The sequence below is a fragment of the Brassica napus genome, chromosome A3, assembly GCF_020379485.1.
Source record: "Brassica napus cultivar Da-Ae chromosome A3, Da-Ae, whole genome shotgun sequence".
NCBI lineage: Eukaryota > Viridiplantae > Streptophyta > Magnoliopsida > Brassicales > Brassicaceae > Brassica > Brassica napus.
In genome coordinates this window covers 34,365,943-34,510,121 of record NC_063436.1, presented here as the reverse complement: position 1 = coordinate 34,510,121, position 144,179 = coordinate 34,365,943, and the positions used below count along the sequence as shown (strand labels likewise).

Here is a 144,179-nt window from a genome sequence, read left to right as displayed (position 1 = left end):
ATCCTTGTGATGAATTTTTGGTAATCCTAGGACAAAATCCATGGAGATGTCTACCCAAGGAGCTGTAGGAATCGGCAGTGGCATGTAAAGGCCATGAGGCTGGACTCTAGACTTAGCCTTCTTGCAAGTCACACATCTGGCGCAATGAGATTCTACTGATTTCTTAAGATGCGGCCAATAGAAATGTTCCCTGACCACAGCAAGTGTCTTATCTACTCCAAAGTGACCCATGAGCCCTCCTCCGTGAGCCTCTCTAGTGATTAGATCTCTCAAGGAGCATTGAGGAATGCATAATCTCCTGCCCTTGAAAAGAAATCCATCATGCAAGTAGAACTTTCCTTGTGGTCCTTTGGTGCAACTTGAGTAGATAGCAGTAAGATCCGGATCTTCTCCGTACAAACTTTTGATGAACTCAAATCCCAACACCTTTGCTTCCATGGTGGCAATCAAAGCATATCTCCTGGAGAGGGCATCTGCTACAATGTTCTCCTTGCCCTTCTTATACTTGATAATGTAGGGAAATGTCTCAATAAACTCTAACCAGCGAGCATGTCTCCTTTTGAGATTGGTTTGCCCTCTTAGATGTTTAAGGGTTTCATGGTCAGTGTGTACCACGAATTCTTTAGACAGCAGGTAGTGCTGCCATGTCTCCAAAGCTCTCACTAAGGCATACAACTCTTTATCATAGGTCGGATAATTAAGAGCTGCTCCACCAAGCTTCTCACTGAAGTAAGCCACGGGTTTTCCTTCTTGAATAAGAACTGCCCCTATCCCAATCCCTGATGCATCACATTCTACTTCAAAGGTCTTATTGAAGTCGGGTAAGACCAGTACTGGTGCATGGGTCAGGCGATACTTCAAGGTTTGAAAAGCTTCCTGTTGAGCTTTTTCCCAAATGAACCCAATACTCTTCTTCACCACAGCAGTAAGGGGTGCAGCTATACTACTGAAATCCTTGACAAACCGCCTGTAGAAGCTAGCTAGGCCATGGAAACTTCTAACTTGGCTGATGTTTGTTGGAGTCGGCCACTCTTGAATGGCCTTAACCTTCTCTTCATCAACCTGTAAGCCCTGTGAACTCACAACAAAACCTAGGAAGACAAGTTTATCAGTGCAGAATGTGCACTTCTTGAGGTTTGCATAAAGCCCTTCTTGTCGAAGTGTCTCTAGTACTTGCTCAAGATGTGTCACATGATCAAGTAAACTAGTACTGTAAATTAAAATGTCATCAAAATAAACCACAACAAACTTACTGATGTATGGCCTAAGGATGTGGTTCATGAGACGCATGAAAGTACTAGGAGCATTGCTAAGTCCAAATGGCATCACCAACCATTCATATAGACCTTGCTTTGTTTTAAAAGCTGTCTTCCACTCATCTCCCTCTTTCATTCTTACCTGATGGTATCCACTCTTAAGATCAATCTTGGAGAAGATGGTGGCTCCGCTTAGCTCATCTAACATGTCATCAAGCCGTGGGATGGGGTGTCTATACTTGATGGTGATGTTGTTGATGGCTCGGCAGTCTACACACATTCTCCATGTCCCGTCCTTCTTTGGTACAAGTAAGACAGGCACAGCGCAAGGACTGAGACTCTCCCTCACGTATCCTTTGTCTAATAGGTCCTGTACTTGTCTCTCCAACTCCTTAGTCTCTTCCGGGTTCACCCTATAAGCCGGTTTGTTTGGCAGGGCAGCTCCTGGCACAAAATCTATCTGGTGCTCAATGCCTCGGAGTGGGGGTAAACCGTGCGGAATCTCCTCTGGAAACACATCTTTGAACATGTCAAGAAGCTTAGTAATCTCTGGATGAAGAGTTAACTCATCAGAACCTGCACTCAAAAGCTCCTTAAAGATCATTAGTAGCATTGTGTGTTTGGTAGTAGCAGCCTTTCTTATACAGCTAGAACGGATAAGAAAGTTTGATTTAACAGACTTTTCCTTTTCCTTAACCATTTGCAAATGAATTTCATGAACTTGTGTTGGAGTGAGAGGCGCTAAGCTTATCTTACGCTTATCATGCATGAATGTATACATATTAGTTCTACCATCATGCTTAGTTTCTCTATCCCACTGCCATGGTCTTCCTAGCAATACATGTCCAGCTTGCATAGGGACTACGTCACAAACTACTTCATCTTGATACTTACCAATGCTAAATGGAATGCTCACTTGTTCCTTAATTTTAAGCTCAACCTTATCATCTAACCACCTTAGCCTATATGGATGCGGATGCTTTGTCTTTTCTAAACCAAGTTTTTCTACCATGTAAGCGCTAGCAGCATTGGTACAAGACCCACCATCTATAATAAGGTTACATACCTTGCTTTTTATGGTGCAACGGCTGTGGAATATGTTTTCTCTTTGGATCGTCTCGGCGGGTTGAACTAAGACGCTAAGCACACGTCGGATCATCAAGTTCTCTCCCACATCAGCATATTCAACTTCTCCATACTCTTCTTGAATCTCAGGTACGTCTCCTTCATCACGAGATTCATAGCCATCATCGGTGAGCAGCATAACCCTCTGGTTTGGGCACTCTCTTGCCATGTGCCCTCGGCCTCTACACTTGAAACAGGTGATGTCTCTGGCACGTTGGGGGTTGGTAGTTTTGGCTGGCTCGGTTTTGTTGTCCTTCGTGGGTTCGGTGGTGCGAGGCTTAGGCCGGCTGTCTCCTTCAACCCCTTTTCCTTTGTCCACCGACTTGTTGTAGTTGCTATTGCTTGAATTCCAAGAAACTTGAGACTTGCCCTTGGAGCTCTTCTTCTTGATGTGTTGTTCAGCTTGGATAGCTAGATGGAACAGGTCCTTCATGTCAGCATATACATGTCTCTCCACCTTGCAGCTTAACCTCTCCTGTAAACCATCAAGGAACTGAGCCATGGTAGCTTCCTCATCTTCATTAAGGTCCAAACGATTTCTTAGTTTCTCAAACTCTTCATAGTACTCTTCCACTGACTTGCTGCCTTGCTTGAGTGCCCGCAACTTCCTTTGCAAGTCTCTGTGAAAGTGTTGAGGCACAAACCGTTGCTTCATCGCATCTTTCATGTCTAGCCAAGAGTCTAGTTGCCTCAGGCCGTTCCTTCTCCTATCAGAGCACAATCTATCCCACCAGGAAAGTGCATTGTCCGTGAGCTGAGCTACTGCCAAAGCAACTCTTTTAGGACCAGGGTGGTTATAGTAGGCAAAAATGTGATCCATCCTTTTCTCCCAGTCTAGGTAAGCTTCTGGATCAACCTTTCCCGCATAGCCGGGAGCATTCATCTTGATGTGCTCAGGCCCTTGGTTATAGTTTTGTTGGCGTGGGGCTCTGTGTTGAGGTAGGAGTTCCTCTTCTTCAAATCCTTGGTGCCGGTTTTGCCTGCGTGGAGCTCTGGGTTGAGGTGCAAACCCTTCCTCCTCTTCTTCTTCACCATAGTCATCTGGTTGCAACCCTGCTCTCTGGTTTGGTATTGGACCGTGCTGCTGCCCCGTGTCTTCATCAGTCTGCTGGTTCCGGGTGCTAGTCTCCGGGTTGTCATGGACGGGCACTCCATATCTTCTGTTGTTTGGGTTCAAGAACCTATCAACGTTCCGTACTGGTTGCAAAGGAGGAGGCCTTTGCTCAACTCTAGTCATCCTTTCCCCAAGGTCTTGCCGCATAACCCTCATCTCTTCTCTCAAAGCGTTGAGGACTTGCATCATGGTAGCTTGCTCACTCGCTTCTCCCATGTATGCGGTTGAGTTGTACCTTGCAAGATAAACAAGAGATGCCTTAGCTTTTCAATAGGTAAATAAGAAAGAAAACAAGAAAGAAAAGATACAAATTTCCTTTTTTTTTTTTTTTTATAAATTCGAATAGGCAAAAACACTAATAAAAGCTGTAGTAGAATTAGAATTGGAAAGACTTGGAGAAAGTGATCGACCGGGAAGGAAATAATTTGAAAACTCTTTGCAAATATGGAAACCGAATAAACCTGTCGATCAAACAATTGGAAACCAAAATATGCAATCCTAGCAACACGTTTTTATTTTTTTTTTGACTTTATGAAGATTAAAACTAAGCAGGACAGGATGTAACAATCGGATGCAAGCAAGATGTGAAGAAAACAACTAAGTGCAACAATGAAACGCGATCTCTTTATTTGGTTTATGATTTCATGAAAGCAGAAACAATGGATCACAAATCGGATGCAAATAAAAGAGACAAGGATAGATATAACCTGATGCTGAAGGAACTTCAGCTCTGATACCAGAAATGATACAAGCCTAAGCTATCAAAGGCTGTACGTTCCCAAGCAAGAGAGAGAAGGAGCCGATCTAACACAAGGGTGATCCGGATGGACTGATCTAATCAACCAAGGGATCTGAACTGGAACTGTATGATGGGATGAAGTGCACCACACGAGAGATGGGAGGCTCGTGATACAACACAAGGTTCCTCTAGGCCGTGGAGGTGCTGGTCTCACAAGGCAAAGAGAAGGAGGCGAGTTCTAGCTTGAGAGCTCTAGGGTTTTCTTTAGAAGAAAAGTTTATGATTATTCAAAGTCTGCCCCAAAAGTGGGCTTGCGAAAACATATAAATAGGACTAAGGGAACAGGCTCCACTTAAGTCACGAAAGTACAAATAAGGAAACAAACTATAATGTAAAACATGAAATAAGGTCATGAGGCTTCTTAGCCTTGGATCGAACTTGGCACTTAGGATAAGTGTGAAGCAAGTTGTGGCCTCGTTAAAAACCTTCCCTGGAAAACCCATTTGGGACAAAACCAAGAGTAAGGGAAAAAGAGCACACACAAAGAGCTTGGCCTAGCTGCTAGATTCGTCCAAGAGACTTGCTAGGCAAGTTGATCTTCCATGGTAATGATCATCAGGTTGGTGTGGCATTGCTCCGGGATGAGTGGCCACATATCCTCACTTGATGCTTGCTTCTCCTTAACCGGTTCTGCACCCTTTAGTTCATCTTGCTTCAAGCTTGGTTCATCAGCCAGTTTAACCTGTCCAAGATCAGAAGCAAGTATCATGCTCTCATTAAATTTATGTTGAAGAACCTTAGCTCTTTGTCTAGTGATAGCTCCCTTGAATACGGTTGGTACTGGCACTTCTTGGACTGGCTCTGATTTGGTTATGTTGCTGATCATGTCCTGGATATCAGGTTCAGTTAAGTCTGGTTCCGGCTCTGGTTGAATGTCCTCATCAACAAGCAGGGATGACTGAGTTGAGAAAGCAATTGGAGGAACTCTTTGATAAAGGATTTATCAGATCTAGGATTTCACTATGGGGAGCATCATTGTTGTTGTAAAGAAGAAAGGTGGGAGTTTCAGATTTTGTATCGACTACATAGACTTGAACATGGTAGCCATCATATTGATGAGTTGTTAGAAGAGCTTAATGGAGGTTCATCGTTCTCGAAGTTTGTCTTCGCATCAGGATACCATCAGTTTGCTATAGCTGAGGAGTATGTACGGAATGCATATTTCCGTTATGGATATTATGAGTTCGTAGTGGTACCATTTGGGTGGACAAAGGCACCGTTGCATTCATGAAGATATGAATGACGTTTTCATGAACATTTGGATAGGTCTACGATTGTATTCATCAACGACATCCTGATTTATTTTGTAGTAGAAAAGAGAGTTGTGAGCATTTCATGGATTGTGTGGATGAGCGTGGAGAGCATCAGTTGTTCGCTAAGTGGAGGAAGTGTAGCTTCTGACATTTTTTTGGGTAACATGGTTTTGGAAGCAGAATTTTGATAGATCTAAAGAAGATCAATACTGTTTCGGGGAGGTCGAAACCTAAGAACGCTACAGATATCTGCCATTCTTTTGGGTTAATAGTGTACTACTGGAAGTTCATCAAAGGTTTCATCGTTATAGTAATGTTGAAGACGCGGTCTACATGTAAAGACGTTAAGTGTGGTTGGATAGATTTTGTTTGAAGAATTCACTGAATAGAAGCACAACTAATGAAGACACCAGTTTTAGTTCTATTGAGGCTGAGGCTTACTTTTATGTGTCAGATACTGGCTTGGATTTAAATTTAGATAATAGGATTAAATCATTCATATGCATCACGCCAGAGAGGTTGTAGTGGTATTTGCATTATAATTTTGGAGATCGTAATTGTATGAGAAGGAAGTCCAGATTCTATGGAATCATTAGAGTCTAACATTTATCTATACTCATTAAAAATTGTAATTGGGCACTGCAGTCGGATTGAGTTGGTAGCAGGCTACAGTTTGGATATCGCATACCATATGGTAAGGACAACCATGTGACAGATGCCTTGGGTAGGAACCTGAGCGACATATCGACAACCAAAAAGATTTAAGAGCTTATTGGGAGACTTGCTAGTCTCAGATTGTGTGCCGTTACTGTCAAAGCAAAAACATATGGCCTTGAGGATTGGAGCATGCAGTTTTGCTATGGAGGATACGTCATGCGCATGTTAGCGTTATGGTTTTGGTTGAATAGATCAAGATTGGGAGTATTGGATATCATACAGCTTTGAGCAGGATGCACCTATATCAAAACCGAGTTTGTGTGTTGGAAGATAAGCTGTTAAGAAAAGGGATCTTACAGCAAACACATCACTCGTGTTACTCTACCCATCAAAAATATCAAGGAGTTCAAAGATATAAAGCGTTACTATCATTGACCTATTATGAAAAAGATTGTAGCTACATTGTGTCTATGTCAGATGGTTATGACAGAGGATCAGTTATCGATCATGTTATTTTGAGCTTGCTTTTGCTGAAGTGGAAAAGGAAATGAGACATGGTGATTATGGATATCGTTACTGGATTTTTAAATCACCGTATGTGGAAAGGATGCCACATGGGTAGTCATGGATAGACTTACCAAGTCAGTCCATTTCCTAAATAATTTAGGAGGCAGAGAGAGAGCTGATCAGTTGGCGTAGATTTATATCAGCATGATTTTGAGGTTGCATGGAGCTCTTGTCAGCATTGTATCGGATTGGGATTCAAAGTTCACCTCTACATTTTGGAGTCATTCAGAAGGCGTTTGGGACAAGGGTCTACATGAATACAACTTATTATCAGCATACAAATGATCAGTCAGAGATGACTACTCAGAACTTAAAGGATATGTTTAGGGATTGCGTCTTCCAATGGGATGAAAGTTCGGAAAGCATCGACCTCTAATAGACTTTGCCTATATCGACAATTATCATTCAAGCATTGAGATGGACCGTACGAGGCTGTTTATGGTAGGCTTTATCGTATACCACTTTGTTGGACCAAAGTGGGGGAGTGACATGACTTAAAATTATAAATGGTTCAAGAAACGGTAGAGCAAATGGATATGCTCAAAGATTGGTTTTAGAAAACCCATAGCCGCCAGAGGAGTTATGCAGCTAACCGCTGTAAGGATTTGAAGTTACATATGAGCGATGTAGTATACCTGAAAATGAGAAAATTTCAGAGAGGATCTAAGACTTAGAAGCTAAAGCAGCTTAAACCATGGTACATGGGATTGTATCCTTCGAAGGAGCAGATTGGAGCAATTGCTTGCAACTGTTTTATCAGCAGTGTATCAGATTTTCACAATGTGGTTCATGTGTCAGCGTTGGGAAAAGTTGAAGGAAAACCAGAGTTATTTTGCAGGAGACGTCAAATCACCGCATGAAGATTGTACTCGCCTTGTCAGCTAGCGTAGAATTTGGATCATCAAGCGAAAGCAGTTTAGAGAATGTCGACTGTGTTTTATCAGAGTTTTTGAGAGTAAGATGAAACCTGAGAGACCGAGCATATTGATTATTCAGAAGTTCATTTCAATAATGTTGGGGAATTAACGGACGACTCGAATTCGGGGACGAATTCCTTGTAGTAGGGGATAATTGTAACGACCCAGTTTCGGTTACATATTTTGTTAGCATGCTAAGATCGTTGCACATATCTAAAGTCCAAAAGTTTCTCTATAAATACCAGCTCATTAGTTATTTTTGTTCCAAAAATCAGAAGTTAAGAGAGATAGAGAGAGAGAGAAGAAAAAGAAGAAAGAGTGTTAACCATTGGAGTGGAACCACCTGAGATCGTCGCCGGAGCTACCACACGCAGAGTCCACGTTGAGCTCGTCACCACCGTTCGCTGCACCTTAGAATCGCCGGAAACTGCCATACAGTTAAGCTTATTTTCGTCCGTTTAGTAATTCATCGATAACTCTCTAACCGTTGTGAATCTCGTTCATGCAAACCTATCATCGTGTTCCTCTCGTCGAGACGAAACCGTAGACACCGACCACGCCGCAATCGGAGCTCAGACGAAGCCGTACGTGCCTCCAGAAATTATGCCGACTGCGCGCGTTTCGTCCACGCGCCGCCGCTCGAAATCGCCTCCGCCGTCGTCCTCTGCCGCAACTCTGCCGCCGCCGAAAATCGCCTCCGCCGTTGCCACCGGCAAACTTCCCGGTAAGATGCCGCCGCCGCCCTTCACCGTCGCCGCCAGTGACCGACACCGGTGACTCGTCGGTGGCTCGGTCAACTCGGCCGAGTCAACTCAGCGAGTCAACTCGGTTGACTCGGTAAACCGGTTGGTTGACTGGTTTGACCGGTTTAAATTGATATCGGTTTGGTTAGGGTAAGCCGGTCAGTCTAGTCAAATCGATTTCTGGTCAAAGCTTGACCGGGTTGACTTTGACCAGCGGGTTGACTTTTCCGCAAACCTTGACCAGTTCCGTTTTTGACCGTTCGAAAGGCGTTCTAACTCAGAATTTCGATCTGATTTCAGATATGGAGTCTATTTGAGCAGCTGGAGTTCATAGACATCACTTCTCCTAGTTGCTAAGGTGAGGGTCTATTCCCGAACTTCTCGTACATGGCTTAGGACCTCGAATAAGTATAACTTATTTCTAATATGTTCCGTTTGCTTGAAATCGAGTCTTTCATTGTTTGTTTTAGTTCTAGATTCATTGCTTAAACCAGAACTAGAGAGTTAGAGGATTCAACATTGACTGCTTCGCTTAATGTAAATTCTTAGTTAGAATTGTTTTTGCCGGATACAGAGACGGACTTTTGTATACCGTAGTCTGGTGTGGTCGATAAAGCGTCTGAGGGCAGTGACACCGAGCACTCTCTTGGAAGTGTTGATTGGCCTGTTAGTGGGCAGCGAGTGTGCACCTCGCTAGGACCATTGTTTGTTGCTTTAGGTACCGTGTTTGACATGTATTGGAATTAAATTATATTTATTCGGAGTGTTATGTCCGGGTCCATGGACTACGGGGTAGCATCCCTTACCTCACTGAGCGATTCTCCTGTCGCTCACCCCTCACTCTTTCCCTTTTCAGGTGAGACAAATAAGTATGTGATATTTGGACGGACTTGGTGCTACTGGACTTTTCCTACGGATTTTTATTTGGGTTTTGGGTGAGTGTAATTGGGTCTATGGACTTTTATATTACGGGATATTGTTGGTGACCCGTCGTCCTTAGTGAGAAGGAGACGAGTGTCACTTTGTTGTATGATGACGCGTCAGGGGTGACACGCTGTCCTCTAGATAGAAGGTGACGGATGTCACAATATGGTTCAGAGAGGTGTGATTGAAGGGTTGTGTTGATTGATTGGGAATGAAACCATTCAGCAAAGATGCCATATACGAAGGGTTGTGTTGTTTTTGAAGAGGAGACGATTGGGGAAGATGAATGACACAACAATTTTTTGATGACGTAAGCGACTCAAAGGAAGAGAACTTTTCATCCCTTAGATCAAAAATAACAACAAACCTGACCGCTAGATTAAATTTTTATTTTCCTGTAAAAAAAATGATGATGTCATTGATCACAAAAAAATGGTTTGCTATTATAAATAGATTATTGATTAGAAAAAGTAAACGCAAAAAAATTATTCAATGTTAATTATTAATGAAACAACTTTAAAGGTTTAATCAGTAATATGAGTTTATATTCACAACCAATTTGCTCACATTTCATTCTATGCACTACAACCACACGTCATATGGTTTTACATGAATTTTTTTTATTTTTTATTATAAACCACGACAACTATACTAAACAAAACACTTGACTCCATCTCTTATAACATTTTTAAAATACAGTAACTGATGTGCCCTGGATTGTAGACCCGGACCAGGATGGTGCACAACTCGACCCAACCGAGGTTTCCCCATCGGATGATGCAACCATGGTCGAGCCAGAAGCTAACTTGGAAAAGAAAGAACTTAGGGAATTCATGCAACCCCGTGGATGCATATCTGTGGATGCCACACCTATGAAAGGAACTAAATGGGAGCAACGATCAATTAACCTTTGAAGATATCATTGAGCTAGACACACATGAACACTTTGGACGAGCTGGACAAAGTGACACTTACTTGGGCGAGCTGGTCGAGCTGAATTTAAGTGACAATTACATATCTGAGCTGGATGAGCTGAGTGACACTAGCTTGGAGCTGAATGAGCTAAGTGACATCGAAGATGGAGCTGGTTTAGTGTCTGGGCGAAATGGGCCTTTTTCAGCCCAAAGAAAAATTCATAACAAATTCAATTTGGGTCGGTTTTACACCAAATTTGACCAGACCTTTCCTCAGTCCATTTCAAGCCCATTCTCATCAAGAATACCAAGAGGGAGTCAGCAAGGAAGTCTTAGTCGTGAATGGGAAAAAGAATTCAACAAAAATCATTAATTTCGGTCTTTTGTCAACGTCTTCATTTCTAGTTTCTATTTCTTGTTTTTAGAACATTCTTCTTTGGATTTCTAACACTTGTAATCGTATAAATATGACCTATAAGCCACGAAATAAAGCAACATTTTCCCCCTTTTATTGAATTTATCTCCTTTGTTCTTTGTAGAAAATTCTTGTTTCTTGGTGTGGTTAGCTCCAAGTAAACTTTTCTATTTCGTTGGACTTGTGCGTCATATCAAGCAACTTATAGAAACCCTTCTTTTGTTCGACTTGTGCATCATATCAAGCAACAACTGAAGTTTGGTAGTATCAAAAGACTTTCCACCCCTCTTGTGTCACCGTTCAATCCATCTGTTCTTCCTTTTGGCGAGTTCATATCCCTTAATCCTTCCCTATTTTAGGGCGTATCAAAGTGGTATAAGAGCCACTCATTCGGTACTATCTATCCATCTTCTCATCTTTCATTTTCTAAACACTTCATCTTCTCCTTTCTATCTCAAATCCGGGCCATTACCTTACCTATCGCCATTCTTCTATAAAAAAAAAGATCTATCAAAAAAAAGAGAAAAAAACAAAAGTTTGATTAATTTGACCTGGTGGTGGATGAGAAATCCTGCTGGCTGAGGAGAAATCCAGCCTTGGAGTGGTTAATACGAATTTCAAAACCAATTCTCTTATCTGCCTACCTTGTGTTCATCTCTTGTTTTCTTGAAGAAACCATTGGGCTACTTGATTTGTTCTCTTAGAACTTTGAGAGAAGGCTTTTGTGTGACCACTAAAATTCCAAGAGAAACACTTGCGTGGGAGAGATTAAACACTTGAGAGTGTGAGGATTATTTTTATATGTTAACATTTTGTGCTGAGAATTTTCAGGTTAAGATGTTTGAAGCTGATCAAAGAAGGCTTTTCAGTCAGTTTGAAGTCCGTGAGTTTTGTGACAACCTTGTGGAGGTGTGGTAAAAGCCCTCAAGGACGTCAGTAAGATACAAAAAAAGAGCACAACCACACGTGCCCCTGTAGCTAAACCATCCTTATTTATTAATGAAAAACTTTAGGGTAAATCTGAAAACAACCTTGAAGATCTAAAAGATTTGTCAGATTCTTTACCAATCTTTGATGAGTATGATGAAGAGCTGATTGAAAGTTTGATGATTTGTTAGGATAATTGTGATCTTCCTTTCCCAAAACCTGATTTTTTGTTTGATAAAGAACAGACTATTGCAGAACTAACCTTTTTGCAACCGGAGCGTCCGAGTAGTCTTGTTCTATTTTCATAGGATTTTGAGGAAAAGCCATTCGACTACCCACATCAAGAACCGCTTCTTGGCACCAAGAGACCCATGGACGTTGATCTATATCCCATATTTGATGAGAAAATGATCACTTGGACGAACTTGGTCCAATTGTTGATGAGGAAACACCATACATAACGTCCATCAACATGGAGAATCATCTTTGCTTTGATCCCGGCACAACTCCTACTACGCCTTTGTCCACAGACATTCAAAAGCACTGTGAGAAACTTGATTTGATAAATTCTCTACCTGAAATGTTTGTTAAGATTAGTTCTCAAGATGTGAAAAGTTTTGGTTTTGACAAAGTAAAAAAATTTTGTGTTTCAAGCTTAGTTTTTGAAAACCTGATTAACTCTTTTAAATTGTTTGAACCTGATAAACTCTCTGATCAAAAATGTTTCCAATATGGCAATGACATCCCTTCTTTTTTTTGAGTTTTCATCAGTTTGTGAAACATAACAAAGGTTTTGATCATCTTGAAAAATCGTTTGAGCTTGTTTTACAACAACCAAATTTGTGTTTCCGAAAACCTTGTGATTCCTTTGTTTGGCTTAAGGATAATGGTTTTTATCTGAGTTTTTCTAGTCATGAACTGATCACTGGTAATTTGGTTGCCTCCACTTGTGTCTTGGACAAATTTATGGTTAAGACTTTGCTGGAACATAAATCACCTAGAGTCAAATCTGATTTTTGTGATTCTGTTTTGAAGCTTGATAGCTTGTGTGTTGAAACTGATAAACTTTGGCATAATCTAAGATCAATTCTTAAAAATTGTGTTGTTTTGAGCTTTGATGTTATCTTAGTTTACAACACTTTCTTTGAAAAATATTTTGAGCTTTTGATAAGTGATTCTCAATCTGAACTTAATCTTTTGTGTTCTGATTTTGAAAAGGCTAAACACGATTTGAAGTTGCTCAATATTATCTCATGCTTTGATACCATTCTGGTATGTAATGCTTACTTTCATGTGCATTTTGAAAGGCTGAAATGTGAGCTACTTGTTCTTCGGAAAGAGACTTTGTTTTCTGATTTGAACAAGTACATATTTTTTTTCATCGAGATTCAGTTGAAATGGGGATGGTTTTTTCTTGTTCCTGAATGGGCTTCTTCCTTTTTTTATTCCGTTTTTTTAGGTTTATGCTCATATGATCCTGGTATTTTAATGTCTGCTTTGAGTATCTAGGATAGACAGGTTTATTCTCGGACTCAGTCTCAGAGAAGTAAAAGCATAGACCGGGATTATAAGCCTCAGGTTTGGATATTCATGTACACAAGGAAAATGGCATCAATACTCCAAGAAAGTTTCTTTCCAAAATTTTCCTTCATTGAATTTTACATGAATTTTTAAAAATTTTGTCCGATTCATTTTTTTTTATTCAGGTAAAATGGATTTGAGAACAAATAATTTTCAGGAGAGAGAGAATGATGCGCCCTGGATCGTAGACCCGGGCCAGGATGGTGCACAACTCGACCCAACCGAGGTTTCCCCATCGGATGATGCAACCATGGTCGAGCCAGAAGCTAACTTGGAAAAGAAAGGACTTAGGGAGTGGATGCAACCCTATGGATGCATATCTGTGGATGCCACACCTATGGAAGGAACTAAGTGGAAGCAACAATCAATTGACCTTGAAGATATCATGGAACTAGACACACATGAACACTTTGGACGAGTTAGGCGAAGTGACACTTACTTGGGCGAGCTGGTCGAGCTGAATCAAAGTGACACTTATATATCTGAGCTGGATGAGCTGAGTGAGCTAAGTGACTCTAGCTTGGAGCTGAATGAGCTAAGTGACACCAAAGATGGAGCTGGTTTAGTGTCTGGGCGAAATGGGTCTTTTCAGCCCAAAGAAAAATTCATAACAAATTCAATTTAGGTCGGTTTTACACCAAATTCGACCGGACCTTTCCTCAGTCCATTTTAAGCCTATTCTCCTCAAAAATTCCAAGAAGGAGTCGGCAAGGAAGTCTTGGTCGTGCATGGGAAAAAGAATTCAACAAAAAACATTAATTTCGGTCTTTAGTCAAAGTCTTCATTTCTAGTCTCTATTTCTTGTTTTTAGCACATTCTTCTTTGTATTTCTAATACTTGTAATCCTATAAATAAGGCCTATGAGCCACGAAATAAAGCAACATTTTTTCTCTTTTTATTGAGTTTATCTCCATTCTTCTTTGTAAAACACTTCTTGTTTCTTGGTGTGGTTAGCTCCAAGTAAACTTCTCTATTTCGTTGGACTTGTGCGTCATATCAAGCAACGTATAGAAACCCTTCTTTTCTTGGACTTGTGTGTCATATCAAGCAACAACTGAAGTTTGATAGTATGAAGAAACTTTCTGTCCCTCTTGTGTCACCGGTCAATCCATATGTTCTCCCTTTGGGGAGTTCATATCCCTTAAGTCCGATTGAGTGATCCTTCCCTATTTTAGGACGTGTCAGTAACACATGCAGTTGTTAATATCCCCGCGCTTACGCGGGGCTTTGCCCCCTAGTGGTCTATAAGATCAAAGATAAGTATTAGTTTTATTGGGCTATAAATGTCAACAACAAATTTGTTGGGGGACCATTCGATATATATATTTATCAAACAACCTTCAATTATATAGGATTTGAATTAATTATTTCAATATTTTAATTTTGAGGTTAACAACACAATTAAACATTTTTCTGATATGAGATTAAAATATCACACTACAAAAAAACGTTTTCCGTAACGACGAAAAGTTACGAGGAAAAATTTTCCTCATAAACTTAAAAGTAGTTTATGAGGATGTTACGACAAAATGGAAATTCGTCGTAACGTAGACGTAAAATTATAAGGAAAACGTTTTGTCGTAAATGCCTTGTAAATTTACGATGAAAGTACGTAGCGAACAATATTCGTCGTAAATTTACGACGATACTACGATGAAACATGTTACCGTTATTTATTGGTGAAAACGTGTATTCAATGCGCTTTGAATTGCCTAACTTCGTTGTAAATTCCTTGTAAAACTGATGTAAAAGAGATGTAAAACCCTAGTATTTATTTCTAGTAAAATCATGTTTATACTTCACCTACCAAACTCGAAATTTTTTCTATATATATGTCATTTCTCCTAATTCACACTCTCACAGCACACAAAGGAAAACAAGAAAAAAAAATTCCGAGAAATAAAAAACTCCAAAAAATTATAAAAAAGAAATTCCCAAAACATTTCCAAAAACAAATTCCCTAAAAAAATTCTAAAAAAAATGGCAGATGGCAGTAATATTTACGAGTTATGGAGTTGAATGTATTTCCCATAAATATTCGAAAAGGAGTGTGATGAATGCATTTCTGAGAAGGCTAGACATTCATGTACCAGGCGGCCTCTACACCGATCACACAGGAAAGCGATAAGATGTTCTGCCTTTGTCGGAAATGCAAGAATTCAAAATTTGCACGTAGTGAAACTGTATGGAAGCATTTAGTAAACAAAGGATTTACACCACATTATTATATTTGGTATCAACACAGAGAGGGTTACGGTGGAAATGAAGCTAGTAGTAGTAATAATAATTTTGAGGATGCTGGTAATAATGAAGAACCGAATCATTTGCATAATGAATCTAATTACCATCAAAAAGAGCAGATGGTAGATCATGATTGGGTTTCAGACATGATTACTGATGCATTTTTAGAAACAACTACAACAATAGCTGATGGAACTGAAAATGTAGAAGAACCTAATTTGGATGCAAAAATGTTTTATGAAATGCTAGATGCTGCAAATCAACCAATCTACACTGGTTGTAGAGATGGTCTCTCTAAATTGTCTCTAGTAGCTTGGATGATGAATATTAAAACATATCATAATTTACCTGAGAATTGCATGGATGCATGGGCGAAGTTGTTTAAAGAGTATTTACCAGAAGACAACGTGTCTGCTGATTCTTATTATGAGATTCTGATATTGGTATTTAGTCTTGGGTTGCCTTCGGAGATGATAGATGTTTGCATCGACAACTGCATGATCTACTGAAAAGATGATGAGAAGCTAGAAGAGTGTTGATTCTGCAATAAACCACGATTCAAACCGCAAGGACGTGAGATGAATAGAGTACCATACCAAAGGATGTGGTACCTACCAATTACAGACATGTTGAAAATGTTATATCAATCTGAGAGGACTGCTGCATCGATGAGGTGGCATGCCGAACATGTCCAGAGGGATGGCGAGGTCGCTCATCCATCAAATGCAAGAGCGTTGGAAACATTTCAACAAGGAACACCCAAATTTCAGTAGAAATATTTGGAATATCTATCTTGGGTTATGCACCGATGGATTTAGTCCATTCGGAATGTTTGGGAGATAATATTCTTTGTGTCCAGTCATTCTTACGCCGTACAATCCGCAATCGAAAATGTGCATGGAACAAGAATTTATGTTCTTAACCATATTAATCCCTGGACAGCAGCATCCAAAATGGTCGCTAGATGTTTTTCTTCAACCATTGATACAAGAGCTAAAGGAGTTGTGGTCAGAAGGGGTGAGGGCGTATGATTGTTCGTTGAAAAACAATTTTACGATGCGAGTAGTTTTGATGTGGACGATAAGTGATTTTTCTACTTTTGGGATGTTGTTTGGTTGGACAACACATGGAAGATTATCTTGTCCATATTGTCTTGGACTGATGGATGTCTTTCAACTGAAGAATGATAGGAAGAGTTGTTGGTTTGATATCGCTTTTTTCCCATTTCTCATACGTACAGAAGAAGTAAGACATTGTTTATGTACAAAAGAGTTGTTAGAGATAGTCCTCGTCCATATCTCACCGGCCAACAGATCGAAGCGGGCATTGATTTTTACAGAGATCAGGAAACAGTTAAGTGTGGAGGAAACTGGCATGTTCCTGGAAATATGCCTGATGGGTATGGTGTGGCGCACAATTGGTATAAGAAGAATATATTTTGGGAGTTGCCTTACTGGAAGGATCTTCTTTTACGTCACAACCTGGATGTGATGCATATAGAGAAATTTTTTTTGACAACATCATGAATACAATACTGAACATCCCTGTGAAGACAAAAGATAACAAGAAGTCAAGGATATACTTATCGAATATTTTCTCAAGAAGTGAGTTACATATCAAGAGCAATGGAACGTTCCTGCTCCTATCTTTCGGTTGTCATGAGAAGCCAAAATAACTTTGTTTGGCTGGATTGTATCTGAAGTTAAGTTCCCTGATGGTTATGTTTCTAATATGTCAAGATGTGTTGAACGAGGTCAAAAGTTCTCAGGAATGAAGAGTCATGATTGTCATGTGTTTATGCAACGACTACTTCCATTTGCTTTTGTCGAGCTCCTTCCAAAAAATGTACATGAAACAATTGCAGGTAAATATTAATTTATAATATATATACATATGTTATGAAATGTTATTAATTGGGTTACTTTTGTAATATACAGTCATCGAAGCCTTCTTCAAAGATCTTAGCACACGTACGTTCAAGGAAGAAGCCATCGGACAACTTCATCAGAACATTCCGATCATATTGTGCAATCTGGAGAAGATATTTTCACCTTCATTTTTTGACGTCATGGAGCATCTAGGTATCCACCTCCCGTATGAAATATTTCTTCGTGGACCTGTTCACAACGGATGGATGTACCCGTTTGAGCGTTCCATGAAACGTTTGAAGGGAAAAGCAATAAATCTTGCAAAGGTCTAAGGTTCAATAGTTGCTAGGAGTTTGACAGCAGAAACATCTAATTTCACAACATACTACTTTGCTCCAACTGTTCGTATGAGAAAAAGAGTTCCTAGAAGATATGATGATGGAGGAGTACCGACATCATATGCAGTTGATGGTGTTTCTGATATTTTCTGTCAAATTGGACGGTTTGGTGGTAAACTGAAAGAAGTATGGTGGTCATATGAAGAAGATAAGCATAATGCCCACAATTATATTTTGCTCAACTGCAAGGGTGCATTAATTCGTTCTTTTGAGAGGTAAATATTCTTGTGAATGTTAATTATATGAAAATGTTAATTATATATGCTCTAAAGCATTCATTTTATTTGCAGCATGTTTGTATCTCAAGTTGAAGAAGCAATACCAGGAAAATCCTCAACTGAGGTAGACGCACGGAAAGATAAGCACTTTGTCAAGTTGTTAAAATCACAGGTATATATATATATATATATATATCTCATTTTAACAGTGATGCTATAAGATAATTTTAACGGTGATGCTTTTTGTAGGTTTAGTATGACGATCCAAATTACCCCGTATGGTTTCACGATTTAGTCCAAGGTCTAGTAGCAAAGGTGACCACATCACCTATGTATTTTACACGAGAGTTTACCTTTCACACATACGAGTATGGGAGACATCGGGCAACAAGTAACTACGGAATATGTGTGAAAGGCGAAATAGACTTTTACTGGATCTTGCAGGAATTTATTGAAGTCGAATTTTCGGAGTTATTGAAGCTAAAATGCGTCATCTTCAAATGTGAATGGTTCGACCCTGTTGTGAACCGAGGTGTTCGAATTAATAAATTTGGGGTTGTGGATGTCAATTCTGGGAGAATATACAACAAGTTCGAGCCTTTCATCCTATCTTCTCAAGCCGAGCAAGTTAGCTTCCTTCCATACCATCGTCTTCGAAGTTCAGGGATAAACTGGTTAGCTGTTATAAAAATTACACCTCGTGGACGAATTGTTTCTGGAGAAGAACCACCTTTGCAAGAAGAAGACGCTATCAATGAAGTTGATGTACCTAGTCAACAACTTAATGAAATCCTTCTGATCGATCCGGAAAACCAACAATATGAAGATCTTCCTGAAGATGTGACAGATGAAGCACGTGAAGACGAGTTCAATGGAAGCGACGATGATCATTGTACTGATCTTGATGAAAATGAAAACGATTCAGAATGATGTAATCTATGTAACAAATGTTGTTTTTCTTTTTCATTTTCTCATTTTAATGTATGTGTAACATATGTTGTTTTATATAATATGTTTTCTTTTGGTTTTAAAAAATTAATTTGGAGTTTAAGGTTTAAGTTGGATAAAGAGATAAAGAGAAAAAAGATGGTGCTATAAGATAAGTGACTTTGGGGTTTAGGTTTTCAGGTTTCAGGGTTTAGGGTTAAGCCTCGTAAAGTCATCGTTAACAAAAACATGGGCCTGGTAAATTCGTCGTAAATGAAAAAAGCATAAGCGTTCCACGTAAATTCGTCATACATTTTCCACGTAAATTCGTTGTAAACTGAAAAACACGGGCCTGGTAAATTCGTCGTAAATGAAAAAAACGGGCCTGGTAACTTCATCATAACTTTACGAGGAATGCCTTTTCTTACATATAGGTGACGCCTCAGAACGAGCAAAGCTCGTTCATTCCTCCCAAATCCCTCTCCACTCCTCTTAGGTAACCTCTCCCTCTCTCTAACTTTTTTTAAAAAAAAATTGTTTAGTTTTAGGTGGTTAGTATAGGTAATTAGTTTAAGTGGTTAGTATAGGTAATTAGTTTAATTGGTTAGTATAGGTAATTAGTTTAGGTGATTAGTTAGGTATCGGAACAATATTTTTAAATTATGTTTTTAATGATAAAACTAACTGTAATTTTTTTTTAAAATTAAATAGATCCTAAAAATTAATGATAAAACTAACTGTACTTACTCTCAGATGTTTCATGATGGTGTCGAGACATTTTCTTCCGGTCCATCATCTTCCGAGGCAGTTCCGGGACTCTCAGACATCTCAGACAGTTTCTTGGAGTCCTCCTCCTCCTGCACCTCATATGCCTCCACCACCTCCTCCTCCAGCGCCGTTGCACCTCAGCTTGTCCCAGCAGGTGCAGTTCATCCAGATTTGTGTGTGCCTCCATCTGCCCCATACGCGAGATAAACAGTGGAGGATTTGCTCGCCCAGCCTGCACGAGGGGCTTGGATATTCTGGATCCCGATAGACCGCCGGGAACTTATCGGTAACTTAATATTCTTTAGTACATTAAAATTAAAAAAAAAAAATTTCAACAATTAGGTTATCTTTTCAGGTTTGGGGCCAACAACCGTATTGGCCGGAGCGTGTCGGAGACGATCAAGGGCTACTACGACGGAGCCTACCCAAATTGGAGCAAGACTCCCGACCACGTTAAGACAAATTGGTTTAAATGTTTTGCAGGTAATATTTTTTTTAATCTAATTAAATATTTATATCTAATTAAATATTTATTTTAATTTTTTCAAAATTTTGTTTGTTTCGGCAAAAGTGGCACTGGTCCTTGGGAATAACCGAGAGGGTGAAGAGGGAGTTCGTTGCAAAGGCAAAAACCCGCCTTTGCAACACCATCTCCGATTGGAAGGACAAGTGGGAGATCTACGGTTATTACGGAAAGCCCACCGAGCTCACGAAGGAAGTATGGGATGATCTCATCCCCCATTGGAAGCTACCCTCTTCAATCCGTAAGGCCAACTCGTGCTCCGCTTCCCGAAGAACAAAGGACAAAGATGGTCATTTGCCCATGGTTCGTTGTTCCGCTGCACATGCTGGAATCCGTCTAGAAGCTGTAAGTTGTTTCTAATATTTAATTTTATTTATTTATTTTTGTTTGTAGTATGAGAAGACGGGAGTCTTACCATCTCTGTCTGATCTATTCAAGATGACTCACGCCACATCAGACGGGATTTTTGTGGATCCGGCATCCGAGAAACTCTTCAACGCAGTGGCTTCTCGAGTTGAAGAGCGGGAGACGCAGTTAACCCAGCAGTTTCCCGATGGATTACCAATCAAACTGACCACCGAAGAGGTCGACATGATCTTCGAAGAGGTAAGACTTTATTAATATATTTTTATAGGTGGCTCCTAGAAAGAAGGGGCGGACAGTGGGCATAGGTTCTGTTAACAAAGTTGCCTTAGCAACTTCGTCATACGCTTCGAGACGGGATGAGGAGAACTCTCAGATGAGAGCTCGGATGGATAGCCAGCAGGATCGTTTAAACTCTCTTGAGGATCTGCTGGACGTGATGTCGGTGGGAAACCCGACTATGCAGCGAGCACTAAATGTGAGACGAGTAGCTCTCGGGATACCAATACGGAATCCCGAAGTTGCCGATCCTGACCGTTCTCAACCGAACACCACCACCGACTACTTCGATAATATGGAGTAGTTTTTTTTTATTTGTTTCGTTTTTATTATGAATTTAAATATTATGACTTTTAAATAGTTTTTAAAAATATGTTTTCATTTTCATATTTCATTTTATATTTAAAATTTCGAATTTTAAATAATAACTTATTTTAATTTAATATTAAATGGTAAGAAACGATGTAAATTCGTTGTAAACTTTACATGGAATTTACAAAGAAATCCTCGTAACATCGTCGTAACGTTTATGTGGAGCTTACATGGGTAGCATTGTAAAATCCTCGTAAATGCTACATGAAATTTACATCGAAATAATACGAGTACTTTACATCGAAATAATACGAGCACTTTACAATGAAATGTTACGTCTCGTTTACGACGAAATGTTTCCTTCCGTTTTACGAGGAAACAATTCCTCGTAAACATTACCACGTGTTTACGACGAAACCTCTGTTACGACGGACGTTTAACAAATAAACGGTTTTCAATGTTAATTTGTCGTAACACCTCTTTTACGACGAATTTACAAGGAATATTGCCCTCGTAAAAATATGTTTTCTTGTAGTGTCACATTTACAATTAATAAACATAAAAATGTTTTTACAATATGGTTTTACATTATATTTCTAGACATTCTTAATTTAAATTATATTACAAGTCTTTTAAATTTTAATAATATTACATTGCATTGTAAAATTAATTATATTGCAAATAGTTTTTAAGTTAATTTCTTACTAAAGTTTGCAACAATAAATTTCACAGCATTAATATTTTTATAGATAAAAAGGATCACATAAACATATGAAAACAACTGATAATCGAAATCAAAACAACTGATAAATTTTTATAGATCAAGTCAGTAATCTACAGTATTGTAAATTTCTGGAGCTCAGCTTTCATCCTCCCTATTGGTTGTCTAGACAAGATAGAGTCTTTGCAGCGCATTCCTCTGGTCAGGTTCTATTACACAGACTCACAGTGCTAAAGTCGCATGGTCAGATTTGTGTTACCCTAAAGAAGAAGGAGGATTAGGATTGAGAAGGTTCAGAGACACCACTAGGGTCTTCGCTCTAAGTCTAATTTGGCGTCTGTTTACAGGTAACTCGCTGTGGAAATCCTGGATTCAGTATTACCTCCTGTGGAATAGTTCTTTTTGGGATGTAAAAGAGAACTCCAAAGGTTCATGGATTTGGAGAAAGTTGTTGAAACTTCGCAGTGTTGCTTATCAATTTTTTCGGCATGAGGTACATAATGGTCAGTCGACTTTCTTTTGGTTTGACAACTGGTTGGATGTAGGGAAGCTTCTTGACATAACAGGCGAGCAAGGTACTCGTTATCTAGGCATTTTGAGAAATGCTAGGGTATGTGACGCCTCTGATAACGCACATTGGAGACTTGGAGGAGGAAGGACCCGTGTCTTCCAGGATATTATTGAGCAGATTCAAGAACGATCTGTACCTGTTAATGACCTAGGTCCAGACATTGTTCTATGGAAGCATAATCAAGATGATTATAAGGAGTTTTTTTCAGCAACTAGGACTTGGGAACAAATCAGAGTCAGACGTGAGAAAGTGGATTGGAGCACTGTGGTATGGTTCACGCAGGCTGTTCCTAGATTATGTTTCATTACTTGGCTTGCAATAAAGGATCGGCTATCTACAGGAGAACGTACGAGGGTGTGGGGTTTACATCAGGAGTACTTGCTGTGTGGGGAGAGGAATGAGACTAGAGACCATCTATTTTTTGCATGCCCTTACAGCTATATGGTTTGGCTACGAGTGACGGGAAGACTTTTTGGTACTCGTATAACACCAGATTGGCAGGATACTGTTGCAAGGATACGCTATGATCGACGGTCAATGCTGGATACAGTCCTTGTCCGAATGGTCTTTCAAATGACAGTTTACCATATTTGGAGGGAGAGGAATGCAAGGAGACATGGGAAAGCTTGGATACCTTATGAGAAGCTGATTTCTCAGATCGATAAGACTATGAGGAACATAATCTCTTCTCTGAAATATTCCTATGGGGATAAGCTAGCAGGACTGATGAGGCGTTGGTTTGAAGTGACGATGTGAGACAAGTTCTCTTTTAGCTAAATTAGAAATTTTTTCATTCTTTGTTCTCTCTGGATTAGAAGCTAGTTACTTTTGTTTTCACTTTTTGTAAATTCCTATTATTTTGCTGATTATCAATAAATTTGAAATTTCATCAAAAAAAATTTTTTTTATGAAGAAACACATTTGTTATAATAATAGATATGTATAAATAAAAAATCCCCCATTTTAAAAGCGCGACTCAAAATCTAGTTACTCTCAAAATTGATGGATGTGTAACTTGAAACCGAGTCAAGATCAAGTATGATTAGTGTTCGTTCTGAAATCCTTTCTATTCATTTAATGGTCTTGCCAACGTGTGTTCTCTATGAGAATGAGATAATATAATATATCTTATCAATTGTTAGTATGTTTGCTTATAGTTCCTGTTTGATGTTTTCAGGCAGTGAAGAAAGAATACACTATATTCTCTGGCACTAAAGCAACTGTGACAACTTGTCCTGCGGATCCCAGATTTCACAGATCAATTGGTCACAATTTGTCTTGTGGAGAGTTGTTAAAGGGTGAGGTCTTGGATTCGAGTAACGTCAAGCGCATCAATAACCTACCGGTGGATGTGGAGGCAGTTCCTCCCACGGTCAGGGGTTAGAGTAGGTGCACTGCAGCGCTGTGAAATTTGTGTCCGCAGGACAGGTTGTCACATAAAAAGTTAACTTTTTATATGACAACCCATCCCGCTTACTCGGAATCCGACTCACAGCCCTGCAGGACACCGACCCCAACCCCTCCATTATGAGTTCTCTTGGACTCCATAATTAGGTTGTTGGTGAGTCTTGAACCCATGACTTCGCTCTTTAACAATACTCCTCCAGGATGAGTTGTCACCAATTGACCCCAAATTGTAACACCCGTATTTTCAAAACAACTTAAGTAAATAAAAAGTCTGAAATCTTCATTTATTACTTCTCAAAAGTCAACTCCAAAGCCATAAATCCAATAAATAACCATAAATCCCAAATAACATAATAAATCTCAAAAATATCGGTAAAAGAAATAAAACCGCAAGTCTGAAAAAGAAAGGAAATAAAACTCCCAAAGCACCAACCCGATAGCAATCACTCATGCTCGTCAGTCTCATCTGAAAGGGGAAGGAATAGGAGGGGTGAGTAATAGGGGAGTTACTCCATGAAGTATGGGATGCTAAAAACGCAAACCACTGACTTGAGTAAATAGAACTCCCACTATGGAAGCTTAGCTCTAACATGAACACACACAACGCCTAGCACAACACACAAACACAAACAATGCAATGATAGCATATAGCTAGTCCATACACCCCGTATCTCTTCATATGGATATCTTATACGTAGCGTCGCTAGTACAGTATGTCTCTGTACCCGCTCCCTCTCAAGTAGCATCCATGGTACAAACGTCTCTGCACCACACGCCCGCACCAGTAGCATCGCAAGTCCAGACGTCTCTGAATCCCTGTCTGCACAATCAAAGTAGCGTCGCTAGCCCAGACATCTCTGAGCCCCCGCCCGCGCACATAGTCCCTACTAATAACTATGTATACATACATATATATATATATCGCATCTCTTAACATCACACAATCCAATCAAAGTTTGAATCCTCTAGACCCCTAGTTCCAGTTTACAATGAATGAACTAACTAACAATCAAGACTCAATTCAAACAAACGGATCATGATTCGAAATCTAAACTACGATAGAGAGAATTCTACACTGGTACAGGATTTACAAAATAGACCCTCACTTTAGCCATGATCGGAACCGGAATCATGTTATAGAATAAAACATCTGTCTCGGCTTCTCACCATCAACACGAGGAGCACAACAAAGATGCACATGCATAGCAGACATAAAATCATGACATAAGGTCCTCATTCACAACAAGGTGGCAAGCGTTTAATAAAATGGAAACGTGGAAGCTTCGTGCGCAATAAAGAGGTAAATCTTACCCTAGATCTCACTCTCTCCTTGGTTAACCACACGACACAATCTACAACAACACGGAAACGTCTATGGTGACAAGGGTTACACCACCGGTGGGTCACAACTGATGGTCAAGTAGATCGGTCACTACAAGAAAACAGGCGGATACTGACGGACAAAATCGTCAGAAGTTCGTCGGAATAGAGACAATTTGACGAATTTCTGACGAAAGTGGTCAACGGTATCATTTCGTCGGAAAAAAATAATTCGTCGGAATTTCGTCAGAGTTTCCGACGACTTTCTGACGAATACCGAGAAACCACATTCTGACGAACTTCCGACGACACTCCGATAACATATTCCGAGAACTGAATACATCGGAAACACTATATTCCGAGGAATCAGAGTCGTCAGAATATACTGACGAATCAGAGTCGTCAAAATTTACCGACAAACCTGTTCGTCGAAATATACTGACGAATTGTAGTCGTCAGAATATTCTGACGACACAAGTTCGTCAGTATATTCTGACGACTTGTATTCGTCGGTATATTCCGACGACTATGATTCGTCAGTATATTGCGACGAACCGGTTTGTCGGTATATTCTGACAACTCAGATTCGTCAGAATATACCATTTTTAAATATGAATAAATTTTGCATCTATAATTATATTTTTTTATATTAAAATTTAATAAATACACAAAATCTGAAATTTAAAACTAATAATATTATAGAATTTAAATTCATACAAACTTAAATAGAAAAAAAACATTCATCAAGTTTTAAAATTCATAAAAAACTAAGAACCCGAGGGAAGCAAACAATCTAGCTTTTCCAATATCTCGGCGTTGGTCTTCTTTTGGGATACCAACTGAGCAAGGATAGTGGCATTCTAGAAAGGATAGTGGCGTTCTGCTCCTCTAATGCCACAATCCGTTCATCTTTGTTCTGTAGCTGCTCCAGAATCATGGGATCGGTATACGAAACTTGCGAAGAAGACGCCGGATACGAAGAAGCACGGCGGGCCTACCCAACGAAATGTCCTCCTTTCCTTTTAGGAACCGCCTACAAAAATATTTAAAGTTAGTAAACTACATTGTAAAATAAATATATTAATAAAAATTTTACTTTTTCGACCATCTCATGTATTTGCAATCGGAACATGTTGGTTGAAGCTCCCGTAGAATCGCCGTCATCAGAGAGAGGCTGAGAAGATAGAAGAGCTTCTTTTTGAGTTTCCACAAAGTCAACGAAGGATCTGATCACGGCGTCCTGAATTTGACCCGTCTTCTTGTTAGTGTGAGCCTCCTTAATAAGTTGAAGACTATCAACAGGATTACCGTCATTTGCTTTAAACTAAAAAACAGTCATTTGCCAAAGAATATATAAAAATATTTATTTAAATAAATATAAAGATAAAAAAAAATAAAACTTACAAGTTGATCCTCCTTAGAAGACATAAAGCAAGCGCCGAGGTTGTGCACATACATACCTTTCCCGCCACGATCTCTCTTCCGGTTCTTGGAGTTCTTACGAGACGTCGCTACAGTGTCGTCCTTCTCCCAATGGACTATCAACTGATCCCACACCTTCCCATTGATATACCGTGGCCTCTTGTTCTTCTGCCATACTGTCTTCGAAGCGTTGATCTGCTTTGTATAAGAGTCCAAGGCCTTTTCGTTGAATTTCTGACGGACTGTTTCCGTGAGACCGGAATCCCAAGTGAACTCTTGCTACACAACACACATAATTTAATTAGTAGATATATATAAAAAAAATTGAAAAATTCTTTAAAAAACACTGAAGAGTTACCGCAAACTGACGAAACCACAACTCCCTCTCTTGGAGAGGAATCACACTCCACTTCGAATATCCGGTATGGAGCATGGAATACATTATATTGTTGATGCTCCTGCTAATGCCATTGCTCGACTTGTTGAACCTTAAAAAAATGCATGTTAGAAAGTTAATTAATGGAAAAACACTACAAATAAAATAAAAATACTAACCAAGTTGTATGTCCCGGTCATGGGTTGGGATGGAGAACCGGGAGATGCTCTCGACCTGGTTGTTGAACCAATTGTTCAACTGACATGACCCCCGGATCCTCATGAGCAACTGGAGCGGGAACATATGGAGCAGGAGCGGGAGCGGGAACATATGCGGGCACCGAGTTTTGTTCGTGAGATGAACCCAATGGACGGGAACTGCTCGCCAAACTACCTCGGCCGCCACGGGGTGCGGAACGACGGGATGCGGAATGGCGTGCTTCCTCGGACCTAAAAATAAATGTTAATACATCAAAAGATTGTTAAATATATTAAAAAATAATTTTCTATTTAAAATGTTTTAATTTATATATTTAAATCTAAAATGATTTATATATATATGTATAAAAAAATTGTAAATGTTTTAAAAAACTATAAATGTAGAAATGGTTGTTAAATATATTAAAAATTATTTTTACATCTAAAAATTATTTATATATATATACGTTTTTATCTATATAAAAAATATAAAATCGTTTTTTCTATAAAAAATATTTATAAAACGTTTATAAATATAGAAAAGGTTGTTAAATATATATAAGACTTTTAAGAAACGTTTTATTATATATAATATATTACTGGAAACGCAAAAATAATTTTAAAAATACAAAAACGTTTTCAATCCAAAAAAAATTAAAACAACAATCCTAACTAATAGATCCTAAACTATCCATTCAATCTTAAAGTTTTCAATCAAACAACCTTAAACCCTAAGATCTAACTTCCTAAACCCAAAAAAATTGAAATACACAAAGGTTTTATAGAATCTTACATGATTTGTGGAGTGGGGAAGAGATCTGACGGTGGGAAGAGGAATCGCCGGAGATGGGAGCTCGCAAATCGCCGGAGTCGCCGTCAAAGAGAGAGAAATCGGAGAGAGTTTAGAGATGCAGAAATGACGAAGAAGGAAGTGTCTAGCATCTTTATCTTTAATGATTCCGACGAACACGTGTACGTTGGAGTTTCGTCGGAATCATTAAATATATACCAATTGGTGGTTCGCGAAAATTTTCACGTGGTTTGTTTTTCCCGGGTAATTTGATATTCCGACGGATTTCCGACGGATTTAGTAAAGTCGTCGGTATTTCGTCGGATATTTAATCCGTCAGTAAGTCGTCGGTATTTTCCGAAGGATTATTGACGAGAGTTTCCTACGAATTCCGACGACGTAGTGTTTAGGGGTTGAACACAAGTTTCTAAATGCAAAATCCAAATCTTTGATAATATATATAGTATTTGCATAAAGATTTAACTATAAAATATTTACATAACACGATTTTACACAAAAACAATTTTGTAGTATAAGATTAGATGAATATGATTGTATAAGTATATGAGTGTTACGATGAGATGTTATGAAAACCATGATATACATACATAAATATTTTAATGAGTTGTTATATTTGAACGGTTACGATCTAATACTATACTAACACTTATTATGTGTTATTTTCATAGTTTTGGTATCCAAATATATATATATTTTGATCTGAACATTTTTAAAAACATAAGTCCTCGAAAATACCTCGGAATATACCGAGGACATTCCGACGAATTTAACAAGTTCATCGGAATGTCCTCGGTATATTCCAAGGTATTTCCGAGGAACATGTCCACTTAGAATGAAACCATATTTCGTCGCTATGTCGTCGGTATATAGTGACGGAATACCGACAGACTTGTTTTGAGAAAAAAAAAACTTATGTAATTACAACAACTAATAAATACAAGTCGAATAATAAGAATTCCTAATCAGAATCTTCATCAAACTCCCCAACCTCAGCTTCGTCCTCTGAATGTACAACATCATCAAGTCCAAACTCGGTAAAATTCTCAACGAGTTCAACATCTGCCAAATCTTCAACTGCACTCAAGTTACTGGTAGAGTCTGGTTGTAATGGTTCATTATCAGAAGTTCCATCCACTCGTCCTCTTGGGTTGATTTGCGTTACAGTGACACATGGATCTTTATTGTACGTCACCCGAGGGTAACTGATGTAGCACACCTATCAATTATACAAAGTATTAGTAAAATATAAACCATTAATTATGAATAAATTGACGTACCTGATCAGCTTGCGAAGCAAGATTTAAGGGATCATAATATTGAAGTTTCCACCGCGAATGAACCGATGTAACACCAAACGCATCACTCTTCACTCCTCTATCTGGGGTGGTGTCATACCAATCACAATAGAACACTACACACCACAATCCAACCATACCAGGAAACTGGATTTCCAAATATTTCTTCTATGTTGTCGTAGTAGACATCGTCACCAGAACAAGACGAAACACCATCATCATATGTTGTCCTAGAAATGACCTTTCTTTGTGAATGCATATCCTCGCGTACAATATTTTGGATATGATTTGACCACATAGTTTGGTCCCCGCACAAATTCGCGTATCCAATCATTGAACACAAAACCTCTGGCCAAACTATCATTCACCTATAAAATTAAAAACATATATATATGAGTGAAAAATTAATTACTTTATATTAAATATAAACTAATCATATGCATAGGGTAATATGATATATGACTCACATAACTAAGAAGCCATGCGGCAAATCCGTTATGTCTGAGTTATTGAAGCTCATCTTCTATCGCATGCATGTGAGTCATACGCAACTCTGCCATATAAACACTATATAAAAAGATATTATCAATATAAAATAAAATTATTGAATATTAATCAAAAAGTTTAAATGAATAACTATTTTTACCTCTCATATTGTAGAACATCTTCACAGTTGGTGAGCAAATATGTTTGCAAATGACCGTGCTCAGTCTCCGTAAGTCTCCGCTTCGTGGGTTTTCCACTAAGTCGTCCTATTTCCGTGAACATGCTTGGGACAGTAACATGATATGTTGCCCTCTCCCCTCTGTCATCATGCCGAGCAGGTCTTCGGTTTTTTGTATGCACTTCTGATGGAAAATAGTTTTCAGCAAAGATTGCAGTTTCTTCATTGATCACCTGGGCGACTATAGATCCTTCCACCTTGCTTAAATTTTTGACCTTCTTCTTCAGATGATGCATATAACGCTCAAAAAGATACATCCATCGGTACTGCACAGGACCACCAAGTTCCAATTCTCTTGCGAGATGAATAGCAAGATGTTCCATTACTTCAAAGAATGATGGAGGAAATATGTTGTCGAGGTTGCACATGCTGAATGGTATGTTTGCCTTCAGATTACTAATACCCTCCGCATTCACTGCTCTGGTGCATAAATCGCGGAAAAAAACACTTATACCTGCAATTTCTTCATGAACATTACGTGGCAATAGTGCGGAAAAAGAAAACGGAAGGAGGCGCTGCATAATTACATGACAACCATGACTCTTCAAGCCAGTAAACTATCATTCGCTTCTATCAACGCAGTTTCGCAAATTTGATGAATAACCGTCTGGAAATTTCACTCTATTTGTAATCCAATCAAAGAACTCTTCTTTTCCAGCACCATCCAGCCGATAAATGGGAAAAGGGGCCGTACCGTTCTCATCGACGTGATGTTCAGAACGATCACAGATATCGACTAAATCCAACCTTGACTTTAAATTATCCTTCGTTTTACCTTGGATGTTAAGGATTGTGTTCATCAGATTGTCGAAAAAGTTCTTCTCGACAAATTATCTTTGCGGATCCCCGCGCGTCCCGCGGGATACACCGAACCCATCCCGCTTCTGGCCCGATCCCGCACAAGCTCATCCCGCGAAGCCCGCTAAAAATTCGAGCCTAGATCTTAGTAACCAATCCCGCCCCGCAACAGGTTCAAACGGGCTAGGCCCGCGGGAAGGTTCAAATTTTGCCATCTCTAAATTATGCCGCAATAGATGATCCTTCCAATATGGCAGATCCCAGAAAACACTCTTTTTGTGCCAGTTATGTAGCTCTCCAACCGCATCGACTCGAATGTTTTCATCTCCACCTACGTCAGGCTTCCTATCTGCACCAAAATCCCTCAACTGCTTCCACAAATCTTCCCCACTAACTTCCTTAGGTGGACCATCAAACACCTGCTTGTTCTTCGTAAACAAAGTCTTACTCCTACGGTATGGATGATCAGGTGGTAGAAATCTTCTATGACAGTCAAACCAACATGTTTTCCTTCCGTGCTTTAGTTGGAAAGCATATGTTTCATCTTGACAATATGGACATGATAGCCTCCCATGTGTTGTCCATCCGGATAACATATCATATGCTGGAAAGTCACTTATTGTCCACATAAGTACTGCCCGCATATAAAAATTTTCTTTGCACGAAACATCGTATGTCTCAAAACCATGCGCCCATAGTTGTTGCAACTCATATATCAGTGGTTGAAGAAACACGTCTAGTGATCTCTTAGGATGCTCTGGCCCGGGGACGAGAATTGAGAGGAACAAAAACTCTCGTCGCATGCACAAGCTTGGCGGTAAGTTGTACGGTGTCACAATAACTGGCCATAGAGAATACTGTCTTCCACTCTTTCCAAATGGGCTGAAACCATCAGTACATAATCCAAGATAAACATTTCTTCTCTCTTCCGCAAATTCTGGATATGTTGACTGGAAATGTTTCCAAGCCTTCGCATCTGAAGGATGTCTAATCTCACCATTTGTGGAATGCTCTGCATGCCACACTACAGGAAATAAGGGTTTTGATGGCACCGCTAAAGCGCTATAAGACGCTACCATAGCGTTGTAGAAAGCGCTCCAATATCGCCCGCGATAATAGGTCTCGTACATTTCATAGCGGATTTTTGTTGTGCTATTGATATTTTATTATTAATAGCGGTTCTTGTTATGCAATTGTAAATTTGTATTATAGCGTCGCCAAAATGATATTATAACTTTTTAACTATAGCATTTTTTAAAATTAAATATAGCGATTTGTAATTACTATTGTCGTCTTCTATCAATAGCAATATTTGAACATTTCATTGCATTTTTTTATATGCAATTGTTTCATTTTGTTTATAACAAATTTTATTTAATATTTTGATTTTTAAAATAATAGAGAATCAAAAAATGTAAAATAAAAATTAATTCTAATTAAAATTCGAAGAAAATTAAAATATTCGAAAATAAAAAATATATTCAATTCTCACAAATTTTCCATGCAAAAAAAATCAATCAGCAACTATAATTCCATCACAATCATCTCTAACACAAAAACTTTCATCATCAGACAATTGCTCTGTATCATCAAATTCCTGTGCGAGTAATGGTGCTCCGACAACGTCTTCCTCTGTCTCGAGTTCATGATATCCTCTCGGTGGTGCTCTCATAACAACATACCAAGGCGATTCTTCATCTTCTCTAGAGTAAAATACCTGTTTTGCTTGTGATGGTAGAATGTATGGATCTTGTAAATATGGCGTTTGGTTGACATGAAGATTGACAAGGGTGAAACCATCTTCTTCCTTAACACCGTAGCCTCTGTTCGCCCAATTACACTTGAATAAAGGAACGCTGAACATGTGGTAATCGAGAAGAATGATCTCTGTTATCACTCCATAATATGTGACCATATCGGCTGTATGTCTTGTATCTCTTGCAGAAGATCTACACATGCTGAAAGCTTCGTAAGTGACTCCACTATTCTGAGTCTTTCGCTTAACGGATTGTATGTGAAATCGGTTCCCGTTAATGACAAAACCTTTATTGGTATGAGCAGTAAACCTTGGTCCAAAGGCCAACCACCTCAGCTTCGTAGAATGCTCCTTTGAGTTAGAAGGTATCTAACAAGGATGTAAAACTGTGTGAGCTATGTGAATAGAAAAGTGAACAGATAGTGAAGTTGTACAAACCTTATTCTTCACCCATTCAGCAAATTGTTGGGTGTGATGCTTCCATAACAAAGTTTCATTTGTTGCTAATCGAACATCATTATCTTGCAGTTCTTGTAAGTGCTTCCTGGTTCTCATAACAAAGTAGAGAGTTATCAGACTGATAAAAAAATCTGAATTTGAGAGGGACAGTAGAACTTACTCAACATAGGGATCCATAATAGCCATATTCATCAAAACATATCGATGTGCTATGTCTCTATCTTTCTCTGAAAGAATAAGCTCTGTTCCCTTTTGCAGTGGTCGACCTTCAAGAACCATTCCATCAGACTGAATATCTTCATTACGGTTAAGTACTTCTTCAACGGGTACAGAATTCTTTAGGAACTCTAAACAAAAGGCTATGCATTCTCCAGCTAAGTACCCCTCAGCCATACATGCTTCTGGCCTAGCAAAATTCTTTACATATGCCTTGAGTGTTTTCATGTATCTACAGCTCAAACAATATAGCAATAGTTACAAACCTCAGTTGATCGGAAAAACAGTTCAGGATATAAACAATTTACATTACGCGAACAAAATGAAAACAAACCTCTCAAACGGATACATCCAACGAAAGTGCACAGGACCTCCCAAACGTGCCTCTCTTGCTAGGTGTAAAGGAAGGTGGAACATGATATCGAAGAGCGATGGAGGAAAGAACCGCTCGAGTTGGCACATTGTCTCCACAAACTCATTTTCCAAAGTTATCAGCTTCTCCGCGTCAATAGCACGCTGACACAATCTGTTGAAGTAGTTACATACTCGAGTTACTGCCACTCTTGGTCCTCTTGGAAGCAACCCTCGTAACGCAGCAGGTAACAGATTTTGGATTAGTACATGATGATCATGGGATTTAAGACTTCCAATCATAGGAGGGTTAATTGAAACAACATTTGCAATATTACCGCAGTAGCCGTCAGGGCCTCTAAACGCAGACAACCTTTGACAAAATATCTTTTTCTCTTCCTTACTGAGCCAATAAGTTGCTGGAGGCAAGTAGAATCTCTTTCCCCGTACCTGTGTGTGCAAGTTTTTCCGGATTCCAATATCTTCTAAGTCCTGTCTCGCTTTGAGGCCATCTTTTGACTTAGCACTCTGCATCAGCGTTGATAATAATGCATCAGACAAGTTCTTTTCCACGTGCATGACGTCGATGTTGTGACGCACCGGCAAATCCTAACACATTGAAAACAGAATGATCAGTTAATGGATAAACAAAATGTGACAATCGTATCTCAGTCTAACAATAGCTATAATACCTTCCAGTACGGTAAATCGAAGAATATTGATCGTTTCTTCCACCTCCATTGATCACTCGTTTCATCATTTTCTTCGTCTTCAGCCACCTCATCTTCTGAGACAACATTTCTCTTCCTTTTTTTTTTCTTTGCTAAAGATCTTCCAAAGTCATTCCTGAAGTTCTTTAGTGTTGCAAATATTTCTGCACCGGTTTGAATCCTGTTTGCAGTCCCCTTCTCCACTGTATTATCAAACCATCCTTTCCTGCGTCTGTAGTGATGTCCAGGGCTTAGTCGCTTCCTATTCCCCAAATACACATACTTGCGACTAAACTTGAGCCACCTATTTGGTGTATCCTTTCCACAAACATTGCATGCTTGTTTCCCTTTAACTTTACAACCTGCCAAACTACCTAGAGCCGGGTAGTCGCTTATAGTCCACAACAACATAGCTTTTAGTGTGAACTTCTCTTTCAGGAATGAGTCGTATACCTGAATCCCCTCACTCCACAATTCTTGTAAGTCTTCAACCAGTGGCTCTAGATAAACATCAATGTTGTTGCTCGGAGCCGTCGGTCCAGGGATCAACATAGTCAACATGACGTTCTCAGCCTTCATACACAGAGTTGGTGGCAAGTTGTAATTGACTAACAACACTGGCCAAGTACTATACTTTGTGTTCTGGATAGAGAAAGGGTTCATACCATCTGTTGACAGGCCGAGTCGAAGGTTTCTTGCTTCACTAGCAAACTCTGGCCACTTATTATTCACTTGAGCCCAAGATAACGAGTCAACAGGATGTCGCATTATACCATCTTCAGTGGCATTGTTGGCATGCCATCGCAAATCCTCAGCCATCCTTGCTGATCTAAACATCCTCTTGAATCTGTCTTTGATCGGAAAATACCGTAGGACCTTTGCAGGAATTCCTTTCTTTTCTTCATTACTGTGCTTATCAATTTCCCATCTAGAAGCACTACATCTTGGGCAGGTTTCCAACTCCTCATATTGCTTCCTATAGAGAATACAATCGTTCTTGCACGCATGAATCATTTCGTAGCCAAACCCAAAAATCTTCAAGAACTTCTTAATCGAATCAGTCGACTTTGGTAGTACATTACCTTCTGGTAGCATGTCATGTAATGCCGACAGTAGCTGATCAAAGTAAGCCTCTGACATTCCACTCTTTACTTTGATGCGGTAAAGGGCCATGATCGCAGAAACTTTGGTGTGCTTGCTACATGTCAAGTACAATGGAGTTTCAGCATCTCTCAACTTCTTCCTAAACTCCGAGTCTTCATCAGGTTCACCATGTACAGGCTCTCCTCCAGTGTCATCAGAAGGCGGTTCATCAGGTTCACCACTATCAAAATAAGCCGTCCTTAGCAAACCATAAGCCTCTGTTTCTGATTGAGGGACACTATCATTCATATCAGACCTTCTCTCACCATGAAGACTCCAACAAGAACTCCTCATATACTTCTTATCCATACCCCTAATCACAAGATGCTCCGTTACTTTGTCTAAAACTTGATGGGAAAGGTTTCTGCAGTGAGTACAGGGACATAATATTTCTGTCGGATCTCCTAACCTCCTCGCTGATGCAGTAACAAAGCCTGTTGCTCCTTCGAAATATTCGAGGCTAGCCCTATATATATATATAAGGAACAGAATCAGAACAAAAAATTTGGAACAGAAGAAGAATTCGTCATGAATTAAAATGTCGAAAAGATTACTACCTTGGAAGCCAAACCCATGCTTTTTCCATATCAGAACAATATAACTTCGAGGGAAATCGACTGAAACCTTCGATTTTCGAAAAGGAGGCGTCAGCAAAAGGAACTAAACCTAGATTTGAGTAATCGCAGAAGGAGAATGAACAGATCTCCGATGGAAAGACGGAGATTGAAAGATTAAAAAATCAGATCCTACGGCTTCTATGAAGGCACGTCATCTATCCCCACCATTCCTTCTTATTGGTTTATGTACAATTCTATATTAATTTATTTTTAAATTACGAAAAATGCATGAAAATGATGGGAAATTATGTTATAAACAAAATTTAAATTTTAATAAATTTTATTATTAATTTTTTTTAACAAAAATATTATATGTTTGAAATAAGTATAAAATGATTTCTCTATATGGAGAATAGATGATGATAGGGTTGAATCCTTATGTGTTATATAGGGTTGAATCCCTAAATAAACCCTAAAATCTAAATTTGTTTCATCTAAATTGTATAAATTGTTACAATAGGGTTGAATCCCTAAATTTGAATCCCTATATGATGATAGGGTATAAATTTGTTACAATAGGGTTGAATCCCTAAATAAACCCTAAAATCTAAATTGTATAAATTTTTATGAACAATTTATTTGTAAAATTTTAATGGAACACTTAAATTGTATAAATTATTTTGAAACACTTATTTTTAAAATTTTAAAGGACCACTTATTTTTATAATTTATATATATGCCAGCCTACATAATCTTATTAGAAATATGTCTTAACAACCAAACAAATATGTCTTACAACCAAACAACAAAATATGTCTTAAAACAAAACAAGCATACTCCGATCCATAATATGTCTTTGAGAATACTCGATCGAGTACATTTAAACATACAGAATCTTATCATTTGGCCAAGCCACTGTGCTGCCACAGCATCTGATATGTCTTCCAGAAAAGAGTTTGGTCTCCATAGAGATGCATCTTCAATCAAGGCCACTTCAACCCAGACCCGACTTGCATTGGACCTAACGGGACGTGATGGACTAAACACAATGGATCAGTACTACTTACTCTGCCTTCTGCGACTTTCCGTCCTGAGTTGTTGTGGTCCAACAAGATGCACACTTCTTTACCACCTGAACGGGTGGAACTAGTGCTGCCACTTGGACTCTACAAGCACAACATATCACAACCACTACATCTAAATAAGTTTGTAAAAGAGAGAAGTTTGTAAATTTACCAATGAAGGCCTTCTGACACTAGCTTCCCCTTCATCTTCAGGAACTTTAATTACTGATACATTATGGAGCGGCCATGCGATCTTTTCATTAACAGCATCACTCATTGTTGTCATGTCACTTGTTGGCCTCCATAGAAAAGCTTTCCCATTAATCACCTTAGCAACTCTCATAACTACAGCATTCGGACCCAAAGGAACATTGTTCACCATCTCATATGGGTCAGTCGAACCCATAAAACCTTCAGCGATTACCTCGACGCCCTTAACCCAATCGTAGATCTTGCACCTTTCAAGATCATCTACGGTAGTATTCTATATTGCAATGCATATGGTTAGTATCATGTTGAATTTTATAATACAAACGTAATATACTGCTATGGAATGACCTTGATCTTAACACACATCCGAGGAAACTGGATGGTTGTTCGATGCACTATCTAGTATCAGTTATCAATTGGCCATGGAATTTTGCATCCCGCTGCTTCCTGAAGATTAACGCACATCCGTAGTTGGCCTCCAAACAGATGCCTTCGGGTTTGATACCGACTTTACAACACCCGCCGGGCGTTAGGACCAATCGGAATACGCCATCTTGTATGTACCTTCAGCAGAGCAGAATTCTCCTTCAGCGACAACAACATCTTTTGACTCACACCAATCAAGTATTTGAACTTAGTTCTTCTTTGTATACATACTAGCCTCAGATGGAGAAACACAATCATCATTGTTTTTCTGTAAAAACATAAAATGAATCATTGATTTTATATCATCAAGGAAATTCTACATTATATAACCAGTTAAACTAAAGAAAATTCACACCTTATTCCAGCTAAGTCACGGACCAGAATCTTCAGTCTTTAATCTCGCTTTCCAATCGGCAAGTTTGGAGTCTCTAGCTGACAGAATGTAGTTTCGTAGCAGTAATCCCTCTATCGTCCCCGTATCCCCACTTTGCCACACTCTGACTCGTCCTGTCAGTGGTCTACGTCACTCCCAACTTGACTAACAACCATCTTTTTTAACCCCACCCCTTCCCCGAAGTTACACCCCACTATGATGAGTCCCCACCCCCCCCCCCCCCCGACCCCACCCCCCAACCCACCCCCCCCCACCACCCCCACCCCACAACCCAAACCCCCCACCCCCACCGTCAACCCCCCCTCCCCCCACCCCCCCCACCCCCCGTACAACACACCCCACCCCCCACCCCCCACCCCCCCCCCCACCCCCCACCCCCCCCCCACCCCCCCACCCCCCCCCCCCCCCCCCCAACCCCCCCCCCCCCCCCCCCTTCCCCCCACCCCTTACCCCCCCACCCCCCCCTCCCCCCCCCCCCCCCCCCCCCCCCCCCACCCCCCCCCCTCCCCCCCTCCCCCCCCACCCACCCCCCCCCCCCTCCCCCCACCCCCCCCCCCCCATCCCCCCCCCTCCCCACCCCCCCCCCCCCCCCCCCCCCACCCCCCCCCACCCACCCCCCCCCCCCCCCCCCCCCACCACCCCCCACCCCCCACCCCCACCCCCCCCCCCTTTTTACCCCAACACCCCCCCCAGAACCCCCCCCCCCCCCCCCCACCCCCACCCCCCCCACCCCCCCACCCCCCCCCCACCCACCCCACCCTCCCCCACCCCCCCCCCCCCCACCCACCCCCCCCCCCACCCCCCCCCTCCACCCCCACACCCCCCGCCCTCCCCCCCTAACCCCCCCCCCCCCCCCACCCCCCCCATACCCCCCCCCCCACCCCCCCCCCCCCCCCCCCCACCCTCCCCCCCCCCCCCCCCCCCACCCAACCCCCCCCCCCACCCCCCCACCCACCCCCCCCCCACCCCCCCCCCCCCCACCACCCCACCCCCCCCCCCCCCCCACCCCCCACCCCCCACCACAACCCCCCCCCCCACCCCACCCCCCACCCCCCCCCACCCCCCCCCAACCCCCCACCCCCCACCCCACCCCCCCCCCCCCCCCCCCCCACAACCCCACCCCCCCCCCCGCCTGACCCCACCCCACCCCCCACCCCCCCCCCCCCACCCACCGTTCCACCCCCCCCCACCACCCCCCCCCCCCCCACCCCCTCACCCCCCCCCCCCCCCCCCCCACCCCCCCACCCACCTCCCCCCCCCCCACCCACCCCCCCCCCCGTCCCCCCCCCCCCCCCACACCCCCCAGCCCCCTCCCCCCCCCCCCCCCCCCACCCCCCCCACCCCCCCCCTACAACCCCACCCCCCCCCCCCCCCACCCCCCCCCCCCCCCCCCTCCCCCCCACCCCCCCACCCCCCACCCCCCATCCCCACCCCCCCCCCCCAATCACCCCCCCCCCCCCCCCCCCCCCCACCCCCCCCCCCCCCCCCACCTCCCCCCCCACCCCCCTCCCCCCCCCCACCCACCCCACGACACCCCCCACCCCCCTCTACCCCCCACCCCACCCCCCCCCCCCGCCCCCCCACCCCCCCCCCCCCCCCCCCCCCCCCACCCCCCCCCCCGCCCCCCCCCTCCCCCCCCCACCCCCCCCCCCCTCGCCCCCCCCGTCCCCACCCCACCCCCCCCCACCCCCCCCCACCCCCCCCATCCCCCACCCCCCCCCCCCCCCCCCCCTCCCCCCCAACCCCCCCCCCCCGCCCCTCCACCCCCCCCCCTCGCCCCCCCCCCCCCCCCACCCTCCACCCCCCCCCCCCCCCCCCCCCCCCCACAACCCCACCCCCCCCCCCCCCCCCCCCACCCACCCCCACCCCCCCCCCCCCACCCCCCCCTGAGACAAACACAATATAAGTTATGGTCCTTTTCAATACCAAAAAGAGTAACTTAATTAATCAGACAATGAAACCTTACAATGGTTTCAGCAAACTCAGGTCTAACAGGTCTACCATCAGAGTGAGTGTGTCCTGCTATCCAGACCTTGCTCCGGCTAATCTTCTTAGGGTCTTCACTCTTTTTTTTCTACAAGAGTGATATATTGTTTTACTTATCAGTTTGTTCTATCTTCAGATATAATATAATTACATACTGTTACTTACCATTTCACAAGCTAGACGATTCATTCCTCTACGACTAGTGGTGTGAGGAATCTGAGCTCTCCTTAGTGCTCTGTACTTTTCACTCTTTGCCTACAATATTATTAAATCAAATTTGATCAATCAAATCTCCGAAGTAAACACTTAAAAACCAAATGCTCTGTATATTTCACCTTGAACACAGACGAAGTCCTACTCTTAACCCAAGCGCTCCAAACCTGAACAGATCGAATGTTGCTTGGTTTCAGTGCTGCTCTCTCTGTGGAGCTTTTTGCATTTCGCAGTTGTGATACAAGCCTTGACTTTCCAGATCTCCACAAACAGCCCATCTGTTTGAAGACTGAATCTTTTTGCCACTCTTCTTTCAAATCAAACCTCGCCTGCAGTAATGTATGCAAATGCCACACATTATAATCCTTACAAAGACATTATACAATAGACTTAAGGGCATATATATACCTGAATTTCCTCCCATAATGTGTCCTTTGTCTGCTTATCAAGATTCCTCCAATCATCAAGAAGTACAGTCACATGTTCGCGTACAAGGGGTCCAAGGAACGATGAAAGTGTCACTGATCCAGGACCTACATGTTCGCCAAGCTCAGTGAATGACACAGAAACCTTCTCTTGATGATCCTTGGCCACTTTACGCATCTTTGTGGGTCCTCTTTTCTTCTTTTGTTTTCCATCAGATGGCGATGCTTCTGCTCCTGAAATGCCATTCTCAGTTTCAATGTCAGCTTCTCTCGGCTGAGAAGGTTCTTGAGTAACTCCATTCTCAGGTTCCATGTCAGCTTCTCTCGACTGAGAAGGTTCTTGAGTAAATCCATTCTCAGGTTCCATGTCAGCTTCTCTCGGCTGAGAAGGTTCTTGAGTAACTCCATTTTCAGCTTCCATGTCAGCTTCTCTCGGCTGAGAAGGTTCTTCAGTAACTCCATTCTCAGACTGAGACTGTTCTTCAGCAATGACATTCTCAACTTCAATTTCCACATGTGGATCATCACCATCACCATCACCATCCGCCTCATTAACATCTTCAGAAACCTTTGTCGGGACTTCGTCAGCACTTTCTTGCCTTATCTCAATGTTTTCTTCTTCAATAGCAACTTCTTTTCCCTTATTTAACTTACGCATTTTCGTACTCTTTCTGGTTATCTCAATGAACTCTGTTTCTGCTTCCAGACCTTGGGAACGTCTGCTTCTTCTAACCATTCCTCCTCGTGTCTTCGGCCCCATGTTAATTTGTTCCTAAAAAAATCATTTTTGAGATCTATTGAGATAATAAGCAATCGATTAATTTTCATGATTGTAGATTGTAAAAATGGAAGACGATCGATACATATCTATTGAGATAATAAGCAATCGATTATTATCATGATGCATGCAAGTTAAAGAAGACAGAGATCAAAGAAGACAAACCTGAGATCGAAGAAGACAAAGAAGACAGAGATCGATGAAGACAAAGAAGACAGAGATCGATGATTCCGAAGGGGTCTCACGAAGAACACTTTGGGAGAGAAAATGCAGAGACGATATTCTTTTGTTTTAATGAAAAAGTACTAAATATTCTTTGCTTTGGTCAAAGATATATTTCCCACAAAATTTATCATTCGCGGGTTTTAATAAAAAAATAAGCGGTCGAGGATACCATAACGATTATTCTTTCTCAGTGCTATAATCTAAAGATCAAAATCCCAAAAACATGCGCGCTTGCAAATTTCATTTTGCCGCTCCAGATATAATAGCTTTTTACTTAAAGAAACGCTATTATATTTCTAGCCACAAACATACAATAGCACAAACTTCTTTTCCGCTATATTACATTGCTATTAAAACCCTTATTTCCTGTAGTGCCATCTCATTGTTTTTGCTGTGCGCTCACACTGATATAACCTCTTCAATCTTTCCGTCAAAGGCAAATAATACATCCTTTTGAACGGGATCGGAACTCTTCCCCTTGTCTCCTGATAAAGAGGTTTCCTAAATAATTTGCAGTTATCCCGTTCCGTATCCGCTCCCCAGTAGATCATGCAGTTGTCAATACATACATCTATCACTTCGTACGGTAGTTGAAGACCCACAACAAGTTTCTGAACCTCGTAGTATGAACCCTGTGCGAGATTATCCTCAGGTAGAATACCTTTGACAAAATCAGTAATCGCATCCACACATTCTTCAGCCAAATTATAGTCTGTCTTAATACCCATCAATCTAGTTGCAGATGATAAGGGTGAATGACCATCTCTACAACCTTTATACAAAGGTTGTTTTCCGGCATCCAACATGTCAAAGAATCTCCTAGATTCGGGATTTGGTTCTTCCCCTCTATAATGATCATGTACCATCTGCACAGTACCTACCCCATAATCTATATCCGGTCTAGGTTCTTCTAACCTAACTGAGGTTCGCTAACAGGCTGAGGTTCGCTAGTACTACCATATTCATAACTAGTTTCCCCATGAAGATACCAAACTTTATAATTACGTGAAAATCCTCTCATATACAAATGAGTCCAAACATCAAATTCTTTTATAATCCTATTATTATTGCAAGTAGAGCAGGGACATCTTAACATACCGTTTTTTGCATCCGGTCGCTGTTCAACAAGCTTCATGAATTCTCCAATCCCTTGAACGTATTCTTCCGTAAGTAAATTGGTGTTGGGATCCATATGAGGTTTATCCATCCACAAACGATAATAAACTCCTAAAGACATGATTTTCTCGGAATTGTTGTGATTAGAGAGAGTGAAGAGAGAATGAGGAGTGAATGAGTTGAATGAGAAGAGGTTGTATTTATAAGAAATTGCTTACGGCAGTCCGACGACATTCCGACGACCCTAACGGTCATATCCTTCGGAATCCTGTCGATATTTTCCTATCTCAACGGCTATAAAACGGTCATATGTATTTGTCGGCGACGGTCAAAAGGTTCATCATCGGCATATACCGACGAACTTCCGACGACAGCAACAGTTATATTACTGATCGCAAAGTCGTCGGAAAGTCGTCGGTATATACTAACGAATTTCCGACGAACGTAACGGTTATAGATTTCATCGGATTGTCGTCGGAATTGCGTCGGTATATACCGACGCAAACTCTTTTGTCGGAAAGTCGTCGGTATATTCCGACGAATTTCCGACGACATAGTATTTTTTGTTTTCCGTCGGAAAATCGTCAAATTTGTCCAATATAGGTTGTTTTCTTGTAGTGGGTGACGGTGGCGAGGTGATTAGATGCGGCAGCTCCGTCGCTTGTCTCTCCTCCACGTCTCAGCTCAGCTCCACTATACAACGCCAACAAGAGGAACGATGGTTCCATGGACATCAGCTACGATGGATGCGGTGGTGATCGGTGAAGAACATGCCTCCGGTGGTGGCTAGCGATCTGATTGGTGACATTGATGGTGTTCTTCCTTTCATTGCCATCAAAGCCTTAAAGATTAAGAGAGGTGAGGGATCGTTCGTGAAGGAGGAGAAGATGGAGGTGGTGATGGTGGTGAAGCTCATTCTCTTCCACGATCTAAAAAGAAATGGAGGCTGAGCTTTGAGGAAAACAAATATATATATAGGTACGCGTACACTGATAGGGCTAGGGAAAATTGGTGGCTGGTTTGGTTTAATAATGATAATAATTTTACCTAGTTTGGTTAAGAAAAACCGGGAATATAGATACATTCGACAACAAATAAGTAGGTGATATGATTAATAATAATAATCAAAACTGAATGAAATTAAACCAATTGGATCAGGAACGGTTTGCAAACAAGAAATAATATAAATAAAACCAAACTATTATTTAACAAAACCGGGTTACGGTCGTTGCGGCAACTTCAGCTTGGTTTGAGGTAAAAAAATAGAAATTTATGAATGATTTCTATGCTGAAGCCTTAGAAGGTTAAATTTATGTATTGTACTAACGGGTCTTGCTTCTTCCTCGACATCCATATGTATTAGCAAAGCTCAAGAACTCGATGAAACTCTGATTTTCATTAATGAGCTTAAAGTTTGTTACAACTATATATACCAACAAACTATTAAACTGTAAAAACTAAATCAGATTAACATCATAATTAGATGAATAAACCGGACAATTCCAGAACCCTTAAACCGGTCTAGAACCGTATTCTATCTAAACCAATAATAATAAGCCAAAGAAGAATTCTTGGGAAGGATCTGAAAAAAACAGGCTAAGAATCAGTGGTGTATCTTTTTTATTTAATGAGATAAATTTTTTACTTTTTATTGACACAAAAAGCCTCGACATGTAAAGGAAAGAAAGACGAACAGAACATATAATTTTTCAATCATCCTCTTCTTTCTTTGTTCTTCTCATGGTATGTTATCTTGATCAAAAATCACAGAAAGTTCACATTTTTAAAAATTATTTGCTCTTATTTTCAATGGTTTGAAATATATTCACGGTTTTCCTAAGGAATGATTGTATTCTATATTATCTTGTCCTTTACGTTTCAAATCTCAAATGCTGCATATTTATATTTTGGTGTCATCTACGACCAATTAAGTTTGTATTTTTTTCTCTTTTAAGAACCTCTTTAAGATATACATGAATCAAAATCCCATAGTTATGGAGTTATGTAACTAACTAAAACACAGGGCAACACTTAGTCTTATTGAGTTTCCTCCAATAATATATTTGACAAGTTCTTCTCTGACTTATCTTCATGCCTTGCAATCCCATCATGAGTCTCAAGTTTGTTAATTTGTTTTTTTTTTGTTCCCTTCCAACCTAAACATAAGATACTTAGACAAACCAAACTAACATAAAAACAAAAACACACGTATCATATGTAGTAAAGTAACAAAAACACTAAAAATATCTTAAAATAAATATAAATACAATACTAAAAGGCAAATATAAGCCATGGAAAGGGTGTCCATGTAGAATAGGAAAATCAACCAATCAGAGAGTTCAAAGTTGCCACATCATCTGATTTATTATTTTTTTCGTAAAAAATGAAAAAAATAATGCAAAGGAAATGATCAAACCCGGGTTAGTATCACATACATATAGGACAGTTACAACTAAGCCATTGAAACTTTGTTGGACAGAAATACAAGAATCACTAAGTATGTAATCATAAACTCTTATGTACAGTTACAATAATATGAATTCAACTTTCAAGACTCTGATACTTTGTTTTGTAAAAAAAAAAGTAAGTGACTAAGCTAAAATAAGTAAACGATAAAATTCCAAAGGCCTAAAAGCCCGATAAAGATAAAAGCGATAGAAGCCCAAAAGCCCAATAGCACCAGTCCGATAATCATTCCTCCTCGTCGGTCTCACCTGAAAGGGGGGGAAGAGTGAGGGGTGAGCGAAAGAGAAATCGCCCAATGAGATATGGGATGCTACAAGTCCATGGACCCGGACATAGCACTCCGAATAGATATAATTTAATTCTAATACATGTCAAACACGACACCTAAAGTACCCAAACAATAAGCAATGATTCTAGCGAGTTGCGCACTCGCTGCCCACTAATGGGCTAAACAAACACTTCCGAGAGAGAGTGCTCGGTGTCACCGCCCTCAGACGATTTATCGACCACACCAGACTATGGTCCTGCTGGTCGACTAACTGGCCGTAGCCTCTCATACATTCTGGCATACAGAAGTTTGTCTCTGTACCCGGCAAAAACAATTCTAACTAAGAATTTACATTAAGCGAAGCAATCAATGTTGAATCCTCTAACATCCTAATTCCGGTTTAAGCAAGGAACCTAATAACTAAACAAGTAATGACAGACTCAATTTCAAACAGACGGAACATATTAGAAATAAGTTGTACTTATTCTAGGTCCTAAGCCATGTACGAGAAGTTCGGGAATAAACCCTCACCTTAGCAATAGAGAAATGTGGTATCTATGAACTCCAGCTGCTCAAATAGACTCTAAATCTGAAATCAGAGCGAAATTCTGAGTCAAGACGGCTTTCGAACGGTTTAAAACAGGTTTGGTCAAAGTCTACGGAAAAGTCAACACGCTGGTCAAAGGTCAACCCGGTCAACTCTGTCCCAAGCCGGTCAACCCTTGACCAGATTGGAATTGATTTAAACCAACCGGTTTTACTCAACCGAAATCAATTCCAATTGGACCATCTGGTTTACCTTAACCATCAATTGATTAATTAATTAATCTAACTAACTGGTTTATCCTAACCGAATTCGAATTGATTTTAACGGGCGGTATAACCTAACCAACCCTAAATTAATTTAAACCAGTCAAACCACCCGGTTGACCGAGTCACCGAGTTGACTCACCGGGTCGACTCGGTGGAGTTGGCGAGTCGCCGGCAATAGTCACCGGCGGCGACAGCGGAGGGTGGCGGCTGCCTACCGGAAAATCAACAGCGGAGACGACGGAGAGGCGGTTGATGTGCCCTGGATCGTAGACCCGAGCCAGGATGGTGCACAACTCGACCCAACCAAGGTTTCCCCATCGGATGAAGCAACCATGGTCGAGCCAGAAGCTAACTTTGGACGAGCTGGACGAAGTGACACTTATTTGGGCGAGCTGGTCGAGCTGAATCAAAGTGACACTTACATATCTGAGCTGGATGAGCTGAGTGAGCTAAGTGACACTAGCTTGGAGCTGAATGAGCTAAGTGACACTGAAGATGAAGCTGGTTTAGTTGCTGGGCGAAATGGGCCTTTTTCAGCCCAAAGAAAAATTCATAACAAATTCAATTTGGATCGGTTTTACACCAAATTCTACCAGGTCTTTGCTGATGGTCTTATGCCCATTTGCATCAAGAAATATCAACAAAAGGAGTCAAAGTCGTGGTCATATCAAGGGGCATTCAACAACACACTTATTTCTAGTCAAAAGTCTTAGTCTTTGTTTATGTTTTCTAAGTTTCTAGTTGGGCAATTGTCAATAATAGCACCTTTTGAAGTTTATGTCACAAAAATAGCACTAGAAGGAGAAAGTCACAAAAATGACATTCATTAAAGAGTAAAATATCCCTAATACCCTTGGTTTAAAATTAAATAAACTAACAAAAATAAATAAAAATAAATAAAATAAAAATAAAAAAATAAAAAAAAAGAAATTTTTTTTATAGTTTCAGATTATATTTTTCAGATTCGAAATTTTTATAATTTTTTTTAAATTTTTTTTTCGAAATTTTTTTTTATTTTTTTTCAAATTTTCTTTTTATAATTTAAAAATACTTTTTGAAACTGTTTTTAAAATTTTTTATTTTTATTTTAGTATTTATGTTTTATAAAATTGTAAACCATAATTCCAAAACCCCACCCCCTTAACTCTAAACCCTAAGGTTTGGATTAATTAACCCAAGGGGTATAAGTGTATATTTACCTCTTTAATGAAACCTATTTTTGTGACTTTGAGCCTTGAGTGCTACTTTGGGAACAAAAACATGGTTTGGTGCTATCCTAGTCTTTTTCTCTTTCTAGTTTTCCACAAAAACTCTTAGTGAGAGAGAGAGTACTTTAGCTAGTTCATCGGTTTGAACCGGCTTGTTGATTTGGTGGTCAGCCAATCATCTTTGTGTGTCGTTTGGTGGTTAATCAACACACTACATTTGTTCTTAGGTGGTTAGCCTTAGATCGTGGGTATATCAAGAGCCATTCCGCATCTCTTGACGATCCTTTCAATCCATCTCAGTTCCAGAAGTGCCGTTTGCCTTCTTGGATCATATCCAACATCCAGCTAAAGTGATCCTCCCTATCTTAGGGTTCTATCAGTTGGTATCAGAGCCACTTTGGCTGGTTTGTTTTCATTCTTCTTTTCATCTTCTCATCTCTCCACGATTTTCTTTTCTTATTTCTTGTTGGATCCGGGCTGTTCCTTTACTCCCTTGTGATCGCCTATTATATAAAAAAAAAAACGATTTAAAAAAAAAAAGACTTGGTTTGAATCACTTCTGAAGAGAAATCCAGGGGGAGTGGGGGAAGAGAAACCCTGCTGGCTGAAGAGAAACCCAGCCTTAGGACAGTTAAGGCGGATCCATATAAAAATTCTCTTCATTATTCTTTCTCTTTTGTTTTACCACAAAAGTTTGTTTTGGGTTTTGACTGCTGATTTTTTTACTGCCTATCATCCTTTGAACCAGTGAAAGAACTCTGAGTGACCATCTAAAAATTGTGAGCTAAACACTTGAGAGTGTGAGGATTTTTATTTGCTAACTTTGTTAAGTGTTTTCAGGATGTTTGGACTTCTCAAGAAATCAAAACCACAACAAGACGTCTACTTTCCTTATAAAACAATTTTTGAAAAGGAGCAATTGATTTTTGATAAGAAACAGTTTGCTTCTAAAGAGTTTGACTTTGTGCAGAAACAAAAGAAGAGACAAAACAGGTGCGATGATGAGAAGTGGGTCAAAAGTGGTGATCGTCCCTTCACCAAAGCCAAGAGAAGCAACCGTGATGTGCCTGATCAGAACGAGCTTCAGACTTATGCCAGCTTGGAAAAGATGTTGCATAAGGCAATTCATGTTGTCCGACAACTCCAAAAGAAGGGAAACACCAATACTTCTTCTGCACCAAAACAGCAAAGTAATTTTTCTTCTCTTTCAAATTCTGATTTGAAAACTAATGTGTTGTCTTCTGATAAAAGCAAAGCTGTGAAACCCACAAGCAAAGCTCATTCTACCAGGTGCTTCAAATGCCATAGGATCGGTCATTATGCTAACAAGTGCCAAAACCAGAAACCGTTGGTGACTTTGGAGAATGAGAACGTTGAAACCGAGCCAGAAAAGGAAGGTCTATTGCCAATTTTCGATGACTATGCCCATAAGCCGATGGCAGGTAGTTCTGAATTGATTCTTCAGTTTGAAATGAATTCTAAAAAGGTTTTGAACAAGAATGAATTTTCTGGTCCTTTGAATGCTTTTGATATCGGTGCATATGACCTTGGTCTTGGAAGCTTTGTGTCAATACAGGAAGGGTCTGATGAAGAACAATACCGTGGTCATCAAGCCAATCAAGAAGAATCTTCTTCCATTCAAAAACCAGACCAAACTCAAGGTGAGCAATGTTCCGATTATGATTCCTTTGCTTATAACCCTTTTCCTTTTAATGTTCCAGATTTGAGGACAAATCTTTTTGAAGAGAGAGGGAATGATGTGCCCTGGATCGTAGACTTGAGCCAGGATGGTGCACAACTCGACCCAACCAAGGTTTCCCCATCGGATGAAGCAACCATGGTCGAGCCAGAAGCTAACTTTGGACGAGCTGGACGAAGTGACACTTATTTGGGCGAGCTGGTCGAGCTGAATCAAAGTGACACTTACATATCTGAGCTGGATGAGCTGAGTGAGCTAAGTGACACTAGCTTGGAGCTGAATGAGCTAAGTGACACTGAAGATGAAGCTGGTTTAGTTGCTGGGCGAAATGGGCCTTTTTCAGCCCAAAGAAAAATTCATAACAAATTCAATTTGGATCGGTTTTACACCAAATTCTACCAGGTCTTTGCTGATGGTCTTATGCCCATTTGCATCAAGAAATATCAACAAAAGGAGTCAAAGTCGTGGTCATATCAAGGGGCATTCAACAACACACTTATTTCTAGTCAAAAGTCTTAGTCTTTGTTTATGTTTTCTAAGTTTCTAGTTTTCCACAAAAACTCTTAGTGAGAGAGAGAGTACTTTAGCTAGTTCATCGGTTTGAACCGGCTTGTTGATTTGGTGGTCAGCCGATCATCTTTGTGTGTCGTTTGGTGGTTAACCAACACACTACATTTGTTCTTAGGTGGTTAGCCTTAGATCGTGGGTATATCAAGAGCCATTCCGCATCTCTTGACGATCCTTTCAATCCATCTCAGTTCCAGAAGTGCCGTTTGCCTTCTCGGATCATATCCAACATCCAGCTAAAGTGATCCTCCCTATCTTAGGGTTCTATCAGTTGGTATCAGAGCCACTTTGGCTGGTTTGTTTTCATTCTTCTTTTCATCTTCTCATCTCTCCACGATTTTCTTTTCTTATTTCTTGTTGGATCCGGGCTGTTCCTTTACTCCCTTGTGATCGCCTATTATATAAAAAAAAAAACGATTTAAAAAAAAAAGACTTGGTTTGAATCACTTCTGAAGAGAAATCCAGGGGGAGTGGGGGAAGAGAAACCCTGCTGGCTGAAGAGAAACCCAGCCTTAGGACAGTTAAGGCGGATCCATATAAAAATTCTCTTCATTATTCTTTCTCTTTTGTTTTACCACAAAAGTTTGTTTTGGGTTTTGACTGCTGATTTTTTTACTGCCTATCATCCTTTGAACCAGTGAAAGAACTCTGAGTGACCATCTAAAAATTGTGAGCTAAACACTTGAGAGTGTGAGGATTTTTATTTGCTAACTTTGTTAAGTGTTTTCAGGATGTTTGGACTTCTCAAGAAATCAAAACCACAACAAGACGTCTACTTTCCTTTTAAAACAATTTTTGAAAAGGAGCAATTGATTTTTGATAAGAAACAGTTTGCTTCTAAAGAGTTTGACTTTGTGCAGAAACAAAAGAAGAGACAAAACAGGTGCGATGATGAGAAGTGGGTCAAAAGTGGTGATCGTCCCTTCACCAAAGCCAAGAGAAGCAACCGTGATGTGCCTGATCAGAACGAGCTTCAGACTTATGCCAGCTTGGAAAAGATGTTGCATAAGGCAATTCATGTTGTCCGACAACTCCAAAAGAAGGGAAACACCAATACTTCTTCTGCACCAAAACAGCAAAGTAATTTTTCTTCTCTTTCAAATTCTGATTTGAAAACTAATGTGTTGTCTTCTGATAAAAGCAAAGCTGTGAAACCCACAAGCAAAGCTCATTCTACCAGGTGCTTCAAATGCCATAGGATCGGTCATTATGCTAACAAGTGCCAAAACCAGAAACCGTTGGTGACTTTGGAGAATGAGAACGTTGAAACCGAGCCAGAAAAGGAAGGTCTATTGCCAATTTTCGATGACTATGCCCATAAGCCGATGGCAGGTAGTTCTGAATTGATTCTTCAGTTTGAAATGAATTCTAAAAAGGTTTTGAACAAGAATGAATTTTCTGGTCCTTTGAATGCTTTTGATATCGGTGCATATGACCTTGGTCTTGGAAGCTTTGTGTCAATACAGGAAAGGTCTGATGAAGAACAATACCGTGGTCATCAAGCCAATCAAGAAGAATCTTCTTCCATTCAAAAACCAGACCAAACTCAAGGTGAGCAATGTTCCGATTATGATTCCTTTGCTTATAACCCTTTTCCTTTTAATGTTCCAGATTTGAGGACAAATCTTTTTGAAGAGAGAGGGAATGATGTGCCCTGGATCGTAGACTTGAGCCAGGATGGTGCACAACTCGACCCAACCAAGGTTTCCCCATCGGATGAAGCAACCATGGTCGAGCCAGAAGCTAACTTTGGACGAGCTGGACGAAGTGACACTTATTTGGGCGAGCTGGTCGAGCTGAATCAAAGTGACACTTACATATCTGAGCTGGATGAGCTGAGTGAGCTAAGTGACACTAGCTTGGAGCTGAATGAGCTAAGTGACACTGAAGATGAAGCTGGTTTAGTTGCTGGGCGAAATGGGCCTTTTTCAGCCCAAAGAAAAATTCATAACAAATTCAATTTGGATCGGTTTTACACCAAATTCTACCAGGTCTTTGCTGATGGTCTTATGCCCATTTGCATCAAGAAATATCAACAAAAGGAGTCAAAGTCGTGGTCATATCAAGGGGCATTCAACAACACACTTATTTCTAGTCAAAAGTCTTAGTCTTTGTTTATGTTTTCTAAGTTTCTAGTTTTCCACAAAAACTCTTAGTGAGAGAGAGAGTACTTTAGCTAGTTCATCGGTTTGAACCGGCTTGTTGATTTGGTGGTCAGCCAATCATCTTTGTGTGTCGTTTGGTGGTTAACCAACACACTACATTTGTTCTTAGGTGGTTAGCCTTAGATCGTGGGTATATCAAGAGCCATTCCGCATCTCTTGACGATCCTTTCAATCCATCTCAGTTCCAGAAGTGCCGTTTGCCTTCTCGGATCATATCCAACATCCAGCTAAAGTGATCCTCCCTATCTTAGGGTTCTTCAGCGGTGATGCGGCGGCAGCTTCTCGGCAGCGAACGGATGGTGGCCGGGCACGACAGTTCCGGTGGACGTTGGTCAGAGACGGTGGTGTGTGGCCGGAATGCGCGGTGGCTCCGGCGGACTGCGACAGCGCGTGCGTTTCACGCTCACGCAGAGGTGAAACTTCGGGAGGCTCTAGTGGTTTGTCCGGGCTCCGATTGCGGCGTGGTTGGTGTCTATGGCTTCGTCTCGACGAGAGGAGCACGATGGTGGTCTTGCATGCACGAAATTCTCAACGGTTAGGAAGTTATGGGCGATTTACTAAACGGACCCGAAACTGAAGCTAATGCATGTGGTTTCCGGTGTTACCTTGGGCAGTTAACGGTGGTGGCGAGCTCGACATCGTCACGGCGAGAGAAGGCTCTGCCGAACTCTTGTGGTGGCTCAGGTTCTGCAACAATTCCCCATTTCTCCCATTAACTCTTTCTCTCTAACCTTTTCTTGGTGAATAAAACAAAGTGGAGAGCGAGTTTTTATAGAAAATACTATGGACTTCTGGGGATGGGTTTGGGCCTCGACCTGAATTCATTGGGCCAGAATGTGGGTCATTACATCTTTGGCATAACGCAATTAGCAACTCTAAAAGTTAATTTTCAATCAAAACAATGATACATTAGAACCTCTAAAAATTAAAAATGTTGGGACTTTGAAATTTTATTAATTTATAGAAATATTAATTTACAAAAGTTTCTTTATTTAGATTTCTTATTTTAAGATATGTTTATTCTAAGATAAGAAAAATATTTGATTTTAGTTTATAGATATTAATTGTTACTTTTATGAAATTTGACATTTATATTAATTTTATTATATTATTTGGTGTATATAATATAGATTGCATGGAACTTAAATATGCTTTTAGATATAATATTACTAAATCTTATCAAAAATATATTAGGTGATAAGAGAATATAAAGATAATTCCATTGTAAATAAAAAAAAACAAATAGTATAAAAATAGGTTCTTACTTATATAAAATATGTATACATATAAATTATTAATTTATAATTTTAATGGGACCATATTTTACATAGAATTTTCTAAAAAAATATTATCTTATAATTTTATCGATTTGTGTCAAATTTTGAACCGACACAAGTTGGGACCGGCGAAATTTATTAATTTATAGAGATTATTAATTTATCGACTATTAACTTATAGATGTTCTACTCTATTTAACAACAAAAATTAAGAAGAAAATTATACAAAATGGTAAAAAATATGCGCGAAGCGCGGACAAACCACTAGTAGAACATAACTTCTAGCATAATAATTGTATTAGAAAAACTTATTTAACAGAGACTGAAGTTATATAACATAACATCCAACAACAGTACCCAAAAATGATTAAGAAAACAGCTAAGTAAATTTGCACATAATATATAATCAAAATTAAAAGACAAATGTTAAACAAAATGTCAAAATTAAAGAGGAAATTTTGAAGAAGGAAAAAAATATTTCGATAAGCTATACTGGGAAGATAGTCAATTTAAGTCCAATCAATGCTTGAGTATGATTAATAATTCACTTACTAGATTCATGATCCCTTTGAAGACAAAGCATTTAACCTATACTGCCACAATGGAGGACCCAAAAAATTGCCACATCTTTGAGTATGTGAGGATTGTTACTACTTTATTAGGATGAAACAAATTTTTTTCTTCCTTCAAACATGATAATCACAAAAACAAATTTACATATTTTCCTTCTAAAATATCAATTGTACTTTATGTTTAAATTTCAACTAAATTAACTTTGTTACGACTATCAACTTTTAATTTTATTTTTATTGAATTGATCAGTCACTTATGATATTTCACTTTGAACTAAGCAACTTTAGAAAAATTTATACACTATGGTCGCTAACCACTATCAAATAGATCATAAAAAATCATTATTTCAACATATTTTCTCATTTTCATATTTTTGAACATATTATTTTTACTAAGACAATAAAATAAATTGTAAATTCATTTAAGAATAAAACATACGAACCTGGCGCGTAGCACCGGAAAACCACTAGTTTTACTATAAATATCAGTAGTTACTAATTATTTTGTGACAAAATCATGATTAGTTTTCTACCTTGTCATAAATATTTGGTACCAAAAACATAACTATTTATAGCCATGTTTCTCCTGTGAATATTTCATACTTTTTGTATAAATTTAATGCATTCGTGGCTAACAGAAAATTCTACCAGGGTTAGAAACGAAGGTTTGAATGGTAACGACAGATTTGGTAAAATAAATTGGGTGTAATTAAAGTGTGATGCGGTGCAACAACGGTTAATCAGTTTTGCGCGATAAATACAGTTTTAATTAAAAAAAAATAGTGTGAATTTGATTAAAAAGATAATGCAGTTTTGATAAAAATATAATGTAAAATAAATATATTAATACAGTTATAAATTGAATTTGTTTGTTTATTCATAATTTCATAATAATTTTTATTTTTATAGTTTAAATATTCAAATTTATTTGAAATAAAATTCAAATATATATATATATATATATATATCCTTTATTTCATAATTGTAACTACTAAAATTTAAAAGAAACAAAAATTCAAATTTATATAAAATATACTTATTAAGAATAATAGTATTGAATGTTTTTACTAATAATACTTATTAAGTAAGAGAATCACTTTAAGAATAGTATGAAACAAATACTAAATAAACTTGAACAATATATAACCAAATACTAGAAGAAAAGAACAGAATTGATTATATTTGAGATACTTTATGTCAAAATATTAATTTCAGTTCATATATTTTATGCTCAGTTTATTTCTCTATTATTCGGTTAAAAATATTAAAGAGTTATTACAATTGTGATCCACAAAATATTAGTTTTGTTTATTTAATAGTGATAGAAGAGATATTTTGAAAAAAAATAAATAGTTATATAATTTTATCAACAACGCAAAAAAACTTTAATATTTCGAAATCGCTTAGTAGTAGCAAAATTCCGAAATGAGTATATATATTTAAAATGAATAAAAACATATTTACCATATAACTATTTTAACTGCAATTTATTAAAGAATTTTTTGTCCATTGCGGATTTCGACTCATACCGCTATATATAATTGGTGGTTCGAAAGCAAGTGTGTGTTGTGTTCAAAAAAAAGCAAGTGCATTTTTGTTCATTAATAGAGCTCTACACAAAGTGCACTCTATTTTTTTTTTCTTACAAACATCATTTGAAATATTAAGAATAATATTGAATGTTTTTACTGAATATACTTATTAAGTACTAGAATCACATTAAAAATAGTATGAAATAGATCTATCTATCTATCTATATATATAAAGAAGAAGAGAGTCTCTTCTCATGCTGCCGTGTCAGCGTGCTAAGAAGGAGAGAGTGCCACGTAAGTCTTTTAGAATTAAGTATTAACCAACGTTTTTGTTATTTACAAGTTTTGTGATTTCATAATTCTTACATTTGGGCTCAAATGGGCTGCGAGTCCATAGTTAGACCTAATTTCAACTCATTTTTTAATCAGTCCAGTCAAAATTATTTTCATCGTCTCCTCTGCCGACGTTGAAAAATCCTTAATCTCATTCTCCTGGCCGTTTCGTAGACCCGAGTAACAGATCACCGAACTAAAAACGAAGCCATTAAACCTACCATTCAATCTCAGTTAAGTCGATCCCCACTACGTCTTATTACTTCACCACCTCCTTCCTCTTCGGCTTCTTCCCCCTATCAGACCTAAAAATAGGCATCGCCAGCTTGATGGTTTTTACAAATTCAACGCTCCTCTCTACTCAAATATTAGAAACGCTCGAACTATGGCTGCTTCCCAGATATCTCTTTCCGAGATGAAACCAAAGCGTTGTACTCGAACCATTGTCACGGCCGTACTCTGGTTTCGGGAAGCTAAGAATGTAAAGAAAAGTGGTGAATTAATGGGGTCAATATGCCTGCTCTTGGATGATCAGGACCTGATCATCAGGTAGTTATTTTACATAATATATTGAATTAATTGCTCCAGTGCTCCTCAAAAAAAAGTATTCTCGAGTACTCCTCCCTTTTTTAATGATTTATTAATTTTTTATTTAAATAGGAAAATTTGGTAAAATACAACGAAACCGAGAGAAACTTATATAATTACAATTCTACCTAGCACCATCCAAACCCGAACCTAATACCAACCAAACAAAATAGGATACACACTTTCAGAAATTAAAAAATATCAAATACGTTTCCCCTTTCTTCTCCTTATTGGTTGAAAATTGAGGTTGAAAAGTAAAGTAATAAATGAACTTGTAAAAATAATAATAAGGCAAGGTTTCACTGTCTCTAACTCATTTCTTCCTGTCTCGACCATTCGCCTTTTTCTTGAAATTCTGAAAACCCTACCCAATCGCAAATCCTCAATCGAGAATCAAAACCTAAAAAATGTTTAATCGAGACGATCCAAAGGCGAAAGAAGACAGCTCGAGTAATGTAGGAGGAGAAGAAACGACGATGGTTCCAGAATCAGGAGAAGCAAGTAGGGATTAAGCAAACCCAAGCGCCATCGACAAATCTGTCGCCGCGGGAACCGAGCAAAGTCCCCGAGATGTAGATGAAAGCGAAGAAAATGCAAATGAGAAAGAGGAAGAGAAGGAATCAAGTGATAAAGTGGAAGAGAAGGAATCAAGTGAAGTAGAAGAAGACAACGAAGGAGAAAAGGAAGTCGTAGAAGAAGAAAAGGAAGCCAGAGACGAAGAAAAGGAAGTCGGAGAAGAAGAGAAGGAACCCGGAAAAGAAGAGAAGGATCCCAAAGAAGGAGATAAAATGAAGCTCCAAAGAAATGATGAAGAAGCTGAAGAAAGGACGACCCAATCAGTACGAGAACATGAAACTGAGTCGCATGCAGAGGAGGTAAATATTGAAATACGAGAACATGAAACTGAGTCGAGTTAGTGTAATATTGAGAAAAAAAAGTAAAAGTAGTAGTGTGTTGATGACTTTGTAAATCTAAGTTGAAATTCAACAATATAGATGTACAAACTTTGTGAAACCAAGAAAAACTTCAACTTTATGATTGCTTAACTAAGTCCAAGTTTGTGAAACTTTAAGTTGATGGTCATAAGATGTCGTTCGTGATCCGGTTTTCACTTGAGTGCAGATTGTAGATGACGAAGAAGAAGGCATGCAACCGCTGAAAGTCTTTAAAGCTTTCAGGAAAATGTTATATTGACACGGCGATAAGAAATATACAAATGATCCTGAAAAAAGAGGAGGTGGAATGGTTCATAGAGCACCCACAGTTCCAACATTTTTTCCATATTAAAAACCGAAAGCAAAAGTGGATGGGGATGTGGCTTCTCGTTTTGCGATCAGCTTATGTAGCGAAGAAGTATGAGTTACGGTTTATCGTTAATGGCGTCCCAATCCGATACTCTCTCAGAGAATTCAGACTCATTTCTGGACTATACTGCCATGAGTATCCCCCAACCATGAGAGGTTGGGTGGTACAACATTCATGAACAAGTATTTTGGAGGGAAAATGATTACATATGCTGACCTGCAGAAGCAGATGTTGGCAATGAAATCAAAGCCATATCAGGATCGTCTAAAGATGGACGCTCTGTACTTCTTAGCCAGTATCCTCATCGGAGGCCGAAAGAGTGGAGAGGGAGCATCACTTATGGACAGTTTCTTCCAAACTGTTGTTGATGACCTAGATGCGTGTATAAAGTTCCCTTGGGGGCGGTATGCATTCCAACATAACTTGAAGGATGTCTCTAGCTTCTTGGAGAAATGCGACACGGTTGTGCCAACGAGTTGGGTTTTTACAAGCTTTCCTATTCCTTTGGAGGCATTATTAAGCTCTATTGTACTTAATTGTCTTATTGTTAAGTTTATGGGAATGTCTTTTTGTTGTGTTCGTAGTTGTTGGCGCTTGAGGCAATTCCAAGCTTGAGGAACCATTTCCGAGAAAGTGTGAATGGTGCACGCCCTGGGTACACGCCCTGGTTGCCCGCGGATGTGCAAGATGCAGTACAAAGGCAAAGGTGGAACCAAGGCATTCAGTTTGAATGCAGTGAACATGAATCTTGGTGATAGTAAGGTAATTGATGTTTTATGTGTAGTCGAAACAAGGAGAAGAGACTTATGAAAACTTGGTGAAACTAAGGTAAGTAATGTTTTATGTGTATTTGGCACATGATATTGCGAGTATCTTGGTAGCAACAGCGGCTGAGAAGGAAATTCTGGAAAGCATAGGGATGGGCAAGGAAAGTTGTGGGGCCGATGACAACGTGGTGCATCAGTCGATCGTTGGACCAAGATAATACAGAAAGGGAAGAAACAAGTTTTTTTTGAAGAGCAGTTTGGTATCGATTTTGCAGCTCGTACAGCTCAGGTTGAAGGTCCCACCATTCCTGCTATTGGAGGAGGATCCAATAATGCCAAATCTGGACAGACTGATGCATATTCGGTGGAGGCTCCTGGAGTTGAGCCTTTAAAAGCGATGGAAGGTCGGCTTATGAATGCAATCTCGGATGGTACGAAGGAAGTTAACAAAAAAGTCAAGTCATTGTCTGACCGGCTAACTCTTGTAGAAAACGAAGTGAAAAGTCTTAGGGTAAGTGTTTCCGGAATGAGGGAACTGTCGTCGGAAGGGGAAAGTGATAATCCGTTCGACCAAGATGGTAGTGATAATCCGTCGGAGGAAGATGGTAGTGATACTCCGTCGGAGGAAGATGGTGGTGATACATTATCGGAGGCACATAAAGATGGTGGTTCTAAGGATGATAGTGTTCTTGCTATTGCAAACCAAGTGCAGAGTGAACATGGTAATGGTGATGACGACATGTACTGCAGAGATGTCTGCAGCGGCTGAGCAGCTCGAGACTGAGATGCTTGAGAAGGAAAATGCTGAGAAGAAGAAAAAGAAGAGGGCGAGAAAAGATGATGGAAAAGAATTACTTCTTTCGAAACAGCCAAAGGTTTGCGATAGGGGGAGGAGTCCCATTTGGACAAGAGCCCAAGAGGAGGCAGCTCAGAAGGAGGCAGCTCGGAAGGAGGCAGCCCAGAAGAAGGACGCCAAGCTGAAGGGAGGTGAAAAGAAGCAGACGAAGAACACAGCTGAGAAGAAGGCAGCTCAGAAGGAGGCAGCAGCCCAAAAGAAGGCAGCCAAGAAGATGAAGACATGTAGAAAGAACAAGCAGACAAAGAAGAGAGGTAAGAAGACGTTGTGAAATCCGTGTGTGGTTGTTTTAATAATGTCACAAGTAATTGGTTGAACTATATTCGGTTTGTATGACTTCCTTGAATTCCCCTATGACTTTCTTGTTTGTTGTTGAAGACTTATGTTGTTTGGGACTTTTTGGTTTGTTGTCGAAGACTTGTGTTATTTGTAGAACTGTTTAGAGTAGGTGAAACTTTTCAAAGTTTCAGTTTCATCTTCGTCAACTACGTCAACTTCGTGAAACTAAAGTAAATTGGAACTGCGTAAAGTAGGTGAAACTTTTCAAAGTAGGGGAATGAGCAAGTAGGGGAATGAGCAAGTATGAGAAACTGTGTAAAGTTAAACTTTTATCTTAGTCTAACTTCGTGTAACTAAAGTAATTCATGAAAGAGCAAAAGGAGCAAGTATGGGAAACTGTGTAAAGTTAAACTTTCATCTTAGTATTACTTCGTGAAACTAAAGTAATTCGTGAAAGAGCAGAAAGAGCAAGTATGAGAAACTGTGTAAAGTTAAACTTTCATCTTAGTCGACCTTCGTGTAACTAAAGTAATTCATGAAAGAGCAAAAAGAGCAAGTATGAGAAATTGTGTAAAGTTAAACTTTCATCTTAGTCTTACTTTGTAAAACTAAAGTAATTTGTGAAAAAGCAAAAATAGCAAGTATGGAAAACTGTGTAAAGTTAAACTTTCATCTTAGTCTTACTTCATGAAACTAAAGTAACTTGTGAAAGAGAAAAAAGAGCAAGTATGGGAAACTGTGTAAAGTTAAACTTTCATCTTAGTCTTACTTCGTGAAACTAAAGTAATTCGTGAAAGAGCAAAAAGAGCAAGTATTGGAAACTGTGTAAAGTTAAACTTTCATCTTAGGCTTACTTCGTGAAACTTTTAAATTGATTGTCTTCGATAACAATTATTCCATAACATAAGATAATAGGAACATGATCCGATCTTTCAACATCATCCTTAAGCAAATAACAGAGATATTCCACAAGGACAACAACAAAAGAAAGACTTGCTAAGAGCCAACACATGTCGTGGATTGAACGCATGTCATGGACTGGTAGGATTCAGACGGTTAAGCTTATACTTGAGTTCAGTAATCTCTGCAGCCATCACATCAACACGCTTCCTTAACATTTGAACCTTTTCCTGGACACCTGAAAGTATCAAAATATGTACATAAAACCCGAAAGAATCCAAAAATTACCTCGAAATTTTTGCAAGTGAAGTATTTTCTCCCTGGTAAAGTGTCAAAATCGGTTTGATACTTCAGATCCCGTGACATCTCGTTGATGATTTCCCCCCCCCCAACAAGGGCATCTGGTCGGAATCCCACACTCGGCATCCATCACGAAGTCAAGCATGTCGATGTCATCCTTCAACGCCTTCATCTCCCTGTCCTCCTCATATGGATGAGTCATGATTCTGAGTATCCGAGTTAGGAAGAAAGAAGAAAGCTCGAGAAGAGAGGGTTCGAAGAGAAATCTGAAATCTCGAGAGAGAAGAGAAATCTAGAGAGAGACTGAATAGTGGATAAATGAATGGGGGAAACAAAAAAAAAAGGAGTCGATTCGATTCCGCATCGATTTTTGGGGAGAGTCAAAACTCAAAAAAATGGGTGGAAAAATTCGAAAAGCTCGGTGGAAAAAAGTTTATGTGCTTATAGTTTCACATAGTTTGTAGTTATACAAAAACCTTTACAGTTTTACTTTTCTGTTATTTGCAATTGTTTTAGTTTTACTGTACTTAGATGATTAGTGTTATAGTTATACCAGCTATATTATGTTTTCTATATGCATTTCTAATCTGGACATGTAAAAATAATTTTGATTTCTTGATATATATAACTTTTCTATTCACACAATGTAAATAATGTCCACGAAAAAAATCTATCATAACAATGTATTTCCTCCCCGATTATTAGAAAATGTGATCCAGATATTAAAATTTTCCAGTTAACGTGATCCGGATTTCAGAACTATGAATAAGTAACGTGATCGAATAAGTAATGTGATCTAAAGTGCCAGTAACGTGATCGAAGTGAAATATAAATCATCAATAATATAAGGAAGTTTCACCAAGTTGTACAATCATACAATGCAGTCACGTAATGCAGGTTTCACAAAGTTTTACAATCATATAGCGCAGGTTTCACCAAGTTTTACAATAATATAACGCAGGTTTTCACCAAGTTTAACAATAATATAACGCAGGTTTCACAAAGTTTTCCTTGAGTTCCATGTGTTCCTTAAATTGCTTGTGATCCATGTGTACCTTCAGTCATTTTTGTTCCTTGCGATCCTTGAGTCCCTTGTGATCCATGTGTTCCTTGTGTTCCATGCGATCCTTATGTTCCCTGCGAGCAGTTGAACCAGCGACCCAAATTCCTATTCGGCACATACTTATTAGGACGGGGCCGCCTTTCTCCTGCCGAAGGAAACCTTTTTTCTGAGTTCTTCCCTTTTTCATAGTATGGTGGTAAGGGACACTTTTCCTCGACTTCTTTTGGAATGATCCAATCAGACATATGAGGGACTGGATATATAGTCTTTCGATACACCAAAGCCCACATACTAATCAAGTAATAATGTGAGATTATATCATACATGTCACTCAACTCTATTGGTCTATCATGCTTCTAACACTTAACGGCAGCGCCTATTGCATGGACATATGGGTATCTATCTATATTAAACATCGTGAAACTGCACGTTTCATTCTGCAAATCCACCAAATAAGTCTTCCCGTCTTTTCCAATAACACTGTATTCAAGCATAAAAGTGTTCAGCGGAGTCACTGTAAGTTTTTCACTTTTCGGTACTCTCTTATGCATTTTGTTCTCCACTAAAGGAACCAATTTTCGAGATGACGGTCCGGCTGCTGCATCCTTCCTATGTCTGTTGAACCACTCAGCCATTTTATCAATAACTGTATCAAGCATAGGCAGTAAAGACATCTTTCGTGCCTTTTCAAATAGCGCATTCAAAGATTCCGCACAATTAGAAGTGTCTATGTTGTACCTTGCATCGGGGAAATGACACTTCGCCCATTTTTTGACATCGACACTTTTATCAAGATATGTAGCACACGATGGATACCTCTCCCTAAACTCTTGATACTTCTGTTCAAACTCTGCCTCTAAATAAACTTATGCAACTTTCATGAATTGTTCTGCAACTTCGTCCCGGCCGTATCTGACATGACCTTTCACATTGTGCGATAGATGCCATATACAATACCGATGTTTAGACATCGGATACACTTCAGTAACGGCTTTAATGAGACTTGGATTTCTGTCTGAAACGAACACCAATTCGTCGAATTCGGTATAACAATTTTCAGAGTTGTGAAAAACCAATTCCAGCTTACCTTTTTCTCCCCATCAACAACAATAAAAACTATAGGATAATGGTGATGGTTTGGATCCTGAGCCGTGGCAATAATTAAAACACCACCTTCAACAGTCTTCAGAAAAGTTGCATCCACAGTGATGACTTTCCTCATGTATTCAAACTCTTGAATAGAAGCTCCCAACGTAACCAATAGGTATTTGAACCTTTTGTTTTCATCCAATAACAAACTTGTTTTTGTATTTGGGTTCACCTTCTCTAACATATACAAATAAGAAGGCAATCTTTTGTATCCTTCCTCGAGACTATCACGCAAATCCGCAACAGCTTGTTGTTTCCCTCTCCAACATGTCGCATACGACACTTCCACACTGAAATGATCCTGGATAGATTGATCACGTCCCTGAATGATCATCCAACGATTGTGATGATGAAATAAGAAGTGGAGTGAGATGATACTTCTAAGAGTTGCGGAATTGGCTCTCAGACTATCGGGTTTTGCTTGCAATGTAAGGATGAATCTGAAATACACTAGACAAGCTTTGATCAAACAAGATTCAAAGATAATTTTTATTAGAAAAGAGTTTGATGATTTTATTGAGGAATTTCGTCCATAATATATAGAGAAGAAGACTGTACATGCACAACTTCTTGGAAACACAACATAATTAATGAAAATAAAGACTAAAGTTCAAATTTAAAAGATAGGCTTATGGATACTTCTTCATGGATGAAAATGGGACAAGAAATGAGCATGGTTTCATCAAGAGGCTCATGTGTAGTGTTGTGTCCAAGCCTCATGAAAAACATTGTTTGGAAAACCCAGTGGGACAAAACCAAACCAAGGAAAAGAGTGCAAGTCACAACACCTCTCTTGATGAATGAGCTAGACGGCTTGAGCACAACCAGTGTGGTTGGATCAGCACACTCTAGACTGCCCTGGATAGTGTGTAGGAGTTGGTGAAGAGCTTGCTGCAACCTTGCTTGCTTAGACCGAGTCATCAGACCAAGTGGTATGTGTAAATCGTCAGAATGGCATCCACGGGGTTGCATCCACTCAGTTGCATCCACAGAATCGTATCCACTGGATTGCATCCCTTCTGTAGCATCCACCAAGTCGCATTCTTTGCCTTCCTTAAGTTCTGGTACAAGCTGTTGTATCTCTTTAGTTGCATCAGTTCCTTTGCTTGCCAAGATCACATCATCCTCTCCCACTTGAGAAGGATTTAACCTCAAATCTGTTTCATCTGCATGATAAGGAACTAGATCAGTAACATTGAAGCTTGAACTTACATTTTACTTATCTTAGAGATCCAGTTGATAGGCATTGTTGTTGATCTTCCTGATGATTTTGAAAGGACCATCTAATCTAGGCATGTGTTTAGATTTTCTTTCGTTAGGGAATCTGTCCTTCCTCAGGTAAATCATCTCCTTTCTCCCTTTGTTAGCTTGCTTAGCGTACAACTTGGTCTTGTTTTCTATATTGCTCCGTGCGTTCTCATGTATCTGCTTAACAAGTTCAGCTTTCTTTTGTCCATCCAAGCTAACTCTTTCACTCAAAGGTAAAGGCACTAGATCCAAAGGTGATAAAGGATTAAAACCATAAACAATTTCGAAAGGAGAGAACTTAGATGCAGAATGCTTAGCATGATTATAAGCAAATTCTACATGTGGCAAACATTCTTCCCAAGTTTTAATGTTCTTTTTAATCAATGCACGCAACAAGGTAGACAAAGTTCTATTGACAACTTCTGTTTGCCCATCAGACTATGGATGACAAGTAGTAGAGAAACACAGCTTAGTTCCTAACTTAGACCATAAGGTTTTCCAAAAGAAACTAAGAAACTTGGTGTCTCTATCAGAAACAATTGTCCTAGGCATTCCATGAAGTCTAACAATTTCCTTAAAGAACAAACTAGCAACATTTATAGCATCATATGTCTTATGACATGGAATAAAATGAGCCATCTTAGAGAACCTATCCACAACTACAAACACATAATATTTTCCAGTTTTAGTTCTAGGTAATCCAACAACAAAATCCATTGAGATGTCATGCCATGGATGCAAAGGAATGGGTAGAGGAGTATACAGACCGTGGTTTTGGACTTTGGACTTAGCCTGTTTGCAAGTGACACACCTTACACAAGCTCTTTCTACATCTCTTCTCATGTGTGGCCAATAGAAGTGATCTTGCATTACTTTCATTGTCTTACCCACGCCAAAATGTCCTCCAAGTCCACCTGCGTGAGCTTCCTTGACAAATAGTTCTCTCAAAGAAGAGTTAGGCACACATAGTCTACTTTCAAAGAAGAGAAAACCATCATTCTTGAAATATTTACCACTACCAAACTTCTCACAAGAAGCATATATATCCTTAAAATCAGAATCAGTGGCATATAAAGTTTTGATATGTTCAAATCTAAGTAGTTTGGTTTCAAGAGTGTTTAAGAGAATATACCTTCGAGATAGTGCATCAGCAACTATATTTTCCTTACCTTTCTTGTACTTGATCACATAAGGAAAGGTTTCTATGAATTCAATCCATCTAGCATGTCTCTTGTTCAGTTTCTGTTGTCCTTGGAGATGTTTGAGAGACTCATGATCAGTGTGAATGACGAACTCCTTTGGCCAAAGATAGTGTTGCCATGTTTGCAAGGCCCTCACAAGCGCATAGAGCTCTTTGTCATACGTTGGATAGTTTAGAGTAGCCACTCCAAGCTTTTCACTAAAGAAAGCTACAGGTTTCTTCTCCTACAGCACCTATACCAACACCAGATGCATCACATTCTATTTCAAATGTTTTAGAAAAGTCAGGGAGAGAAAAAACTGGTGAATTGGTGAGTTTCTCTTTCAAGGCTTGGAATGTTTCTTCCTGTGCTTGCTCCCACTTGAACCCAACGTTTTTTTTGATTACTTCAGTCAGTGGTGCAGCCAAAGTACTAAAATCTTTGACAAATCTTCTGTAGAAACCGGCTAGACCATGAAAGCTTCTCACTTCACCAACTGTCTTTGGGCTTGGCCATTCTTTGATTGCTTTAATCTTTTCCTCATCAACCTGGATACCTTCTGCACTCACAACAAAACCTAAAAAGACAAGGTTATCTGCTCCAAAAGTACATTTCTTTAGATTAGCAAACAAGGATTCTTTTCTAAGTACTTCTAGAACCTTTCTAAGATGCTCAATATGCTCATCCAAGTTCTTACTGTAGATCAGAATGTCATCAAAGTAAACCACAACGAAATGACCTATAAATGATCTAAGAACATGGTTCATTAGTCTCATGAAAGTACTAGGTGTATTAGTCAGCCCAAATGGCATTACTAACCATTCATATAACCCATGTTTCGTTTTAAATGCATTTTTCCACTCATCACCTTCTTTCATTCTAATCTGGTGATATCCACTTTTCAAATCAACTTTAGAAAATATGCTAGAACCATGCAACTCATCAAGCATATCATCTAATCTAGGAATTGGATGTCGATACTTTACAGTGATATTATTTATGGCTCTGCAATCGACACACATTATCCAGCTACCATCATTCTCTGGTACAAGCAAGACTGGGACTGCACATGGGCTCATGCTCTCACGGATATGACCTTTCTCCATAAGCTCAGTGACTTGTTGTTGTAGTTCCTTGGTCTCCAAAGGATTAGTTCTATAGGCTGGCTTGTTTGGAAGTGAAGCTCATGGAATAAAATCGATTTGATGCTCTATTCCTCTGATAGGTGGAAATCCTTGTGGAGCTTCTTCTGGAAAAACATCTCTGAATTCCTGCAAAAGCATCTGTATTTTGCTAGGAAGATCCTGCACTAGCTTTGTTATGTTTAAGCATTGTTTAAAAACAAACAGCAAGTGAGGTAAAGACTTCCCTTTGGTGGAAGCAACAGATTGACAGGTTGTTTTGTCTTTGATTCTGATGAAGCTTTATTCTTCTTCAAGGCTATCTGATCAAGATGGACTTCTTGCGGTGTTAAAAGAACTAAGACAGTCTTCTTTCTCTTGTACTCAAGCAAATATCTGTTTGTGAACCCATCATAAAGAGTTCTTCTATCGGATTGCCAAGGCCTTCCACGCAGTATGTGTCCAGCATCCATTGGTAAGACATCACAAAATATCTCATCCTCATACTTCCCAATAGACAATGGTATCTTGACTTGGTGTTTCACCTCCAGCTCTCCTTCATCATTAAGCCATTGTAACTTGTAGGTGGTTGGTCTTTTCATGATCTTCAGACCAAGTTTCTCAACCATGGTTTCACTTGCAGCGTTGGTACAACTTCCTCCATCTATAACCAAACTGCACACCTTGCCTTGAACCATACAGCGAGTATGAAACAGATTCTCTCTTTGCTCATCTCCAACAGTCTTGGCTTGCAGATTCAGTGTTCTTCTTGCGATAAGTAACTCTTCACGAGCTGGCATCTCCACTCTTTCTTCTTCAGACTCAGATTGTTCCTCTTCCTCTGATTCAATCTCTCCATTATCTCTGATGAGTATTACCCTTTTGTTGGAGCAGCTACTGGCATAGTGTCCATAACCTTTACACTTGTAGCACTATATGTGTCTGGTTTTGGATGCAGTGGCTACTTCCTTTCCTTTAATACTCTGTTCCTCCACTTTAGGCTTGGAGAATGGTTTGGATTCTCTGGTCTTTTCGTCCTTCTGGTAGTGTGGCTTGCTGGCTCCATAGCTAGACTTGTAACTTCTTCTTTTCAACTGCTGTTCAAACATAATTGCCTTGTGCAGAAGCTCTTCCATCTCAACATAATGATGAACTTCAAGTCTGTCCATGATGTCTCGGTTCAGACCACCCATGAATCTGGCCATTGTTGCTTCTCTGTCTTCTTGTATGTCAGTTCTCAGCATAAGGGTTTCCATCTTCTTATAATATTCTTCAACTGATTTACTTCCTTGAGACAGTGTTCTGAGCTTGAAGTGCAGCTCTCTGTGGTAATGGCTCGACACAAATCTCTTCCTCATAATCACATTCATCTGGTTCCATGTTTCAACATGAAAATCTCCACCCCTTCTTCTTGCTGTAACCAAGTTATCCCACCAGCTTAGTGCATACTCTTTGAACTCAGTAGGAGCAAGCTTCATCTTGTACTCTTGAGTGTAGTCTCTGCAATTGAACACAAGTTGAATCTTCTTTTCACACTCTAAATATTCTTCTGGATCAGCGGTGCCTTTAAACTCAGGAATCTTCAGTTTCAAACTACCAAGAGAATCATTGGTTTGTGGCCTATCTCCTCTGTCTTGCCTTCTTCTTCTAGAGCCACTAGATCGGTTTGAATGGCTATAATAACTTTCTGTAGCAGGTTGGCTCGCAATTCTTCTGGGTCTCTCCCGATCTGAATGCACAACCTCAGCCCTGAAGTTCTCTAGTCTCTGATCCATCAAAGTAATCATGCGTGTAGTCAAAGCATCAAGTAGCAATTGATCCATTCCATTGTTCTGATTGTCTTCTTCTCCCATGGTTCCTGTTGATTTTCCAAACACAAACCCAGTAAAAGAGATCACAGAAACATAATATAACAGAAAGTAATGGAATAGAATCTAGAATAATCAGATTCAAATTTTTTTCAATAAGAACCCTAATTCTTTTCTCTGTAATTTTTTGTGAATCAAGTTCAATTGTTTAGTAATTTCAACACTTGATCTAGGTAGATCTGATCTTAATTAACACGGATCTAACAAGATCTGGATAGATTAATCACAAATCTAACAAGATCTAAACTTTAGAACAGATCTGAAAACAGAAAACCAAAAGCCTAAAAGTTGCAGAACAGGAAAAACACAACCTGATGATGGAGATATGCTCTGATACCACTTGAAGTGATCCTGGATAGATTGATCACGTCCCTGAATGTTCTGCAACGATTGTGATGATGAAATAAGAAGTGGATTGAGATGATACTTCTAAGAGTTGCGGAATTGGCTCTCATACTATCGGATTTTGCTTGCAATGTTAGGATGAATCTGAAATACACTAGACAAGCTTTGATCAAACAAGATTCAGAGAGAATTTTTACTAGAAAAAAGTTTGATGATTTTATTGAGGAATTTCGTCCATAATATATAGAGAAGAAGACTTTACATGCACAGCTTCTTAAAAACACAAAATAATTAATGAAAATAAAGACTAAAGTTCAAATTTAAAAGATATGCTTATGGATACTTCTTCATGGATGAAAATGGGACAGAAAATGAGCATGGTTTCATCAAGAGGCTCATGTGTAGTGTTGTGTCCAAGCCTCATTAAAAACCTTGTTTGGAAAACCCAGTGGGACAAAACCAAACCAAGGAAAAGAGTGCAAGTGACAACACCTCTCTTGATGAATGAGCTAGACGGCTTGAATCACAACCAGTGTGGTTGGATCAGCACACTCTAGACTGCCCTGGATAGTGTGTAGGAGTTGGTGAAGAGCTTACTGCAACCTTGCTTGCTTAGACCGATTCATCGGACCAAGTGGCATGTGTAAATCGTCATAATGGCATCCACGGGGTTGCATCCACTCACTTGCATCCACAGAATCGTATCCACTGGATTGCATCCCTTATGTAGCATCCACCGAGTCGCATTCTTTGACTTCCTTAAGTTCTGGTACAAGCTGTTGTATCTCCTTAGTTGCATCAGTTCCTTTGCTTGCCAAGATCACATCACACACCTAATGTCCTTTGCACCAGACCGACCAGGGTTTTTGCAGTTGGTGTCTCATATAGTCCGGGATAATCCGTATGCACTATAGCTGCAACACATCTTGGTGTAGGTTTCCTTTTCGTTTCAGTACTTGACGTTGCGCGAGAGCATGAATGCATCCCTGTGTATGTTCTAATCGAGAACGCTTCAGAATTATTTATCTTTGTAGCTCTCACAAGCCATATACAACCCTCAGCTGCTCCCCGACATTTCACCACATATCGACTCTTATCTGACTTGGCGATACTGATTCCGAAACAGTTTTGCTGTGATGCTCTATCAATAATATTGTAACGTCCATGACCCAAGGAGGGAGAGGCCCGTTTGTATTTTTTAAAATTAAAACCCAAAACCCTTTTTTTTCCTTAACTTTGTGCCACATTGGAAATTAGAAAACCTTCCTCCCTTCCCTTCTCCTATATAAGAAACTCTACCCTTTCTTTTTATTCTCATAAAGTCAAAGTATTTCTTTGCGCGTGACGAGTTGTTGTTGAATTATCCGACGACCAGTCGCTAGTGAATTTTTCAGGTGGAATTTCTGGGCGAGCTTCCGACCGGATTTCTGGGCGAGCTTCCGACGGGATAATTGGGCGAGCTTCCGGCGAGTTTTTCTAGTAAGTTTGTCGCCTCCATATTTCTAGTTATTGGAATATTTTAGGAAAGATTCTAATTTAGAAAATAAGTTATATTAGGGAAGTTTCTATTTTTGGAAACTTACTATTTTAGGAGAGTTTCTATTTTAAGAAAGTTTCTATTTTGGGAAACTTTATTTCTTGAGACTCTGAGCCTATATCGTTGACTTTCGTGTTGCAGTTGACCATCTTCCGTTGTGCATTTCAGCCAGTTGCTAAGGTGAGGGCTATTCTGTTAAATCCTGAGCTAGTTTAGTACTACTATTATGGAAAGTTTAGTTTCGAAACATGATTCGTCTCTGTGAATCGAGTCTGTTTGAGATTCTTTTTTGTTTATTATTATTTTTGAATGTTAAACTGTAAATAGAATAATAGAGGATTCAACAGTTGTGTGAAATGATTGCTGTTAAAGACTGTTATATATATATATACTAGGGTAAAACCCGCCCTATGGACGGGTAAACAAATGAAAACTATTTAAATAAATTAATTGGTAAAATACATTTAAAAATATTTAGTTTACTTTGTATTGGAAGATTATATTGACTATTTTGTTACTCTATTTATGCGTTTTATACTATTGTTTTGAATACATTGAGTTTCTCTTATAGATTTTATTTTAAACATATTGATTTAGATATTATAAAAATAATAATCGATGCACAATAGTTTTTTTATTAGGTAGATAATACCAAAAATATAATACTGATTGTTACTATTTAAAAATATACATATTTATTTGAAAAACATTATCCAGACTGATTAGTTTTAAAAATATATATTATTGTTTAGTTCTCAGAATATAATTAGTGATTGTTTTATTTTCATTCTATTACTTTTTGTATTTGATTTTATATTGATTTTATTTGTATATAAATAATCAATTATTTATTTAACAAATTAAAAAAAAACCGTTTTAATTTTTATTAATATATGGACTTATTTAAAATAATAAATATATCATGGATATAAAGAATACAATTCTCTCTTTAAGCTGCCATGTAATGAAGAAAACACTGTAACACCCCAAAACCGGCCCATTTAAAATTTTTAAATGCTAATGGGTCCTCTGCAGCCCAATTGGAAAACCCTAGGGTTTTCCCTACCTCTTTCCCTATAAAAGCAAGCCTCCACTTCTTTTTCTCTCATCAGAAATCTAGAAGCGAAGCCCTGCAGAGAACTCCCGGAGACTGGAAGCCCTAGCCGTCGACTCTCTCTCTCTCTCCTCGCGCCGCCTCTCTTCTCCTTCTCTCTCTTCGCCGCGTCTCTTCTCTCTCTCTCTCCTCGCCGCGACTCCTTCTCTCCTCTCTCTCTCGGCCGCGTCTCTCTCTCCTCGCCGTGAGCAGCCGCGAGTGGTGGTGGTGGCCGCGTGGTGTCATAGATCTCAGATCCCGCTTTCTCTTACCTCCTATTCTCAGATCCAGATCCAGATCTAGGCTAAGGTGAGGTGTTCTATTCCAGATCTTGTTCATGATCTTGTATACTGTTGAATGAGGAATTAGGATGGTTTAGATCTTGATTGATGTTAGGGTGATAGATCATACTGCATAAGAACGCTCGCGCTGATTAAGGACAGTAAACGGATTGTTGTATTACTTGAATGATGAATGTTTGGTTGGTCGATGATCTAATCTTGATTGTGGTTGAAAGCTAGGATGCTTAGAAAGAATTAAAAGTAGGTTAATAGTAAACGTTAACCGGTTGATTAGATGAATGGTAGGACATCCGTGAGATGGTTGTTTACTGAATTGTGTGTGACACCGAGAACGGGTGGCGTCTAGAAATGAAAGTAAAGAAAGAGTCTAAAGAATAAGGAAAAGGAAATGATAAGAAAAAGGAAAGAAAATGATTGATTAGAAAGTACCCGGAAAGGGTGGAATAAATGACCCAAGAAGGGTGGAATAAATGACCCAAGAAGGGTGGGATAAAGTACCCGGGGAAGGGTGGAAAGAAATGAAACGCGGCGGCCGTAGCGTTCAAAAACGGCGGAGATGCGGGGCCATAGCATCAGATAAAAATGGCAGGGTAAGAATAGAGGCGCCGGTAAGATTGAGTCACGCCGAGTCTTGGCGGGAAGGGGTCGTAATACACTGCAAAGGCGGTCCGAACCCGAGGAACTGGGCGGCGGGCCTACCAGGGCAGGCGACTTCACAGGATGCAGCAAGAAAAGGGGAGGAATGGTCCGCTTGAGCTGTGTAGGTCCTAAAGTCCTAGGATGTTGGGTCTTAAATAATAAACCGTATTCTATGATTGAGTGATGACTGAGTTCATTACAGCGCTTGATTGTGAAATGAAACTTATTAACTAGCTGATAGGTTGCATCGACTGAGTGTAGTGTCTAGACGGTTCTCGTTTCGCATTGAGCCGTATAGAGGCTCATGGGGGAGACTGGTCTAGGATCGCCTCACTGAGTACTAGTACTCACCCCTCTTTTCCCTCTCCCTTTTTGCAGAACTATAAGTGGAAATGTCAACGGTAAGGAAGGAAATGCAACTGAAACTCATGGGACCAGAAACGGGACACACGGAGATGTCGGGAAAATAGACATGTGTGTCCTAAACCCCGTGCCCTGGAACCCCGGTCGGAAATGGGAAGGGGCGGGTGTTTCAATTGGTATCAGAGCCAGGTTAAGGTCCCTTAATACTAACTTAAGGGATCAGCATTTCTCACCGTTGCCCATTTCCCTTATGGTTCTGTTCGACCGTCATAGCTAATGTGAAGGAGAATTCAAACAGCTCAGAGTTTCCGGCCGAGATCGGGTTAACAAAAAGTCTTCGTACTGCGGTGTAGTGGAGTTTCAGAGGTTCAGAAATGGGTAACAAGGAGTTGTAAGGCAAGTATACAGAGGAATTAGTCGCCTAGCACGTCAAGTCAAAGGGGTAATGGAAAGCCGGACATTCGAGCTGGAGGGAAGCGGCTCGCGGACGACACCGCCCCGCACCGGGCCGGGGAGGCCGGGGAAGGAGAGACGGACGCAGGGCCGAGGCGTGCGCAACTTCACGGAGGGATTAAACCCTGCAAAGAAATGGACTTCTGGCATTCAGATATCACAGTGAAGCTTGTTCCCAGTAAAAAAAAAAAAAAAAAAAAAAAAAAAGGGGAAATATGGGCGCGGGTCCCACCATCAGGGCGTGGGCCCGCCGACGAGGAAGGAGCAACCCGGGGCGGCCAAGGGACGGACGGACGAGTAGTGGGAGAAAAACCGATTTCAGATGGTGAGGACCAAACTAAGGATCTTCTTGGGGTAAAAAGGATGATGGAGGATCATCTTGGGGTAAAAAGGATGATGGAGGATCATCTTGGAGTAAAAGGGATGATGGAGAGTCATCTTGGAGCAGAATGCAAAATGTTAATAAGGATATGGGATCTTCATAGGGTAAAAAGGCTGACTGTAAAAAAAGGGTCATCTTGGGGCAAAAAGGGATGATAAGAACCACACTGGGATTTTGTCTGTTAAAGCAGCTCTAGCTTGAGAATTGATTGAAAACTGCCATCTATGCATGTCTTCTATTAGGTACTGATCAGGTCTTTGATTTTACGCTGCAGGATGTCTTCACCAGTGCATCACGAGCTCGGAGAAAGACGCATGCGCTATGGACCAAAAGGGACAAGGGCTTACGCCCGCAAGCCCTACCGTGACGCTTGGGACGATGTGGTACCTGCACTCTTCCCAGACGAGGAGGAAATGGAGTTCGCGGAGCCGCCGAACGCCCCCATTCAGGAGACGACCGTGAGTCGTCGGATTTTGATGCCCCATTTCCAGCGGGCAGCCGAGTACAGGCGATTGTACCAGGGTCAGGGTACTTTCCAGTTTGCACCTGAAGTTGACACGACGCCGCCCACAAGGGGCCGAGGGCGCCCCAGGAAGACGGGGCCGACCAGGGCAAGTCCGGGGCCGATCAGGATGGAGGACAGTGTACCAACGAGAAAACGTGGACGTCCAAGAAAGATTCCGAGCATTGATGCAGGGAGTCTGAGGAGCATAACCGGAATGTGTCGGTGTGGAACATTGACGCAGGCCAGGCAAGGACCGCGCTCAGTCCGGGAGTACACAGAGGAATTCCTGGAGTCAGCCAAAAGATGCAAGCCCAAGACAGCGGAGGATTGGTGCCGGTGGTACAAGGCAGGACTCCGCGAGGAGATTCAGGACAGGCTGATTGGTGTGTTGGAACCATTGGAATTCTCCTTGGTGAACCGGATGGCCGGTCAGGCAATGGAGGCTGAACGGACGCTTACTCGTCGGGTCGTCGCTATCTCGAGCTCTGAGGAGGACGTAGAGGTGGAAGAGGATCCATCGGAGGACTCAGACTGGGAAGAGGAGCCGGCGTCGCCGAGGGGGAGTGGCCGAGCGGCTGGTCCTAAGCAGGACGGGGAGCAGAAGTCTCCAGTACGAAGTGGCTAGATGTGTTTTCTGAAGTCAGCTAGTAGGAGTAGGACACGGTTTTTCTTCTTTCCGCATTGGTTTTAGCTTTTCGTTTCTTGCTATAAGGTTATTCGCGGATTTTGGCGAAACCTTGAGACCTATTTATTCGTTGTAGTCCTACTCCATTCCATTTATTAAATTCATTGTTGGTTTTAAATGATCTTGAGCAAGTAGGATGTCATTTCGTGCTTCCCTTGATTGTGTTTGGAAACCCACCCCAGTTTTGGGATGTTAAGTTCGAATTGAAGATTTGGAATTCGGGACGAATTCCGAATAAGAGGGGGAGAATTGTAACACCCCAAAACCGGCCCATTTAAAATTTTTAAATGCTAATGGGTCCTCTGCAGCCCAATTGGAAAACCCTAGGGTTTTCCCTACCTCTTTCCCTATAAAAGCAAGCCTCCACTTCTTTTTCTCTCATCAGAAATCTAGAAGCGAAGCCCTGCAGAGAACTCCCGGAGACTGGAAGCCCTAGCCGTCGACTCTCTCTCTCTCTCCTCGCGCCGCCTCTCTTCTCCTTCTCTCTCTTCGCCGCGTCTCTTCTCTCTCTCTCTCCTCGCCGCGACTCCTTCTCTCCTCTCTCTCTCGGCCGCGTCTCTCTCTCCTCGCCGTGAGCAGCCGCGAGTGGTGGTGGTGGCCGCGTGGTGTCATAGATCTCAGATCCCGCTTTCTCTTACCTCCTATTCTCAGATCCAGATCCAGATCTAGGCTAAGGTGAGGTGTTCTATTCCAGATCTTGTTCATGATCTTGTATACTGTTGAATGAGGAATTAGGATGGTTTAGATCTTGATTGATGTTAGGGTGATAGATCATACTGCATAAGAACGCTCGCGCTGATTAAGGACAGTAAACGGATTGTTGTATTACTTGAATGATGAATGTTTGGTTGGTCGATGATCTAATCTTGATTGTGGTTGAAAGCTAGGATGCTTAGAAAGAATTAAAAGTAGGTTAATAGTAAACGTTAACCGGTTGATTAGATGAATGGTAGGACATCCGTGAGATGGTTGTTTACTGAATTGTGTGTGACACCGAGAACGGGTGGCGTCTAGAAATGAAAGTAAAGAAAGAGTCTAAAGAATAAGGAAAAGGAAATGATAAGAAAAAGGAAAGAAAATGATTGATTAGAAAGTACCCGGAAAGGGTGGAATAAATGACCCAAGAAGGGTGGAATAAATGACCCAAGAAGGGTGGGATAAAGTACCCAGGGAAGGGTGGAAAGAAATGAAACGCGGCGGCCGTAGCGTTCAAAAACGGCGGAGATGCGGGGCCATAGCATCAGATAAAAATGGCAGGGTAAGAATAGAGGCGCCGGTAAGATTGAGTCACGCCGAGTCTTGGCGGGAAGGGGTCGTAATACACTGCAAAGGCGGTCCGAACCCGAGGAACTGGGCGGCGGGCCTACCAGGGCAGGCGACTTCACAGGATGCAGCAAGAAAAGGGGAGGAATGGTCCGCTTGAGCTGTGTAGGTCCTAAAGTCCTAGGATGTTGGGTCTTAAATAATAAACCGTATTCTATGATTGAGTGATGACTGAGTTCATTACAGCGCTTGATTGTGAAATGAAACTTATTAACTAGCTGATAGGTTGCATCGACTGAGTGTAGTGTCTAGACGGTTCTCGTTTCGCATTGAGCCGTATAGAGGCTCATGGGGGAGACTGGTCTAGGATCGCCTCACTGAGTACTAGTACTCACCCCTCTTTTCCCTCTCCCTTTTTGCAGAACTATAAGTGGAAATGTCAACGGTAAGGAAGGAAATGCAACTGAAACTCATGGGACCAGAAACGGGACACACGGAGATGTCGGGAAAATAGACATGTGTGTCCTAAACCCCGTGCCCTGGAACCCCGGTCGGAAATGGGAAGGGGCGGGTGTTTCAAACACACTCAAGCTTGTTCGTTTATCAAGCTGGCAACAGTATTAATCAAATATTAATCTCAATTACATCCAAGCAACACCCAGCTACGTAGTTACAAACAAAAATAAAGAAACCGACCTTCCATTTTGTCTAAAATGTTGTGTGAACTCTCTTGAATTTGATATATCGCATGTTTTCAAAAGATAAAACATAGAGAGCATTATTTCTCCACAGCCTCGTTGATTCCATTTGAAATTCTTTGTTCGTTCTCCCTTCCTTTCTTCTTAGAAAGTAACTGCAACAAAAAACAAAACAATACTCTTTGGGAACTATTCATATACTATTGTGCATCGATTAGGTTCAGAAGATGCTACATTTATTCTGAAGTTTTCCTTTAAAAGATGCTACATTTTCAAGAAACAGAACCATGAAAGATAGAGAAGGAAGAATGAGTTCAGACCTAGGTTCTGAAGCTGTTATTTTCAGAAATCACTTGGGATTTCTAAAAGCTATATTTTTAGAAATATTGGCTGTTTTCAGAAATATTTCAGAATGAGTTCAGCCAATTTTTCAGAATGAGTTCAGACAATATTTCAGAAATATTGGCTATTTCTAAAAGCTATACTTTTCAGTGAAATTGGTGGCCGCAAGGAGATGCTTGCTTTGCTTTGTCTTAAGGCCGTAAACTCTACATGAAATTGGAAGGTGAAAATGTGATTGCTCACCAAAATTACTTGTGCATCAAGGAGAAGCATATCAACACCCATAAAGTCACCGGATTCCTTCACAATCCCAGCGTCCCATAATCTGAGGGAGATTCAACGGTGGAGCTACAAAGGCCGGGCTTCAAATCGGCGAGTAAAATGGATGAGGTCGCCATAACCGTCGCTGCTGTAAAAGTGTAAAAGGAAGTAAATGAGAGGAATGAATTAATGTTTTTTTTTTCTGCATAGGATAGGAGACATACATAGTTATAGTGGAGGATTCAAGCAAATGATTCAATGAGATTCATTGAATGATAGATCTTGTGAGTAGTGGGAAATTAGTGTTAATGTGATCATCAATGAGGATGCATTAATCCATCCGTCTTCCAAAACGATTACGAAATTATATCAAGAGTAAAAGGAGTCGAAGCGTACAACAAAATACGATGCTTTCCAACTGACCTTGATCAGGACTCAGCGTCACCAAGAGAGTTTGATCTGAAGTTTCTAGTTGCAAGTCTGATTTCATTGAAGGTAAAGCTTTTAACGTTTGCTCAGTATCTCTCCTTCTCTCTTATGAAATTCCGATGATGATGATGATTGAACACTTGAAAGATGAGACCACTACTCTTATCTGCAGAAACACACAAAGGGTTGACTGAAGTAAAAAATGATGACAATTGAATAAGACTGAGACTGTTTTAATTAGATTACTTGAAGATTCTCACAAAGTTCTTTCCTTTTCTTAGAACCCATCATTGATAAACTGATAAAAGATCAAATTTGCAGAGAGACACTTGAAACTAAAATCGTAAAAAAATTCTGGGAAATTCCACAAACGAAGAAATTAAAAAAAGATAGATAGAATGTACACTCAACACTAAAGCTGAGGTAAGATCTCATTAATAGAAAATGGAATTAAACGAAAAAAAGCTTAAAATAAGAAACGTTACGGCACCTGGCGAACTTCGACGGTGGTGCTACACTGTGCCCAACTTTCAAGTCAGCGGGAAGGAGAGCGAAGTTGGCCATTCTAATCTGCAGAAGTTTTGGATTTATATGAGAGGAAATCAAATGATGAATTTTACGGATACAAACTCACCTATTTATAGCTGCAGATTCAGAGAACAGAAGATAGTGAAGGATGCATTGTATGAAGAATCATGGATGGAGTGGGGAGAAGGAGTTAAGAAGGTTGTTAATGACAACGATTGAATGCAGTCCGTTTGCCGGTGAGAAGAAAACCAGCCGAATCGACACGAACGACAAAATCCATGGTCGTTTAAGAAATCAGAAGTTGAAAAAACATCATGAACCCTAGAAATTAATACAATTTTAGAAGACCAAGAATGTGTGTATTGGGCTTTTATAATGATAAAGATCAGCCCATAACAATTAAACCCTTAAAACACAAACATTTTAACGAAAAAGAAAAAAAAATCAGAAAGCTGGACACGTGTCGCGCTCTCCTACTCCTATTTGATGAGGTGGCAAGAGGAGAAGAGAGTTAACTTCTACTTTATAGTATAAGATACTAGATTTTGACCCGCGCTTTTAAAACGCGGGTTTAATATTATTATTTTTTCAATTGATAAATATTTAGTAAATGTCATATTTTTATATATTTGTATTTTATTTTATAAAAGACTTAAACTTTTTATCTTTATTTATCGTATTTCATTTTAAATGACTATTTATGTTTAAAAAATTAAACATTATTTTTTTAATGAATTAAGTTGGTATAACTCTGATAAATTAATTTTATTATGTGGTTAATATTTTAATAAAAAAAATTATATATTTTTATTACGATTTATACTTTTCAATGTAAAAATTCAATTTTTTTATGAATTCTTAAATTATATTAAGAAAAGAAAAAAATAATAATTAAGAATAGTTGAAAAAAAATTATTTGAACTTGGACTCAGTGGCCCAAAAGAAGAAAAAAAGTGAGAATTGGATCTGATTTCTTAATTGGCCCAAATGACCCAAGAGATATCTGATGTGGGTTCGATCTGAAAAAAATGACCTAATATAAATGTGTTATTAATATTACTTGATTGCCCTTAATAAAACATGCAATGTTATTAAAGAAAATGGCAGACTAAGGTAAAATAGACAATAGGATTCTGCTTTGATAGTATAGATTTATAGTGTTAATTTTTTATATTACATTAATTTAAAATCTCCACGAATTTATTTAACTTAATAGCATAGATTACATAGTTTGAATGTTTAATATAACAACCCTTTCTTAAAAATGAAACATTAATTTATTTATAAGCATAAGATCAAACTTATGGTTTGTAGGTATGTTAGGGTTTAGGGGTTGTGCTGCTCAAAGTTAGATTGTAATGATTTAGGGTATGAACTGTATTTATTAGGGTGTATAGTTTGTATGTTTTCAAATAATGCTTGAATGTAACGGTTTGAATTATTGAATGTAGTTGGTCTTAAAAACCGACACAAAATATTAATTAATGCTTTTATGTAATTGCAGTGATTTAGAGACTGGTGTTATATTGCAGTGATTTAGAGACTGGAATCGTGTTATTCTGTATTGTTTGTATGTTTTTATACTAATGGCTGAATGTAACTGGTTTGACTTTTTGCAGGTAATTGGTTTGGAAATAATCGTGCGAAAGACGGGAAGTATATTAAATAATGCTTTAATGTAATTGTTTTGCAGAAGGTAAATTACGATTGGTTTGGTTGTAGTCAATGGTAGTGTTTAAAAAAAAATAGAAAGAAAAAACAATGGCAGTTTCTTGTAAATAACCTGAAAGTTTAAGGGCAGAATCCTAGTAGGGATTCTGCTTTAATAGTATAGATATATATATAGTTATATAGTAGGGACTATGTGATGAGTGCGGGGACCCAGAAAAATCTGGGCTAGCGATGCATATGAGTATGGGGGCCAGAGAAATCTGAGCTAGCGACGTATAGAGTACGGAGGCCAGAGAAATCTGAGCTAGCGACGTATAGAGTGCGGGGGCACAGAGACATCTGAGTTAGCGACGCATATGTGATGAGTACGGAGGCCCAGAGATATCGGAGCTAGCGACGTATATGTTGTGTGGTGCGGGGTGCAAAGACGTTTGCATGTCGAGGCATATTAGTGGAGTGTGGGGGTCCAGTGAAGTCTGGACTAGCGACACATATTATATTATCGTATATCCGTATGAGGAGAATGTGGGGTGTGCGGACTAGCTATGTACCATCAGCGCATTGTTTGTTCCGTGTGTTGCGCTAGGCATCTTATTTGTTCATACTAGAGCTATGCCTACATAGTCGTAGTGCTATGTACTGAGTCAGTGGTTTGCGGCTTAGCATCCCATACCTCACTGGATGACTCCCCTGTTGCTCAACCCTCTTTCTTCCCATTGCAGGTGACATGTCGAGTAATTGGATATCTTGACGGTTTGGTGTCTGGGGATCATCATATTTTTATTTTGGTTTTCATTTGATTTATTTGACGTATTTTTATAAATCAATTTAGAGATGTATTTCCTTCAGATTTATTTTATTAAATGTGTTTGATATTTTATTCGGTTTTAAATAAACTCGGTTTGATTCGGTACTTTTCGGTAAGTAGCACGCCGGTCTCGAAAGAGGAAGAGACGGGTGTTACAAATATCTTTGACAACTTATTTACTCGGAAATTCTTGCAACAACAGAAAACCCAAACCATCTTCCCACTCTTTAACCACTGAAATTTCTTTTGCAACACGTGACAGTTCAATATAGTCGCTAATTGGACGAACACCCATAGAGTTATCTACGTCGCCCTCATTCTCCACGCTGTCCATTTTATCCAAACCAATGCCCCCTTTGTCGCCATCATTCTCCACGCTGTCCAAGTTATCCAAACCAATTCCCCCTTTGTCGCCCTCATTCTCCACGCTGTCCATGTTATCCAAACCAATGCCCCCATTGTCGCCTTCTCCATTAACAACACTATCCACCCGTTCAGCACCCGCTAGATATCATTCTGCTTCTTCAATGTGAGTAAATAGAGTGACTGCCCCTGGATTAACTTCAACTTTGGGTAATCCACTCGCAAGCTCACAATCATCTCCAGATTTCTCATAATGTCCATCATAGTCAAAGTGTATGTTCGTCGAAGAATAACTCATTATCTGTTGTACAAAAAAAATAAAACTCTTAAAGTTATTCCTAGTTATCCAGTTTTGCTATTGAAGTTATACTAAGTTATATCTTGTTACACATTTTTGTCAGGGAGTAAAGTTTCACCTACTTAAACTTTTCTAGTCTACCAGTTTCACACTATTCAACCCATTCATTCGGGAAATTCAGCTTTGATCCCCGACTTTTCTTGTTGATTATCCAATTCCACAAACCACCCAACTCCCACACTTTCCCATTATCCCCTAATTGACAACCCAAATATGAAATCTACTGTCTCATTAACCGAACGAGCTTTTCATTCCACTTTGATGGGGTTATAAGATACAAACCAGAACCAAGATAATGCTTTACCTGAAGTTGGGGATCCATTGCTCAATGATTCAGCATCCAAGCGAGCAGCCGCCGTCTCCTTTAGAATCGAAGAATCGCTGGTTTCGATTTCAGGGCAAGAGAGCTCCTCTCGCACCAAACCTAGTAATAACCGTATTGGGGGAAAGAGAAACAAACAATAAATCCGAATAGAGAGAGAGAGAAACAATAAGAAAACAATAAACTCATAAATCCACATGGACAGGAGAGAGAGAAAAATCGCGCTTGCTTTTGATTGGTCATAAAGAGAGGGGCACTTTCGACTTTGCCCATCGATATGAAGAGTATCATAATAGACAAGAGTACACCAGAATTCGTAAGAGTAAGCCAGAATACTTTTTGCCTCATTAAGAGCATCTGAGATTATTACCCTAATATCTTCCATGTGTGTTGTTATGTCGTTTATGTTTACTATTAACTTTTTTTAATTCTAAACCTCCTTATTCTGCAGTCCTCTCTCATCCAAGAATCTATTTTTTCCCATTGCCTAAACACTTTTCGAGAACTGCTTAGGGAGGGAGCTATGTACGAGCTTAGTTTCTTCGATGTCACGAGAAGCAACCATCATTTCAAGCTGTGCAATTCCTTTGTTTCCATCCATCTTAACAAATCTAGAAGATTGTTGAAGTGTCTGTTGTTGCTATGTTCAGATTCTGAAATGTTAAGAAACTCATGTCCTTAGCTAATGCTAATGTATGTCTTCATCTGTACGTCCAAGGTCATAAGTTAAATATGTTAACATCTTATACCAGACAACCCTTCCCTTTCAGATATCACTGGTGGGGTTTGTGACGTCAGGGAAACATACAATGAGTCAATGACCACACTCAGACTACTCAACGAGTATGGTTAACATCCGAGTAGATAAGTAATTTCTCAACTCACCTATTACTCAGTGATTGGTCAGCTGTGTTTGTTGCTTTCGGCGCAGCTATGACTAAGCTCTTACAAATGTACGGGCTGCAGAGGTTGTTAACCCCATGGTTTGTGGCATCGACATAAAATGAGTACTATAGTTTTACGTTTTTGAAAAGCAATTAACTGACTTGGATTTGATTAATATCAGGGACATGGTCGGCAGGAAACGACAAGATATGATCTCCCTTACTTCCTCCAGGACATTGTTGGGAAGAGCTACTCATTTCATCTCAAGCTTTTTGAGCCTGTGATCGCATCAATCGCCTCCTAGGACTTACCTTTGCACCGCATGTAAATTCTCTCAAATTTTCTCATCCTTTGTCTCTTTAACCTAATAAATACTAACACGTTTTTTTTTGTTTGTGGACAGGGTGGCGATTTCAACCTTGGAGATGATATGCCTAGAGCTAATTGTGCTTCTTTCAAGAACCATGCTGGTGACCTCTCCTCCAAGGACACGCATACCCCTGGAGCTAATGATGGAACATGTGAACTTGCAGATGCGGTGAAAACAACATCAAGTACTAGCCCGCTGAAATCAATTACCAATCATTTTGATAATCCACAGGTGAGGGAACCCATCCAAGAACGCTCGCAAAGCTTAGTTTCATGCATAGAGCAGTATATTCGTTTCCACCCATGCTTTTGTCTTATGAATCTAATTCTATGTTTTGGGAATAAGGGTTAGGACACTTAGACAGAGCAGTGCCTATAGGTAAATGAAAATGGCAATGACCTTAACGAGATTATTGACAGTATAAGCAACTGGTATTTAGTCAATTCGCCTGGTTAGATTTTGAGTTTTATCTTCTCAATAAATATATTTTCTTTTCTTTTATCTTTTCGTGTTCATCTTCTTGTTTTTTTATTTATATTGTAGTTGCATGTTTTGCGATATTTGCAGTAATTTATAGGGCATTTGTATGTATAGATTAGGAAAATTAGTGAATAATTTTGTTATGATAAAAAAGAATTAAATATATTTTCTTATAAAATACTCCCTCCGTTTTTTTATATAAGTCGTTTTACAGCTATGCACGTAGATTAAAAAAACCATCAATTTCTTATATTTTCTAAACAAAAACATCATTAATTATTTACCTAACCACAATTCAACCAATAGAAAAAATAAAAATATATTACCATTGGTCATACAACATTAATTACTAATAAATTTTACATAGAAAATCGAAAACGACATATAATTTGGAACAAAAACATTTCTCTACAACGACTTATATTAAAAAACGGAGGGAGTAATTTTTAAAACCATTAGTAAACAAATTTAAATAACTAGGTTTGACTTTGAAATAAATGCATTTATAAGAAGACTTTGAAATAAATGCATTTTTTGTAGCTATATCACTGATTTCTTGTAGTGTTTCCGTATAACAGACGTCTTCCAAAGATATCTGCATCTTACATATTCCATGTACACCAAACACCTGCATTTCATGGGCAAGAAAAAAATCTGACTCCAACACCCACAAACCAAGCTCCGGCTTTAAAGAGTTAAAACAAGAGCTCAAAGCTGGAGTCTCATGAACTCCACAGATCGGTCACAATACTCATTGAACAAAACTTACAGTCCCGGGCGTAGAGCGGTCAAGCCCCTAGTACTAAATAAACTTGACAATATATAACCAAATACTAGAAAGAGAAAAACATAATTGATTATATTTGAGATACTTTATTTCAAAATATTAATATTAATTCATATATTTTATGTTCAGTTTATTTCTCTATTATCCGGTTAAAAATATTAAAGAGTTATTACAAATGTGATCCACAAATTATTATTAATGTTTATTTAATAGTGATAGAAGAAATATTTTGAATAAAAATAAATAGTTATATAAATTTATCAACTACGCAAAAAAAACTTTAATGTTTTGAAAATCGAGTAGTAGTATCAAAATTCAGAAATGAGTATATATATATATATTTAAATATATTTAAATTGAATAAAAACATATTTACCATATAAATATTTAAACTGCTATTTATTAAAGAAAATTTTGTCCATTGCGGATTTGGACTCAAGCCGCTATATATAATTGGTTGTTCAAAAGCATGTGTTTTTTTTGTTCGAAAAAAAAAGAAAGTACGTTTTTGCTCATTAATAGAGCTCTACACTTAGAAAAAAAACCGAATTCTCTCTCAAGCGGCTCTTTAGACGATTTCCAAAACCACCGTCAAACACTTTTTTCTTCACCGAGATTACCGAGTCCGGCGGCTTCGGCCGTCGGATTTTCTTGTTTATTCTCTTTCTAGTTAGTATTAGGTTAGTAATCAACCCAATTCATGTTGAATTGGACATCAAGTTTCTCGATTTGGGAGAAACCAAAGCTTGTTTGGTTGCTGTCTCACCATTTGCGGCCATCCTGGCTTCTTCACCGGCAAATATCATGTATGATGTTGGTTATATCAGTCATCATCTGGACAATCCTGAGAAACTGGACGAGAAGATCAATGGGTATTCGTGGAATGTTGGGCGTGTGTCTTTTCTCCCAAGTGGAGTGTTATTCTCCGATATTGGAATCTGTGGTCAGAAATTACAGTATTGATGGACTTCCTTTGCACATGTTGCAAGTTTGTATAATCTCTCGAGGATCTCGATTTGAGCACACACAAAATCAACATCAAAAGCCGCCATGGCCAGGAGATGTCAAGAGATTGATGCACTTTCTACAAACGGGGACGAAGAATGGCTTGGGGACAATAAGGAGAAATACGCAGATGTTTCTACAACAAAACAATTTGAAGATAGGATTTTATTAGTTTCGAAGCAAAAGAATTTCAATGCCATGGACAGTTTCAACAAACCATGTTATCTTCTGCAGCGGGAGTGTTTGGGACGGATCGCGATGTAACAGATGGATCACATCCAATGATCTTCTTAGAGAAAAAAGGCGTTTACTCACAAGAATTAAGAGCCACAAGAAAGATTTTATAAGACCAAGAACGAAATGGAGGAAAGCTAGCGAATCAGCCTATCCTACGAATGCGTTAGGAAGCATCGTGTTACTGCTGTCTCTGCTAAATGTTCGTTTTAATAACATGTTTGTTGTAATTTATGTTTCATGTAATATGTTATATTGATTTGATATCAATAAAGTTAGGAGTTAAAAAAAAAAATAGAGCTCTACACAAAATGCACTCTCTTTTTTATTTTTTTCTTACAAACAGCAAAATTTTTTTGTGTCGACAAAACATTCATTGATGTTGGGCCAATGGACAGTTATATTTGGTATCGGTTTTACAGATATTAAGGAGGCCCAAATAGATTATTATCAAATTACAGCCCAAAAGAAAAGAAACTGGAAGCTTCAGTTTGTACACGTGTCATTTTCTTAGGCTTTGGTAGACACGTAACAATTCCACACGTCTCACATGCGATCTCCGGCAATCACAGCCGTCTCGCAAAAGTTCTCCGCCGCAAACGTGCATGAACTGCTTCGCAATTCTTCTCTTTCTCACGGCATCTCTCATTTGTTCTCTGTTCTGTAAGACCACCGGTACCATAATAGGTAGAATCTCTTCTGTCACCCTCTTTTCTCATCTTCAAACTTCCTTTGCAGCTGGCTGGAGCATGTCTGTGTCTTTGATATTGAAGAATCGAAGATCTTTAAGACTCCCCCACTAAGGATTGCGGTCAGAAACAGACACAAAATTACCCAATCCAAAACTGAAAATTTTGATTGAAGAGAGATTAAATGGAATCTAATCAAACCAAACCCAGAGATCTACACTAATATCTCCTGGAATACAGAGAGCTAACCCCAAAATCCGATCAAAAGACCTAAACTTTATTTATTCAAATCAAACCAAAGAAAAAAACAAAATACTTGAAGAACAGCTTCAATTTGATTTGAAAAGTCACAACAAAATTCGGCTAAACCAAAGCACAATCGCCAACGCAAACTGGAATCCGCAAGCAGAAGTATAACATCGACGATCAAACTATTTTATAGACAAAAAATGCTCAGCTCAATCTCTCCCCCTCTGAAAGATGGAATTTTGATAAGAGGGGTCGAGAGAAATTTCTCTCTCTTAAGAGAAGAGAGAGAGAGAGAGAGAGAGAGAGAGAGAGAGAGAGAGAGAGAGAGAGAGAGAGAGAGAGAGAGAGAGAGAGAGAGAGAGAGAGAGAGAGAGAGAGCTAAGCTTACAAACAGGAAACTAAAAAAGAAATATGGTGATTGGTGAAAGTAATTGATTTTCTAGAAAACGTAATTAAAACCTGCTACCGTTCATTACCAAAATCTCATATAACCGTCTCAAGAAAAATATTAAATATAAATAATATAAGGCAAAAGGTATACTGGTTTAAATTTAAAATTCAATTATAAACTTTTTTTCCGTCTTTCATTAGGGTTCAAAGGCCAAAAATTACAACTAATTAGGTTTAAACATTAAGGGCCAAACAAAATTACATAAAATTTAAGTCCAACTAGAGATTTGTGGGAACCAAAATTCACACTATCGATTTCCGTTTAAATAAGGAAACTAGGAAAACCCTAATTTCCCAGAGGACCCGGATATCTGTTAATTACTACACGTCAAGCAATCAGAACACGAGAATAACAACGATAAAAATAAGAAATCGAAAAGAGAGCAAAGTAGATCTTATTCCGAATCTGCGTATGAGCGTTACAACAAGGTATAAGCCTGGACTCGAGAGCTGTCGGCGAGATTCCTAGTTCTAGCAACCCTAAGACGGCTAAACCTAATTGAGTCGCAGCTCGAAATAACAAAAACGGAAAATTGCCTAAATTGCTCTAAGTGCTAAGTTTGCTCTAAAAAAGTTCTCCTTCATGCTCCTCGCCTAGAACTCCTTATATACTAGCTCCAAGGTCGGTTTACGCTTTTACTCTTCTGCCCTTAAGCCGTCATAGCATAAAAATGGAGATATTCCATTTTTCCCGATTTTCACAATTATCTTCAAAACTTCCGTATTTATCCGCGAAAACTTGACATTTATCCTTCCTTGTGGACCAAGCGTAAACCAGGCTGTGGTTTACGGGCTTTTGGTTAAGAAATCGCAGGATGGGCCTCGAGTCGTGTTTTAGGTCCCTTTGGGCCGTCTTCCGACTCGGAGCGTTTACTACGATTTCTTTCGACAAAGAAAGAACTTTCCGCGGTTTCTAATCCACGAAGTTTGATCGATGATTTAGAATAGCGGAAAACATAGACTGAGCTCGCTACGGTCTTCGGGAGATAACATTTGAAGGTTTGACGAGAATGCATGTACTGATGTCGTACTGATGTTCGGAAGAGCTCGGTCACTACGCAGCGACTGAACTTTGGCTCGAGCCCGGTCGCTACGTAGCGACCGAGCTTGGCTCGGGCTCGGTCGCTACGTAGCGACCGAGCGAGACGGACGCTCGGTCGCTACGTAGCGACCGAGCGAGACGGACGCTCTGTCGCTACGTAGCGACCGAGCTTGGCTCGAGCTCGGTCGCTACGTAGCGACCGAGCGAGACGGACGCTCGGTCGCTACGCAGCGACCGAGCTTGGCTCGAGCTCGGTCGCTACGTAGCGACCGAGAGGGACGGACGCTCGGTCGCTACGTAGCGACCGAGCTTGGCTCAGGCTCGGTCGCTACGTAGCGACCGAGCTTGGCTCGGGCTCGGTCGCTACATAGCGACTGAGCGAGACGGACGCTCGGTCGCTACGTAGCGACCGAGCGGGACAGACGCTCGGTCGCTACGTAGCGACCGAGCTTGGCTCAGGCTCGGTCGCTACGTAGCGACCGAGCGAGACGGACGCTCGGTCGCTACGTAGCGACCGAGCGAGACGGACGCTCGGTCACTACGTAGCGACCGAGCTTGGCTCGAGCTCGGTCGCTACGTAGCGACCGAGTTTGGCTCAGGCTCGGTCGCTACGTAGCGACCGAGCGGGACGGACGCTCGGTCGCTACGTAGCGACCGAGCTGTGTGCATGCTTGGTCGCCGCGTATCGATCGAGCTTGGCTTGTCCGCGGTCTGATTTCCATACTCGAGTTTGTCCGCGGCCGATTTGGATACATGTCCGTTGCCTTCGGACAATCGGTATTTAGTGGTTCGATTGAGATTTGGACGATATTTTACTGCAAGGCTCTTCGTGAAGATATCTTTACGAAGATTACTTTTCGTAAAAACGTTTATGCTGATTTTTACGGACTTTCAGACATTGATTCCGTCGTGACCGATTTTGACCCCAACAGTTAGCCCCCCAGCTCGTTAGAACCATGAGCTTCTAGCGTGAGTTTCTAGCGAGTGGCTTGGCAAGTTAGGTGAGTTAGGCGGAATTAATGGTTGAAAAGGTCTGTGGTAAGTTATCTTCTCGCTCTCCTAAAAGTAGAAAGTGCGATAAGATTGGGGCTGCGCCTTATGACGGCTGCCTACGTACCCTTGTTGAAGGGATCAAGCCTTTCGTAGTTCGTCTTGGAGTTAAGGTTCTTATGACTAGTTTTCCAGTAGGACCTTTATGGTCTAGTTTTTATGTAGCGGTTATAAGGCGTGTTGCTGCCGATGGCATTTTGTATGGGTGTAGATGGAAGACTACGAGTTGTCGTCTCGTAATCTAACTCTGTGTGAATTGCCATATCCATAATCTGTTTCGAGAGTTTTCCGCAGTGTGTAAACTTGCGGGATTTTCTGAAGACGTTCGAACATTGGCAAAGAGACAAATTTTGGGATCTCGTATCAGAGTGTTTGATACTATGCCTAGAGATGTTAGAGACCAGTGCGCTGGGTTTAGGGCAAGACCTAGGTTTACTTTCGGTTTAAGGATTGTGCGGTGACTGGCCGGCTATCGTTTTTCCTGTTGCGATTTCTTCCTGATTCGTATCGATTTAAAGTCCGCGATAGGTTCTCGGCTTATACGACTTGTTTGATACGAATCGAGCATCTCTCCGGAGACCGGAAGTGCTGGACCAAAATTTCGGATTTCTTTTATAGCGCTATTATCCTTGTGTCGGATGTAAGAGAGTCATCTTCGTGAGATGGCTATGTCTGTTTAGGACGTTGAGAGTTTGTTGTGATCAGCAACAAACTTAATGGTAAAAAATACCGTTTCGAGTCTTCGCGAAGAATATTTTTTGAGAAGATGTTAGTGCGTATGACTGTTTGGTCTTCCATGAAGGTATTTTTATCGAGGAAGGAAATTTCGTCGAAGAACTAATCTTCAGGCGTCTGCGACGTCTCGCGATGCTGAAGATTTGTTATTCTTTCGTATGCCACGTTTCGTGCTTGAAATGTTCGCGGGCTTGAAGATATTTGCGATGTTGCAAGGGTTTAGTCTTAGCCATGCGTTTGAAAAACATTCTAGTTTGACTACGAATGTTCGCAGCCAAAATTGTTGTTCATGTTTGGATGCTAATAGTTTTATTTGCGATCGAGGAATTATGACTGAGGTGTCGTGTAAATTTGTCCATGGGAACAAGCGTTTTCCTTCATAGTGCTTTGTGAAGTGTTGGCCTTCCGAGATGTATTTCGTGCATTTTTTAGGATGTTTCGTATAGCTCTGAAGCTTTGTTACGAATTTTTCCTTACATGCCGCATATTATGGTTAAAACGTTGCGGGCTTAAAGTGAATTGTGGAGCGTATTGAACTTGGTCAATTTTCGAAAAGTTTAGATTTTCTGTTAACCGTTTGGTTGTTAGGACTTAGTTTCGTTACGAAGAATTTACCATATGATTTCCGACTGTGGGCTATACGATAATTTATCATATCATATCACCGATTTTACAGAGGTCGTAAATCAGTGATATGTATACATATGTCAAAGTAGCATTTTTTCTGCGGGTTTTACGAGAAACGTTCCCGCTGTGATTTTGATCTTAGGTGAAAGTTGCTTGGAGTTACTCATGGAGTATAACCGAAGTTTATTTCAATACGATCTAGTCGCGGAACGTTTTTCATAGGTTTTTCGAGAGGATTCTCATGACACATTCGTTTCTTGAACGAATTGGTCAACCAGAGGTGGATCTAGCTAACCATCGGGAGGAAAGTGATCCTTTTAATGTGCACGATGCTACATATATTCTCGAGTTTTCTTTGTCGCAAATGTTTTCGATGCTTTTCCGTGACTTACTTGGTACAACGGAAACTGAAAGAAATGCTTTGGTGATTGAAGATTTCTCGTAGAAATTTTTAAAACGAAACTGGCTTTCTGAAACCGGAAAAGGCTTCAATACTTTGGCTAATCGTCGAGTTTCAGTTTGATATTGGTACAAGTTTTCTGTACGCATGATTGCGACAAGAAATGATGTATAGTTTTTGAGATTATGTTCATGATCGTCTGGATATGTTGCTAGCGTTTAGACGAATATTAAGATTGTTGTTTGCCTATTCTTGACGATTTGCAGAAGTTTTTTGAAGTTTGGGAGTATACGAGTATAGTATACGTACCTACTCCCCCTTTTTTTTTTTACGAAAGAAAACGGTTGAACCGATACTTTGAAGGGTTGTGTACGTTTCCTCTTCTGATGTTTGGAATGATCGATAATTCGGGGCGATTTATAGACGACGCTTGGACTGTGATTTGGTTGTTTCCACGTTGACGACTTGGGATATGTCGGTTCAGAGAAAATTGCCAGAAAAGAATCGGTTTTAAGACGACGTTCATGTCTCTAACTTTTTCTCTCTTTAGGAAGCGAGCATGATATGCGTGGCGATCGTTTCTCGACTTTCGGAGAGTTTAGATCGGTTTGCAAGATCTGGATGAACAATTATGGAACAATATACCGAGACAGAAAAAATCGCCTAAGACTTATTTCGCTAGACTATCCACCTAGGTTTTAAGTTCCCTAAAGTTCTACGGCAGTCTCTTAGGCGTTTCTATTTCTTAGTAATTTTCTACGAAATTCCAAGCCTGATTTCAAGTCGGGAATACCTTAGTTCTCTCGTAGATCTGGGTTAGCCTCTTCTCTGTTTTGCTTGCTCATTTGCCTTTACTCTTTTCGTGTTTGTCTGCTCATTTCGAATAGCAAGAATATTGATTCTTCCTGGATATCTATCCTTTCCTGGCCGCGTTTAGGCAGCTATCAATTTTCTCAATTTTCGTGATCCATGTTTCGATCTTAATATCATTGGATTTACGAAAATGAATGAGCATATCGTCGAAAAAATCGAGTTGTGAGAGGAAGGATTGGGAGATCGTGGAGAGAGGCGGATGGGCGAATTCTGATTCTCGGATTTTGCTCCATCGCTTCCCTTATCAGAGATTCTTTTTCTACGATTGTTGTTAGAATTTTGAAGGTTGTCAAATGTTGCTTATTTTAGTTTTACGAAAGTTTTTCCGAAAAAATAATAGCGATCGACTCGTTCGCAGGTTGGTCACTACGTAGCGACCGACCGAGTGGCTAGGTCACTCGATACGTAGTGACCGACCGAGTGGCTTGGTTGCTCAATACGTAGCGACTGACAGAGTGGCTTGGTCGCTTAATACGTAGCGATCGACCGAGTGGCTAGGTCGCTCAATACGTAGAGACCGATCGAGTGGCTAGGTCGCTCAATACGTAGTGACCGACCGAGTGTCTTGGTCGCTCAATACGTAGCGACCGACTGAGAGTCTTCGTCACTCAATACGTAGTGACCGACGGAGTGTCTTGGTCGCTCAATACGTGGTGACCGACTGAGTGTCTTGGTCGCTCAATACGTAGCGACCGACTGAGAGTCATCACTCAATACATAGCGACCGACGGAGTGTCTTCCTCGCTCAATACGTAGCGACCGATCAAGTGGCTAGGTCGCTCAATACGTAGCGACCGACCGAGTGTCTTGGTCGCTCAATACGTAGCGACCGACTGAGAGTCTTCGTCACTCAATACGTAGTGACCGACCAAGTATCTTGGTCGCTCAATACGTAGCGACCGATCGAGTGGCTAGGTCACTCAATACGTAGCGACCGACCGAATGTCTTGTCACTCAATACGTAGCGACCGACAGAGTGTTTTGGTCGCTCAATACGTAGCGACCGATCGAGTGGCTAGGTCGCTCAATACGTAGCGACCGACCGAGTGTCTTGGTCGCTCAATACGTAGCGACCGACTGAGAGTCTTCGTCACTCAATACGTAGTGACCGACGAAGTGTCTTGGTCGCTCAATACGTAGCGACCGATCGAGTGGCTAGGTCACTCAATACGTAGCGACCGACCGAATGTCTTGTCACTCAATACGTAGCGACCGACGGAGTGTCTTGGTCGCTCAATACGTAGCGACCGACTGAGAGTCTTCGTCACTCAATACGTAGTGACCGACGAAGTGTCTTGGTCGCTCAATACGTAGCGACCAATCGAGTGGCTAGGTCACTCAATACGTAGCGACCGACCGAATGTCTTGTCACTCAATACGTAGCGACCGACGGAGTGTCTTGGTCGCTCAATACGTAGCAACCGATTGAGTGTCTTGGTCGCTCAATACGTAGCGACCGACTGAGAGTCATCACTCAATACATAGCGACCGACGGAGTGTCTTCCTCGCTCAATACGTAGCGACCGATCGAGTGGCTAGGTCGCTCAATACGTAGCGACCGACCGAGTGTCTTGGTCGCTCAATACGTAGCGACCGACTGAGAGTCTTCGTCACTCAATACGTAGTGACCGACGGAGTGTCTTGGTCGCTCAATACGTAGCGACCGACGGAGTGTCTTGGTCGCTCAATACGTAGCGACCGACTGAGTGTCTTCGTCACTCAATACGTAGTGACCGACGGAGTGTCTTGGTCGCTCAATACGTAGCGACCGACTGAGAGTCATCACTCAATACATAGCGACCGACGGAGTGTCTTCCTCGCTCAATACGTAGCGACCGATCGAGTGGCTAGGTCGCTCAATACGTAGCGACCGACCGAGTGTCTTGGTCGCTCAATACGTAGCGACCGACTGAGAGTCTTCGTCACTCAATACGTAGTGACCGACGGAGTGTCTTGGTCGCTCAATACGTAGCGACCGACGGAGTGTCTTGGTCGCTCAATACGTAGCGACCGACTGAGTGTCTTGGTCGCTCAATACGTAGCGACCGACTGAGTGTCTTGGTCGCTCAATACGTAGCGACCGACTGAGAGTCATCACTCAATACATAGCGACCGACGGAGTGTCTTCCTCGCTCAATACGTAGCGACCGATCGAGTGGCTAGGTCGCTCAATACGTAGCGACCGACCGAGTATCTTGGTCGCTCAATACGTAGCGACCGACTGAGAGTCTTCGTCACTCAATACGTAGTGACCGACGGAGTGTCTTGGTCGCTCAATACGTAGCGACCGACGGAGTGTCTTGGTCGCTCAATACGTAGCGACCGACTGAGTGTCTTGGTCGCTCAATACGTAGCGACCGACCGAGTGTCTTGGTCGCTCAATACGTAGCGACCGACTGAGTGTCTTCGTCACTCAATACGTAGTGACCGACGGAGTGTCTTGGTCGCTCAATACATAGCGACCGATCGAGTGGCTAGGTCACTCAATACGTAGCGACCGACTGAGAGTCTTCGTCACTGAATACGTAGCGACCGACGGAATGGCTAGGTCGCTCAATACGTAGTGAGTGACCGAGTGCCTTCGTCGCTCAATATGTAGCGACCGACCGATTGGCTTGGTCGCTCAATACGTAGCGAATGGTCGGACCAAGGCCGATCTACCCCTAGTTTTATCCGTACTTCCACAGTTTGGTCGTTACCGCGCGGTTCCAGGCCTATCGAGTGGTGTTGCGAAGTCGAGTCTTTTCCCGCGAAGTTTAGTGGTTCCGCGGGGATGGATTGCTCGAGTCCTTGCCGTTAAGGTTTCAACCTGTTTGGTCAAGGTATTCACGAGCTTATCCTGTTCTTCCGACCTTTTCTCATAGGTGGCGAACATCTTTTTAAACTCCTCGAGCGTCGCGGCGTTGGCTTGTGCGTTGGCCGCGGATACGTCCGCTGCTGGAGAATGGAGATCGGTGCTGCTGCCTCCGTTAAGAGGGGTTTGCACGTTATCCGCGTCGTTAGTTGACATGTCTGATTGAGAGTGTTGTGGCTTTTGCGGGTTAGATTGATCCGTAAGTCCCCCTCCTTCTAGCGCCAAACTGTGGGAACCAAAATTCACACTGTCGATTTCCGTTTAAATAAGGAAATTAGGAAAACCCTAATTTCCCAGAGGACCCGGATATCTGTTAATTACTACACGTCAAGCAATCAGAACACGAGAATAACAACGATAAAAATAAGAAATCGAAAAGAGAGCAAAGTAGATCTTATTCCGAATCTGCGTATGAGCGTTACAACAAGGTATAAGCCTGGGCTCGAGAGCTGTCGGCGAGATTCCTAGTTCTAGCAACCCTAAGACGGCTAAACCTAATTGAGTCGCAGCTCGAAATAACAAAAACGGAAAATTGCCTAAATTGCTCTAAGTGCTAAGTTTGCTCTAAAAAAGTTCTCCTTCATGCTCCTCGCCTAGAACTCCTTATATACTAGCTCCAAGGTCGGTTTACGCTTTTACTCTTCTGCCCTTAAGCCGTCATAGCATAAAAATGGAGATATTCCATTTTTCCCGATTTTCACAATTATCTTCAAAACTTCCGTATTTATCCGCGGAAGCTTGGCTCGAGCTCGGTCGCTATGTAGCGACCGAGTTTGGCTCAGGCTCGGTCGCTACGTAGCGACCGAGCGGGACGGACGCTCGGAGTGACCGAGCTGTGTGCATGCTTGGTCGCCGCGTATCGATCGAGCTTGGCTTGTCCGCGGTCTGATTTTCATACTCGAGTTTGTCCGCGGCCGATTTGGATACATGTCTGTTGCCTTCGGACAATCGGTATTTAGTGGTTCGATTGAGATTTGGACGATATTTTACTGCAAGGCTCTTCGTAAAGATATTTTTACGAAGATTACTTTTCGTAAAAACGTTTATGCTGATTTTTACGGACTTTCAGACATTGATTCCGTCGTGACCGATTTTGACCCCAACAAGATTGACCCGTGAGTATTGGTTATTATATTATTATACATTGATATTTGATTTTCATGCTTAATGTTATATATTTGATATTGATTGTAATATAACTAATTGTATTCAAATGACCTACACCGAATCGGGTAACATGGTTATTTATTGTACAAATATACGAATCCGTTTCAGATACATTTGTTATTTAGATATTTTGAAGTTCTTATACATCATAACCGAACTCATCCAGACCCAGAAGGATCAACTCAAACCCACACATAAATTTATAATATACAAGTGGGGTTAAAAAAAAGATATCCGAAAAGAACAACATGTACCTAAATGGATAGCAATATGCATGCCTAACTGATTTTATAAACTAATAAAAAGACATTTTTATGTGTTTGGCTAAATTAAGTGAAATATAAAGGGTTTTTTATTCAGTAAAATAATTATATGGAGCGAAAAATTAAGTGACAATAAATGTAATACATTTTTATTCTTTTGATTTAAGTTATTATTTTATTCACAAAAACATGTATTTGAATTATGTTTTTAGCTACGTTATTTTCCACCGATTGCAGCTAAAATTAAAATAAAGTTTTAGTAAAATAAACTAAATCGAACTTTTAATCATATGCAAAATCCAGTTGCTTTTTTACATTTTTGATTTTATAATTGGCATAAATTTAATGTTGATTAACTAATAAATATATATCTACACTATTATTATTGTGATAATATCATTAATGATGTGATGTATTGTTAAGGTAATATAATTAATAAAATTGATAAACTGAGTGAAATAGAGAAATACAATTAATGCAATTATATTAATGAAATTACTAAAAAGACACTATTTTTTTTATACAGCTATCCATGTTTCCAAACAATTCTCATTTATACTGCTATTCATGTTTCCCAACAGTACGAAAAGGTACTTTAACTTTAATAATATAGATGTCACACCATGTTATTTTACATTTTGATTTTATAATTGACACAAATTTAAAGTTGATTAAATAATAAATAAAATATGGACTATTATTATTAAGACAATATAATTAATAAACATTTTAAACTGAGTGAAATATGGAAATACATTTAATATAATTATTATAATTAAATTATTAAAAGGACACAATTTTTTTATATTGCTATTCTTGTTTCCAATTTATACTTATATCCAAGTCTACAAACAATATCAAAAAGTACTTCAGTTTTAATAATATACTAGATCATGACCCGCGCGCCCGCGCGAGTTTTATTTTTGTTTGTATACATTTCGAGTTTGTCCAATTCCTTTTTTTGTTGAAAGAACAATATTTAAACTGTGTTTTGTATTAGTAGTTTTTCATCGGTATATTAGAGATATTTCCGTGCAGTGAAAAGACTAACATAATATAAAGAAATACGATTTGGATGAAAATAACTGTGTATTATAGATGTTCAGTGAAACACTAACCTAATAGTAACCAATACAATTTGGATTAACATATCAGTGTATTATAAACATAGACATAAGGTGAAAATACTAATTTAATATTAACGAAAACAATATAGACTAACATCTCTGAAGTCATCATTATTATTATAATAAAATAATTGTAATAATAAAATAGATAAACAAACAAAAGTGTAAATTTTTTTAAAAAATTAATTAATTGATTAACCTCATGCGGATATATAAATGTTTTAATTGATAGATATAACAATTTTTTTTGTTTAAGTAATGTAAATAGAAGTGTACTAATCGAAAAAAATAATAGTTTACAATTTTTTTATTAATAGAATAGTATTTTCAATGTGTATGCAAGAATTATAAGAAATAAAGAAACAAAATGTGTTTGGTTAAGAAATTAAGTGCAATCATATAATTGTTTTTGTTTTATAATTAATGGCAATCTAACTATTATGATCCATAAAGCAAAAATTTATTGTAATCCACAAGTCCATATCAAAACAATAAGCCCATAAGTAACAGCATTAGTCCAGGAAAAGAAATAATAAAAACGGTTATCTTTTATTTTCCTTTTTCTTACTTTATTTTGTTCTACGAACATAAACGTGTCTTTTTTTTTTGGAAGCATTACATGTACCTCTTCGAAATCATCGATTCAAGTTGAAAGAACCCGATCAATGTTTTAACTTTCAGAGAGCACCAAAATTTCTTTCTTCATTCTCGTAAACAGAGCAAGCTCATCGATAGATATACTCAAAAGGTTAGAATCTATATTCTTAAGAATTGTTTTCATCCGGTCTTCAATCGAGGCTGATATTCTTGTTCTTATAGAGATTTATTTGTTTGTGGCTAGATTTATCGATTCCTATAAGATCGGCTATCAATATCCTCGATTGAGAAATTCACGGGTTCTTACATTCTCTGTAAGTTTTCTTTGTTGGTGTCTCTCTCTGATCTGTTCGTCTTCCTCTATATTCATAATAATCAAAGATAAAAAAAATAAGATACAAATCTAGACTGAAATACAGATTTATGTTAATACAAAATTGTTGAATTTGATACTCGAGCTATCGAGTAAAGGTTGGACTATCAGTCGTTTTTATTTTTTCGGTTAAAAGTATCGTCATTCTTTCTATCAGTTTTACATTTTGTTCTCTGATCAAGATAGTTAGATTGCTACCAGGAGTTTTCCATGGCCACTCACAGCCGTTCCTGAACTGTCCCTAGTTTTCCGTCTGGAAATCTTCTAAAAGTATTCTTATGGTCTTTGTTTTTGTTTTATTTTGTAGTATCCTAACAAAACGGGAGAAGCATAAACGGGAGAAGCATCATGGAGATACACAAAAGCAATTCAGGAGTTTTCCATGGCGACAATGTCTTGCATCAAAATATAAAGTAAGTTGTCTGGGAAATTTAGATTACTTTTAGAAGATTTAAGTGGAACTGTAAATGGTAGATAGGTTTTTCCCTGGAGAATGTTTGATGTGCTGAAATGTTTGTACTGTTTTAGATGAAAATTATCAAGCAAATAATGAATTATTATGATATGTATTTAGAAACGTATGTCAACAAAGCGTGAAAGACAAATAGATAGTTGTAAAAAACCAAAACTAACGAAAAAAACTGATTCTGGATAGTAGCAATTCTCACGCTTCCACACTTCTCACGTTTCCACAGCTCTCACGCTTCCAAACCAGAAACTCACTGCGGTTTTAAAAGATAGATAAAATACAACACACCTTAATAATATAGATTAGCAAAATAGAGAGTAGGTAATTTAAATCAAAATGACTAATCATTGCCTAACCTTGTCGACTTCTGAATTTAGTCTCCGAGGTTGTTGAAAACCTCTTTGAAAACAACATTCATTGTTTTTCGCTGAGGTTTTCCATCTTTGTCGACTATCAGAATCTTCAGACCCTTTTTCGATGTCACTCTAGAAATAGCTACATAAAGCTGTCCATGTGAGAACACTGGTCTTGGTAAATAAATTCCAACTTCCGAGAGTGATTGACCTTGGCTTTTGTTGATTGTTATTGCAAAAGCCACAGCCAATGGAAGTTGCCTTCTACGCATTTTGAAAGGCAATTTGGTGTCTGATGGTGTGATCAATAACCTAGGAATGTAGACAGTATCACCAACTTTTTCCCCTGTAAGTATCTTAGCTCCCACCATAAACGGCATTAGTTCAGTAATCACTAATCTTGTTCTGTTCATTAATCCTTCTGTAGGAGCAATATTCCTCAGTACCATGACTGGACATCCAATCTTCAGTCTTATACTATGATTTGGCAAACCAGAGACCTTAATGCTGTTTAGAAAATCTGGACCTAGGCCTTCATCGTTAACTGATCTTACATCAGACAGATCAATACTATCAGAGCTTAGATAAATCTTTTCTTCACCTGCGTTTTATAAAAATCTTAGTTATATACTCTCAGAGCTCAGATAAATACAATATATAATTTAGTATATTGAAGACGAAATATGAGTATTTACCATCAAGTTTATCCAACATGTATTCGTTAATAGTATTGTCATCCTCGTTTGTTGGACATAGAATAGCTCTCTCCTGGAAAAACTTTGGGTTATTGTTTCCTTGTAACAAAGATGATTCTCCATACACTGCCTTGCTTATCGCTTCTATAGGCTCATTTGTGTCTAATATGAGAAACTCTTCTGGTATATCGATTAGAGCCTCACCATCATTAGGCTCAGATAGTTTACCATCTCCAACATCTAATATCCATTCAGAAAAATCCTTAATATCAGTAGCCTCTTCAGGAGTTAGACCAACAGACAACAATCGCATATTCTTTGTCAATTTCAGAACTTTGCAATGCTCCCAAAGATACGACAAATTCAAAGAAGCCAAAACTATATCAGCCCGACTGCCACCATATATTACTGGAAGTATCTGTCTAAAATCACCTCCAAAAACCACCACCTTTCCTCCAAAAGGCTTCTTGGTTTTACTTCCAACAATATCTTTTAGACTCCTATCCAAAGCCTCAAAACAATGCTTGCTCATCATAGGAGCTTCATCCCATATGATGAGAGAAGCTTCTTTCACTAAGTTCCCTTGATCTGTTCCATGAGTCATAGTACATGTTGAAAACTCATCAGGACTTAAAGGTATCCCAAATCCCACCTGGTAACAATAAAGATGCAATCCCACTTGATGCAACGTTAAGAACAATATCACCTCTAGATCGGATTGCTGCAGATAGTAATTTCCAGATAAAAGTTTTTCCAGTGCCACCAAATCCATAAACAAAGAACATTCCACCTTTGTCTTCTTTAACAGCATCGGTGATCTCATTATAAACTTTCCTCTGTTCGGCAGTCATCTTCTGAAGATCACTATCAAGAGTAGCTATCAGTTCTTCACGATTGTAGTTATGTTCGTCTACTATCAGGACATTGGAGTCGTGATTACTGCTCCTATTTAGTTTGGGCATAGATTCATATTGTGAAAGAGAACTCCCATTTCGTCTCATAATCTTTTCAATCTCTTGGAGAGCAAACTGTTTTTTGTCATCATCACTTAATATGAGACCTACAAATTCAATGTCAGGTAGTGTTAAAATGCAAAATCAACACTAACTTTACTGAGTGTTTAATATGCAAAATACAATTAGTTTATTAAATTCTTACCAGGCCTATTCAGAAGAAGTCGCCTATTATGCTCAATATCTTCAGCCAAACACTCCCATGTTTTTTCCCAAACATCCTCCGGTGTAGACAAACTACCAGAAAGCAGCATCATGACAAAAACATGTCTTAGTGAACTTGCAAAACCGTCAAAACTTCTCCTTCTTATATCCTGGATATACTCTTCATCATCATCTAGCAACCCACGCGCAAAACATGCCTCTTTATAGCTAGGATATAGAACAGTATTAAATGTCTTCATGTCGTCATAACAGGTAGGGCCTCTGACAACGTTCAGCAACACTCGCAGATAATAAGAATTCTCTGGATTCTGTGGAGCATAATTTATTCTGCCTATGCTGAATCCCTTTTTTCGCTTACTGAACTTCTTCTTCGTTTTATCATAAGTATAGAAGTTCGGAATTTGAGCATAAGTAAGAGTTCTTGCAAATTCATCAACTTTACACAAATCAAACCATGCCAAAAACATGGTATGTGTGATAAGCTTACGATTGACGACTTCTTCAATCTTATCTTTGCCTTTGAAAAAAACAGTCTGTTTTCCAGGAAGATGGAATTGAAGCTTCTCAACTGATGTAGATCGATAATGTATTGGGAATAAAAAAGTTTGCCATGAAGCTTCACAAGAAGAAACATATCTGCAAAAACACACAAACGATTATCATGTTATAAGATAGGGCATAATGCTTTAAAACCGAGTTTCAATTAACATTTAGGAATTCAGATACCTGCAATCAAAAAAATCTTGGAATTCATTTTTTTCTTCTCAACGTTAGCTTCTCCATTACTGCCACCATTAGATTCACCACAACCTGATGGTTCCATAACGACAGTGACACGATCACTACCCTTGTTGATGTACTTAAATAAGTACTTGATAGAGCATGTTTGGTTGCACCACTCCACATTAATATGAGCTCTGTATAGAAGAGAGAGTTTCTTGTTGTATGGGATCACAAATCTGTTATCACATTTGATGCCATTCTTCATTACAAAATTATCAGAATGCTCTTGCCTTCAATAAACAGGGAAACCTTCTTTAGTTACCGTAGTCTTCTCAGCATAAGATTTCGGATACAACTTAGAACATTTACCATTCTCCATATATGGTGCATTCCTATTAGCGTGACCACACGGTCCGTGAATCATCATATCTTTAATAACACCATACAGCTCTGGTTCAGTGTCCTTAATAGGAATTTCCGCCGTTATAATCTTGTCAATATCATCAGTCATGGGAAACTTACATGTAGGATGCATGAACAGGAGAATATGAGCATGTGGCAGCCCCCGCTTTTGGAACTTAATTGTGTACATAGCTGAAACATTATAAGCAGTGAAAAAAACTTAAATAATCAAATAATTGTAAACTTATAAATCAATTTGAATTAATAAAGAATGTAAAATTATAACTTACACGCAACCGTCTTTCCTAGCAGATTTTTCTTAGTTAAAGCATCCATCAAAGAGTCGAGTTTGATCTTAAACATCCTAGAAATGATTTCTGGTATGTCCTCTGATGTTAACTTGCGCTCATTTAGATATCTTGTGATCTCTGGCCATTTAGGATTGCACGTGAACGTAATGAAGAGATCTGGAAAACCAAAATGCTTGCATATAGCCATTGCATCCAAGTAGTAATTCTTCATATATCTAGGACCTCCTGTAAACGTAGCTGGTATCACATATTCCCTACCTTGCTCATGCATATCGGTGGCCCCTGCACTTGCTGACTCTTTCAGTGAATCAAAACTATCTGATCGCAGAGATGCCTGATTAAATTTCAAATAGCGTAGACGATTGGACTCTATGGTAGTATAGGCATCAACCAAGAATTTCTGGAATAGGCGCCTAGAAATTAAAAGAGTGTGAGACTCGTTCTTTCGTTCATGGAGACGAAATGCAAAGAATTGTCTCATGGAGATAGTCTGTCTTTTTTGTTTTTTTGTAGCTTCGGTGACTCCTTTATTAATCCCAAGTCTATATCCATCCTCTCCATATATAAATATTAGAGGATATTGAAGTGTGAAATAGGCAGCATGAATCTCGCTGATCCGCATAAGCTTTCCAGAATGTTTCTGTAAAACGATATCCCTTATATCCATGTCAAGATTGAAATCCCCTAGAATCAATGCTGCAATTTCAGATGCTGTAGGAGTGTTATACGTCCTTCCATCTTTAAAACGATCACTAACAATCCTCATGTGAAAAGTCTCTTCCGGATGTTCTCTAAATCTGTCCCTTGCAGATCTAAACTCCTTTACATATGGATTAACTGCATTTAACACCTCAATTAAAGACTGGATAATCTCCTTCTTCAAGTTATCTTTCTTCTTGTGTTAGCCACTATTTTTACCTTTGCTTGTTAAAGAAATTAACAAAGAATGTGATAAACTAAAACCCAATAATGCATTAGAAGCTTGATTTTTATAAAATGACAACAACATACCTCAATGCGTTTGCTCTGTTTTCAGCTTCATTTTCAGTATCAACAATATACAGTTGTCCAAACTTGGCAACTGCTCCATCATTTGGCTTTAAACTACCCACTAAATGATAGTTTTCACCATGAATCTGAAACATTTGTGGTCCACGGCCCTTTTGAGCAGCTCTTTCACAGTTTCCACCAATCGATGTAAAAGAAAAAACCATGTTGTAAGGTCTTGTGTTTTTCTGGAAATTCTTGCTCAGTGGGTCATCTCCAGTAAGCAATCTTGTAATTATTTCGGGGGGTTCCTTTAGTAGCGGCAACTGAACCTGTCCTTGCATACAACACAGCGAAAAGATGGGCTTGCGTGTCTTTCGACTTTTATTAATACGTTCTCCAAACCACATTATAGCTCCACAATGACTGCAAGTATAGGTAGGATCACCGTCATCTATATAACCTATAAAGGAAGATCAAAATATAAGAAATGTTAATTATATTGTAGGAAAAAAATCTTTGTTAGCTTTTACAGGAAGAAAGAGATTTTAGTACCTAATTCTTTACAACTGGTTTGCTTAGCACATGAGTTTCTACCAGTAAAAGCCATTTGTAGTAAAGCTTCCATCCTGCTTAAAACTGACTGCTTGCGTTCTGCTTCAGTCTTCTTGACATTGTGATCATCATAATTTTCAGTCTCTGAATCAACCTCAGACTCAGAATCAGTATTCTCAGGGGTGGTACAGTCAAAGTACTGATCTTCATTCACATAATGAGAGCCTTGATAAACACAAATATGACCAGAATGATTATATAGTTTAGAAATTTATAATAATATACTCGATAATAGAATTTATATATATCTCACCTTCAATAGCAAAATTGTCATCTTCTTCTGATTCTTCTTCTTTGTCTGTCGTTTCACCAGGTGATGGATTTGATCTTTTCATGTTATCATTGACTTTTCTTGGTCTCTTATTGATAACCTGAGTTCCATTTTCTTGTTCTAACGAAATATTGGTGATGTCATTGAAAACAGTCCTGCTTCTCTTTCTAGGATCTATTGAATCAGCATGCCTTACAGTAGTCAATCCTGATTTACAACTCTGGTTTGCTAGTAAAGATAGAATCAATGTGTCAGTCCTCGAAAAATAGTATGAATCAAAGAACTTGAGATAGTTATCAAAACATTTGGTTTAACAAATATATGAAATGTATTCTCAACGCACTTGACTTTGGTTGTGAATATGTATGTCTCTTTGCCATTTCAGATGATTGACAATTTTCCTTTCCCATCTCACCTATAGATATAACAGATTATGAGCAGATAAATATCAATTAGTGGTAACTGAATTTCATATTTAAAAAAACTGACCAACTGAAAGGTTTAGGCTAGTGACCGGTGTGAATGGGATCCTAGGGCTGTTCAATACATCATTGAAAAATCTATCAAAGATAGATCTAACCGGTATAGATAGCGCACTTGTGGGAGAGCAGACATCTGTATCATACTTATATCTCTTCGCTGATGCTTGTCCATTTGATTTTCTAGTATATGAAGTAAATTTAAAAGTCTCAAACAATGCGTATCTGTTAATGTAAAACATGGGAAATTATACTCGAACTTCAATGTCATCTTACATGAGTTTGGATGTGAATACCGAGTTCTCTTTGCCGATTGTGATGATTTACCATTTTCCTTTCCCATTTCTTGAAAAAAAAAGGATAAGTATGTTCTTCACTGTAAATATTACTTCCTATATTATTACAAAGTACTTACCTCTGGATCTTTTAAAATTGTTGACTGGTGTTGTAGGTGTTGTAGTCCTGTTTTTGACATCATTGAAAACTCTGTTGGGAACAGATCGATCCGTTAAACCACGGTGGCTGCGAACTGACAATTCATCAGTTGCCCGATTTTCTTTTTTTCTCTTCATTAGGTCAGGCTATGAGGATGAAAAGAAATATCGATTAGAAAGAGTAATAAGGCTTATGTTTATACTTTGAAAAGAGGCTTGGTACATATCTTACTAACAACTATGAACCTTTTCAATCTGCTGCTTGAGTAGTTTGTATGAATTGTCTGTGAATACTTATGCTCTGGTTAAGATAGCGGCTCACGATGAAAGCTTTTTGTTTTAGGTCATGTTCATTGGTAATTATGTGGGTTAATGATGATTATGCAATCGTTGCAAAATGTTATTTGTTTTTAATATCTAATTATTTGGTATATTTGCTTGTTTCTTTTTTTTGTTCAAGTTAGATTGAATATGAAAACACTACACGGTGAAACTTACAACCGTGCGGGAAATATTGTGTCAACTACATCATCAAAAATATCAGGTATGTTCCAAAACTCTCATAGCTATAGATAATTAGTATGTTTGATAATTAGGATAAGTTTTTCTTATGCCGATGGTAAGCCGCAGTTGTAGTGATTACTGAAGCACATTGTGGTGTAGAATAATATAGAAAAAACCAATTTTATTTTTAAAAATTAGGGGAAAAAACCATCCAAAACCCAATGAAATGAAAATCACGCATACAACATTAAAATAGATAAAAATAAAAGCTCCCAAATTTCAAAAGACGACATCAAATCATCAAGGTCATCAACTACTCTTCAGTCTTTGTATTCTCCATCTTGATCTTCTGAGTGCAAGGTTTCTTAGACGTAGATGTCATGTCCAATAGATCAGCATCTGCTTCTTTGCGCTTTGAGAATGGGGTTGAAAAACCTTCAGATGAACTTTCTTTGTTTGGATCTACCAGGGAAACCTAAGCATCAACGCATGTGTTAGAGTTTGAATGCAGATTGTCCAATTACTGATACTGATGTACCATGGGAATAAATTAAATAAGTAACAAACTAAAATAATTTACCTCACCACCAGAAAGAGTTGACGAATAAGTGTCCAGCAAGGAGCATGGCTCTGTCTGAGATTCAATTTTCTGAATTTTATCTCCAGACCAGACCTCAGACACTTTAAAAGTGGTATTTCCATTGTTTACATTGTCAGTGCTTAGCGAAATACCAAAACAAAAGGATTTTCCAACTAAACTTTCAATAGGCTGAGGTAGGATAGTTGGATCTTCAATCTAAAAGACGAATGCCAAAAAACATTAGATTTTAGGATAGACATAGTGGATCAAAAATACTCATAATAAAAGAAAAAAAGTATCTCATCATAGGAACCATCCCAAAGTTCAGTTGCAGCACTACCAATAATAGATTGAGCAACAGAGTCAAGCATCATTACTATGCATGAATCGCTATCATCTTTAACAAACAAATGAAGTTTGTACCTAACAGTACAAAATACATTTTTAGTATTCAAAATACTTACTGCTGTAAATTAACTTAAAGACAAACAACAGAAAATGCTCTGTCACTTACTTTGGAGAGACATCAGGTGTAATCCCACGACATATGTCACAATAGAAAAGTGGTTTCTGGCTGGGATTTGACATTACAGAACCAGCAATAGAAAGTTTAGGAACTTGCTTAGTAACACGTCGGTTGTGTCGGTTTCGGTTACAACCAAAGTAGAACCAACCCCAATCAGTGTCTATTGACTCAATAGAACAAATGATTTTGCAACTCTCAACCTGAAAAATTATACACACGCAGAATTAGATTAGAGATACAATATATTTAAAACAATCAAAGAATTGGAATCATCTGCAATTTACCTCAGTAGCTTCCAATATCTCAGAAATTGCTCTAACAGGAATCTCATCCCAATCTTGTTTTTGTTTCTTGGTAAGTTTCTTTTCCTCTCTTTTCTCAATAAGAGCCAGAGGAAGATCATTCGCCAAAATCCTAACATGGATGTTTTAATATATGATTAGACTTATATAAGTACAAATAAATAAAGGCTCTAGCATCATAAAATAGTAATATGAACTTACTTTTCTTTCAGTTCAATTGCTTCCTCCAATTTTGGGTTTATAGCCACGATTGAAGCATCAAAAGCATTGCTGACTTGTACTTCACCTAAAGATGAATGCAAATGTTTAATTAAATAAAACAACTTAAGGATTTAGATATAGTGGATGGTTTGAAATCATATAATGTATACCTCTGAAAAAGGTGATCTTAGCAAACCTTATCAAGCAAATAACAATTTCATTGTTGTTATCTTGGAACACTTGGTCGAGTTGTTCCGCGAACCTCCCCCACAAGCAACACGCAACATCATCACCACTTGATGTTTACAGATTGAAACGCAAACAAAGTCAAAGTCAAATTGATGTAGTTAGTATGAAACTACAGATACCAAAAATAACATTAACAACTATATATGATGATTATAATTAACCTGGCGTCGCAACGAAACTGAACTCTCTGCTCGTCTTTCCCCCTAGCTTGAACAGTTTGAATTCCATCTAGATCTACAACTTGTCCAATAACATCTGTGTGGAAATAATCATAAAGAATCGTTGTTAATATATCCACCGTATTCGACATTCATAATATATTATAAAACATCCATACCTTTAAGGAAAAAATTCTTCTTCTCATCGATTTTCCTTAGATCATCGTAACTTGCTAGAGAATGATAGTGATCATCAGATAGAACTTGACATTTTGTTATCATGGTTTCTTCTGAAAAAGACAACTTGTATCGATGGGTTGTTGGGCGATACTGTCCAGAAATACCCAAAACTGCAAACATATCAATTGTTTTCCACTCTCCAACTGGTAATTCGCGTTGAAGGCGAGAAATCTGATTCCTTTTGCACGATGCTGCTATCTCCACACCCTAGAAAGCAGGCAAAAATAGACTTTAGATCACGAATAGAAAAAGTTATAAAAAACAAACTATAAGCAATATGTACAGTTTCATCAGCAAGGATGAACTCTAATGTGTTGCCTGCAAAAGCTGTGGTTTGTTTCCAAGAATGAAGCACTTTAACTAGAATTTGCCAATTGTGCCTGACATGTTTCACACCATCGATTAGAACTTTTGTGCTTGGTTTAGACATTTTTTTTGGGGAACTTTTTGTGGATGTCGAATGATGAATAAGAAGAGAAGTATTTATGGAGACATTGAAGTGGGAGGTAAAGAATATTCTCTAACCTATTAGGTTAGTTATAATAAATACAAAATCTCTAGATTTTATTCTAACCGGGAGTTTAGGTTTAGTAGAACAAACTTGGAGAAGGGGGTTTTCCATATCCGAGATTTTTGGCATATATGCACAACTTGGGGAAGGGGTTTTGTTATAAACATTTTTTATAAAGTATATACTGATGTTTCTGTTATTGAAATAAGAATATACGGTTGAAATCAAATCTTCTGTTTTAAATGGAAATATTCTCGGGATCAAATCTTCTGTTTTAAATGGAAATATACTCGGGTTTTGTTATCTTCTGTTTTAAATGGAAATATACTCGGGGTTTTGTTATAAAAGTTTTTTGTTAGGCATTATGAAGTTAAACTTCATACGACCATATCTGTATTTTAAAATATAATTCACACGACCATATGAGTATTGTAACATATGAAGTTTTGTAACCTATGAAGTATTTTAAAATATAATGACTAATCAATGCCTAAACGTGATATGGACCAGTGTAAAGAGAGGATTTTTTATATAGTGTAACTTTGATATAATATAAGTATGAAAATGTGAGAGTGTAAAGATAGGGTTTTTTATATAGTGTAACTTTGATATATATATATACGTTAACGTTTCACATTAGAGGTAACAGATGTATATTTTTATGGTGGAGTTTGATACGGTGGATATAAATAGATATTAGATGATGGAGTTAAATGGACTATATTGAACCGATAAAGGAAATATTTAAATGTATGGTTAGGCTAAGAATAATAATGTGATGTCCAACTTAAAAATCCACCTAGAAGAAGTTGTAATGTTTCTGTTTTAATAAGATAGATACCGACTTGACTTCCAGGCTGCACATGCATGAAAGCCTTAATCATCTCCGCCGCTTCTATACTGTTGTTCTGCCTTCTTGAATTGACCTTCATTAAATTTGAGCCTTTGTGAGAACAACTCCAAACCATGTAGGAAGGAGTGCAGACGCATGCCCTCAGGAGATTGATGAATCAAGTTGGGAGTTGCAAGCCTTGGAGACAGGAGAAGAGAAAATTCCAGGAGAGTATATAAAATGCCTTTGCGATATCTACCTTAATGGTAATTCACTTCTGCCCTTTGTTCTTATGATACCCATTAACTAGTTCTCCCACCAGTGTAGTGTTCTCCATCAATAACCGTCCTTTCACAAAGGCTGTTTGACTAGGCAATATCAAGCTTGGTAGTATAGGCTTCAATCTCTTTACCAAAAGTCTTGAGATAACTTTGTATGTAGTGTTCAAACAGGATATTGGCCTAAACGCTCTTATCATTGAGGCTCCTGGAAACTTTGAGACTAAGGTGAGTATTGTTGCATTTTCAGTTGAGGGGAGAAAAGCATATGCGAAGAAGTTCTTAATGGAGACCACCACTCAATTCCTACAGTTTTCCAACTAGCCTTGAAGAAAGCTGAAGTTAAACCGTCGGACCCCGGTGCTTTATTAGCATTCAACTTGAACAAGCAGGATCTGATTTCCTCTGTCGTAGGAAAGAGTGGCATCTGTTGGAGTTAATCATGAGGGAAGATGAAACCAGTGAGTTCTACGATCCAGTGTGGTGCTGAGACGATCCCTGGATAGTGATTATTTGTAGGGCCGAGAACAGACTGAAAGTGATTAACAGCGTGCTCACTCATCTCTTGCGGTTCCATTATCCATTGATCAACTCCTATGAGAAAAGCCCTGATTGCATTATAGCTTGTGCGGGTTTGGCATATCCGATGAAAGTAGGTTGTGTTGAAGTCTCCCTCTCTCAAATTGGCAATATTTCCAAACTGAATCCAAGCGTCATGTATTAGCTGAGCGAATTGTGGGTGTTTGGTTAGGTAATTGGGGAATTTGAATTGTTTGGAACCCGCAGTAGGTAGCTTTACCGCCAGGTCCAGTATACAAGGTGAGTGGTCTGAGAATAGGGGGTAGGAAGGAAGCAAGGGCGTGAGGAGAAGAGGCTATTGTGTTATTATTCACCAGCAATCTGTCAAGCTTTTGGAAATAGGTTCAGAGGGTTGGCTGTTAGTCCAAGTATGACAGGCACCAATGTAGCGTAGATCAAAAAGCCCCAGATGTGTCAAACAATCACGCATCTGGTACATTTGGCTATCAGGGCATTGACAGTTGGGGCAGAGTACTCCGAATGGTATATGATCTGATTTAAATCCTCTCCCAGAGTCCAAGCAGTATTTTCCAGAGACAAGGTGGAGCTCAAATGTATAATCTCTGCCCAAAGATCTGTCCTTTCGGCGCTAAGATTGGAAGCATATACTTCTGAGTAGTATAAGGAAGGCTGGTTAGGGAAATCGATCTTGCAAGTGATGCACTGACGGGTTTGGTGAAGGATTTGGACATTGAGGGAGTTTCTCCAAATAAGTATTATACGACCATCGGGATCAGCCAGGTGGTTTGAAAAATAACTCCAGTTAGGGCATAGAGAAGACATGATAGAACTCAAAAAAGGCGCTTTGATATATGATTATAGGATAGCACCAAAAAGAGACTTATGTTGATCAAGCCAAGAGACAAAAGGTTTGTGCTTGTTCGGATCATTTAGGCCTCGAATATTCCAAAAAAGAGTTTTACACTCATTAAGCTAAAGAGGAGGGGTCTTCCGAAAGAATGGAAGAACCGCCAGTAACCGAAGGAACATAAACCGTATTTGCACGAGAGGGGTGAAAGGCTTTGAAGACAAAAAAGGTGATAGAGGAAGGGGATCAAAAGAAAATTTGGAGGTTGTGGTTTGGTGAGCAAAAGGGTTATGATTTTCTAAAAGAAGAGGAGGGGATAGGGTTGGGGAGGATCTCGATCTCTTAAGGGAAGGTCTTGGACAGGCTCTGGAGTTGAAAAAGAGTTTATGGATAAAGGGGGGCTTTCTTAGGAGGGGGGAATAGGATGAGAATTAGTTGAGGAAGGAGGGAGGGTAGCTGAAAGGGAGGGGGAATTAACAGTCAACTGAGAGGGGGTAGGGATAATGGTATTTGGTAAGGTTGATTGACTAGCAGTAGAGGTGGAGGGGTTAAGATTTTTTGATTTGTCAACAGGCTGGTATCTTTGCTGAGGCTTCGCTTTTTGCTTTACATGTTCCTTTGCCACATGCGCCTTTTTCTGAGCCGAAGGAGTAGCACTGGAGGAGAAGTATAGGTTAGAAAGTTGCGCTGAATATGACTCAGTTCATGACAATGAGTGCAAGTTGGTGGCACCCAAAGATAACTGACAGCAACCTCAACAACTTCTCCATCCTCTCTTTCAAACTCCACCACAGATGGGAGAGGCACAGTGAGGTCTACTTCTACCTTGACATGAGATAGAGTAAGGCTTATAAGGTTTTTTGTGAAGACGTCAGTTTCTTTAGGTTCACCGATAAGACCAGCTATAAGGCCATAGCCTTCATCATGTCTTAGGTCTAGAGGAATGTCCGTGATGTGCGCCCAAATCTGTATTGCACGAAGGGGAGGCGTTGATTTTGAGTGAGATGAAGACCATTGGGCTGTATGGAACATGGAATCTCCAACATACCAGATGTTGTTCTCAAGTATCTTCTGCCTGAGGTAATCACTAGGGATTCTCACAATAGTAGATCGATTGAGAAGATTGTTATGAATCTCTAATCTTCTTCCTTTTATCCACATATGATTGAATACACTCTGAATCTGGTGAAAAGGAGGAGCCTTTCCATTAAAATAGCATACAATGAAACTTTTATGAATTTCGGTTTCTTTCTTGAACACAGAATCAGGTATAGTAACTCTGGGCCTTCCTGCTGGTGCTATAATGACTGGGACGAGTCTTTTGAGCTTTTTATTCTCAGAAGCTATGAGCCTTTCTACCAAGGAAGGCTTAGACACATGAGATGATAATTCTGTCTCCATTGTGGGAGCAGTTTGAGATAAGGGGACAACTGGTTCCTGTAAGGTGGAGGTTTCATTTGTTTCCGGGGAGGGGACAGAGGTGGTTTGAGGGTCGATTTCCATGGGACTTTTTTCAAAAAGGTTGTGGTTTGGAAGAATGGTTGAGGACGCAATATTGATATGGATGGGGAGGTGTTTTTTGGTGGAAGGGTTGTGAAGTCATTGCTCAAGTTTTTCACATTGGTGGTGACTTCGTCAGTTTGTTCTTCAGATCTAGTTATAGGACAAGTTGTTTGCTCGTTGCAGCTTCTACAGGCTTAGCATTTCGTGCTGAAGTAGTTGCAGCTGGAGTTTTAAAAGCTCCTGCAGTTCAGTGAGCTGACTTTTTTTTTGAGATGAAGTCAGAACAGTGCCAGATCTGGTGGAAGTTAAAGATAAGGGTGGAAAGTTTTGCGGTGAAATGGGGGTTGTGGGATCTGGTAGGTCAGGAGGGTGCAGGTTGGGGTCGGACGGAGGAACAAGAGGGACAGGGGGTTCGCCAGCGGCAACTGACGGTGGATTGTATTCTGAGCGGAAAGACGGCCAGGGACGCTCCAAACGCTATGCATCAAAACTCGTGTGCTATGCATTGAAACTCGTGTCAGAGAGATTGTGACTTTTCCACAATTTAAAGTTTATTGTGCTAAGACATGTTTTTGGTGGACAATTTAAAGTTTATTGTGAAGGTTTTCCTGTCCCCTTATTTTGATGTCCCTTAAGATAAAAAAAAACATACATTATAACAAAAGAGCTTTCACACAATATACAATCATAATTTACTCACAGGACTAGAAGGCAATTAAACAAGAGCCCCATTAAACCTAAGCCAACCATAACTCTTAGTGACGTTGCTTCACCACTTGAGAAGCTTCCACCTGGAGTACTTGTGGTCAACACAACTACCATCCACTCTTTCTCCGAACCAACACCAGCTCCAACATACCTTGAATCGTTAAGATACTGAGCATAACTAGTGTGGGTGTAATTAGTTAGAACTAGTGTAGGTACCCGGTTAGGGATACAAACTGGTAAGATCAATCCGTCACGGGTACTGTTTGGGTCGACCTTGCACTCAGAGAGAATGTCTTGGTAGGTCGATAACCGTGGAGGGACAGAACCAGGAGTAATTGTGCTGACTGTGGTGTGGTTTGTGCATGGCTCATCTTCAAGCTTGTCGGCGATCTCATCTGCCACACAATCAGCCTTATCGTTCTTTGCAAAAGGTGGAACGCTTTGTGCAGTCCTGTAGCTGTTCAGTCCTTGAAGAAGATTATCCTCCTCCTCTACAACATTCCAAAGACAGTGAAGAGGGATATAGTACTAGAAGGATGCATCTATTAATACTAATAAGAAAAATGTAAATAACATGCAAACATGAAGAATAATAAACATGCATGGGATGGAATTCTTCACTCGTATATTTTGGGCTTTGAAACTTATGGCCAACAACCCCAAGAAAGTTATAAAATACAGCTATTCCTCTGTAGCTGTACTCCATAAGATGCACCTAACATCTTTATTCCAGGCAAAATATGTTCTGCTCCCAGTATAGAAATTGATAAATGGAATGACGCACGTGATTATTTATTTTGTTGTACGCGTTTTCTCAAATACATAGCATAATTACCCTACTAATAGCGAAGGAGAGAGAGAGCGTACGGTTGCTGATAACATAAGTGGAAATCAAGGAGAATATGAGAAGATGAACGATGTACAGAGAGAGCGACATCTTGGTAATCATCAAGACCCTTCCGCTTCACAGAATTTTAGATTTGTTTTCTTGGTTCTCTGGTAATAAAACGAGAGCAAAGGCAAAGAGAATAAATCGTGTTGAGCAGTACCCTTTTTCGTTTATAACATCTTCAGATTTAAAAATATTATTTTCTTGATAAGATCCACCAAAACTCGCAACATTTGGCGCATATGTATCTTCATTTTGCCACTAGAGGACATGTGTTCATGCAACACCTCTTTACGTGTCGGGCATGTACAAAAGCAAAATACAAATACAACGAAAATATATATTTATGTTACACTGAATAAATTTTTACTGTATCTATGGTATAATCTATGTATTAAACTTAGATATAATATGTTTTAGTTAATGAATATTTTTTTTTTTTTTTGCTAAAAGATTAATTAATATTTGCTAAAAGATTAGTTAATGAATATTTGTCCGTCTATCTTCAATATCTAATTTTTTTGTCAATGAATATATTTTTAATAAATAAATGTAAGTTTTCAAATATTTCAGTATATTTTCTGATTAATTAAAAAAATTAAATTTTGATACAACAATTAAAGTAAACAAAACTATCAACGAAATAAATACGAATATACAATAAAAAATAGCAATAAAACATGATAATAAAAAAATATTTTATGAACAAAGAAAAGTGATTTAAAAAAGATCAAATAAGTGTTGTGTATTATTTAAAACTCCTTAGAAATATCAATTTGGATTGTACAGCCATTAAGATACTTTGAAATCTTTTATAAAAAGTTGATAGAAACACCTCCAACTTAAGCAAGATTTTTAAAGTTAGGAAGACCATCATTGTTCGTAGCCAAGAAAATAAAGAGTTCAAAACTTTGTTGGTCCAGCTATTTTTAATGAGAGGTGAGAACAAGACTGTAGGAACAAAAATTCATACTGTCGATTTCCGTTTAAATAAGGAAAGTAGGAAAATCCTAGTTTCTTAAAGATTCCGGATATCTGCTAAACCACACGTTAAGCAATCAGAACACGAGATAACAACGACAAAGTATAAAAATCGTAAAAAAAGAGCAAAGAGAAGTCTTATTCCGAATTTGCGTATGAGCGTTTACAACAAGGTATAAACATGGGCTCGAGAGCTGTCGGCGAGATTCCTAGTTCTAGCAACCCTAAGCCGGCTAAACCATGTCTTAGGTCCTTTTGGGCCGTCTTTTATCGTAAAGTTTGATTGATGACCTCAAATGTCGAGAAACATGAAATGGGTTTGTTACGGTCTTCGGGAGATAGCATCAAATAATAGACGAGAATGCATGGATTCGTGTCGTATTCGAGGTTTTAGAAAAGCTCGATCGCTTCGTAATGATCAAAACGTGCATGTGCTCGGTCGTTATGTAGCGACCGAGCTTGGCTCGAGCTCGGTCGCTACGTAGCGACTGAGTGGGACGCTTGCTCGGTCGCTACGTAGTGACCGAGCAGGATGCGTGCTCGGTCGCTACGTAGCGAACGAGCTTGGCTCGAGCTCGGTCGCTACGTAGCGACCGAGCAGTGTGCGTGCTCGGTCGCTATGTAGCGACCGAGCTTGGCACGAGCTCGATCGCTATGGAGCGACCGAGCAGTGTGCATGTCTGGTAGCTGCGTAGCGATCGTGCTTGGCTTGTCTGTGGTCCGATCGCCATACTCGAGCTTGTCCGTGGCTGGTTTTGATACGTGTCTGTTTCCTTGGGACAATCTGTATTTGGCTCGACCGATATTCGAGTAAGATTTTACCGCAAGGCTCTTCGTAAAGATTTCTTTAAGATGATTACTTTTCGTAAAAACGTTCACGCCGATTTTTATGGACTTTCAGACATTGATTCCGTCGTGACCGATTTTGACCCCAACAGTTAGCCCCCCAGCTCGTTAGAACCATGAGCTTCTAGCGTGAGGTTCTAGCGAGTGGCTAGGCAAGTTAGGCAAGTTAGGTGAGTTAGACGGAATTAATGGTTGAAAAGGTTCGTGGTAAGTGGTATTCTCGCTCTTCTAAAAGTTGAATGCGATAAGATTGGGGCTGCGCCTTATGACGGCTGCCTACGTACCCTTGTTGAAGGGATCAAGCTTTTCGTAGTTCGTCTTAGAGTTAAGGTTCCTATGACTAGTTTTCCAGCGAGACCTTTACGGTCTAGTTTTTATGTAGAGGTTATCAGGTGTGTTGCTGCCGATGACACTTTATATGGGTGTAGAAGGAAGACTAAGAGTTGTCATTTCGTAATCTAACTCTGTGTGAACTGCTATATCTGTGATCTGTTTCGAGAGTTTTCTGCAGTGTGTAAACTTGCGGGATTTCTGAAGACGCTCGAATATTGAGACAAATTTTGGGATCTCGTATAAGGGTGTTTGATACTATGCCTAGAGATGTTTGAGACCAGTGCGCTAGGTTTAGGGCAAGTCCTAGGTTTTCTCCTGGTTTTAGAGGGTGCGATGACTAATTCGACTTACGTATCCCGTTTCAGTTCCATCCTGATTCCATACCGATTTAAAGTACCGATAGCTTCTCGGCTTATACAACTTGTATGGTTGGAACCGAGCATCTCTCCTAGGATAATTTTTAAGCCTCCTGGAAGTGCTGACCAAAAATTTTGGGTTTCTTTTATAGCGCTATAATCCTTGTGTCGGATGTAGGAGAGTCATCTCTACGAGATGGCTAAATCTATTTAGGACGTTAAGAGTTTAGTGTGATCAGCAACAAACTTAATGGTAAAAATTACCATTTTGAGTCTTCGCGAAGGATATGTTTTGAGAAGATGTTAGTGCGTATGACTGTCTGGTCTTCCAAGAAGGTGTTTTTATCAAGGAAGAAAATTTCATCGAAGAATGAATCTTCAGGCGTCTGCGACGTCTCGCGATGTTGAAGATTTGTTATTCTTTCGTATGCCGCGTTTCGTGCTTGAAGTGTTCGTGGGCTTGAAGATGTTGCAAGGGTTTAGGCTTAGCCCTGCGTTTGAGAAACATTCTGGTTTAACTACGGATGTTCGCAGCCAAAATTATTGTTCCTGTTTGGATGCTAATAATTTGATTTGCGATTGAGGAATTAGGACTGAGGTGTCGCGTAAATTTGTCCAAGGGAAGAAACATTTTCCTTCATATTGCTTTGTGAAGCGTTGGCCTTCTGAGATCTATTTCGTGCATTTTTGAGAATGTTTCGTATAGCTCTAGAAGCTTTGTTACGAATTTTTCCTTACATGCCACGTATTATGGGTAAAACGTTGCGGGCTTAAAGTGAATTGTGGAGCATATTGAACTTGGTCAATTTTCGAAAAGTTTAGATTTTCTGTTAACCGTTTGGTTGTTAGGACAAAGTTTCGTTACGAATAATTTATCATATGACTTCCGACTGTGGGCTATTCGATAATTATTCTCTTAATAGTCACACGACGTTTTTAGACAAATTGTAGATTGTCGTTTAGCCGTTAAGTGATGGAGTGATGGTTTCTCAAATAGTTTGGCTTGGCGTGAGGGATGTGTTCACTCAGATAGCCAATGATGTTGTAGGTCACGGATTAGACCATGGTACTTTAACATTTAAGGTCATGTTAGTTTACGATCATCTTTAAAGGGGATGTCAAATATTGGTTTGGACCTTTAGTGGAAGGCGTAATTGACCGAGGGCCAAAGAGCGCTTGTCGAGATTGATAGGCCAAGTTTACCGGGGTTATCCATGCTAATATGGCCGATAGTCGTAGAAAACGATTCTCCGCTCTAGGTTTCAGTTATACGACGAATATTTCGTATAATGTGACCTATAGTCTTATGAAAATCGAGTCTTTTTCATCTGAGGAAGACGAAGCCCAAGAGGGTTGCTACATAACCAGTGTGGAATCAGCGGCGGGATGACTGCCTTCTCGGATGTGACCGAGGGTAAATAAAAGCAGAAGCCAGCAGGCCGCAGGGTTTTTCATAAAGCATGTTATTTTAGCTTTAGAAAGTGTTTTCGTAAGACTTGGTCTGATTGTACGAAGGATTTTTCGCGTATGTAACGGGGACCGGTTTTACGAAGGTTGTAAATCGGTGATATGTACACATATGTCAAATTAGCGTTGTTTCTGCGAGTTTTACGAGAAACGTTTCTGCTGTGATTTTTATCTTAAGTGAAAGTTGCTTGGAATTACTCATGGAGTGCTACCGAAGTTTATTTCAATACGATCTAGTCGCATAACGTTTTTCATAGAGTTTTTTTGAGAGGATTCTCATGACAAATTCGTTTCTTCAACGAATGGGTCAACCAGAGGTGGATCTAGCTAACCATCGGGAGGAAAGTGCTCCTTTTAATGTGCACGATGCTACATCTATTCTCGAGTTTTCTTCGTCGCAAATGTTTTCGATGCTTTTCCGGGACTCACTTGGTACAACAGAAACCTAAAGAAATGCTTTGGTAATTGAAGATTTCTCGTTGAAAATTTTAAACGAAACTGGCTTTCTAAAGCTGGAAAGGGCTTCAATACTTTGGTTAATCGTCGAGTTTCAGTTTGATATTGGTACAGGTTTTCTGTACGCATGATTGCGACAAGAAATGATGTATAGTCTTTGAGATTATGTTCATAGTCGTCTGGATATGTTGCTAGCGTTTAGACGAATTTTAGATTGTCATTTGCCTATTTGCGACGATTTGCTTTGACGAAATCGTTTTCTTGACGATTTGGAAAAGTTTTTTGAAGTTTGGGAGTATACGAGTATAGTATACGTACCTACTCCCCCTTTTGTACAAAAGAAAACGGTTGAACCGATACTTTGAAGGGTGGTGTATGTTTCTTCTTCTGAGGTATGGAATGATCGATAATCCGGGACGATTTAAAGATGACGCTTGGACTATGATTTGGTTGTTTCCACGTTGACGACTTGGAATGTGTCAGTTCCGAGAAAATTGCTAGAAACGAATCGGTTTTAAGATGACGTTCATGTCTTTAGTTTTTTCTCTCTTTAGGAAGCGAGCTTGATATGCGTGGCGATCATTTCTCGATTTTCTGAGAGTTTAGATCGGTTAGCAAGATCTGGATGAACAGTTATGGAACAATATATCAAGACAGGAAAAATTGCCTTAGACTTAGTTCGCTAGACTAACCACCTAGGTTTTACGTTCCCTAAACTTCTATGGCAGTCTCCAAGGCGTTTTTATTTCTTAGTAATTTCCTACAAAAATTCCAAGTGTGATTTCAAAAGTTTCAAGTCAGAAATACCTTAGTTCTCTCGAATATGCAGTTTTGTCTCTTCTCAGTTTTGCTTGCTTATTTCCCCTTCCTCTTCTCATGTATGTTCGCCATTTTTGATATTGGTATTTGTTCTTTGAAACTTGACATCTATTTTCCGAACTTGATTGTTATCTTCTCCTTATATACGACGTCAATTTTTATAAAAAGGTTCAACGTAATCGTATAGTTGAGGCGGCTAAGGTGTTAAGTTAACCATTGTCGTTTTATACGATTAATCTGAATCCATGCGAGAAAACAAGTCTTTGAGGGTTTTTTTTATCGTAAAGTTTCAATGGTAACTCCAATCGAGACGAAACAAGAGACATTTGAGATTTGAAGGAAAATACAAAGATGGAGGTAAGGGCGAGTAGGAGCAAGCAAAGAAGTTTAGACGAGTCTAACTTATTTTCGTCGTAAAATCTCAACGGAAAATCCGATTGAGACGAAACGAAAAGCGTTTCGATCAGGATTCAAAAGAGAACACAAAGGAGGAGCTTTTTGAGGCATGACAGGTTGCTATGTAGCGAGTAGAAGTAAGACAAGAAGAGTCCTACTTGTTTTCGTCGTAAAATCTCAACGAAACTCCGTTGAGACGAAACGAAAAGCGTTTCGACGAGAATTCAAAAGAGAATGCAAAGGAGGACCTTTCTGAGGCCTGACAAGTCGCTATGTAGCGTTTGGAGGTCTGACAGGTCGCTACACAGCGAGTAGAAGCAAATCAAGAAGAGTCTTACTTGTTTTCGTCGTAAAGTCTCAACGGAAACTCCGATTAGGACGAAACGAAAAGCGTTTCGATGAGGATTCAAAAGAGAACACAAAGGAGGACCTTTCGGAGGCGTGACAAGTCGCTACGAAGCGACCAAGCTGTGTGCGTGCTCGGTCGCTACGTAGCGACCGAGCTGTGTGTGTGCTCGGTCGTTACGTAGCGACCGAGCTTGGCTGGAGAACCAAAACTGTGGGAACCGAAATTCGCACTGTCGATTTCCGTTTAAATAAGGAAAGTAGGAGAACCCTAGTTTCCCAAAGGTCCCGGATATCTGCTAATACCACACGCTAAGCAATCAGAACACGAGATAACAACGACAAAGTATAAAAATCGTAAAAAAAGAGCAAAGAGAAGTCTTATTCCGAATTTGTGTATGAGCGTTTACAACAAGGTATAAGCCTGGGCTCGAGAGCTGTCGGCAAGATTCCTAGTTCTAGCAACCCTAAGACGGCTAATCCTAATTGAGTCGCAGCTCGAAATAACAAAAACGGAAAGTTGCCTAATTGCTCTAAGTGCTAAGTTTACTGTGAAAAAGTTATCTCATATGCCTCTCACCTAGGACTCCTTATATACTTCCTCCAAGGTCGGTTTACGCCTTTCCCCTTCTGCCCTTAAGCCGTCATAGGCAAAAATGGAGATATTCTATTTTTCCCGATCTTCGTAATTATCTTTCAAAACTTCGTATCTATCCGCCGAAACTTGACATTTATCTTTCCTTGCGAACTAAGCGTAAACTGTTCTACTGTTTACAGGCTGTTGGTTAAGAAATCGTGAAGTGGGCTTCGAGGCATGTCTTAGGTCCCTTTGGTCCGTCTTTTGGCTCGAAGCGTTTATTACGGCTGCTTTCGATAAAAACAAACTTTCCGCGTTTTTTTATCGTAAAGTTGATTGATGATCTCAAATGTCGAGAAACATGAAATGGGTTTGCTACGGTGTTTGGGAGATAGCATCAAAGAGTAGACGAGAATGCATGAATTCGTGTCATATTCGACGTTTCAGAAAAGCTCGATCGCTTCCTATTGATCAAAACGTGCACCTGCTCGGTCGCTACGTAGCGACCGAACGGGACGCGTGCTCGGTCGCTACGTAACGACCGAGCTTGGCTCGAGCTCGGTCGCTACATAGCGACCGAGCGGGATGCGTGCTCGGTCGTTATGTAGCGACCGAGCTTGGCTCGAGCTCGATCGCTATGGAGCGACCGAGCAGTGTGCATGTTTGGTCGCTGCGTAGCGATCGTGTTTGGCTTGACTGTGGTCCGATCGCCATACTCGAGTTTGTTCGTGGCTGGTTTAGATACGTGACCGTTGCGTTGGGACAATCTGTATTTGGCTCGACCGAGATTCGAATAAGATTTTACCGCAAGGCTCTTCGTAAAGATTTCTTTACGAAAATTACTTTTCGTAAAAACGTTACATGCTGATTTTTATGGATTTTCAGACATTGATTCCGTCGTGACCGATTTTGACCCCAACAAAGACAAAGTCTTTAACATCTTGATGAATCGTAATCGTTACCTACAACGACTTGGTTAAGAACGTTCTAAAGTCATACAAGCATCTAACACTTATAAAAGTATATGTACATATTCAAAAAAAGCTATGATCGCTTCGACTCTTTAAAGGAAAAATAAGTCTTGTAACTGCAAACAAAAAATTATCCAAACAAGTGTAAAGAATATGTAATCACCGAAAGAAAAAATGTCACGTCAATGATAAGTATATCATCATTTAACCTGTCGTGATGGATATCAAATGACTTATGTGGATTTTTGAAAAAAGAAAATTTTTATATGTATTTTGAAATTAATATTTTTTTTGCTAAATTGTAAATATCATATATAAATGAAAGAAAGATTTTACAAGAGCAAGATCTTAAGTTTGACACATTTTGACAAAAAGAAAGAAAAAACAAGATGGGTCAACAACATCCATTCCATGGACACAAAGCTACTTATTGTAACCACAAAAGCATAAGAGAGTTAAATAACTTGTTCGATCTCTTTGCAGAGATTATATTCCTCATCTCCCTATCAATACCTCTGAAAACACTGGTAGGGGGTAAAGGAGCATTGTTGTGTATCAAGTTGTTCCTCTGTTTCCACAGGTGGAAGATAACTGCTTGAGTGGCAAGTTTCCTAAGAAGTATCTTCCTCCTAGAAGCTCCTGATCTGATCCATGATAAAAGCTCTGCCCAATCAACGAACGTCTGCGACGGGGGAGAGCATTTGGCGAAGACAAGAGACCATACATCATAGCTGTATTGCCAAGAGAGGAAAAGGTGATCTCTAGTCTCAGGTAGTGCGCAGCAGAAAGGACAGGTGAGAGGGACCGCAAGACCCCATGAAGCCAGCCTAGACCTTGTCGGTAGCCTGTCGTCATTAGCCACCCACATCGTAAAAGCATGCTTAGGGACAGCCCCATTTGAACCACACCTCATCGTGCCAGGGTTGGGAGGGTTGTCTTGGCCTCAGCACCTCCCATGTCGCCTGAGAGTTAGAAACATTCAAAGTATAGTCAGCAGCATGCCATTCAAACTCATCAACAATATCAGGGAGGAGAGGAAGAGAGAAAGTAGTTAAGTATGAGTGCAAATCCACTTCCTGTTGCGAACGAGGGTGAGGCAAGTTCCACGTAGAGTGCGTAAACACCTCCGCAACCCTAGCTTCTTTCCTTACTGTAAGAGCTCGTGGTCCCCCAGCTCCTATGTAATTTATCAGTTGGCCAAAAGGAGTCCACTTATCATACCAGAAACTGGTGCTAAGACCGTTACCAATATGTGTGTTACATAATTGCAGCACTAGGGGTCGAAGTTTTAGGATTCTTTTCCAAGCCCATGAATCAGTTTGAGTGGGTTGAACGATCCAGAAGGATTTGTTTGCGAGATGTTCACTCCTGTGCCACTCAGACCAAAGGGAAGCGGAGTTGGACAAGAGAAGCCAGATGAATTTGAGGCCAAGTACTTGATTCCAGACTTCGATGCTTCTAATACCAACCCACCCTGTTGTTTTGGTAGACAAACTGTTTCCCAAGCGACTTTGGCGATGCCCTTTTTCTCAATATTGCCAGACCAAAGGAAGCGTGCACACAGTGATTCTATCGTCGAGATACAACCCTTTGGAAGCATAAAAGTTGAAGTCCAGAAGTTTATCAAGCCGAAGATGACTGTCCTTAGAAGTTGCAGCCTACCAGCAAACGATAGCAATTTGACAGACCATGCTTGGAAGCTTCTGTTAATCTTTAACATAAGAGGCTCATATTCCGAAATTTTCAGGTTTCGGCTCACTAGCTGCAGACCAAGATATCTGACGGGAAAGTTACCAGAAGGGAATCCGTAGCTAGCTATAGCCATGGATTCACTTTGGTCAAGACCCACGGTGAACAGTTCAGTCTTTGTAGTATTCATATGAAGACCCGACCAAGAAGCAAAATCATCAAGACATTCCGAGATCCCATGTAAACTGTTACTACTACCATCAAAGAACACCATAACATCATCTGCGAGATCTTCAAGTTCTCAGTTCTAGGATGATAGCCAATGCTGCCTACGTCGTATCACAAAAGCAGAAGTCTAAATAGGCACTCCATAGCAAGCACAAATAGGTAAGGGGAGAGGGGGTCCCCCTGCCTAATTCCTTTTGAGCTCGTGAAAACCCCCCCGGTAGCGCCGTTAACTGAAACAGAGAAGGACGCAGTTGTCAGGCATTGAGCGATGACGCTAATGTAACTTTCCGGCACAGCGAGGGCACGAAGCGAGGCCATTAAAAAATCCCATCGAACACAGTCGAACGCCTTCCTAAGATCAACTTTCAGCATGCCTCTAGGTGAAATAGTCTGAGTGTTGTATCCATTTACTAGATCAGTCGCCAGTAACACATTCTCCGCGAGAAGCCTGCCGGGGAGGAAGGCTGACTGGGAGTTAGAAACCATTAGTGAAAGGATTTCTTTTAGCCTAGACACGAGAAGCTTCGCAATAACTTTGTAAACCGTATTACGGCAAGAGATAGGTCTAAACTCAGAGGGTCGCGATGCATTCGGTACTTTCGGGATCAGGACTAGATTAGCTGCATTCCACTGCTTGAGCAAAGAACCAGACTTGAAGAACTCCTGAATGGCCTCTGTTACTTCCAGGCCTACTACAGACCACGAAGCCGTGAAGAACTCTGAAGAATATCCATCCGGACCCCTTGTTTTATTCTTGGGTAAGGAGAAGAACGCCTCCCTTATCTCCTCAGCCGAGAAGCCTTTCACAAAGTTCTCAGCTTGCTCCTCTGAACACTTGAAATCAAATAAGAGGTCGAGGTCACTCTGCACAAACATAGGGGGTGAAGTCGTTCCGCCCAAGAGCTCAGAGAAGTAGAGTACGCATTGCTCCTGGATCTTTGGCAATGAATGTGATTAATGGCCTGCCTTGACGCCACATATCTATGAAAAAATCGAGAACTACCATCACCAAATGCTAACCAATTAATCCTCGATCTTTGGAAGAAGAAAGCGGTCTCGGCGTTTGACAGTTCTTCCCATTCTTGGATCGCTTGGATCTCCAAAGCAGCATTTCCTGACGAGGGGGAGGCTAGCATAATGTTCTGAACATTCACCAGTTTTTCAAGAGCCTGGGCAGTCCTCTTCTCAATACCCGAGTAGTTCTCTCTACTGAAATCTTTAATGGTCTTCGTTAGTAACTTAAGTTTGCGAGAAACCCTGTACATCGCGGATCCTGTAACATTCATAGAAAACCAGGCAATGCAGATCATATCAAGAAACTTTGGGTTCTTGATGATTAAGTTGTAGAACCGGAAGGGTTTTTTAATCTTGTCAATAAAGGGGTCCAGCGTGATGGAGACAACAGCATGATCAGAGAATTCTGGACTGCCAAAGTAAGCCACTGATGAAGGGAACTCAAAGTACCAGTCTTCGTTCACTAGCGCTTGATCTAGCTTCTTTGCAATCGGGTCCAGCTTACGTTTGTTCCACCATGTGAACGTGTTGCCTCTGTAGTTCAGATCGTCGACACTAGCAGCAAGGAGACATTGATTGAAATCGCACATCCTTTTGTCCATGCTTAAAGAGGCCGGTTTAGAATGCTCAGTAGGTGCTCTTATCTGATTGAAGTCTCCCAGAATCAGCCATGGTTTAGAATCAAGGCCGTGAGCGGACACCAAGTCAGCGATTTCTTTCCACAAACCAATCCTGTCTTCAATAGCATTGGAGGCATAGATAGCAGAAATAATAATCTTTGACTGAATGGAAGGCCACGTTACCTCTACCGTAATCATTTGAAGAGAAGTGGAGATAGTAGTTACCACTATAGACGGATGCCAAACGATCCAAATTTTCCCTAGAGGCGAAAAATTATAATTACCTTCAGAGAACCAACCCGGAAAAATCTCTGCAGTAAATTTATTCATCTTGAGTTGCTTCAGATGAGTCTCAAGAACAGCTCCAAAAAGTGGTGAGTGCTTCCTAAACCATTTACGTAATCCGCTGCGGTGACTTTGTTTATTTAAACCGCGTAGGTTCCAGCAAAAAATGTCCGTCGGCATAAATTAGTTTGGTATGGGGCCCTTGCCCCGCTTCCCTTTCAGACCTGAAAATTTCTTCTTGTTACGGACCACTTGAAAGTCAAGCTCATGCTTACTAAATTCTCCATCCTCCAGTTCTGAATCAGAGGACTCAACATCGGAGGAGTCAGGCTGCACTTCGGATTGGGATGAGCGTGAAGTAGCGGAGGCACTCCTCGGGATGCCAGACCAAAGATAACCTGCAGTACCACTAGATTCACCTCTAACCTTGTCAGTCCCAGTACCCAGCATAGACTGCTGAGCCAACTCTACATGGCCGGTGGAACGTGCGACCGTTAGCTCAGTTTGCGCAGGGACCGGGGGGTTAGCTGTTGGAGGAGTCTTGTCCACCTCAACCCAAGTTTGCTTTATCCTTGACCTACTCCTCGTTGTTTTCCTTCCTCTGGGGGCTTTTTTAGGGGCTTGAGTGCATTTACTTGAAACATGTTCAGTAGATCTGCAGACAGAGCACGGTTTTGGTGCTGATGGACATCTTCTAGTACATTGGCCAATTTCCTTGCAAAGTTCACACACCGGTGGCATCCACGGACTAGATACAAGAACTCTACTGATCAGCCCCGAGTCAAATTGGACGTTAACGGCTTCGGGCAGCGGTTTCCTAGGATCTATGACAGTGAAAACCTTCGCAACCTCCAAATTTGTTTTGTTCGCAGTCGCAGGATGCAGGAACTAAGTTGGCCTACCAGTCCCGCGATCCTTTCTAGCCCATCTTCGTTGAAGAATTGGAAGGGAACATTCCTCAGTTCCAGCCAGATTGGTGCAGACGTGAGCTCCGGCTTGGTGGGAATAATGCCTGGCTCCCATTTGTCCACAAACATCGTCTTTCCTTCGATCTGCCACAGCTTCTGTTTGATTACCCTGTTCCTAGTTGCTGCATTTGGGATTCTAAAAAGAAAAGAGAATCCTTCCATTTTTGACACAGCAATATCTCGGTACTGCTTACTCCAGATGCCGTTGACAATGTTGTGTAGAGTTCCCTGCGAGGGAGGGTCTGAGTAGAACTAGCCTAGCACGAAGGATTCCCAGGATTTGCGATTCTTCTCTATTACGGAATTTGGAATCTTGATGCACGCTTCACCGGAAGGAAGCGTAAAGGCTTCACCTTTCTTTGATAGTTGCTTGACTCCTTTAGCTCTGTCACACCAAGTGTCTTTTGGAATTTCTTGGGCGACTACCGGTTCTGTTTGGTGGCTTGTCTCTACTGGAGAGGACTCCGAGTGACCTACAGAGCTCCTAATCACGTTCTCACCATTCTGAACGGGGAGTATCACCTTTGGAATAGCTAATTGCGAGCCCAAAGAATCATCCCTGGCGTCAGCAGTAGCTAATTTCTTCGAAGAGCCAGCAGCATCCGATGTCCCATTGACCTCAGCCTCAACTGGTAAAATAACAGAGGAGCTCCCTTTCAGTTATGTGGGGCTCGACTCTTCTTGGGTATTTAGCGTTTCAACCTTGTGAGAACTTGGATCTGTCGGCTGGACGATCACTGTCTTTTCATAGGAAAAATCAACGAGATGGGGGCTCAGATCTTCAATGTCACGAGTTGGTTGAGCAACCACTATGGCTAAAGAGCCAAGATGGGCATCTGAAACGTTCTCGGTGGCAGGGGAATAGAGAGGATCCTCATCAATTTCGGGGCCGGCGGTAACTCAGACTTGATCGGAGAAGGGACCGACGACTTCGCGAACTGTGTCGGTGAGGGTTTTTTGGGTTTCTTCTTCGGCATCTCCTTGGAGGGAGACGGTGAGGAGAGAAGGGCAATCTGCCGACGTCTAATCAGATGCCGGTGGGCGGCGGAAAGATGAGTCACAGTGACGACGGAGGACGCCTACGGAATCGCTTTTCTGGAGAGAGAAAGTAGCTGTTTTGCTTACAACACAGCCTACTTATTTTAATTATAGTTGATTTATTTTTAAACGCTTGATTTATCATTTTGAAATTAATAACTAAGAAAATGGTACAAAATTTAGATATTGACCCATACGTTATGTGTTTATTATACAATTGACTCCTTTAAAAAAAAAGGCTGGGTGTGCTACTGCTTTATCCTCATCTCAAACTAACATAGTTTAAAGAACCAATAGTAAATCTCTCTAAAGAAACAATTGATTCTTCTGCATGGTTCAATGAGAGAGAAGCAAAGACCTTGGTAAAAACTCATATTTCTTAAGTAACTACTCTAGATGAGATGGTGAGAAAGATGTGACCTTGATGCTCTTATTAAAACCATCACGGAAAATTCTGATAAAGTATTTGATAATTCGTTTATTGCATCAAACATGTTTAAGTCATTGATTATCATTCATGAGCATCTGATCATATTTATTACTGAATCAAAATGTAAGACCAGCTGTACGGTATGTAGTGATAACAGATGGAAAAAGAATACTAATAATGAATAAAAGTGTATTTTTTTTTCACAACTAAAACTTCATTCATAAATTAGTTTGGTGGGGGCAATAACTCAGCCTCACCCACTTCTTGTTCATACAAAGCCAACGCTCTTTTTGCAATACCATCTACCTCACAATTCCTCTCTCGGGGAATCCATACAAAAACAACAACATTAAAATATGCAGACAGGAGAATAATATTTTCTACTATGCCATAGATCTCCAAGTTTGGGCTTCTCAAGTTATAGCCCTGATCAACTGAACCGAGTCCGATTCAAAACATACCTCTTTGAAACCGCGAGCTCTACAATCCAGCATCGCCTCTCTCAACGCCAAACCCTCTGCAATAAGCACCGAAGCTGTAAAGCTTGCTCCTCTCTTTCCAATGGTCCTCTCTTCCGCACTCATCACAATCCAACTCAGACCTGCGTTCAAATTAGATCCCAGCCAAGCAGCATCTGTCCTAACGACTGTGGCAACCTGCAGGAGTGGCTCTTGATAACGGATGTGGTGGCCCTTCTCCTCCTATTCATGTGCATTCTCCCATTCTTTCGCTGCAATGATTGCTTGCGTTAGCGTCTCCGCTGGACTCCCAGCATGGTTTTCAAAAGTTAGCTTGTTGTGTCCTTTCCATAATGACCACATAATCCAAGGAACTAGTGGAGACTTTGTAAGCCCCGTTGGGGGGAGGCATTTTTGTCCATGGATATCATTCCAATCCTCTCTCAAATCTATCAGTATCAAGAGGGGATGAGTTCCACACCGCTCTTGCAAAAGGATAGTGAAAAAGAAGATGATTGATAGATTCAGAGATTTCGCATCGTTTGCACTTTGGGTCTACGTTAATGTGTCTAGCCAGCAATCTTTCCCCTACCGGTACAATGCCTTTCAAGCATTTCCAAGCAGACATCTTGACCTTGGGCGCTAGTTTCAGATTCCATACCGTTTTTCGCAACTCAAATTTAGGGGAAGCTTCATCCTCAAGGATCTCAGCTGTTGCCTCCGCCATTTCTATATGATACCATGTTTTCACCGAATATTCTTCCAACTTCTCTCCAAGCCATTTAAGAGCGTCGGGTGCCCCTTTCGGACTTGGTTTAAGCCGCATAATGCGTTCTTCTTCAAAAGATAGTAAGGCTTGGATGAGGTTCTTATTCCATTCCCCTAAGACCTCGTGAATGAGGTCTCGAACGGTTAACAAAGCCGAGTCTCTTGTAGCTGGGCCCATGGGTCTAATGGGGGAGGTAAGGCTCAACCATGGATCCTCCCAGATCCGGTCCGATGCACCATCCCCTACAACCAAACCCAAGTTCTCCAGCAGTAAATCCCTTCCTACAAGTATACTCTACCACCCAGATGCTGTGTTGGGAGGCGTACAACTTAGAAGGTTGCCCTTCGGGGAGTACTTGCTCAGCAAAAGTCTCCCCAACAATCCTTCCAGTTGCTTCAGCAGGCGCCAACTGAGCTTGGCTAAAAATACGTTGTTGGAAGCTTGAATATCTCTAATCACGAGGCCGCCGTTGTTCTTTGATAGAGTCATTTTTTCCCAAGCTATCCAAGCCAATTTCCGCAGCCCTTTACGATCATCCCAATAAGACCTGGTCAGTGCAGACTGAATCCTTTTACAGAGAGATTGGGAGTTTGAAACACGTCATTGCGTGTGAAGGAATCGGTGAGAGCACGCTCTGAAGCATCACTAGCTTTCCGGCTGATGATAAATGTCCATTTTCCCACCCGCTCGCTTTTTGCTTAATTCTATCCACAATGGACGAGAAAAGATCTCTCTTCCGTCTACCGAAGAGTTCCGGTAAGCCAAGATATTTTTTGGTACCTCCCTCCTTAAGGATTTGGAGTTCCCGACATTTCCTTATTTATTGCCCTTCCTGATGCTTTCTCATACCTGATCAATATCGACTTCAGGGCATTTGCGGCATCCTTATCTGCTTGGAGGAAAAACATCGTGTTATCCGCGAAGAGCAAGTAAGTGAGACGGGGACTGTAACACCCCCGAACCGTCCTAAGCATAGGTCGACCCACCGGGCAACAATCAAACAAGAACATGACCGACAGACGACCCACACCAAGGGTTGGAGATGAAAGGCCAACCGGCCAGCCAACAATCAAACAAGAACATGACTGACCGTCCAACCCAACACCATGGTTCGGAAGCGCTATGTGACGGGCTAGGGACAATCCGGTCAGAGTCACAAACTTTACTTCACGACCTCGACCAGTTCATCCACTAACTCATCACGCTGCGTCAAGGCATAAGGCTTTGCAACCCGTACCTAGAGTTAGCGTTTTCCGTTAGATCAAGGCCTAAGGCTTTTCAACCCGTACCTCGACCTAACGTTGTGTTAGACCGGACTAGTCAAATATCAGAGTACTCATGAAGCGCATATAAAACAATTACTTTTATTGATTCAAGAAATATTCATACATTGAATAATTCAAGACTGGGCCCGGCCTAATGCCAAATCGAGTCAACATAACACAATTCACAATACCGATTAGAAAAGGCATGAAAATCTACACTGGCGTCCAGCACCAAGCTATCTGATCATCCTTACCTAAAGCGACCTGCAAAAAGGACAACGGAGTTGGATGAGTAATCTAGTATTACTCAGTGAGCTGGCGGCCTCTACCCGCAACCTAGAATCTACCCAGACAACCCAAAATAACAATCAATCTAGCCCTAGCATGCAATAAAAGCTAAGGCTAAGCAAACCGTTACTAAGTTAGACTTGGCCTCCTGCCATGATCTAGCTTCAAGTAACGGGAACCTGCATTAAAACAAGTCAACAAGCAATCCCTAGTTAACCATATATACGCCTGAGTTCAATACTCATGTAGTGTTAGACACTTAGACTATACAAGTATCATTAATCGATCGACCAACAATCAAACAAGAACATGATCGGCCAACCAATGATACCGCATAGCTTTAATATCCACCACCCTTCACAAGCAATCACTCAAACACATACAGGCCAACGTCAGGCCTACACTAACGAAATACACATCAAGCCTAATCCGGTACCTAAACCAGACTTAGACTTAACGTCAGAACCTGCAAGCAAATCAATCAACCACAAACACAATCACAATAATAAGACTATGAGTAACTACGACTCGATCTAACTTGTAACACCGTATATCGGTGCTACACTAACTCGAGGGTTCCATAACCCTCTACGACACTCTAACACAACACTCTAACCTGGGCCCTGGTGACTTCGTGTTCCTCCTCCCTATCGGCAATATCCTATCTTCCTACCACAAAGGCCAGAAGAAGGAACTTTCAACCGACCGCGGCCCACAGTCCTTCGGGTCACCGCGCGACAGCCCACAGTCCTTCGGGTCACTGCCACATTACACCGTCGTGTAATACTCAGCCATAGTACATAACACCGTTCGTCTGAGTCTTCCCGATCCAGCGAATAAGGGGTTCCTTGAACCCGCTGGGTACGAGGCCGAGGAAACACTAATCACCCCTACACATGCCTAGTATGGGCGGGTCACGCACATACTGTCGGCACACTCACAACAAAACAAACTCAATCTAGAACCTAACCTAAAGCCAAAGTTCCAGATCCTAACTAGACACTCAACTCTACAACACAAACCAGTAGTAGCAGTAGTCCGGCCTATATGGCCTAAGACCCTTAGTACTAACTACTAAACAATAATATCAATACTAAACAATACAATCAAACCATTACCCAGATAGTCCAGCCTCCCGCTGAGAAACTATCTTTCAAGATAACGGGAACCTGCACTCAACAATATCAACACGCAATAATAGAAAACATGATGCATCCTAGCCCTAGTCCTAGTCAGGTTATTAACTCAGTCTTAATTCCATTCATCTCAGCTTAGCCCTTGCTAAACTGAGTCCGGTTCCATAAATAAAATAACCCTAAGGACTCTACCATTCAATAACTTGATCATTCTACTCTATATGCGACTCGATCTACCCTAAATTCCAAGTGGAATTCAAACAAACCAACTCACAGTGTTCTAGGCGAGAAGCAGCTGGTTGATCGGAGAAGACTTCACTGGACTGGACTGATCTTGTCTTGGACAGAAGTTCGGCTTCTCCATGAAGACACTAACAGGTCTGTACAGACTGATCTGGACTCGGACATAACCTCCTCTAGCTTCTGGACAGTTCTTCGGACTTCCCGGCGAAGTATCAAGCAGAACTTCGACTGATCTGAACCCGTGGTTCTGAACTAACTCTGGACAGTACCTCCACTTGATCATCATAGAATATGACTGGCTTGGACGAATTGAATTGGACAGAGCTTCCGCGTCACAATCGTAAATAATCGACGATTGGACGGAACTGGCCTTCTCGGTCTTCAGAATCGATCAAACTCTAGATCGAACACTTTCTTTCTCTCTCTCTTTCTCTCTGGCCACGTTGACTTGATTCCCATCTGAGATGATCTTCATTTGATTGGCCTTCAGTTGGACAGAACCTTCCCTAGGCGCTGACTCGAAATCAATAGAGAACTGATCTCGAAAACTCTCTAAAACTCTCGAAATATCTCGGAATCACTTGCTTTCTTTTTCTACTTTTCTCTCATGTTTTTAACTTGGTTTGGACAGGTCTGGATGTGAAGAAATGAGCTGGGGTCGTGGGGTATTTATAGGAGACACCAGCCAATCAGCTTTAGGTAGGTGGCAGCCCGTGTGTCGCTCCGCATGGCTCCGGACGCATGCACGGCGACACCTCGTGCTCCACATGGCTGGCTGCATGTCCAGGACACATGCAGGACGCCACCACTCCTCCCAGATGTCAGGCTGCATGACTGGAGCTCATGCAAGGCGCCACACATCCTCACACATGTCGATCAGCATGCTTCGATTGCATGCGTCGCGACATCTCGTGCTTGGCCGATCCACCTCGTGCTCCACATGGCTTGCTGCATGTCCAGGACACATGCAGGACGCCACCACTCCTCCCAGATGTCAGGCTGCATGACTGGAACTCATGCAAGTCACCACAGCATCACACACATGGCTGGCCGCATGCTTCGGTTGCATGCGCGGAGACACCTCGTGCTTGGTCGCTCCACCTCGTGCTTCTATGTGTCAGGCTGCATGGACTGCTTCCATGCACGGCGACACCTCAAGCTTCTGTAGACACTCAGCTTGCTGGACAGTTGACACCACGTTCTGAACTCATGCAAAGAGCCACCTCGAGCTTCTCGGTCCATTGGCCCGATTTCGGTCTTTCCGGTAAATTTTCTTCCTGCGATCAATCCCAAATATTTTTCTACACCCTTTCTGATGCTCAGAAAAATTTTAATAAACTCCACTTGATCTCTGAAGTTGAGGGAAAATGTGTCCTGAGCCTCCGGCTTCCTCGAAAAATTTCATAATAACTAAATTAGGGTTTTTGTCCAATTTTGGGGTTTCCCGTCGTGCTTCGATTCCGTCGTGCTTGCTTCCCGTCGTGCTTGCTTCCCGTCGTGCTTAATTCTCATCAGGTTTCCAATGTCTTCGAAATAATATTCCGCTGATACGAAGTTTTGCGGAAAACTTCGTGCTGAAGAAATGTCATTCTTCCAAAACGTCGAGCTTCTAAACCGTCGTGCTTCCAAAAATGTTATGCTTCGAAAACGTCCGTCCCATCAATCTAAGACATCTTCTAACTATGGTCGAGCAACTTATTCGACTCATAGTTAACTCACGATCACTTCTTCGCCCACTTCGTACTTCAAAACTTCTCGATCGCCCTCGACTCGACCACCACAAAGGTACTCGACCATTATCTCTCCTTTTTTTTTTTTAACAGGTTTCTACAGGGACTCCCCTTTGCCACTTGAAATCCCTGGATGAGCCCCTCTGATAGACCATGAATTTGACCCATTTTCATCTATAGTTTATAGGTGTTTTTACTAATAATTATAATATTATAGAGTCTATTTATTATATTTATAAGATCCTTTGTGATTTGGAGATAAGTGATGGTTTTGGAGCATTATGGAGATATTTGGAGCAAGCACCCGAGATGACCATCGAGCTCGACCATCGGTCGATATTGGAGAGGAATAATCGATCGATGTTCATATATTGACATAGATCGACAGCAAAGCGCGTAGAAAGCCCGTTTGGTCACAGAAAACTTGAAGCCCAAGTCTTCACCAATTTACAAGATTACCCCTGACGAGTTTAAACCTAATGATATAAGCTTAGCCACCATGTTAGAGGCAAATTGTGCTTTTCTTGTTTTATTATTTTCAGCAAGGTTTTCTAGGATTTTGATAGATTGGAGAGAAGATCCAAAGTTATAATTTGTGATTAATATCTATTTACTATTCTAATGAAGTTTTCTTATCTAACTGCTGTTATGAATTGCTTAGCCATGTCTGAGTAGTTGCATTGTTAGATTTTAGGGTCTAAGTAGGTTAGGAGGGATTAGCCCCAACTATACATTGTTGAGTTGTGGTAATTATCATTAGGATTGTTCATTAATGCATGTCTCTAGATTATCTACCTAGAACTTGCGCTAGGATTGATAGATAAAAGCGAGAGCTTCATTCTCATTCTAAAAACATTCTAATTGAGCTAAGTTTCTTGGTATGAGTAAGGCGAGAGCTTATCTACCGAGCTTAGTAAGCATTCATTCAACCCGCGCATAAATCTTAACTAGAAGCGCGTCGATCGATATCATTATTGAATAATCGATCGACAGAGCGAAAGATGTATCGATCGATATCCCTATAGGATCATCGATGCCTCTACATCCTCTGCAAAGCTGACTTTTTTCTTGAGAAGCTTGTGAACATTATCCAGTTTGTCTTAACATCATCCGACTGCTCTTTCCCTAGAGCAATGGTCGATTTTTTCCTTTCAAAATCAGTGTTCTTGGTGTTGTTGCTGGATACCAAGTTCTCAATAAGTCTCACAGTCTCCTCTGGATTCCTAGTGTTGAAATTTTCATTATTAGCTGAGTCTAGAGCCATTTGATATTCCAGCGCAATGCCTCTGAAGAAAGTGCTCATTTATCCTGGAAGTTGACATTAATCCTCATCTGTGAATAAAAGATAAACTGTCATATTAGCCTTGGGGGTTTTCTCATTTAAAATCGCAAGTGGGTTTTTGTCGCGTTTTAGACCTCTCTGGGCTGTTTTTCGACTTTGAGCGTTTTTACGATTTCTTTGAGAAATCACCTTCGATACGACACTGGTTTTATAAAATAGTTCAAATCGATCGTATAGCTGAGGCAATTGGTTTTGTAAGTTAATTGTTTCGGTTTTACACGATCAATTCATCTTTATACGAGAAAATAAGCTTTCATAGTTTTTATCGTAAACTTTCAACGGTAACTCTGATTGAAATGAAACAAGAGACAGTGGGGTCATGGTTCGTTGGAGGGAGCTACAGTGATGAGATAAGAGCGCATGATATTGATATTATGAACTTTTTGAGATGGACCGCGCTGGCCATATGACGAGCGAGCCGGGACGAACCGCGCTTGCCGAGCTGATCGGGCCGGATCAAACCTCGGCTTCCTTTGGATGATGATGGATTGTCCGGACGCCGAAAGCCTCTCCTCTCGTTTCGTCATTTGTTTTCCCAAGGATGATGGATCGAAGAGATTGGATTTCTCAATTTGAAAACTTGTCGTGTATTAATCTTTTTTCGAAGATTTATACGAAACTCCTTGTTACGAGAGACATTTTCCGGGGCCTTTAGGTCATTGATTCCTTCGTGACCGATTTTTACCCAACAGTTAGCCCCCCAGCTAGCTAGAACCGTTGTCATTGAGCGTGAGGTTCTAGCGGGCGGTTGGACGAGTTAGGGAAGTTAGGCGGGAATGGTGACATGATAAGTCCTCCGAAGGGGGGAGTTCGACCCAGATTATGTCGTGGCTTACCAAGCAAGAGTTTGTATTCGTTTCTAAGCACCATTCGAGAATTTTGTCGGGCGCCAGACGAGGTGGAATTTTGAATTCCAGAGCGGGAGGAGAGTGCCGCCGATCCTACAGAAGGTTACTTTACATGCTACGAGGCGTATCTTGTATGCTGCACTTGTGGTTTTCGATTCTTGAGGCCATGATCCGAGCCTTGAACCGTTTTGAGCTGTCGATAAACCAGTTGAACCATACTGGTCTGCAACACCTTATCAGCATCTTGATTCTTAGAACACATGGATGGCTCTCGATGCCGACCATTTTGAAGCTTTATTGAGGCCGTAAGAGACGTCGACTCCTTTCATGTTACGCATGGTCGCTCGAAGTTATAAGTTGATAAGTAAGGGGAAGATTTCCAATGAGCATGCATGGAAAAAATGTTTTTCGTTGTTCGCATAAAGGGCGCATCCGTCCAAGAAAGTTGCATCTCTATGTTTTGTAGCGAGTGGAATTTCCGAAATGGTATCTTGGTCGGATATCTACTCCTTCTCGATGTTCGTGATGTCTGACTTCGTATTCTGTGTATTTGTTTTGCAGGTACCAACCCTATTCCTCCGTTTCCGGGGAAAGTGATTGCCAAGAGGGACCTCCTCTGCAATGGCCCGTTATATTGGACTTTGTTCAACCCGAAAAGAGTTTGGAAGGCTGATATACCATGGATTTGACCCATTTTCATCCATGGTATATAAGTGTTTTACTATCTATATACTATTATTCTATCCTATTAGGTATGTTTTCAGGTTCAGAAGTATCTTGGAGTAAAGTGATGATTATGGAGCATTTAGGAGCTTAAAAGAGATTTCATCCGAGCTGACAATCAGAGGTCGATACGAAGAAGAATAAATCGATCGATGTACATCCTGTACCATCGATCGATATCGAGACACGGAGCGCACGACTTGGTTCCAGCCACATTAAACCCAAGACTTCACCAAATTACAAGATTACCCCTGACGAGTTTTTAACCTAATAGTTATATATTTGCCTAAGTGTTAGGAGGCAAGGGAGACACAGAGTTTTTGAGCTTTAGCCACCATTGTATTCTTAGGAGAGAAAATCATAGAGATATTTGTAATTGGAACTCCATTAATTCATCTATTCTATTCCATGCAGTTTTTATCTATATTTTGTGTTATGAATTACTTAGTTATGTCTGAGTAGTTTACTTATTAGATTCAGGGTTCAAATAGGTTAGAGGGATTAGCCCCAACTATAAAATTGCTAAGTTGTGGTATTCATTGATAGATTGTTCTTAGCTTGTTTTAGCCTTGCTAACTAGAACATGAACCTGAGTGAAGCATCCTTGACCATCATGTCCTGAATCTAGTCTATCACACTATGACTGCTAGAAAAAGGCTAACCGCTGATCTATGAAGCTAGTGAGCATTATCAACCTGCGCCTAGGGCTTAGCTAGAAATTGAGAAAGGTGTGTCAATCGATATCCCTATAGGATCATTGATCGACACTTACTTGTGATCAAAAGATTAACCGTTGAGATCCAAGATCTAGTTAGTTAACCAGTGAAAAATTGCCATCGCTGATCACTGTGATTAAGGAGTTGAGCTCTAATATATCATGCATGCAACTGTTAGGCATCTATAGGATTATAATCTCCAACACCTGAATATAAACCCTGCGTCTAATACCTTTCCAATAAGTTACACCCCCAATCATCTTGTTAGTCGAGCAATAGACTTGCTCAATTAGGATTTCTATTTACTTTTAAACCCATAAAACAACAAACACTTAGAATTAATAATTTAACTAGATTTAATAGTTTTCCTAGCTCTTTGTGGATTCGATCCCTAAATACTACAACTGAACCTCTTATTTGAGAGAGTAATTCACTCCTTAGGGTAATTTGAGTGATATTAAAGGCGTTAGCGCTTCATCGATCTCGACCCCACCCTCAGTCGTTAGTCGAGGTAGAGATTGACTCAGACATGGATGAATCTTATCTCCACGTTGTTCCTGTTAGAAGGAAGGGGAACAGGTTGCCAAAGAATAAAGGGATCGCGCTTGGCGATCTTGACTTCCCTTCAGATGATTTTACGTTGCCCGGAAGGGATCCAGTCTTCGCTCTAGGAGATGGGAGTGGTACCAGCGAGATTCCTCTCCCGGATTGTGGTTTCGATGATTTCTTTGCTGACCTTCACCCGAGTGTTGATGTTCCACCAGCCGTGGACGAGCCGTCGAGGACGCAAGTAGTCGCAAAGGACTCCCGAATGATTAATGAGGTTGGCTTTGCAGACTTTGTTGGTTTTAGGTGGTGAGTTTACTCTTAACATTTGAGGTCTTTGCAGGGTATGCAAGTCTTTAAGTCGGCCCTTGAGATGAGTTACAGGGAAGCGTGGCTTTATCGTTTCATGTCCGAGCAGGCGGAGAAGCCGCTCACCCGTTTGCAAACTGAAAACTCCAAACGGGACTGTCAGTTGTCCAAGGAGCATGCCCATGCCATTCGTCGCACAGAAAGGAAAGCTAAGCGAGAAATAATCGATGTGCTCAAGAGTCATGCTTCCCAAGATCTTGTGGGGGACTTCCGTGAATGTCGGGGCTCCGTCGGTACCTTGTGTAAAAACGCAAGATGCCGAATACTCCTTCCATTCTGAGTTGGAGGAGATGATGGGCGTGATGATTGACTATGCCCATGCTCATTCAATGGTTCCTTCGCTTGAGGGGATAATCCAAAGGCTTTGGGATCCTATTCATGTCTCGCCCTATACAAAGGAAGCTGAATACGACATCGTTGGTGAGGACGGAGAGGTGGACCAGACTGTGAAGACGTTTGGGGCTTCCATGTCTGGAGATTATGAGCTCGATCCCTGAAGGTCGGTGGGAACGTGTACCCTTTATGTCTTACGATTTCATGTGTTTAGGCCAAGTGTGGCCATTCTATGTTTGAGTGTATTTTGGCTGTGTGAGGCTTATTCTAACCCTGTCGGATTGGTCGCTGGTGGTTTCTAATCCCTGCCGTTTCTGCGGCCCTTTCTTATATATATAACGAATAATTTTTAGTGTTTTAAGACCTTTGGTTTATACTTTCATCAAGTGTAGAAGGAAGTATATGAATATTCACTTCATATCTAACTCTTAGTTAGTTGTCCTGTTCGTTTGCTTCTTTCAAGACGAGGGTATTCTAAAAGTTAAGAAATTTTTGATGTTTCGTGAGCATTTAGGTATGAACAAATAGACATTCTTTAGGATCTCGTATCAGTTTTGATATCATGTCTAGAGATGTTAGAGATCAGTGTGGCTGGGTTTAGGGCAAGACCTAGGTTTACTCTTGGCTAAGGCTTAGCGATGACTAATCGGCTTTCGTTTTGCATGTTTGCGATTTTGACATGATTCATTCCGATTAAAGTCCGAGAATTGTTATCGGCTTATACGGCTTGTGTGGTAAGAATCGAGTTACTTCCAGAGACTGTCTGGAGGTATTGGCCAAAATTTAGGATTTTTTGTATAGAGCGCTATGGTATCCTTGTCGGATGTAAGAGGACCTTATTTTTTACGAAAGATCTGACTACCAGTTCATTTAGAGAACGTTTTAATTCGTCCGTCGGGGCCAATCGACAAGCGTTTTGTTCATCTATAGTCGCAGACGGATTGTTTGTAAGTAGGGAATAATATTTTCAAGAAGTCACGATGTATCGCTTCTTCCGAAAATATGTTTTTGATCACGGTCTTCTTTGCGAAGAAAACGTTTGATAGAGTTTGAAATTGTGATTCGGTCATAAGTCCTGACTATGGTCGGGAATCGATTTGATAGGTAGTTTGTGCGAAATTTATCTCCCTTGTAAGAAAGTTCCATTTGTATACACTGCTTTGCGGGTTTTATGTGAGTGCTTGTGATAGAGGTTGATCCTTGACCAAGGATTGCTTGGTTAAGGATTTGGGATTTTATTTTACTAATCGATTTTTGTTCACTACATATTTTTTAATTGTGTTTTACATAGGCATTTTTGAGTGAATCTCGGATTGCTATTGTTGCCGTAAGTAAGTTGCAAGATTAATAAGATAAGAGATTTACGAGACTGCTTTGAAAGCCTTATGGCGTTTTCGTAAAAAGTTTTAAAAATATCGAGTACAATTCAGATATTTTAAACTTGTGGGCGTATACAAGTATGCGTACCTTTTTTAGAATGAGGGATAGCTGAACTCGTCTTTTGACAAGCTGCCTACATACCCCTTTCGAGGATCAAGACATTTTATAGTTCAGTTGGTTGCCGAGGATGGTCTACTCATCGGAAGAGGCTACGTCGACCGTTTTAGTCGTGATGACTATTACTGGACCAGCGGCCGCTTCCGGAGTTTATTTTTCTACGACGATAGGAGCGTTGGGCTTGGCGACTTAGTCGTTGTCCGCAGCCGTTGCTTGGGTTGATAATTTTGGGTCACCCTTTTCTAAAGAGTTTTCAAGTGTGGCATGAGTTGTCTTTGCGTGTTTGGTTAGACCATGGAGGTCGTTGTGATATGTTGAAGCTAGTGTTCAGCCAGGAAGCAGAGTTTTGATTGTTTTTGGCATCCCCAGATTCCGCAATCCCATTGGGGATTGGGAACTTGATGCCTAGGTGATATGATGACGGGACTGCTTTCATAGCATTGATCCAAGGCGTTCCCATGATTACGTTGTAGATGGTCGGGTTATCGACTACTGCAAAGTCAATGATTTTTGTAAGTTCTTTTGCCATAACCGGAAGCTTGATTGACCAGAGAGTCATCGACGTCACACCGGAGAATCCTGTTAACGGTTTCAGCGTTGGTACGACTTCGCCGAGTTCAACGCTCATTCTGCGGAGGGTATCGCGGGAGATAATGTTGACTGTGCTTCCAGATCGACTAGGACCCTACCCACTTCGAGATCTCGAATCACGAGATCGATGACGAGCATGTCGCAATGGGGTTTGTCGATGCTGGTGGTTTCTCTTTCTTCAAAAACAATAGTATCGTTTGGAACGTCATTGCTCGGGTCCAAGTCACCCAGCTCGTGCTTGTTTCGGATTTTCGTTGGTAAGATTTGATGGATGAGACCAAATCGTGGTAGAACTGTGATCCTACGATGATCATGTTCACCCTGCGACAATTGCTATTGTTCCCTTTATCATCCTGCCTTTTTCCGCATTTCTCGCCTGGCTGATTTTCTTGCAAATCTTTTTCAGAGGTGGGAGTCTTGTCAATCATTGTCGGACGGTCGGATTCAAGGAGGAGATTCTTTATGGCGGTCACTTTGGAGAACTCGCCAGCGAGGAATTTAACGGTCAGTCTTGCGCCGAGAACTTTGCAGTTTGCAGTGCAGTGGCCTCTGTCTGGTGGAACTTGCAGAATGAGTTATCCTTATACTTGTTTATGTTCCACATGTTCCCAAAGGTTTTACCCTGTTCCAAGTTGATAGCGTAATTGTGATCGCCTTGGATATCCTCCCCCTCAAGATGGACGTACTTGTCGTTATGAGAAGGTTTCTTCTTTGCGGATAATTTTTGCGGGTTATGCTTTTGTGAAAGGACTTTCATTTCTTCTTCCATGATGATGAAGTCTGTTGCTTTATGAAGGGAATCCTGTATCGTACACAGTTGATTCAAGGGATATCCACTGTCGGAATTTCAACCTCAATTAGAGGGTCTTCCTGAGTGCATCGACTGCTACTTTGTCGCTGATTCATGTGACTCTTGTTATCACCAGTTTAAACATACTCATGAATTGTGTAGCGAGTCATCCTCCTTTTGAGCCAGGCTCTAAAGGTCGACATCGGAGGTTATCTCATCGAGATTTTGTTCGGACATGTTTCCCTTTGCGTTTCTCGGTTTGTCCAGCGGGGTTGCAAAATCGAATCTTCTTCTGCGGACACTCGTGGTTCCGCGCGGAAGGATGGCCCTGGTCCTCGCGGTTAAAATTTCGACCTGTTTAGAGTGGATGTTCATGACCTTATCATGTTCTTCCGACTTTTTGGAAAAAGCCGTGAACATCTTCTTGAACTTGTCGAGCACCGCGGTGTTAGCATCAGCATTGACCGCGGAGACGTTTGCTGCCGGAGTTTGATTGACATCGTCGCTAGCACTGGTGCCGTCGCGAGTTTGTTGATTGTCTGTAAACATGCTGACCAAGCGTTTTGCGGCTGTGAGTTAGATTGATCCGTAAATCCCCCTCCTTCTAGCGCCAAACTGTGGGAACCGAAATTCAAACAGTTGATTTCCATTAAATTATGAAAGTCAAGCAAACCAAACTTTCCAGAGGTCCCGAATTTCTGCTAAGCCAAACATCAAGTGATCAGACAATAGAAAACAGATGAAGATAATAACTTTAATACAACGAAAAGAGAGCAAAAGATGTTTTATACCGAATTTGCGTACAAGAGGTGATGTGATCATGGACCAACTAGCTAATGGAGATGATGAGGATCCGGATAAGCCAACTAATGGAGATGTTCTAGCCTTGCCTAAAGGACCTATGACTCGATCAAGATCAAGGAAGCTCACGCAAGTTATTGGAGGATTGGTTAAGATGTCATGGAAGCAAGAGGAATGTCTTGGTAGAAGCTTGATCAACCAAGACACACTTATCACCATTCAAGCTACTTCACCATCAAGCTGATCATCAACTAAGCAAGCAATCTATGTGTGCTCTTTTTCCCTATCTTTGGTTTTGTCCCAAAGGGTTTTCCAAAGATAGGTTTTTAACGAGGCCATAGATTTGCTTCTCAAATCTCTTAGTTGATGATCTCGATCCAACCTTATCCCGGATCAACCTTATGTTATAATAAGTCTTTCATTTCATGTTTTATTTTCAAACTTGTCATTTGTTTATATTTCCAAGAGAGCCGCGTGCCTTTACTCTCTTGTTAGTTTTCGAGAAGCTTGGAGCCTGTTCCAACTTCTTCTATATAAGTGTACTTTGAAACCCTTCTTAGAAATCAATTATCTTTTATCAAAAACCTTTCTTTGTTCTCTCTACTGCTTGTTCGCGAGTTGTTGAGTGTTCTTGTTGGTGTGTAGTATCCAGCAACCCAAGAGTGTCTATCTCGGTGTGTCATATCCGATCTAGTCACTTAGGAGTATCAAGGAGCCTTTCCGCAGCCTCTTGTGTCACCAATCGATCCACAACCTTGTAGAACTTGAGTCTTTGATTCGTTCTAGCAAGGATCTATCCCATACTATCCAGAGAAGCAATCTAGGGACGTATTATGTGGTATCAGAGCATCTCTGGTTAGGGAAGTACTCGTTTCTCTTTTGTTTCGATTTAACCTGTTCATCTTCTTGATCAGTTTTTAGATCGATCCGTTTTGTTTCAACTGATCTGTTCTTTGTTTCGCAATATCCATTGATTGATCTGTGATCCGTGGTCGTTTGAGTGTGAGATCTAATCATTTTGTGTCGATCTTATTGATAAGAGTTTGAAATTGATAGATCTAGGTTTCGCGTTTTTTTTGATCCGATTGTTATCGATTCATATTCTAGATTTGATCTTTTGTTTGAATCTAATTGATCGTGTGATCTGTTTTAAATCACCTATAACATCTAGATCTACTTGTGTGTCGTCGAAAACTGATCAACGAACCTACCCTGAACTCGTTTCTATTGTGATTTACTTGTTGTCGATTTGAATTCTCGTTGCTTGATAATCAAGTTTTCTTTACCGCCAGTTTATTTTCAGTTTAAAAAAAAATCTCTTGATCATCTACTGATTACGATCAGTTATTTGGAATTATTTACTGGTTGAGTGTTGTTATTGATTCTAGGTACCAATGGGGAAAGAATCAGAAGAAGAAGCCGAACTAGTAAGGAAGAACAAGATGCTGAGAGATCAAATGACCGAGCAAATGAATCAGACCATGATCTCTACAATGGCTGATATGCTCAAGGCTAGCATGAAGGAATTACGTGAAGAGATGAGACAAGAGTTGAGGCAAGCTACTGGCCAAGGACATAGCAATGAGTCTAGAAGAAACCGGCCTACTCCAGTACGGCAAGAGCATGCGGGTTCACAAGAGACCGACAACTACTACTCGCGCAATAGAACTGAGCACAACCCAACTGAGCGCAGTAGTTCTTCTTCTGAACTGAGTAGAGGAAGATCAAGGCGTGAACATGATGGAAGGGGGTCACGCAAAGACAAGCTTTCAGGACTTAAGCTTAAGATTCCACCCTTCCATGGCAAGGTGGATCCAGATGCCTACTTGGAATGGGAAAAGAAGATCGAGCTTGTCTTCAATTGCCAACACTACTCCAATGCCCAAAGGATCAAGATTGCAGCAACTGAATTCTATGATTATGCGTTGAGTTGGTGGGATCAACTTGTAACTACTAGACGGCTTAACCAAGAGAATCCGGTTGATTCATGGCACGAGATGAAGTCACTCATGCGCAAACGGTTTGTTCCAAGCCATTATCACCGCGACCTACATCAAAAGCTGCGAAGACTTACCCAAGGAACACGAACTGTTGAAGAATACTATCAAGACATGGAGTTGCTGATGTTAAGAGCTAGTATCTTGGAAGATAGAGAAGCTACTATGGCAAGGTTTCTTGGAGGACTTAACCGTGAGATACAAGACAATGTGGAGATGCAACACTATGTGGAAATAGAAGAGA

At 40.3% G+C, this 144,179-nt stretch overlaps 8 protein-coding genes, 2 long non-coding RNA genes and 2 pseudogenes across 13 annotated transcripts; 3 read left to right on the top strand and 9 right to left on the bottom strand.

Annotated features, from left to right (window-relative positions):
- Positions 1-32,144: 32,144 nt before the first annotated feature.
- On the bottom strand, positions 32,145-36,379 carry LOC106378834. Of its 2 annotated transcripts, XM_048777208.1 has the most exons (7): positions 35,924-36,379; positions 34,206-35,832; positions 33,852-34,122; positions 33,497-33,746; positions 33,107-33,394; positions 32,926-33,031; positions 32,145-32,856 (listed from the first exon to the last, which is right to left on the bottom strand). In XM_048777208.1, exons 1-7 carry the CDS (start codon positions 35,950-35,952, stop codon positions 32,245-32,247), a joined length of 3,183 nt encoding a protein of 1,060 aa, XP_048633165.1. In that variant the 5' UTR covers positions 35,953-36,379; the 3' UTR covers positions 32,145-32,244. The 2 variants fall into 2 exon arrangements, with proteins under 2 accessions (XP_048633165.1, XP_013674351.2); XM_013818897.3 differs by having other exon boundaries at positions 33,497-34,122; positions 35,924-36,378.
- Positions 36,380-36,906: 527 nt separating this feature from the next.
- On the bottom strand, positions 36,907-37,472 carry LOC125607258. The gene is made up of 2 exons (XM_048777154.1): positions 37,160-37,472; positions 36,907-37,089 (listed from the first exon to the last, which is right to left on the bottom strand). Exons 1-2 carry the CDS (start codon positions 37,391-37,393, stop codon positions 36,907-36,909), a joined length of 417 nt encoding a protein of 138 aa, XP_048633111.1. The 5' UTR covers positions 37,394-37,472.
- Positions 37,473-38,234: 762 nt separating this feature from the next.
- Positions 38,235-39,865, top strand: LOC125592496 (annotated as a pseudogene).
- Positions 39,866-39,941: 76 nt separating this feature from the next.
- Positions 39,942-42,016, bottom strand: LOC125607311. Of its 2 annotated transcripts, XM_048777254.1 has the most exons (5): positions 41,585-42,015; positions 40,625-41,413; positions 40,339-40,545; positions 40,169-40,258; positions 39,942-40,091 (listed from the first exon to the last, which is right to left on the bottom strand). In XM_048777254.1, exons 2-5 carry the CDS (start codon positions 41,399-41,401, stop codon positions 39,957-39,959), a joined length of 1,209 nt encoding a protein of 402 aa, XP_048633211.1. In that variant the 5' UTR covers positions 41,402-41,413; positions 41,585-42,015; the 3' UTR covers positions 39,942-39,956. The 2 variants fall into 2 exon arrangements, with proteins under 2 accessions (XP_048633211.1, XP_048633212.1); XM_048777255.1 differs by having other exon boundaries at positions 40,625-42,016.
- Positions 42,017-57,751: 15,735 nt separating this feature from the next.
- Positions 57,752-59,089, top strand: LOC106378835 (uncharacterized protein At3g43530-like). Its single transcript, XM_013818898.2, has 5 exons — positions 57,752-58,033; positions 58,138-58,245; positions 58,338-58,381; positions 58,424-58,485; positions 58,596-59,089. Exons 1-5 carry the CDS (start codon positions 57,752-57,754, stop codon positions 59,087-59,089), a joined length of 990 nt encoding a protein of 329 aa, XP_013674352.2.
- Positions 59,090-59,105: 16 nt separating this feature from the next.
- LOC106378836 (tol-Pal system protein TolA-like) lies at positions 59,106-59,447 on the top strand. Its single transcript, XM_013818899.1, has one exon. It carries the CDS (start codon positions 59,106-59,108, stop codon positions 59,445-59,447), a length of 342 nt encoding a protein of 113 aa, XP_013674353.1.
- A 17,004-nt stretch (positions 59,448-76,451) lies between these two features.
- Positions 76,452-78,728, bottom strand: LOC125607135. 2 transcript variants are annotated; one of them, XR_007338447.1, is made up of 5 exons: positions 78,217-78,728; positions 78,073-78,152; positions 77,378-77,748; positions 77,136-77,301; positions 76,452-76,705 (listed from the first exon to the last, which is right to left on the bottom strand). It is a non-coding gene; the product is annotated as an uncharacterized LOC125607135 (long non-coding RNA). The 2 variants fall into 2 exon arrangements; XR_007338448.1 differs by having other exon boundaries at positions 77,577-77,748; positions 78,217-78,721.
- Positions 78,729-95,422: 16,694 nt separating this feature from the next.
- LOC106354652 lies at positions 95,423-104,715 on the bottom strand (annotated as a pseudogene).
- Positions 104,716-105,474: 759 nt separating this feature from the next.
- Positions 105,475-107,853, bottom strand: LOC106350310. Its single transcript, XR_007338479.1, has 2 exons — positions 107,506-107,853; positions 105,475-107,423 (listed from the first exon to the last, which is right to left on the bottom strand). It is a non-coding gene; the product is annotated as an uncharacterized LOC106350310 (long non-coding RNA).
- A 4,793-nt stretch (positions 107,854-112,646) lies between these two features.
- On the bottom strand, positions 112,647-113,890 carry LOC106363508 (uncharacterized GPI-anchored protein At3g06035-like). Its single transcript, XM_013803262.3, has 2 exons — positions 113,653-113,890; positions 112,647-113,276 (listed from the first exon to the last, which is right to left on the bottom strand). The coding sequence occupies exons 1-2, from the start codon at positions 113,732-113,734 to the stop codon at positions 112,774-112,776; spliced, it is 585 nt and encodes a 194-aa protein (XP_013658716.1). The 5' UTR covers positions 113,735-113,890; the 3' UTR covers positions 112,647-112,773.
- A 7,758-nt stretch (positions 113,891-121,648) lies between these two features.
- LOC106354643 lies at positions 121,649-122,134 on the bottom strand. Its single transcript, XM_013794636.1, has one exon. The coding sequence runs from the start codon at positions 122,132-122,134 to the stop codon at positions 121,649-121,651; it is 486 nt and encodes a 161-aa protein (XP_013650090.1).
- Positions 122,135-123,249: 1,115 nt separating this feature from the next.
- LOC106354634 lies at positions 123,250-124,970 on the bottom strand. Its single transcript, XM_013794625.2, has 2 exons — positions 124,101-124,970; positions 123,250-124,002 (listed from the first exon to the last, which is right to left on the bottom strand). The coding sequence occupies exons 1-2, from the start codon at positions 124,968-124,970 to the stop codon at positions 123,250-123,252; spliced, it is 1,623 nt and encodes a 540-aa protein (XP_013650079.2).
- Between the last annotated feature and the right edge of the window lie 19,209 nt (positions 124,971-144,179).

Coding starts and splice junctions, on each gene's coding strand:
- LOC106378834 (XM_013818897.3), bottom strand. CDS start 35,952: ATGGAAAAAGCATGGGTTTGGCTTCCAAG. Junction 35,833..35,923: donor GCATGGGTTTGGCTTCCAAG/GTAGTAATCTTT, acceptor ATATATATATAG/GGCTAGCCTCGAATATTTCG. Junction 32,857..32,925: donor CTGAATGGGTGAAGAATAAG/GTTTGTACAACT, acceptor CATCCTTGTTAG/ATACCTTCTAACTCAAAGGA.
- LOC125607258 (XM_048777154.1), bottom strand. CDS start 37,393: ATGGGTTCGACTGACCCATATGAGATGGTGAACAATGTTCCTTTGGGT. Junction 37,090..37,159: donor GTGTCAGAAGGCCTTCATTG/GTAAATTTACAA, acceptor TTGTGCTTGTAG/AGTCCAAGTGGCAGCACTAG.
- LOC125607311 (XM_048777255.1), bottom strand. CDS start 41,401: ATGGGGCCGAAGACACGAGGAGGAATGGTTAGAAGAAGCAGACGTTCC. Junction 40,259..40,338: donor GGACTTCGTCTGTGTTCAAG/GTGAAATATACA, acceptor ATAATATTGTAG/GCAAAGAGTGAAAAGTACAG. Junction 40,092..40,168: donor ATCGTCTAGCTTGTGAAATG/GTAAGTAACAGT, acceptor TCACTCTTGTAG/AAAAAAAAGAGTGAAGACCC.
- LOC106378835 (XM_013818898.2), top strand. CDS start 57,752: ATGATTACATATGCTGACCTGCAGAAGCAGATGTTGGCAATGAAATCA. Junction 58,034..58,137: donor CGGTTGTGCCAACGAGTTGG/GTTTTTACAAGC, acceptor TTGTGTTCGTAG/TTGTTGGCGCTTGAGGCAAT. Junction 58,382..58,423: donor GAAAACTTGGTGAAACTAAG/GTAAGTAATGTT, acceptor TGATATTGCGAG/TATCTTGGTAGCAACAGCGG.
- LOC106378836 (XM_013818899.1), top strand. CDS start 59,106: ATGCTTGAGAAGGAAAATGCTGAGAAGAAGAAAAAGAAGAGGGCGAGA.
- LOC106363508 (XM_013803262.3), bottom strand. CDS start 113,734: ATGATTACCAAGATGTCGCTCTCTCTGTACATCGTTCATCTTCTCATA. Junction 113,277..113,652: donor CACTTATGTTATCAGCAACC/GTACGCTCTCTC, acceptor GGAATGTTGTAG/AGGAGGAGGATAATCTTCTT.
- LOC106354643 (XM_013794636.1), bottom strand. CDS start 122,134: ATGAGGTGTGGTTCAAATGGGGCTGTCCCTAAGCATGCTTTTACGATG.
- LOC106354634 (XM_013794625.2), bottom strand. CDS start 124,970: ATGATTACGGTAGAGGTAACGTGGCCTTCCATTCAGTCAAAGATTATT. Junction 124,003..124,100: donor GATATGTGGCGTCAAGGCAG/GCCATTAATCAC, acceptor ATGTTTGTGCAG/AGTGACCTCGACCTCTTATT.